Raw genomic sequence first — 131,971 nt, forward strand, 5'->3', positions numbered from 1 at the left:
AAACATGTAATGGACAATACACCATCCGTCCACATGCATTGTCTTTGAATGTTCAAAGTATAGTTCAGTTGAATTCAGTTAAGTTGCACATTAAGATTCTATTGTTGTTCAAAATATAAAGGGGCCCTAACAGTTCTGTGAAAAGTTGTAAGCCGCTAATAACCATCCGATGGTGATGCGACGTTAAACTACTACGTAGAAAGAGAATATCTACGCGATACTGCAAAGTTATTGCATTTAAAAGGAAGAAATATCGAGTTCCGTACCGTGTATAACTCACCCTTCAATAACTGAATGGAAACTGATTGCTCACGGGTCTGACAAGATAGAATTCGTGGAAAATTATTTGCAATTACAGTAAGTATTTTAAGTGGTATGATAAATCGCTTCCTTTTGAAAAGTGAATTTAAACGGAAGTGATTTTCTCGAAAACGTAGTTTCGAACGAAATAATTTTATCCTATTGTTTCTTTTATATTCCATAAGCTGATCGTTCAGCTGGTTTCTGCATGAGTATACAAAAATCTGCTGAATAGCCATAAAATGATTTCTTACGAAATATAAAAAACAAAAACTTGTATAAATATACAAAATATATTATATGTTCAAAGTGAATGTACGAAATTATATCCAGCTTTTATTAACTAGCATAACATTAGGAATTAATGTATTTAGTATACTTTGCAGACATGAGATTTCATTTCTTTTCATTCATTGTATGTGAAATTATTGAAATTTCTCATATTCGAATACCTACGGAAAATTGATAACGTGACAACAGACGTTTGTCATTTCAAAGTATGCACGTACGTGATCTCCGAATTACTTTTGGATCGCAGACTAAAAACATTTCTAAAAATGTTAGAATTTTATCAGAGAGAAGCACGCAAAGATAAGGTCTGCGTCATAACACATTTTTACGTGACAAATTCTTAAACTGATAATAACAGAGGAATGTATTTTACTGTCGATTACGATTAGCGCAGAACGCGTTAATCTTTATCCATTGATGGAAAAACTTCTTCATTCATTCCACGAAAACTGTGTTACTTTGATGCACAATTTTTCCACTAGACGCAAAGAAACGTTTTACAATATAAAACTACTCTGTCGTTTAATTGGAATCAGCTTTTTTTTTTGGTCAGACATGTTTCTTAATGAGATACAAAGCAATGCCCGACACAGTTGCAGTAATTATTGAAATTTATGATTGCAATTAAGCAAACGATCCTGGAATTGGATAACTCTGTACATTTCCTCGATCTCGAGGAGCAAACGGGTTAAGAAAAAGCGGCGGGGCATGCGACATCTTGAAAGCTGTAAATCACAGCCCTCGGGGCAGCAATGTCGCGCGCGTCCATCAAAAACCGCTCTCAAGTAGAAGAAAATCGCGAGAGCCACGATTGCACACTCTATCTGTTGCTGCACTTCGCTGCATATAGAAAAACCGTTGCACTTAACGCGAGCGGCTGGCATGCATGAATTTTCTACTTGAATAAATGCTCAGAACGGGGGAAGCTGGTTTTCGATTACCTTGACTTTTACTGTACTCTTAGGATCGTTATTCCGAGCTACTTTTCTTGCGCGTGTCACCGTCTCTCCATTTTAGTTTCCGAGATATTTGCGATTATCTCTAGTTGAAATTAGGTTACCAATCTAATTAGCGTCTACTCCTTAGAGACTTTGCTCAGACTTTTTATTTTAATATAAAAATATGTATATGCATAGTGGTGAGGTTTACATACCTCGCATATCTGCAGCGAAACTTTTGCATTGTCGATGCTATTTACTCGTTTCATTACTATGGAATATTAGTTTAGTATAGAGAGATTAATAACGTAGATGGATGAAATATTGAATAAATTTCCTTGATGATAGAGCATTACTTCTATGGAGATTATTTGAAAGTTCCTAAAATATACAAAATTTAAGTAACTTTATGTATTTGTTCATTTTTCTTCCACTAGTCTTTCCCTCTTGTAATATGTATTAACAAACTATCCGCGAGTCGGTTATTAACACCTTTTCTGCAGACTGACGCTATGCAGATGAGTTTTATGCAAGACATTCATAAATATTAGTAACGCATTTACCAATGCTTGTTTTTCTCTCATTTAATGAATATTTTGTTTTGCATAACTATTTGTAAGCAATGAAAAAGAAGTTTGATTGCTTATATCTATAAATTTTGTCAAATTGCCCGGGCATAGGGGTTAGTGTTTGCAAAAATATCATACATTAAAATAATATTATAGTAAATAAAATTACTATATGAAAAACTGGACAGTAAAATATTCCTAAACATTATTATGCTTTTTTCTTACTAGGTGAACTCTTGGGTAAAGTTTTTAAAAATTAAATCTTATACATTAAATGAAATAATAGAAAACTAAATTAAAAATTTATTTTTTTTTTTAATTTAATTTATACCTTTGAAATACTATGTACTATCTATTTTCCAAATTTCATTGAAATCCTACCATTAGTTGTTTTCTAAAAGGTGCACTTTTTTCATCCTTGATGTACAATATGTTGAAGAGTGAATAGTCTATCGATGAGTTGGATTTAAATTGAGACCACATAAGAGTGTCTACACCAGAATTAATTGTTCATGTAACCTAAGTTTAATTAGTAGTTATTTGGAATATTTCAGAAAATCAAACCAACGGATGATTGTACATATGTGAGAAAAAATTTGTTTCAAATAATGATATTGATAAACTATGTAAAAATGGAGAGTGTTCCGTTATCGTAAACATATTTACCACCTAATTTTCTTCTAGTGATAGTGTAGTACTAAAGTATGTAAATTAATAACGAATTAGCGACTGATAGCAGTACTGTTAATCTTTTTTCGGAATTAATAGATTATTTGATATTGATTCAAGATTATTTTGATTTGATTATTGATTTATAATATATATTACTTGCTTAAAAATTTATCGATGATATATTAAGATTAAGCAGGCAACTCACCGATACACTCATTGAATTTAGATATCGTTTAGTGAATGATTCGCGATAGATATCTGTATCAATTTATAAGAAAGATTTGACTCCATCCAAGATAAAATATGAGTATACATAAAAAAAGATCGAAGATAAAATACGAATACCCATGTTGTTATTGTGTACTAGTTTTGAAAAGTAAATTCAATTCATTTTATATATATTTACAATTACATAATTTTGCAGTTAAAGCACGCATAATCCTTTCGACAATAATCGGGAAAATTCGATTAAAAACATTCAAACACGTTTGTGTCGTCCATTTCGAAATTACTACACGAATTTACGTCTATATATTCTTTACGATCAAACGTAATACCATTTTTATGGCACTGCCGATTTTATACAACGACGCAATGGACTCAGTTTTATAATCGGATCACGTTCTCAAAAAAGTAATTATCCGAATACTTTTGGACAATTTCGTAAACGTAATAAAAAATTGAAACAAAACACCTTGTTAGAGATACGATTCATATCATTTGCTAGAGATGTTCATCGCTAATAGATTTCGAAGACGAATCTTTATTTCAGATCACATCTGTACGCGAACGTTCCACGAATATTAACAACATTAACATTACAGACCGTAATCATTATCCAGCACACAGATGTTTAGACAAATGCATAGCCGCGAGAAAAATAACTGAAGAAACAGAGCCTAAGCAGACGCAATTTACCGAGAGTAAATATTATCGCGTTGCAACTTGCTTTAGACATTTCACAGATTCCTGTACACGTATTTCATGTTCCTTACTTTTTCAGACTTAAATTTCCCATGAACACGTGAATGAGTCATCAGTGATTCAGGCATTTTTTAACACATTCGGGATGAGCAACATACGGTATGTGTGTAAGATTTTTCGAGGCAAGACGACAGACAGCACACCGTGTGTGTTTTGAAATTAGACTTGAATTATCAGTCATTAGTAAAAGAGTAATCGTGAGGATGAGATACAGAACGGTGTGTTATCGATAATTATATTTTAAAATAATAACAGAGTGAGAAATTATTATTAGAAACAATTTTCCTCCTACTAAAAATAAGTAATATAAACGAAAAAATATGTTCGTCCCCCCAAAAAATGCCTCATCTCGTTACTTTAGCTGTTTATTTTGGTGAAATTTCTGAAAACTTATCAATACAACTGAAATGTTGAAAATAGCTTCGTAACTTTTGGTGACTTAAAACTTGGTATTTTTCACGTAAAAAACATTTTACCAATCCTATTTTAATTATGTTTAATTCATCCTGCGCAATACCTAAAAAGTTTACTAGAAAATCAATTATTCTTACATAAAATTAATCTACTCGCATAATTCCAGCGAAATCAGCGAGAACAAATTGCACAAACTTATATTTCCATAAATCTCTACATAAATCTCCATATATCAGGCGTGGAGCAAAATAACTAGCATCGTGAAAGTCGAATACGAAGGTGGACCCGATCGAATTAACTTAGAGTTTCACCGATAGCAGGAGAGCCCACGCGGCGAACTCGTTCGTTCGATGATAAAGCGTTCGCTAGATGGAACGAGGAAGCCAGCAAAGCAGGCTGCTTATAAAATCGTCCAGCCGAGTTTGTAACACGGCCAGCGGACAAATTGGTAACAATCCTCTGTGAAAGTGGCGATCAGCAATGGCGGGCAGATAACGCGTTGCCTCCGACGATCTCTTCCTAACCGGACGGAACGCGCGCTTCGATCGACCCGATATGCTCTGCGCGTGAAAGTTTCCGACAGCTGAGCGCGCGTAATTAGCCGCATCATCTTCCTCGCGCCGAATCGCGGCGCGTGGACTTTCGAAAGTCCCGGAAAAGTCGGCCTTTCGGCGAATCCGGCGCGCGCCGAGCTCGAAAGTGAAACGCCTCGCGAAATTATTCGCGTAGAGCACACGTGGCTTGGGAAATGCGAATCGTTTCGTACCAGGATCGATCGATGGCTATTTAGAACTCGAGTTTAGTGGTTGATTTTGGAGAAATTGATCGAGTTCCTTTGATCGATGTGGATCTTGAGCGGAGAGCAAGTGAGAGTCGTAAATGAGTGATCGCACAGTTCGAAGAAGCTTTCCTGGATATATTTACGGTTGATGTAAGGGATGCAACTGTACATGATTACTTTTTTTAGTCACTGCGTATCTTTTTACTATAAAAATTCAGAGAAGGTGGAATAATCAATAAGAGATGGAATATTATGAAATTTTTGTGTGGAATGAATAGTTTTAGAATAAGCAATGTTCTTTAAGTCATGCAATCGAAATTGTACTGTGCTATTATATTATTATGCATGAATCTCATTCTGAATGAGATAAAATATAAACGCATACAAATGAATCGAATTTTTGCCTAGTGTATACTCTCACTTTTGACTCTCACTGCGTACGCGCATATCGTAACGGTTTTAACACGGAGAATTTTGCTGAATAGTGATGAAAGTAGTGAAGAAGTTGCGTATATCGCGAAAGTTGTGCTCGAGTGAATTATGGAAGTGATAAATATGTAGAGTAGTGCGATAGAGGCTATTGTGCTCGAACAGCTATTACTCGAGTGCTCTATTTTGTTGGAAGCTTTACGTGGCTTTGTACAAAATTCCATTTGGTAAGTTTGATTATTTTGTGAATAAACTCTCGTGTTTTCAATAAATACTTCACATTTTTAGGATGCGCGTGTGTTAACTTTTCAGTCTTTCTATGTAACAGATACTTCATATACGTAGTCACTTGTTTTAGTTTTTTTTTTTTTTGACATTGGCTGCTCTTTTTCCAAGACACAAATCAGTCATCAATAATTAAGTTTTCGACTTCCAAATAAAATTAAAAATTGTGCTCCTCAGCTTTTGTTCCATGTATATATTATTTATATGTCACGTACATTTTTCTTTTTATTCACAATTAAATTGTAGTAAGATATAATTGCTTGTATTTGAAGAATTTATACCAATAAAATTTATTTCTAAATATTGAAATGATTCGCCGACAGATTACTTGATTTCTATTTAAGTAAAATTAAAAACTTTTTAAATGATAGTTTATACATTAGAGTCTCCTGTTTCTCTCCAAAAAAAGTATTTTTAAGGACATTGTCAAATTAAAATCTGAGTGTACCTGGATTGCATATTGTATTTTTAATGAACATCAAAAATACATTGTGCATAAATATTTCATTCAGTCACTGTGTCTTCCTTTCATAATATATGCAATACTCTGTTGTAAAGATGGCGATAATAATAACAGCGATTAATATAACTTGAAGTAATCACAATCTTTGCTGTAAAAAATATTAAAGCTACGATAATAACTGTTGGCTATAATATTCATAATATAATGAAGTATATTAAATCGCTGATAAAAAATTACTATTCATAAATACAACTTAAAGAAAATAACAGCAATCTGCTATTTTTTATTCGTTAAACAGACACTTTATAAGATGCACTATATTGTCAAGAAACACACAATTTTAATTAAACTCGATATCATCGCTTTCTCTTCATTTTCTTAAATTTTAAGAGAGAGAGAGAGTATATCCAGTTTCTCTTTCACTATCACGTTCAATGACCCTGATACGTAAAACAGAGCTTAACGCACAAATTAGCTAAACATTATACTACTAAATTGATCGCTCCAAAAAACTACTTCTATATATCGTGTATATTCTTTAATTTCTAATACAATTGCTCCAAAAAGCATTCTTGTGGATAAATAAATTGGATGTATCTTCAATTCGTTCCTTTATCAAACTCCAAGACCGATTGTACATCGTGTAACTATTAATTGTAACTAAAAATGTTAAGAAAAACTAGTACTTTACGACTATAAAAAATGAAAAATTACACTATGCAGAAGGTTATGTACCCGTATGTATATATTATTCAATTTTGTCACACTTATCAATACACTGCGCCACTAATTTCTACAAATTAAATTTTATTTTATTTTATCTTATCGCGTTCAGATTATCATTATTATTATCATTATTTGAGTACATTTTATTTGTATACCCTACACAAAAAAAACTTTAACCAAAGAAAGTTAATACCTAATTCCAAAGTATACTCGCCAATACATATGACACACGAGAAACCAACCATCGATCGACACCTCCATCTTATACGTATACTAAATCTACCTACCCCTACTATCGTCGCGAGCATAAATTAAACAACGCTTTACGAGAAACTTCAAACAGTTACCATATAATTGACACAGATAAGAAAATTCCTGCCAAACACGACGCACTTCGATTTCTTGAAATTTCACCTTCACAAACAGTTTCTATCTTCGGTGTTCGTGGTCAATGAGAACCTGATCGCCGTCAAGGCGCCGTAAACTAATAAATATAAACAAAAAGAGAAACGGAAAAATAAATTACCGAATCTACAGTTTGAACAAACCTGAAGAATCGTCGATAAGGGAGTCGCAGACGAGAGAGGAGGCCGGTAGCGGCTCGTTGAATAGAATTCGAAGCCATTTGGGCGGTCGAAGCGAGTGGTGTGCGCGGGATGCGTGGTCCTTTTGGTGGAGCGACACAAAGAGGAGTTCATCCGAGACAGGACGGACCAGGACTGCGGCTCGTGAAAGCTTGATGCGGAACGACAATCGAAGTCTGGATATATAAAGCGTCCGCGTTCGTGAACGGGAACAAACAAACTTCGAATTCAACTTCCGGTGACCAAAGCCGCTCGTCCGCCCGACGACTGAACGAAATGATAGATTCTGAAGCTCGCCTCGTACTTATATACCGCAATAATTCTAATTGGCAACGTTCATTGGAGACGTTCAGCTGTTAACCTGGCGGTTCACCGCGTTCCTTCGATCCAGCCTCCGATCGATCTATTTCCACGACGTCCGTGATCGCCCGTTAAGAGCCGCATCCGCGGCTCCGGCCGAACTAATTAAGGAGGCTCGCGCCGCGCGAGCTGCTGAAGGAGTAGTCCGTAATCTCGCTCTCTTCCGGAGAAAGAGATCGGCGGAACCGTGACGTCACCCAGTCGGTGAACCGTTCTAGCGTGGGCACACACGTCATGCGAAATGAACCCGAGAGAACAGCGCGAACGAATCGGCTGTGAAACGTGTTTCGACAGGGGGACTGAGAGACGCGCTGAGCCCGATCCTCGGGACAGTGGTTGGTCCCACAGGATAAGAAACTCGCGAGGGCAACCCTTTTTTCTATAAACAGATGCGATGTTTGGTATAATATACTCGTGTGTGTTAGAAATGACGAAAGAAGCGGTTGTAGGGTAGAGGAGATATTGCGATTATTGCTTTCGTACAATGCGATTTTTTCTATTGCCTACGAAATAATATAACAGTTAAATTTAATGTAGTTGTGTATTATATTGCTTTTTTCATTGTTACTGATTTGTTCTGTTTTGGTAGTCGTTTGTATTTTCGCGAGACACTTTTCACACTTTTGCGACGAATAACGTAGTTTTATGTCGTTTCAAAGTCTAGCGAAATATGGGTGACTTAGTTATTTTGTTTAAAAATGTATTGTTCCTGTGCTCGTTTGTAATGTTCAGTTGTAAGTTTTGTATAACAGATGATTTTAGCAAGCATTATACTAAGATGTAACTTTTTTGGCGTTCATGTGGCTAGAAATAACAGAATCTTGCTGTACGTGACTACAGACTTTCGGCAACGATGTGCTATATTTAGCTAAATATTATGTGAGAAAAATTTCTGTACATCACAATTTCGTATAACGCGCACCCATAGAACGCGTAACATATTAACCGTGTTATACAAAAGTCTACTTTAGTTTATTGAAATTTTATTTAGTCGCTCCATTGAATGAGGAAAAGAATTGTATGAAACATTAAAAAAGAAAAGAGAAATACGAAAATAATAAAAAGAAGAATAAATGATAAATTTACTCTTCTAAAAATTAAAATAGTGTATGGTGGCAGTATACTATATAATGTAGTATGATATAATGTGTTAATAGTATAAAAATTTGTTCTGGTTTATTTAAAAGAGGATAAAATTTACATTTAATAAATAATATAAGTTTGCACTAATACAATTAGAATTGTTTATATAGCGTAACTGTTCAATTCCGACAGAAGCAATTAAGGGTTAAAATGTCGATAAAATTCGTTAACATTGTTCCTTCTTCTAATTTCTATCTATCGTTCGAACGCATTTAATTCGAAATTGATTTTTTATATTTAATATTTTTATGAAACATTAGATTAATATAGAATCTAGTGACTTCCGTCAAATCAATTAGTAATTAATCCACGTTATTCATTCTCAATTTTACTGGAATTGGACAAAAGGCTCTGAAGTCGATTAGAAACGACTAAAAGAAACATTCAGAAAAAATGAGATCATTTTCGAAAAGAATGAACAAAGCTCAACTTCAGGACACTGACATTATTTACCAATCTCTTTCAGCATGGCAGTTCGTGTTGGAGACCACAAAAAGACGCCTTCAACATCGAATCTGCCAAAAATAGATTCCCATCTTTTTTCCCTTCTACCATTCAGATATTATCTGGCTGAACAAGTGAATTTTATTAGTATCGCTCTTGTCGTTGGGATAATAATCTCACGTTCTTCTTGGTAAACATATCAGTTCGATAGTATTTTCGTGTATTCGATTAGCAACAATTTCATTTTGTTATTAGCATTTCCTCTTTCGATCGAAAGATCAATCAACATTGTCTTAAATTTACGTCTGATAACACACGAACACAGAGTTCTCAATTAACATGGAACGCGTGTGCGTGAAATTCCATGTGGACGAGTCATCATCGTCCTACGTTACATTAACCCCTATCGATCACGATGACAAACGAGGAATAATTTTGTCATCTTCTTGTTGAAATATAATAATCTTGTAAACAAGTAACTGTCCACGTGTTGTACACGACGGTTCGATGTGAATGGCTAGAATTGTTACTTGGAACCTTGAAAAGATATAATTAAATAGGGGAGGTGAGTACGTCTGGCACACTGCACTCGCTTTCAACCTTCTCTTAGAGTATCAATAGGATGCATTGTAATGAACGTTAAACGAACAAATGAGAACTTGGAAGTAACTCAAATTAGTAGAATGTGTTTTATGTTATAAATTTGAGAAACTTGCAAAGTGGAGATACCATTTTTCATAACATAAATGCACACGCGTAAAAATTTATATAAAGGCATATCTTTCTTTATTTCGATCGCAGCAATGCCGCTGCAACAATTTCGATTGTACATCGAGAACATGCCCTCAAAGCACTTTTTTATGCATAGAAATGTTGATAGTACTTAGTACGTGCGGAATAACTCATAAAAATATTTAAACCCAGATTTACGGCTTTCAACCTACACGTATCGCAAAAAATTATGTATCGGTAAAAGTAAGAAATAACTGTGCACTATTTTACATTATGTATTGCATTAATGTTTAACCAGGTTATAAATTTGATTTTAATAATAACCCAATATATCCATATTTTCTATACTGCCAACATTTTTTTACGTTTGCTACTATAAACACACTATATACGTTATGAAATTATTTTCTAATCTTTCCCTTTTCTGTAAATAGTGCATTGCTTCAAACATTGAACACAGATTGTTAACAATGGCAAGTGTCTAACTCCTCGCTCTAATACTACAATATATAGTATAATTTCAAAAAATCATGGTAACCTTAATTCTGTATAAAAAACAAACAATTTTCCAAAAATCGTTATTACTCCAATTTATTTCGAATTTAAAACCGCGTGTAACTTTCACTCATTTTTCAATGGCAAGAAAAAAAGTAAAGAAATTCTCTTTAAATGCAACAATATTGCTAACGTGTCTGTATCTTCGTTCACACGTTGAATAGCGATATTGTAGCACATGAAAGGCATAATTATTCATCGTACTTTTTGCCATGCACTCGCGATAAACTCACTCGCGTTCGGTTCGTTAAACCCGCGATCGGTTTTAGTGACAAGGATAGGGAAACGTGAACGTGAATGCGTATGGTTCTTTCTCGGAGGTATCGTGAGTCACGAGAGTACATATTTGCGTTCGACCGACTGTTAATTTTCCGGCATCTCGCAGGCATCTCTCAGGCATCTCGAATGCTGTTCCTAATCGAATTGTTATTTCGTCAACAATTGCTAACAATAATTGCCGGATATCGATTAATATGATTCTAATCGAGCTTGAGAAGGTGCGAATACTTTCGTGATTGACTGTACATCGATTTGAGTTATGTACCGGCAGGAGATTGTAAAAGAAACGACTGTTCTAATATTATTAATGGAAATGGCCTTGAAAGTAGCTCTTTCATTTTTTATAGAGAATGGTATTAGATTTAGTGCTTCCAGATTGCAAGTAGAATGTAATAATACTCATTACAAATGTGTCGTAAAGAAAAATTTAGACACCGCTTAAGAAATTCTATACGCATTTTGTAACGATTAGTTTCAAATTAAATGGCTGACTTACATCGTGGACTTTAAAATGTATCAGAAATTGAAAAATCGCAACACGTTCGAGTAATCAATAATTGTAATTATTTTTGCATTATAAACAATAATACGAGTTATTCGTACTTGTGATATTAAATCTTGAGATCGAAGCATGTACGTAGCCATAAGAACCACTTGAAAAGCCTTTCGTAATAATCTTATATCGGTATCGATGTCCGCTTTGATTGGCACAAGTGAAACTTGGAGTTATTAATAGCCTCGAAGAAGCTTGAAACCTTTCGGTGTTTCCGTCTAATAGTTATTAGAAAATCCGTAATTTATGCAATTAAAATCGTGAGGTTAGAATCTAGAAGCATTATATCTTATCACAGATACTTCCGGATATGAGCCTCTTCGTCCTTCGGATCCGAAGTATGTTCGAATGTTTCGTAAGCATGGCGGCTTACTTCATCAGGATGTTCAACGCGATATAAAATTGCTATTTGAAACTTGAGGATGCGAGTGACGTAACGTTCGAACATTTTTTTCGAAAAGATGATGGAAACCTTCGACAATAACAATTATGCGATTCGTAACTCTGAAAATCCCGATGTCTAAAAATTGCAAGATTTAAAATTAAAAAAATATATCTGATGCTCGCTAATTCCTTCTGTGATACTAGTTTCTCGTCACACTTGCGCGTTTAACTTCTATTCAAACTTTGCAACCCCTAATCCCAAGCTGCGCCGCCATCTTTACAAATTCGCGAATTCAGAGTTTCGCGATATCACAAGCTCGATTCGTTGTTACTTTTCACACAGTAAATAGAGTACTGTCTACGTAAATAAGTCACTTTGATCGAAATAAATTACTGTTAATCTTACCATTAAAATTAACAACAAAATGAACCATGATTATATCAATAATAATTCAAGAAAATTCACTTGTTTAGCAAAGAAGACGATTCTACTCTTAAATGAATCATTTTTTTGTAATTAACTGATAAACTTCCTCGTCTCTAATTTCATCGCTGCAATATCTAAGAAGAAGTAGCATTTCGCCGCAGTGCTCACATTTTTATAACATCAAAGTATTGTTTATTTATTTCCCAATATTTAATAATATGAAATAACCAACTAACGTCTCGGATATTTAAATAGACGATCCCGTCGAATCGCGTTGTTAAACGAAAGGAAAGGTAGAATTTTGCGTGGTATGGGTTTAATTGAAAGTTGATCAGAGACGATTGGAAAATAGGGAGCACGACGGAGAGGAAATATATTACGTAGGTACAGGCCGAACCTACCTGCGAATATTGCGAAACGTTTGCACTGCACCTTCGACTGGATTCTGACTAAAACTGACTATCACCTCGCGCGTTATATTGTTTTACGATAAATTAGATAGGTTATCGGGCACGTACAGATGTACAGAGTTCGATAATAATAGCCAATTAACGAATTAGCAAGTGACACAAGTAATCTCTCACGAATTTCTCGATTAGCATCGATTTTGTTACCGGGATCTCGCGACAATTGCCGATTCGATCTCGATTGGAATAGTAGCATTTTTAGTGAATACCTTGTCCGTTATATTACGATTGTACAATTATGTGATAAAGCTTGAAATCGTTGACATTTCATTTATTTTTCTTTTGTTGATCGTTCGCAAAATTAAACGAAGGAGATATTAGTAAATTTTAAAAGAAAAATTGATTGCACTTGTAGTTGAAAATGTATTCGATCGTTTCTGTGAATTCCCATTTAATCTTTTTGTGCCACGTATGGTACATATGTGGATCGCGTGTAAGTTCGGTAGAAGCGAAAAGAAATTCAGATAGCATTGAAAAAATTAGATGAATTTGTTGTACTTTCATCATGTGCAACGACTAATCGTTGTTGGATCAATTAACCTTGCTCAATAAGCTAATATATCTATTCAATTAATTTATTCGTTTATTCGTAGAACTATGATACTTCCATTTTATATCTTTTTATTCATTTTTTTATCGTTCGTTTATATAATAGTGCAACATCAATAATAGTACATGTAAGTGCGTACATGCACAAATAAAATTATGCCAATTAATATGCAGATAATATAAATTATACGGCAAAAAAATGAAGAATTTTTTCTGAGAAAGCAGTGGAATAATTTAATAATACATGTTACAAAAAAGAAGGATTAAATTGAATATCTCCTGAGTTAATTAATATAATTACTGTTGATTGTGCCCTATTATAATTAATCATGAATTAATTAAGTACATTATTATATTATTTGCAATATCTATTTCGCGTTTCCAATAAATTTCTTTCATATGCAACTACTTGTCGTTGGTGATTCACGAAATTTTAAATGCGTAAATTTAAGCATCGTAATCAAGTCATAATTATACGCAGATTAATTAAAAGATAGTTACCAATTAAACGAGATTCATATTGTAGATAGTACTTAGAATACTCGAGGTTTTTGTAGTCGTGTGTAATTGTTATATAAAGATAAATACATAACTTAACAAATATTCTCACAGATATTAAAATAACGAACAGATAACTATTTATAATTTCTCTGATTTTTATCACGGTTACGTCTATTCGTACAAATTGGACGCGACCTTCGGGAGATTAGTAATTGCCCGATTTTACGCGGCAATTACCTCTCAAATTATGTATCGATATCGGATCTACCGTTACACGATCATCTGCTCGATTATTTATTGAAATTTATGCCAGCAACGGAAGCGACCAATTAAACAAGAATTATAAATCTACTGATTAAAAATCCCAACCCTATTTCATTCATTCGTTACTACAAGTATTCTTATTTTCGTGTACAAAATATTATTATTATTATATTATACTTTCAGATTGTCGCAATTTTTTCAATACTCGTACGTCTACATTTTCTCTTAGAAAAATATACATAATTTACTCGATTATGATATATTTACATATTTGAACAGATAAGAGGAAAACTCTTAATGTTTTCCTAGCTTTGGTACATTGAAAAATTAGTTGCACTTTTAGTCGAAAAATATATTTCACTGTTCCTTCCGATTTAATCCTTTCGTGCTACGTGTAATGCATATGTGGGTCACATATGAGTTCAGTAGAACATCGTGGGAGATGATCGTGTATATAGAACTCTGTCGTGCTTTATATTTTCGTTCTTTTACGACGTTCCCTGAATCACTGTACGTTTTTTCTTTTTCCTTTCTATCAAGGCCACGCGTTATTCTGTTCACGTGTGCCGTACGACAAATTTTTGCACGACGAACACGTACTGGTATTTTACTCTCTCTCCTTGCGAATTAAATTGAAAAAATTTAAATAAATTATTCTCGAACAATCATGAAATGAATATTTTTCAGGAGAAATAATTCGCAAGTTTTATTTTGCTTTCGGTGAAGAGAATAAAATTGCTTTCTTGCAAGAAATTGCTGAGATATAATTTTAATATTTTATATTGAAATATGATCGCTTTTAGGTATCAATAACGATTAAATCTAATTGTATCGCATTAAATGAACTAGTTAGATTGTTTTATATTAATACGCATTTTACACGGGGTGTTCAGAAAAAATCATCCAATGTTTGTATGATATATAGAACACACTGTACTGAATAAAAAAGCCTGAGTAAACATAGGTTTGCGAGATACGAACGTTTTTGTTGCTAGCATTACGGTTAACTTACTTCAGTGTTTCTAAACCGCGTTCTGAATCTCTTTATTCGAGTATCAACAGTGGATTTCATCCGTAATTAGTCAGCTGTGTATCGACGATTGCGAATTTTATTAGTATCACACAGTTAGAAAGTATCGTGTTGAAAATGTCAGATATTTCGTAATTCTAATGAAAAGTTAGCAGATTTAGCTGCGCGTCGTCTTTCAACACGGAAAAGTTTCCTAATCGAAGAGTTTCCCTCTCAAAAGCAACAAAGTGAATCATGATGCTGGCAAAGAAAAGTGCTTATATCTTAGAATAAGGTTCACCATTCGACCTACGTTCACTAAGACTCTTTTACTCGGTACAGAGTATTCCACGTATCACATAAATATTGGATAGCTTTTTTTCGAACACTCTGTACAGAAAACGTTGAAAGAACTCCGCGTGTATAGAAATGATCCACGAATGAGTCACTCGTGATGTTCGAGCTGCTTGTGTAATAATTTAATGAAAAATATTTCAGATAAAAATTGCACTAAACAAAAGATTTACAGATGTAAGAGAAATTTTGAAAAGTACCATTTTCAAATTTAATATTTATCCGGTGCTTTTTAAACAGCACGATCTGATCGTACAAAAAAAAAACAACACATTCAATGGCACGACACTTTATCTGTTGTTGTTCCTAAAATCTCGAAAAAGGAATCGTATTATTATAGTATCAGATAATTAAAAAATGGAACGTGTTATTATACCATTGAATCCTATCTTCGTTATTTAGAAATATGATAGTGAAAATATGCAGTATTGTCACTATATACAGTTATTGTTATGTACATTATGTATTACTTATTATGCAAAAAATAATTGGTTTCAAAATCGTGTTTAGATCTTGAAATCTTTTCACTTGCAATACCAATGCTTTTCTTTCTATAAATTAAAAAAGCAAACGGTTGAAACGTCTTAATAACCGATTCGTAAATCACCCTATATATCACCAGAAAAAAAATGAAAATCTACATTTATGGTGATTATGATTATATTGATTAAAATTGCTTAATAATAAAATCAACAATCGCAATACCTTTCAGATTGATCGCCACGTGTCATTTGATTCCCACGAAAGGAATGAAAATGGAAATTGCTTCGAGATTGAATTCTAATATTTTCCATCGAGATCTGATCGTTGTTGTACCAATGAAATTGCTTGCTTGTCGATCGATATAAAAAAAAACATGTTCACTGGCAGAGAGCTCGCGTTATCCTGCGCTTATCAATTTTTAACATTGAATTCCAAAGCAACTACAGATCCCACGATAAGAGAACATCGCTTATTACTTAATGTGCGCTCCAGTTTCTAAACATCGTCGAATTAACGCTAGCAACGATACGATTACGTAAAATTGGTTTGCAACATCGCGACACAGACGTAACCGAGGCGCGCGTTCGAATTATCATTTCCTGCGAGGCTCGCGCGCAACTTTTTCTACGGTACGCGCCTCGGATGCGAGCATCGAAGAGGAGATTCACGCGAACCGGATTCACGAGGCTTGGGTTAAGCAAAATTTGCCCGGACGAAACGAATTTCTACGATGCGATGTCCGCCATGCGTTCCGTACTTTTCGCGTAGAAAGGGAAAGCGATAGTTTCGGCAAGACCGCGATTGCGAATCGTTCGATCTGAGCTCGCGTTACTCAAAACTGCATTATATTCTAATGTGGCCAGCTGTCGAAATTCGAAAATAATGGGATTTTTAATCTCCGCGTTTCGATCTTCTTGCGATCTTCTTGCGATCTGCTTCATAGTTTGCGATCTATTGTTAATTAGAATTGTCGACGAACGTTTCTACGCGAAGTCATTCGGTGACTCATGCGTTCCATTTCGAGCGTGAAGATGCAGATAGAAATGAGAAATGATATTCAGGGTGTTCAGTAACTGGTGGTACAATCAAAAATATAGAATAACAATTTTTCATTCGAGGCTTCGTTCTCGAGAAAATCATCTTTCTCGATATAGCGGATTTCACAGTAGATCATTGCCTCAATTGAAGTTATGTTGATAAACACTTCCAGTATCACGGAAATGTTTTCCTAGCTGTGAAAGATTTTTTAAACCAACATTACCGAAGTTGGATTGGCCGTGCTGGAACAATAGCTTAGCCACCACGCTCTCCTGAGCTTAACACCGCTTGACTTTTACTTATGAAATCATATTAAGTCGATTGTATATTCTGAAGAAATCACAAGTTGCGAGCAATTGAAAGAAAAGATTATTGTAACCTTGCATACATTAAAACAACCGAATACCTTAGAAAGCGTTCATGAAAATTTAATTAGAAGAGCAGAATTATGTTTTCAGTAAGATGGGCAACAGTAATTTTTCAGTCATTTCTGTAAGAATAAACTTTGCTACAAACTTTAAACTTTGTTTCAAACATTCTATTTTATTACCTGTTTGTAACTTACAAAATCGATTTTCTCGAAAACAAAGCCTCAAATGAAAACTGTTATTCTATATTTCCGACTTATTTTTTGTACACCCTGTATATAGATATTTTAATGCCATCTTTTTTGTATCTTGAAAATGGTAGCGGATAAAATGAAGGGGACGAATCATTGGATAACTTTTATCGCTTTCGAATCCTATTGTTTACATTGTTTTACATCCCTAATGGATTTCAGATCGTAATTTATTAAATTAATTAAGAATTTAAATTCAAATTTTTTGCACACTTTTCCGTTTTTATACCACTTTTTATTCCTTGCGTAATTAAATCGTATAATTTGATGGTATTTCTCCAGATAATACGCATCCTGTATTTTTTACACGTTTAAACTTCCATAATTGTATAAACATTTGCAATTTACATAACTATTATAGATATATCTACTATCAGTATCTTTACAATTAATGAAATAGTTCTTTTACGAAGCAATTTGCTGTTTCTTCGTCTTTTTTTTAAGTGGATCTCTTACTTTGTATTATCAGTTATGATAATCATTGTAAATACTCGATAGAATACGATAATGATAGTACTGGTGAATTGACAAAACGAAACAGTACTTTTTCTGCAATTTCATTATAACAACAGTAATTATATAAGTGAATGGTTAAGAATCAAATTATTGCAGTGGCTGTGGCTTTTGTATGATACAGAATTAAAAGATTGTAGCGTAAGAATTAATACCTATGTTCAAATTATTTTATGTAATTGGAAATAATTATTATTATATAGCAAGGGTAATTATTGATAGTAATAATAACTATTATTATTATTGATGACAGGAATCTTTTTTTCTTGTTTCATATAAAAATTATTTAATTATTATTATATCAGATTTTATTTTGGTTATGGATAATTGATACGAGTGATGGAAGTTTTATTTTGTAAAGTTCAACAATATAAAACCGTATAGAATTATATATAATAACAGAATTAATAGATATATTTTAAGAAGCGATGAAGCTGTAGAAATTATGAAACAAATAATATTGTATGTTTTTATATTAAAATCTGGTTAAAATCTGCATTTCGAAGTCCACATAATTTTGAAAAATACTTATTCGTAAAACTGAATTAATTGATTGAGTTGATCTTTTTTTATAAATGTTGGACATGTTTATTTTTAATAAGAATAAATTGAAAGAAGGATATATTTATTCTATTTTTTATGGTAAATAGCTAAGTTTCTCAAATTCTTCTTAAATTTTTTACAACTCCTTCCTGATTAAAATGTATAAATCTCATTGACTTTAACACGTGAATAGATACAAGTTAAAACTTTTTCAAACAAACAAAAACTACTTCCATCGATAAGAAAAAATATTTCCATGATTGATGAATTATCGGTAAAAATGAGCGATAACGATTAGGATATTTAGTTATTTTTAGAGAAATGTCAGTCATCAGAGTTGTTAGATATTAATGTCTTTTTAACGTGTCTCGTTTCTTGACAAATTTATTTTAATAATAGCTTCTTTATTTGTAAAAAAATTAACTCTCTCTCAATTTTTCTTTTCTTAATAATTGTTACTTTTAATCCTTAAATTTTTGGAAATATACCATACCGTATCATATGAAATGAATTAATAATTTACTACTACCATTACTAAAAGTTCAATTAAATTTTCTACATATCATTTAGCGTAGCCTTCAATTATTCTCATACCATTCTTAATATTCAATAAATCTAACTTTTTAGCACAGATAGATCACAAAAGGAATAACTTACATGCACACCACCCCCAATAAATAATAGAGGACCAAAAACGATATTTTCTCAGCACAAAAAAAAGAACAAAACAAACATATAACCACATATAAATGACTAAAAATACGTATAAAATAAATAGACTACGAATATGTATGCAAGTAGATACATATGTAACCACAAGCAATGAAACAAAATTGAAATAAAAATTTGTCCATGGCCGCTGTGAAAAGTACTCTTAACGCATTTAAATGTTTCATAAATGCATAAATGTTCGCAGTCGAATAACAAGCAGCAATAAGCAATCGGCGGCCAATCTTCAGCACTCGTTCCGCTCGCTCTACGAGCGCCGCCACCACTCCACTAATCATCGGACCGTGACAAGAATTCGATCGAATCCTCAACATGCGAACACTCACCGGGCGACAGGGTCGTATCTCTACCCAGTCTCGCTAGGCTCCCGTTCTCGTCATTTTTAACTCGCCCCCTACTCGCTTCGGTCACCCTTCCCGTTTCAATTTCCCGCGGATCGCATGCCCGCTTCCGCCTTTCGAATCCGTTTCGAACGCGTCTCGAATCCGCCCGACGATTTCAGGCGATCAAGGATTTCGTACGCGAGGATAAAGGGAATTAGAAAAACCGCGCTAGGATATTCAAATTTTTCGATCTACTATTATTCTCTAAAGTCTACGTGAAAACGCACACACGTATCGAATATTTCCCTTCGAATTTTAAAACGATTGATATATTTAAAATTGAACGCGATGAAGTTTTCGTTAATTACTCCAAGTTTTAATCGTAAAATAAAAGCTTGCGTTTAATAGAGCAACGTGAAATCGAATTTCTTTTGTTTATGTTGTTCATGGAATTGTTTCTGCGCAACGTGGATAAAGCGAAAGCTCGATTCTGCATATATCCAAATGTAATTGCCAAAGGCATACTAAATTGTAAGAAATTTGTTGTTATTTTTGGCTTACACCATGTCACATTCTTCGAGATATCTATAATTTGATTGACATAAACGAAAATATATCTTTTACACTTTCAAAGGCAATTTTCTCAAAATCTTAATTTCCTTAATAATATTTAAAATTTCAACTCGCGTGTAGACTCTTGTGACCGATTTTTTACACACATGAATATTCAACGACAAATTCTTAACTGCTCTAACTGCACCATCTTTAATTCTGAATTCTAAATTAAATAAAAATCGTCAAAGTGAACAGACATTAATGCTTCTCATTTTTCGAAAGGAATACTCACAATATTCTGTAGTCAAATTTAAATTAATTTCGTTGCAAATAATTACAAATGTACACTTCAAACGTCATGCTCGCAAAAGAAAAGCAATGAAATTTAATTCCTCACTAACGTTTACATTTACCAATTATCAATTGTCTACACGCAAACAAAAGAACCAACAATAATTTGTAATTGACGGGTTATGTTAATATTTCATGAAACAATTCCATATACAATTTAATCTTCTACAACACAATTCCGATATACAACACGATATACAACCCTCTTGCTTTGCTACAACCCTCTTTCAACGCGATTCTCTTAAAACCCGAATTTTCAACAACACGATTTCAATAAATCAAAGACAACCCTTATGTAGCACAAGTTTCACCGTTGTACTGCTTTAACTAAAATAGACTTCGCGGGAACTGGTATCTCGTAACACAAAACGAATTTCCCTAATTCGTATTACTTGGTCGCTTCCCTTATCGCGATCTCGATAGAGTTTCCCAGATTTCTGTCACGAAGAACGCTAGAACACGGAACGGGTTGCTCGTGTTCACAATCTTGCACATAAGCGAGCGTAGCACCAAGAGAAAGGGTTATCGAATCTCTCGGCGGAGACACGCGGTCCAGTCGAGTTGTCGGCCGGTTCGACCGGCGAAAACTGACGGCGTAGCGTACGAAAACCCCCAACAAGCTGAGAAAAGTCGAACGATACGTCCGCTTCCCGAAAACAAATACAACACACACGTACTCGAGAAATTGCTGGTAACGACGCGGCCCGGGCTTCAGGCGAGTCCAGTTCGAGGCGCGATGCTGCTCACCGTCTCACTAATGGTGATCGCACGTTGAAAAACGCCACTTTAATTGACCAGATGTCGCACAGTGGGGTGTTTGCATCGAAAATCTGGACGTTTTGCAACCGCAATCGCAATTAGATCAGATAATCTATTAATTTATGAAGCACCGACGGAATTGGGTTAATTTTGCAACGCTAACGAGCGGACGGTAAGGAAAATCTTGGAGCGTCCATGTAGGTCGTCTGGCTTTTGTCGTTCGGAGATCTAACAGCGAAGGACGATCGTGGTATTATATTGGGGCTGTCGTAAATTGTACAGACCTTGTATCGTGTACATATCGCGTGGTAGATTAAGGAGATCTAACTGTTTCACGAATGCCACGCAATGAGGAAACGTTTGGTGTGAAATTTTCGAAACGAACGAACGCCTTTGTTTATACAAAGTTAATGTAGTCTTTGATCATTCGTTCCAAGTATTCGTGATATATACGTATGCGTGGATCAGGTATGCCAATATACATGGCACGCTAGAAAATTTTGCTGGCTCCCAAAAAAGTTTGAGATATCAATAAATATAAATGAGAGATAAAGATAAATTTACTGGTGTAAAAGTCTTTTTTCTGTCTTACTAAATTATGTACTGTCAAAGGCTAGAAACAGACTGACAAAGGAAGACTCGGTAATATGTATTGCTTTTTTTCAAATATATTTTCATACAAATTAATTTTTCCTTCTAATTCACTTTACAAATACTATCTGCCATGTCTGGTGCAGATACATATCTAATTAAGAAGGAACCTTTAATGAAACTTGTCAGCCGATTCACTCATGTCCATAAAAACTGTAAATCCCAAAAGAAAGCAATATTAAAAGCCTCTTTAGAAACAATTTGTCCTCTTTTTCAGAGTTTTATCCTTTCGTGCTCGTTAACAGTAGATCTACGATAAGAAACCTATTGAAATCTATTTGCGACATTTTATTGCATGATTTTCTGGAGAACTTCCTGGCATGCTCCTGCTAATACAAACGGAAGCGCGTTTCTTGCTTCAGCCGCTTCCTCTGTCAGTTTACTAACTGACAGTATCGTCTTTTTTTTCGCTTATTACTCGGCTGTTCATTAAAACTTCATACATCGTAGGTGTACCGTGGAGTAGCATCAACATGGTTGTCCATGACATAAACATCAATGCTGTGCTAGTTTCACGTGACCTGTAAAATCGCTTCAAACTGATGCACGTGCTGTATGAAGTCGTGTTGCGCGAGAGTTTCCTTCGCATTTTCCTGTAGACACTTGCGACGTTTATGAGCTCGTAGCAAGGTTGATTAGAACTGCTGTAAATTGGATTACGGTTTTATTTACTGAACGGAATCGGCAAACGTTTGTCAAGAATCCATCAAGTCTCAATTAATAGAAGGTACTACTGTCATTGTGTTGCAACAAAGGTAATATTTGAATAACTGAATCCATGATTATGCAATTAATTCATCTGCGATTACAAATGTAAGCCTTAGTGATTAATGAAACTAAATCAAATACTAAAAAAATACATAAAATACTACATGCTTTTCCACTTCGACGATCAAATACTAACTCCAGTCCGTAAGAACTGTAACAATTTGCCAGTTTATTCGGATGTTTCGTAACCTTCTTCTCGTAATTTTCAGCAAACAAAATACTAGAAAAGAAATGCCCAAAGAGAACTGCAAAGAAATCTATCAAACAATCTGATTGTAAGGGTACAAAACCAATCGAGCATTCATAACTAAGTGAATAAAAGCACCTCCACAATCTACTCTCTTTCTTTCTTTCTCGCTCATGTTATATAAACACACCAGATCTGCTCGTATAGAAATTCTGAACTTTTATTAAGAAAAGCGAGAAGAAAGTTCGCGCGAATATTAACGATGTCGCGGTTAAGACTTAATTGCGCATCGCGAGCCGCCATTTTGGTCCCCTGGTTCAGCAGCGCGCGCTCCATATTTTATTCGTGCGTTTAAAAAGATTTTCTAGCACCGTATAAACGTACGGGTATCTCCGATCTCGCTTTCTCCGATACAAAGAACGCGAAAGAATACTAAGCATCAAATCGGCTCAGCTTCGAAATGTTTCGGCGAATTAACGCAATCGTCCGTTGCGCAATTCCCCGTTTTACAAGTTCCGTTGCAACAAGGAAAAACAGTCTGAACTCGCGCGCAATTACCCATTCGATTGCGATAAAACAGGGCGGCGTTCAAAGGATCCCACAAAATAATACATTATGTCCGAAACTTTTACTTTGAGCCTCGATTACGTAACAGCCAGTGGATCGTGTCCTCAAAACCAGTTCACCTTTCCAATTAACTAATCATCCGAATTCTATCCTGCTTTCCTTCGATTCCCTCTCGATAGCGTATCATCCACGCGGATCAACCCGTTAAAAGTGTTGTGCTGGATTTTTCTGAATTTTTTTTGTGAAAATAACGAACAGACAAGTGGCATTAAATTAACAGCAATTGTTGATCGTTACGCATGCTAAAAGAAATTTTTTATTCCGTATTACCTTCGTTTCTCCCTTTATTTGTATTTGTTGTATTGTACAATGATTTGTTTGGTTGAAAGTTTTAAAGTGTAGGAATTAGTTTTTCACGTTGGACTTTTAATGTTATTAGTAGAGGAGATTGAGACTAGTTGATTAGATAGTTTCTTCCAACTGCTATCACATTGTATATATAGAGGCTGTAGAAGAGAGAATGGATTAATTAGTTGGCCATTTAATACTGTTACGTGTTGTCAGTGAATGGAAGTGCCACCTATTCTGTAATACGACTGTTAGAAGGAACTAATTAAATAAACTTAATCTCTGCATATGTTAAATAAATATTAACATAAATTATTTTACTGGTAACAAACTTATTTAATTGCCTCGAATTATTCAAACAAGCGATTTTGCTGAAATCACTAAATATATGGTACAGAAAACTTCACACGAATCGTTAGAAACGAGTCATTTTATTATATTTTTAATTGTTTAAATTCAGAGGAGGCGGAACGCTTGTTCAACTACAATGAATATGTAAATGTTCCGCAAATTGAACTATGCAACTGTTGCATTAAATACTGTAAAATTAATAGAGCGCACAGAAGCTTATATTATGAAACATTAGAAGAAAGTTACAAGGAGGTGGTGATAAGATTATTAAATAAAATCATGCTTCAGAGAAGTTCAGGTGGCTTAAACTTTTTCTGATAATTATCTGATAAATAAAGCTTGAATTTATTAAGAAAAGATGATCAGTCACAGCAAACCAAGACAGAATGTCTATCTATTCCCCCTCAGATCTGACTTTTTCCCAAAAGCAAATGAATTTGTTAAGTTTTATCATTTTCTAGCACACAACTATTTAAAATACAATAATACTCGTACGCATAATCGCAGTGACAGTTTCGCTGTTTCAAATCATGATAACTTGCGGCACGGTCGAAGGGGGATATTCCATTAACCTGCACAGCGTTCATTTCGGAACTTCATGGCTTCGACCCGTTACCGAGACAATCCACTTGCTCCATTACATAATTAAAACACCGTTCTCCCTTTCTCCGTTCCTCCCTGTTCAGTCACGATTCCGAGCAACCCGAGACGCAGCGTATGCTAGTTTTCTCGAGGAAGTATAATATACCGTGGTTACGATTCCGATAGCTATGTAACGTAGCACTGGCGCGATGGCGCAAGAAAATTCCTGACGGCGGCTGTCTATAGCAAATTATAGCTTTTTCTCAAATTTCAGAAAATAAACTACCGCCACTATAACTGTAGTTAGTATCGCCTGAATCTTACAGTTGTTACAGTTTGTCGTGAAGTAACTGATTCATCTATGTTCGTAACGTGTACAGTGGTTACTCATTTATTTTTGGTCAAGTTCTCATTCTTGTCGACCCGTGTTGAGGGATGCTAATGTATTAGATATCGATTAGAATGATGTTTATATAGGCATTGGTTCTTGTGTTGGTTCAATGATGAAGAACTTGTATCAATTCGTTTAGTCACCAAAATTTACATAAACCTTTAAAATTTGCATTATTTTAAAAAGAATTAGGATCTTAAATTAATCGAATTATTATATGGGTTCTGAAGATATGAAACTTTCTAAATTTGCTTGTAAGAATCTATGGATAGTCCAAAAGTACGACTCTACAAATGTCTATGAAGATTTAACATAAGTACATTAAACTGTAGAAAATTAATTTTCTTAATTATATTTTATCGTTTAATCAGCGCAAATGAAATAAAAACAGCTTTCACATTTTTATGTATTCAATGTCTAATGTCTGACTTACAAAACATGTTACAAGAACTCTGCACGAATCCATATTCTTTTTTAATATTAAAAACTTACAAATTGTACGAGATTCGTGAAGGCGTTCGTTACAAAAATCTCAACTCCCGCCTGGAATTTGCATCCCCTTCGTAACGAGCGAGTAACCACTGCGTGCGTTCCGCGAAATCAATGAGGCTTCGAGCTGTTAGACCCTCCAGTCCTCCTTAATCATGTCAGCAGCCTTCTCGGCGATCATAATGGTCGGCGCGTTCGTATTCCCGGAAATGATAATCGGCATGATGGAGGCGTCTATCACTCGCAGACGGGATACGCCGTGCACCCTCAGCCGTGCGTCGACCACGGCCATTTTGTCACTGGCTGGGCCCATTTTGCATGTACCGCACGGGTGATAAATCGTCATCGTGTAGTATCGCGCGAAGCAACGCCAATAATCCACCGATGGGTATTCGAACGACGAGCACTCGGATAGTTTGTTCGGATTCGGTCGAGTCCTCAGCTGCTTCATCGTCGGTGTTTCGCTCATATCGTAGATGAACTTTGCCCCCTCTGCCTGTGTTCATTTAAAATTACCTTTTACGTTTTAGTTGTATTAGGTCGGTCTATGAATACTTAATTTTTAATCAAGTATGTAACATTTTTTTTTGTTATCCTTAACACACTATGGGCGGGTCGGGTATTAGTACCTTTTGTGTGAGACGTTCGTAAATTAATGAATAGTTTGTTTTGCATTACTCTCTGTAAATAATAAAAAGGAAAGTTTGACTGTTTGACTGTTTCCAGAAATATCATATATTAAAAAAATATTAGAGTAAACTATACAAATATTGTTACCTGCCCATGGTATGTTAATAATAAGAAAAATAATTTAGATTATCGGTTTAAAATTAACCCACTGCATATTATTGAAATTGCTCAAGAGAAGAAACATTTTATATGTTACAATTAAATAAAAAAGACCGATGCCAAATCAAAAAATTCGTTGGCGTAATCAACCCTCGAGAAAGTGTTGTTTCTTACGTGGTCTTTTAGCTGACGCAAGCGAAAATTTCATTTGCATATATTGTGATCATACAAATGAACTTTCGCTGTAAAATCGACCATTTAGGAACTTTCGATGACCCGAATTCTGAAATTTCCAAAAAACTCGTTTAACGTGAATTAATAAATAAACGATAAGCTTAGAATATACCAGAACATCGAGGTCGTACGGATCGTCGAAGTAATTAGGAACAATAAGCGGATGCTGATCAGGTTTCTTCGAGCGTAACTTGATGTATCCTCTGCTTCGAGGTCTCAACAGCAATGGGAAGATCGTATACGAATCCATGAATAGGATATTTTCGTTCATACGCGCGTAAAAATCGTCCTTAATGTTGCAGTCCCTTTTACCGAAGAGGCCACCGTCCGTATTGTCCGAAACGGAAGACAGGAAGAGCTGTATATCAGGATAATCCGCTGATTTGTTCGCGTACCTGAAAAACGGGGTTCATTCGTTCAACGTGGTTCCGTGTAAATCTTGATTAATAGGCAGTTAAGTAACAGAACGGTCCAGTATGCTATATTGTCCAGTTTGCGATATTGTCGCAAAGTATTAATATATATAGCGTTTAACTTGGAACATAAAAAAGATTTAATGATTTTAGTTTTATATGCACAATAGAAACTTAATGGTTATGCCAAATAAAATTTTCGTTTAGCATCAATTTCAAAGATTTTAGTGCTGCATGTACAGTAAAAACTTAATACTTGCGCCAAATGGAACTTAAAATGTCTAAAGTAAAATACTAATTATAACGTTTATAGAGTGTAATAAATTTTCGTTTAGGTTCCACTTGAATTTTAAGACCAAGTGGAACTAAAAATATCAATAATTTTCATTTTATGTACACACTGAAAGCTCAATAATTACGCCAAATGGAACTAAAGATATCTAAAGTAAAATACAACAAGGACAGAGTACTGAAACTTAGAAACTGAAATATCCTCAATCATTAGGGCAATATAATAGACAAGAAAACAGCTCACTTGGTATTGATAAAAGCCATGCCCTCGGCAACGGTGAGAATATGCAACGGTCCACTGTGATTCATGGCAAATTGTCTGAGCGCGGCCGCGTTTACGGACTTGACCAAGTTGAAGGTGAAGGGCTCGACGCCGGTGAAATTTTTCGGCTTGGTCACCAAATAACTCAATCCACCGACTGCCACGTGGTCCTGAAGGTTTTCGCCAACGCCGGGAGCATCGTGGATCAAAGGAATCCCGAGCTCGTCCAGATGCTCCCTCGGACCTATCCCCGACAGCATCAACACTTGAGGCGATTGCACCGCTCCGGCTGACAGAATCACTTCACGATTCGCATTCACCGTGTAACGTAAGCCACCGGATCGAAATTGCACGCCGTAAGCAGTTTTCGATTTTCCATCTGCAACTTGATGCGAATTAACTTTGCCTTTATATTATCAAGCAATTATTTTAAGATTTAAAAATAATCAAAAATGAATATTAAAAAATTAATGATTATCCACGCATTAAAAGCAGAAGAACTAAACTAAAATTGTTCAAAAAGGGGAATTGAAAATGGTACTCGCCTTCCCTCACCAATATCTTCTCCACGATCGATCTGGTGCTGATATCCAGATTTCTCCTGTTCGAAGCTGGTCGAAGAAATGCCTTCGCGGTGCTGCATCGCAGCCCGTTCTTCAGAGTTCCCTGCGAGAAGGTGAATCCGGTTTGCGTGGCTCCGTTCACGTCCACGACATCGTAACCCATATCCACGCCCGCGTTCATCAGGTAACTGGTCACAGGTGAATAATAATTGAAGTGTTCAACGCTCAGGTATCCACCGGTACCGTGGTAAGGCGAGTCCTGGAGCTCCTTGATCTTCATGTTCTCGGATTTCTTGAAATAGGGAAGCACGCTCTCGTAGCTCCACCCCGGGTTGCCCATCTCCTCCCACGCGTCGTAGTCCTTTTTATTTCCGCGGATGTAGAGCATCGCGTTCAGTACGCTACTTCCTCCTAGTACCTGAATCATAATCGAGTACTTCCGGTACGGTTCTTTTAAATATGAGATTTCTAGGGGATGTCATTCGATAGGGTTGGTTACAGTTTTAAAGATGGAATCTTGTCGTTGTTACTTGTCGTTGATCAATGGAATGCTTTTATACTTTTCTCTTTTTAAATTAGTATACGTACGAAGAAGCCTGTCACACTTATTTTTATATAGCGAAATGTTACAAAATACGTCCACGGGAAAGAATAATAATTAAACAATGATAACGCTAAGATTTGCTTTCCTGAACATAACATTGCATCATGGTATTGTCATTATTTAATTACTATTTTTTTCCGTGGACGCATTTTAGTAACATTTATTATAATTATTACAGTCTTGTTAGTCTTTGTGCTTCTGAATAATGCATTAAAAACAGCATTAAAAACAAAAATAAAGATAACCCTGGAGAACGAGAAAAAAGAATACCTTGCCACGTGGCCAGTTGCACTTATTGCCGTTCATCGCCTTGCAATAATTGTCCGACGGATGCGTTTTGAACTGCCAATCCAATGGCGTAAGCTGAAGGACCGGAAACAGCATCGGCACGTCGGACAAGTCCGGCTCGTCCGTGCCGGCTTCGAGCAACAGGACCGACCAATTTCCGTTTTCCGATAAACGATTGGCCAGCACCGAACCGGCGGAACCACCTCCGATTATAACGAAATCGTAATTATTTCGAAGACGAACCAGAGGCATTGGTTTTACTCTGTTCTCACGATCGATTATGTCTGACCTGTACATGCCGATCAGCATGCGAAGGAGGACCAAGAAGCTCAATTCCGGCCCGTACGACATTGCTATTCGCATCGCGGACATCCTTCCAATGTCCGCCATCTTCCGAGAAATCTTCTTCCGTCACTAATTCAAATTGAACGAAATATATTTATTTAGCTGTGACACTTTTCTGTTAAAATTTTAATGTCTCGATTTAGTGCTATATTGTAGAATTATCGATATTGCATAGTTGTGAAGATATTCTTGTTATAAATGTTAATTGTTTTTATAGAGATTTTTGTGTTTGCAGTTTTTTTAACTTTTAGACTGACACTTTGGACTTTGGTTAAGGTTTCGTTTAGAGCGTTTCTAAATTAAGTAATCGAAAGAGAATTATTTTCAACACAGTTAGCTGATGATTGTGTAGATTTTTTTTATATAAAGTACTCCTTGTGGAAATAAAATTTTGACACCACAATCATTTTTATGAGAGAGAGAATTTCTCCAGGAAATCTGTCGATATTTAAAACATTATTCGAAAAAATATAAAAATGGTTGTCACGTCAAAATTTTATATAACATTTTTACCAACGTTGATGTTGGACTTCCATTAAATCTATAATTAATTAGCAATTCAAATAATGCATGATAAATTATATTCTTCACTTTAAATGAAAAATTTTGCATCGTTTCGTTTAGTTAAATTACATTGCATTTTGTATAAGATTATAAAATTCTCATGATCGATTGCATAAAGAATTCAAAATATCTCGTTCATTGCGTGCGTCAATAACTTGATACCTTCGTTTTTCATTAATTATTTCACGAAATTTAATCAGAAAGTTATTGAACTTTATTTTTTTCTATTTTTTACACTTTACTGCTTTACTCTATGAAACATTTATTTTTATAGCACACGACGTAAGAACCATTGACCTATTTTTAATGTTTCTTCACACAGTATGATGTTCAAAAATTAAAACGAATCCACGACCCACTCGCTGTATTTAAATTTTTATGTAACCTTTCGTGAAAGTAGAAATTTAAATTCCTTCCACATAATTAAATACTTTGTACATAATGCTACACACAAAAGTGGCTGCTTTACCATCCAAAATTATTTCAGTAATTAATGAACTTTTGCATTTGACTTTTATATTGAAATGATCATGAAATTAATGAACAATATGGCATAATCAGTGTCGTAATCAAATATCTCATCGACAGAAATATTCAATAACAAAATCTAAAAATTTTCACGACTGACGAACAATATTTACTACTCAATGCACGCATAAAAAATTTGATACGCGTAAATGAAAATTAATGTACCTCGTTTTGTGCAGGAATAAAAAGAAATGCTAGAATGCACCCAATAAACGACACAATAACAGTCACTGAACCTAATCAGCCGGAAAATCACTTTTGCGCCAACTCGATTCACAGAGTTACGTTCGTTAACCAAGCGTCGACTGCTCTGCAGTTGTTTCATATATTTTTAACATCATACAAATCACATTTAACGACATCGATTTTTATTGTCATACGAGGATATGTAAAGAGCACGTACAATGTTAACGCACGATGTTAATTCAACATATCGCAAAATTTAAAAGCAAAGAAAACGAAACAAGAGCTACAGTTGTTACGTACTGCTGCATCAGCTGTTTTTTACACGTTCAAATGTAATTTTTTGGAACGTTCAATGAAATCGATGTAATTTATTTGTCGCTGTTATTGTGAATGTTGATATTAATGAATAATATCGATGTAATCGATTTTGATTCTTATCGAACACTTCCGGTTTATTCATTCGCTCAAGGTGTTTATTAAAAAATTGTTTCCTTTATTCGTATTATCATATTCATTATTTACATTAATGAAGTATTCCCAAAATATAATTTTATTATTTACAGACCGTGTCTATTATATCTAGAGGACTACACTCTAAATTATACATAATTAAAACTTAATAGTAATATAATTAAACTTCAATAATACTAATAGTATTTCTTTATTAATATTATAATTTTTTGGATTTAACATTTTCAATAATATTAGAAAATAAATAAGTGATTTTTAAAGGGATTATGATTATATTAATTTCGATATGAATACAAAAATATAATTTCTTCTGTAGATTTATTATCTATTTTCTTGCAAGTATGAATGAAAAGATTCTCACGATATAATTAATGTATTAAAAATAGTAACATTTTTAAAAAATACATAAGAAATGAATTCAGCTCATTTCGAACAACCCAGCAAAAAATATTCTTCTAAATAAAACATACTTAACTAAGTATTATGCTTAAAAGACTTCATGTAACTTTATACCACCGTCAATATCTATCCTAATTTTCCTATTCTTACTGCACATAATTCTGAGCACCGTAAATTAAAAATATACGTAATATTTACAAATATCACACACCCAGTCATTCAATTTACAAAACAAGTCAAGCACACGATTAACTATAGATATATACAAAGTTCAAAATTACAAATCCATTTCAGCCCTTGAACTACGGATGCTTCGTGAACATCTGAAGTAAATTAAAATGGCGCACAACATATAGTACAGCAGTCAACCCTTTTATAATATAATACAATTAGTTCCTTCCATGTTCCATGAAAACCGTATTATAAAAGAGTTGATTGTACATGTATAGCTTTCGATACATGTATGTATATAATTATTATTTTACAACATATTTTCAAATAAAATACTATGTACCAATGGAATAAGAGAAAATGTACATGTTTATAATATATACAGTAGTAATTAACGCGATAGAGCCTCCGTATATCTCTTAACTACAAATTCCTTCTTCTTTTGCAAATATATAATTTATTCAACTGTATAAATCTAATTAGAACAGTAAATTCTAACATGAAACTAATGATATACAGTGTGACTGCGGCAACTGCAAAAACGATTTAGAATGTTACTTATGTAATTTTCTTAAATGTTCAAACAAACTGACAATTATGTGTATATATTGAATTTTTAATTGATCAATTATCAGTTATTAATAATTCACTAGCGCCACAAAATTTTGTAATCGTGTTAATATTGCCATTTCCGTTCCAAGTTTGCGCGTTTATATAAACACCGTTATTTCTAGATTTTTGTTTTCCAATGCAAAAGGATGAACATTAAAGTGCATTTAAAATATAACGAGTATACTCGTGGTTGTCAGCGAACAGGTTAATAAATAATTGAAAAATTCTGTCAATTTCTATTTTAACAAACGACTCTTAAGATAGAAGAAGAACCATGTTCAATTATTCGATACAGAAGACTCTACTATACATAACACGACCCGTAATAAAATTCGCTTCGACCATCGTCAGAAGAGCACTCGCTCATCCCCTTCCTCGTCTTTTCAACCAAAGTTCCTTAATCATATCCGCCCCCTTCTCACCGATCATGATAACCGGTGCGTTGGTATTACCGCTGACTAAATTCGGCATAATGGACGCGTCGATGACTCGAAGCCCGCTAACGCCATAGACTCGAAGCTGAGGATCGACCACAGCTTCCGGGTCCCAGTACGGCCCCATCTTACACGTGCCTACGGGATGATAAATGGTCGCTGAATAGTGCCTGATCATGCATTCCCAATAAGGATCACTGTACATCGGTATGTGCTGGCAACCAGGGAACTTCTTCGAATTCAACTCGCTCCCAAACCGTCTAAACGCGGAGGTTCTGCTCAGAGCGACGCTTATCTTAACACCCTCGATCAACGTCGCGATGTCCTCCGGTTCCTTGAAGTAATTGGGATAGATCAACGGATGGTCGAAAGGGTTCTTGCTACGCAGCTTGATAACGCCTTTGCTTTTCGGCCTCAAAAGCATCGGGATCACGCTCCACACGTCCTTGTCGTTGATGGGTCCAAAGACGGCGTCGTAAAACCTCTTCGTCAGCCCGTGAACCTTCCTGATATGTCTGCCCCCGTCGGAGTTCGTCGACCCCGATATGAAATGTAGCTCTATGTCCGGAAAATCGTCAGAGGCGTTCACGTATTTCGTATTGACGAAGGCCAACCCTTCGACACCCCCTAAAACGGTCAGAGGACCATCCCCGAACACGGCGTACTGCATCACCGCTTGGACGCTGTGCAACCTCTTCTCCACCATGGAGATCTGCTGGTTCACCATGAACGTTAAACCGCCCAAACCGACGTGATCCTGAAGATTCTGACCAACTCTCAGGTCCTGGATAACTGGAATCCCATGTTGCGCCAAGTGCTCCCTGGGACCAACTCCTGATAGCATCAACAACTGAGCAGAGTTCACCGACCCGCCGGACAGGATCACCTCTCTCTTAGCGCGGATACGGAAGATCTTCTCGTCCCTGTAGAACTCCACGCCGTAAGTCCTCTTCGACTTCGGGTCTATCAACACTTTGGTGACGTGCGAGTGCATGGCGATGTGCAAGTTCTTGCGCAGCCTTGCTGGTCGCAGGAAGGCCTTCGCGGTCGAGCATCGGCTACCCCGCCTGATGGTCCCCTGGGCTATCATGAATCCTGTGTGGTGCTCGCCGTTTATGTCTCTGTTCTCGTACCCCATTTCTTGGCCAGCTTGGACGAACGCCGTTGCGAGGGGGGTGTGCCAGGGTGCTTCTTGCACGGTCAGATAACCACCCGTCGAGTGGTACGGTGTCTTCGCTAAGTAGGGGTTCTGGTTGTCCTCGGACTTTTTGAAGTAGTAGAGGACATCTCTGGCGGACCATCCTGGGTTACCTTGCTGCTCCCAGATGTCGTAGTCCTTCTTGTTGCCACGGAGGTAGAGCATGTAGTTGAGCACGCTGCTACCCCCGATCACTTTGCCACGCGGCCAGTTGCACCGACCTTTCTCCATTGCTGTTTCAAACAGTTGCGATCAGTCTTTTCGTTGAACGTCGCGATGGTATTGTGGGTGTATCGTATATGGCTTTGTTTTTAGATGCTTAAAGGTGTGTTATTGTGTGCATAGTTGCGGGTAATTGATATCATAGGATGTTTGACTCGCTTTCTTTATTTACGCAATGGGTGAGACCTCTTTGAAATGCAACAGAAACTTGTTCGGTTACTCAAGATCATGTAAATACGAAAACAGTTAGAGGTTTATTGCTATCAGTTTAGAAGATGAATTTGAATTAGAATCAACTAAATTGATAGACGATCAAATGAGAATTCACGTTCCGTTCTTCAAGAGACTCGCGTTACGTTTTCGTTAATAAATTGTTTCGACAGAGACTGCTACAGTAACCGCGTAAACGAAACTGTGACAGCTTTTCAAGGCATTAAACTCGACGAACTAATTGTTTAACGCGTGAAGGAAGATCGATACGTGATAATTATTAGAAGAAAAGTTGAGGAGCGGTATTTACCTAGGCAGGCCTCCCCGTCAGGTTCCGTTTTGTACTGCCAATCGAGTTGACTGAGCTGCAAATAGCCGGCGAGTAGAGGAACGTCCGAGATTTCCGTTTCATCGCCTCCAGCTTCCAAGAGGAGCACGTTCCAGTTTTCTATCTCGGACAGCCGGCTCGCCACCACGGCACCTGCAGCGAAAGTTCGCGAGAGCTTAAAAATTTACGAGGCTACAGCGTAACGCTTGCCAACGCGTCTTGTATCTTCGATGTACAGCGGAATGTGAAAATCGATTTAAATCGTTTGAATAAATAGCGAGGATTCATTAAATTAATCGAAATTACGCGAACGACGGAAACGGAATTGGAGGAAATTTCAAAATGGAATTGACGAGACAGTTAGAATAATTTGCAATTGAAATACTTTGATATTTATTGAAAATGATGGAGCTATACCGTGGAGATAACAAAGTTTTGAAAATTAAACTATATTTTCTAGAAGGACTTTTTTGTTCGCCTTTCTAGCATACGTCGTATACTATAAAGTGGAAAGATTTCTTCTTAATATAAAAGTATAAAGCATTGTTGAAAAATGGATAAAAGATTTGTTGTAAAGTTTAAAACGGATTTCTAAGGGAAGAGTGATAAAATTGTGGATCAAATCTGTACGGAGCAGTTTATACACAAGATTCGTCATCTGTGAAAGGCGAAATTTTACAGGAAGCGGAAGAACGTTGAAAACAGGATCTTGGATGTAGAAAAGTTCTCGTTAAAAATGCGTGAACTGGAAAGTATGGAGAAAACCAAGAAAAAGTTACACTGAACTCTGAAATTTCACACAGTGAAATATTTTTTTCATGCAATCTTCGAACGGTGCAATATAACAAGCTTGAAAATATTGAAATAAAGGATATTTATATATAACACTAAGAAGATAAAATTGTATTTTTGTTGAGAATTGTCTTCAATTAATTTAATGATTTTTGTTATTCTTTTTACATATTTACTGGATGCATACATTAAAATGAAAAAAAAGAAACAAAAAAAGAACCTTCATTTAAACACTTCTAATAATTTAACTGTACAGTTTTTTAAATTTCGTTTATACGTGAATAAAAATTAAAAATCATTAAAATCAAACTTTCCTAAAACTCGGTTAATATCACATTAATGGCGGAGCAATTGTTTTTCTGGAGAAAAATCACATTCGTTGCTAAAATAATTAATCCTCTAAAAAAAACCGACACAATTTTACACGTTATCTTTCTTGTTTACTTAAAAATACAACGTTGAATGTCGTAAAGTGAGGTACCTGCAGAGCCAGCTCCAACCACGATGAAATCGTAGGATGGAAGTAGAACTTCTGAAGGTATGTTAATGGGGGGTGCCTCGTTGTCCAAGACCTCATATTGAAAATAGACGAGAGCAGCTGCGAGTACAGGAAAGAACCACGAGAGTCCAGTCGATGCTGAGGTCAGACCACCCGCCAAAACGCTCTCGATACCCATATTGTTCTTCTGTTTCTTTGCTTTTACGTATACTCTGCGATATCAAATTTTTAAAAGTGAATTAATACTAATTTAAACTCTTTTACGTATATCCTGCGATATCAAATTTGTGAGATTGAATCAGTACTAATTTAAATTCCTTGTGCAAACTAGAAATTTATTAATATGGATTTTTTTTTTATTCTAACGATTTTATCTCTTCGTTGAGGTTATTTCAAGTTTTATTAACATTGCTGAAATTAAATTCTTAGCAAACTTGTTTGTCTAAAATAATTTGAAATTTGTCCAAAAGTGTCCTTTTATAAAACGATTTTCTTAAATTATTTTCTGTGCTAATTCCCAATAAAGATAATAAACTAAATTCCCAATGAGAAAATAAACAAAAATTTGCAATAATAGTGATCATATAATAATAATAGTTCGTTTCTTTTATCTAACGAATTATATAGTTAAATAGTTTATTGCATAACTTACTACAATTCCCAATTTTACTTCAATTTAAAATGCTAGATCAACCATATCGATAAAACTTCACTTTATCCTTCGATCAGAAATCTCCATAAAGCTACGACGAGGATGTGCACCTTTTACAGTTTATTAAACACTTAACAAATTCATATTACACTTCTGAAAATAAAACTACCACTCAATAATTTCTTAAATCGCAATAAACATTGAATTATATTTTCTTTTTTTTTATTAAAATATTAAATTAAGACTTTAATTATTATTATTATATTAAAAGTTACAAAGTGTCTTGTAATTAATGGAGTAGCCACGAACATCTTCTCTTCGTCATTTTTCAATCGTCTTCAATTCATTTTTTTCCATCACTATTATAAAAAAAAAAAAGAATCAAACCTCTTCAAGGGTGTATATCACAATTCACAACGAAACCATTCCCTACAGTATCGCTACCACGTGTTCATGGTAATTCAGGGGAGGACTTTCTTCGTCGAACTGTCTCTCGATACTGTCGAATTAAAGTCGATCCGTGACCACGTAGAAATCGGTCGAAGAAAAGCCGGAGTCGGCTTTGCGGCACACGTGGTCGCAGACGCGTACGAGAAGAATATCAATGATGCATGAAACTTTCAGCTGTTAAGTAATTCACTATTAACACGGCCAGTGAGGCCGTGGCAATCCTCACGTACCGCCCCATTGTTGAAAGTTTCCGTGAAACCGAATCGTGCGCGGAATTTCGCAGAAACGCGCGAAACGGGTGACTTCTGGGGTCGCCTCGCGAAAGATCCGCGACGAACGATACCATCTTCTGCGGTTCTCTTCACTGATTTATTGCTTCTCTCATTTCGTGCTGCGTCTGTGCCTCTTGTAATTGCACCGTTTTTTTTTTTTTTTTTTTTTTTTTTTTTAAATAATATAAGTCTACTTTTGAGAAAATAGTGAGTTAATGGTGGATTCAGTGAAATATAGATCTCCTTTTTGTATATTTATAATCACACATTGAACAGAAATTTCTTCTTGAACTGTTAAATGTTAATGCAAAAATGTTATTCTTAAAAATAAATTAAGTCTATTAGTAATACAGAACGGTCGAAAAAAACGAAAAACAATAGATTTCTTTGATATGCAATCAAACGAGGATATTATGTCTCAACCAAATCTGTAGAAAAAGCAACATCAAGTAGAGAAATAAATACGTACAGAGAAATTAACAATTGCATCAGAAAATATGTTGAATGAAGTTTAAAATCTGTTAAAAGGTTCTGAGGTTAAAATCTGTATAGAAGAAAATGCGTCATTTAAAGTTCAAAAAATTACTATGTTGCCCCTATATAAAGCTTCAAGACTTATAACAAAAAAGACATACGATGATATAATGAGTTCACTGGCTTACATACGTCCAATTTACCATGAGGTTAAATGTAAAGAAGAAATAAGTTTCAAATATAAATGGCTTCATTAGTTTAGTTATATTAACGAACATAATTTACTTTCTACACATGTTCATTTATATTTTCTTTTTTATAATATAACTGAAGTTATTTCTTAACAAACTCAATCACTCGTCTACTTACATGTCTTCATTTTAATTATTATTTTTTGCATTAACAAATCCATTTCAGTAAAGCCAATGTCTATAAAAATATGAACTTAAATTTGCTCTCGTCTTGATTGCTTATAATTTATTATTATCGAAAGTGGTACAAGTCCATTTGTATCTAAAAAGATTGTTCTCTTTTTTATACTTTTATTAATTATTATCGCATAATAAAATATAAAAAGTTTATAGCGTTAGAAACATCACCTGAATTGATGAGCGTATGTCAATGTTTCTAAATTCATTCAAACGCAAACCCTTAATTATACCACTTTCACAGATTACATGAAATTTCGAAATAGTTCACAAGTGTTACTTACATTCGTTACTTCTATTTCTAATTTAAAAATATTACAAAGCAACATTTTTATTGATATTCTTAGTCGCTTAATAAGCTTAAATATCGCGATAATTACAATTCAATGGCTTTTAGCCTATTTTAGAACAATTTATGGTAAATTGTCGTGTCTGAAATAGAAGTAGGTAGGTGTATCGAGCAACATTGGTACTAATTATCAGATCCACAACCTTATTTTACTTCCGCCAATTACGTTCGATTATAATCCACCGTCTACGTCCTAATTTTCATATCGAGCAACAGAAATTACGTGGTTGTTAACAATCTATCATTAAATTCTGAATTTTAGTCTCTCATTTGACAAGGTTAGGCTGTAAGTGGAAAACTGAACGAGGTCAGACCCACAGAACGGGCATTTATTTCCACGTTGAAGCATTTAAGTTGCACGAGCGATAACCCATTTTTCATGACTACCTTTTGCATTCTTTTGGGTCTTGTCAAGGTTCATGTCTCTAACCGCAGAGTTGAGAAACTAAAGTACGCGGAGAAACATATCTCTTGATAACAGATGCAGAGGATATCATTCCTGAATGATATTAAAGAGGTAGGTGCGTACTTTAGCACGCGTTTATTCTTTATTTCGAATTTTAATTGTCTGGTTATTCATTTCGTGGATACTCTGAAATGTACAGCAAGGAATTAGTTATAAAAAATATTCATTTTATTAAAAAGAATAGCATTTAGTATTTATATTCTAAGGATCGTTCGCACAGAATCGTTAGGGGATGATTTGGCAGTATTCGACGGTACAACGTTCACGAGGAATAAACTGACGTACAATTTTATTTTAAGCGTGTTTAGACGATCAATATGCTTTATTAATATTTCAAAATTGTAAAAATTGTTGTATGTAAAGGTATAAAGGGTAAAGAATCCTCAGACGATATTATTAATACACTATTCATCGATCACAGAAAATACGGTAGATATTGACAAAGAAAAATTCAGCACTACACGATCACTCTAAGCGACAGTTTAAGAAACGATACAACAAATCGTGAACCACAGTTTGAAGTTGCTCGTGGTCCATCCAAGGGACAATGTTAAACAACTATAAAAGGCAATTACTGTCAATAATTTTGAGAATCTTGGCGCATTGACACTACGTTAACAGATATTACAAATTTGTAAGGTTCTATAAAGGTTGTACGAAGTTTGTGTGAGGAATGACGCATAAAGACAGACAATAGAATAAGACCAAATACAGACAATTTTAATTAAACACAATGTATCAGATTCCATAGCTACAACAAAAATCTTCTAAACATGAGTTTCACTGTCACAATAATTAATTAATCGAATCCTTATTAAAACATTTCCTAACATTTAACAAGAACTTTTTAAATTCACATTTAAAAATTAAATTAAACCGTTATGTTTTCATATATTCATTCTAAATGTTTTAATTAATTCGTTTACTAAAAACTTATGAAGCAGAAAAAAAATATATGAAATGTCGCATCGTCGATGTATATGTTATTTTATATATTTTGTACAGAAATCAGAATTTTGTTTAAAAGAAATTGCACGAAGAGTATATTAGCGAGGATATTAGATTTTCTACCGCAACATTAGTAAAACAATACACTGAATATTTAAATTGTAGCAACGACCGTTTAACTTTGCACCGATGGGAGATTTAACGCGTTTGAAAAGGAAAGCAGTAGTTGCTCACCTACTTCTCAAGTGGTAGTAGCCGGTGCGCAGTCTAGAAGCTTCTCTTCTTCTAAATAATCGATGCACTCAGAATTTAAAGAGAACACGAGTTCGTGTTCTACGAGCAAGATTTTTGTCTCGACACTGCTTCCTCACGTTAATTCCGTACCCGTCTCGTTAACCGCATAATTTCGTATGACTCATTACACTGTAAAGGGAAACGTCCTTGCCATCTTCTCTGAAGCCCTCCGATTTTCTTTTTTAATTACAAGCGTCCAATTTAATTCGCGATTCAAACTAATTTCTTGGTTATTAACTCTTTTAAAGTTATAGATGCTAAATCATTCTCGAACTTTGGCTCGCGAGCCTTTCTAGACTTCGTCTCGCATCATTTAATCTGAGGTCGATAAAAAAAGTAAAGTGTCTGCAACAAATGTCACATACATTCCACGTTTTTGCATTAAATACATTAATAATCACTCCACTAGCTATTATTCATTCTTATCCTTCACTTGTCTTCTTTTATACTCACTTTTAAAACAACAATTCCACAGAATGCACAATGAATCATTTCAGTCTCGTTAATAATTCGATTAAAACCCGAGCGGTTGATATATCCTTTATTAAGATAAACGAACACTTTCGTCAGAGAAATGTACAACAAAATTTGGATACATCTCCGACGAGAAACTTGAACAACCATTGATGATGACCGCAAAGATTAAAACAGAACTACTACCACTATTTCGAAGTACGCTAGAACTGCTTGAAACAGCTTCGATCTTCCTATCCCGGATACTGAATTTCCCGACGGACTCGATCATCGATGAAAAAAAAGTAACGTCACGATGCCACGAAAGGATTAGGTTAATAAGAACTGGCCGGAAGATGGTGTAACACTGACCATGACCTTGCTCCTGCCGCGGCTGTCCTCACGCTGCATCCATCGAGAGATCGTGGTAGCCTACGAACAGGTTACGAACCTCTCGAAGCCAAGAACACACCGCATAACGGTCCTTCGTTTACCCTCTCTTCTTCGATCTCGCGCCGCGCCACGCCGTTCTCTTCCGGCTGCCCCCATAGAAATGGAACTTTACGCGCGCACCATGGAACTCGATGGACGTTGGAATCACTCTCCGTGGCGCGTTCCATTTTCCGGTCATTTAATTCACCGTTTCCCTGGTTAACCATGAAACCCACGGAATCTCTCCCTCGACACGTCGCCCTGAATTTTAAGGGAGGGACGGTTATCGAAGTCGAAGTTTTTACTTTTCGAGATATTACTTTTTAAAGAAATTTCTACGAGATTCAAATAGTTTTTAGGATATGAAGAAGTTTTTAAAGCGAATGTTTTTTCTTGGAGGTTCTGTTTGGGGGTGGATAATTGTGTATTAAAATGATGCGAATTGGGGTGTATACGTAGGGATAGTTTGCCTTAATATGTGATAGTTTAGTTTATGGATAATTTGATATTCCGTTGTGCTAGGAGCTATAATTTTTAATGTATATTCCGAATTTAACCCTTTAAAAAGTTGTACGTGGAATTGTACGAATCTAACCCTCGATTCGTTTTGTAAAATCCAGTCTTTCTCGTGGTAGAAAGAAAACTTGGCTAGAAACACTAAAGAGTACCATAAACGGGATTTCGATTACCGTAACGTACAAACGAGGATTCCGGAATATCATTATCGAACGACTCTGAAATTTGTACATACCGAACACGTATCAAGCACGCAAACAGTTCTTAGAATCTTGTGTTGCGCGTCTTACGAACATTTTTGTAAACACTTGTAAGTGATAAATTTGTTCGTTTTTGTATAATAACTGTCGCGAAATGAGATACCGTCAATTGTTTAAACGTCGAACATGATTAAATGACTTTTTCTCTGAAGTGTCATACATTTTTAGATCGAAACCAAACGGTAGCAATTAAAAAGAAAGAATTGTTATTATATTTAATTATAACTGCGTTTTCCTTTCTCTAACCATTCATCTACCAGCCTTTTTCATTGCCAGCTGTTCCATTTTTACGCCGAATATCTATGCCACCCGTTTCATTTCGCGTCTCTATCAATAAAACCGAACATTAAAGTGTCGGATATCGCAATGTCGATAACGTGGGTCGAATGCGAGCGAAAAATTTGTGCGTATACGATTTCGAAATCGTTCTGTTACGTGAGAAACGTCACGTTCACGGTGAATGCCGGTGACCGGTATTCAAGGAGTCATTTTTTGACGTCACGAAGCGAACTTACGGTAAAGAGTGGCGTTGCCGACCGCTATACGAGAATCGACCTACTTACTTACCGTTTCAACCCAGCGATGGTCGTGGTGACGTCACAAACCAGGCGTAGGATAAAGATACCACTTTATGGGATTTCGCGACCTGTCTCGCCACCTACACTACCGATCATGCAGAAAAAACAACAACAACGAAGGTTACGTTACATGCTTGGGTTTACTATTTAAAGGGATAATTTAATTAGTAAAATTGGTACAACTAAGAGGAGAATTCTTTTTGTACTATGATCATGTGCAGCTAATTGTAATGTGAAATTTTATAAATTATACAGGTTCATACATTAGAAAATGGCAATGTTTTATCAAATTATGCTTGAAACAAGAATTTGGTGAATATCCCTATTTACTTCAAAATTCAATTGGATTTTAGAACACTATTTTATTAGTTTTTATCATAGAGTTGGAGATGGAATAAGATAAACATCATTCTTCTTTTAACGAAGAAATGAATACGCATATTCGTGCTTTTGACATAAAGTGTTCTATTTATGAAACAGTTAATGCGCATATGTGGGTCATGTAATTTAATTAATAAATTAGACACGAGCGAACTTATCACAAGTACTACACTAACTGTACTGCAGTACTAAACCGTACTACAAAAACCACTTTTGCAACAACTACGTTATTGAATTTAAAAAGATTAACACATCAATTACAATATAACTTTCTCTTCTCCGTACTCTTCAAGTAACACTTTGATACCACCCAATCGTCACTTCGTATATTACAATGTCATTTAAATGAAAAAGGTACCAAACATATTTGTATGTAGTAGACTTTTCCTACGAAACGGTAGACATCGTACAATTAATTGACGAAATATTAAATAATACAATTAACTGACAGAAATACAAACGCCGTAGCGAATTAATTTCTTTTTATACATGCACGATACCGGTTTGCACTTATCGAAACAAAAGTTAACCAATTTATCTTGCATTTGTGTTTCCAGGAGGATGTTGCGGGTCCACGAAGAAGAGAACCATCGTCGGAGGCTACGCCTTCACGTGGTGGTTCGTTACGGACGTTCAACGACTTTCCCTGGAGGTGATGACTTTGAACCCCGTCTGCGAGAACGTGGAGACCGCGCAGGGGGTGCCGCTAACTGTCACAGGTGTGGCACAATGCAAGATCATGAAGGCTGACGAGCTATTACATACTGCCAGCGAACAATTTCTGGGAAAAACCGTTTACGAAATCAAATCGACAATCCTCTCCACCCTGGAGGGCCATCTTCGTGCGATACTAGGTAAATCTCGAGCAAAAGAAGTTAAAGACTGACGAACATGTTTCAATGAAATTTTAAGTGCATGTTTACGAAAATTTTTGAAAAAATTATAATATATAAAATTTTTGAAAAGTGGAAAACGTAGCATTATTGTATAAAAATTTTAGGAAGAAAGTAGAGAAGCACGGAAATAAAATTAATCAAATTTATGTGAGATTGAAGTCACCTATAATTAACTAAATACACGAATATTTCATTATTGATTTTCACTCTTTCATTTCTTCAATTTCCTCGACATTTCACCCCTTATATGGCAACGTCATATTCGCTGTCACGTGTGCAAAAAGTAGGTCATATTTACCCTCCAAGAAACTACGAATCAACTGAAATCATTCGAATACATATGATAATAACGTATATTTACGTTATAATAATTTCATGAGATATGCCCACTACTTTTATCGAAATATAACGTTGTCTTAACTAAACAAAATGAACTTGTTTACAAATATCTACGTAACTTTCTACATAATCTATAGAAAATAAACAAAATTCGTATATTACATTACGTGTAGCCACAACTTGGTGCGTTGCATAAACTATTACATAAACTACTTAACCAGTTAACTGTATTATATTAACTTTTTATCGAACAAAAATGTAATCCTTCCTCGTTTACTTTTAAAATTTATAATAAGAGTATTGGGCCTGTGTTCGACGCGTACACTCGCCTTTGCCTTTTTTTAACCCTTTTTTACACGCCCCGTAAGGGATTTTTGAAACTAAACACCGTTCTTAACTGATTAATATATATGTATACTACTTTCTTTACGACGCGACTATAAATAGTAATTGCCAGTTAACTGGCAGTGAAAGTTAACGAGGCTGAAAATGCAAACTTCTACCAACTTCCAGGCACATTATCGGTGGAGGAAGTGTACAAAGATCGAGATCAGTTCGCGACGCTAGTGAGGGAGGTAGCGGCGCCAGACGTCGGTCGTATGGGCATCGAGATTCTGTCTTTCACGATAAAAGACGTCTACGACGACGTTCAATACTTGGCGTCCCTTGGCAAGTCACAAACTGCAGCGGTTAAACGAGACGCCGACGTCGGCGTCGCCGAGGCGAACCGCGACGCTGGAATCCGGGTATGTTTAATATGGGATAAGCCGGGAGTCCCATAAAACCGCGATACAAAAAGAGATTTTCTAAAAAAAAATTTCACAGCACGGTTATCCTCTAAAGAGGTTTGAATACTTGAGAAAGGAAACAAAAACAATGGAAATTTAATGCTCAGTTGTCTTTAATGCGATGAATGAACTTGTTTGGATGAATTTTTGAATATTATTGCCGCAGCAAGTTCCAGTTTGAAAATCCTATAATTCATTTACTATAATTAATTTACGTGATATAGAAAAATGATTGAAATTCAATTTAAGAAGACTACGTAATAAGTGACTTGATTTAGTAGGGGAATTCTTCATTGAACAGAAAGAGAATTTCTTGTAACAAAGCGAGCCTGTAAGAGCGACGTTATAAAGGGTGTTTGTGGGGTCACCTTTATTAAATGGCACCGTGGACGCTTAAAAGTCTTTTACACTTTTTATAAAACCTTATTTTATAATATCTATATTGAAAGAAGAGGACAGCTTAATGAAATACAATAAAATTTTTAGTTCGCCCCCGCTACTATCCCTAGCAACTCACATGTATGTGTAATTAATAGGAGGCAGAATGCGAGAAAGCAGCGATGGATATAAAGTACAACACCGATACAAAGATCGAAGACAACGCTAGATTATATCAGCTGCAGAAGGCAAATTTCGACCAAGAAGTGAACACAGCGGTAAGTTTTAGTTACTACAGCTTGTCGCGTGTGGAAATCTCTTCATTTCCTACCGAGCTGGTAAATCTGGGTGCCGTTTACGATACAAATACTATATTATTTGTAATACTATATTAGTAAAGCTACACTTTTGCAATCAGCAATAGTCAATTTTTAATATCACCTCTGACTTTCATTATGATCACACTCTTATTAGACGAATCATTTTAACTATTCCTTTTATTAGCAGACATAGATGCATGAAGCTGCACAAATTTGTGATTGCCCATTTCTTTTTACAATATTCATTCGGATAAGGTTGATAGATGATTCTTTTCTTTTAAGAGAGAGCAGTAAATCTACCGTTTGAAAATGTAACCTCGCAGTTTCCCGTGGGATTAAACCCGTATAGAATCAAAACTGCGCGCATCATTTTATCATAAGATAAAGCACAGCTATATAATTCTGACCTATTGCCACTAAAACGAGAATATTCAAACAGAATATCGTTATTTATCTAAAAAAAAAACTTTTAAATACGTATTCGTAAATTCTTGTTTAGTTTTTAAATAAAATTGAAACGGCGCGAAAAAGTATCAGTAAATATGCAGTCGCGTTGAACACGTGTTTCGGTTCTACATGATGGAACATAGTGAAAGATGTACTTTAAATGGAATTGAATTGATCGATGGCATAGAAAGCAGAGGCTCAGTTGGCGTACGAACTGCAAGCGGCGAAGATAAAGCAACGGATACGAAACGAAGAGATACAGATAAAGGTCGTGGAGAGGCGTAAACAGATCGAAGTGGAGGAACAGGAAGTTCGTCGAAAGGAGCACGAGCTACAAAGCACCGTCCGATTACCAGCGGAAGCTGAGCATTACAAAATGGGCAAAGTGGCCGAAGGAAAAAGGTAATTCGACTCATAAACTAATCGATTAATGTAATTGAACAAATTTCTATATTTGAGTTTTTCATTTCTCCACAATCAATGGTTGCAATCAAATTATTAATGACTTTGATGAACCATTCACGCATCAATTATCTATTGCACGCGCCCCACATTGTTCATTTTAAATCATACAATTATTTTCATAACTATTAAAAATTCAGGGTTCCCTGTACAGAGTTACAAATCCGTATAGAACTAGGACAAATTATTTTATACTTTTTAGTCCGCCTTAAAAAAATTTTTTTATTCAAATAATTATCTTTCGCTTTCTAGTCTTGTGTGTGTAAAATTTGTTCATTTTCTGTCTTCCTCCTTCACTTCTTCCTCTTTTTGTGTCTGTCCGTCTTTATCTCTAATTCGTATGTCTGCGAATGCGATACTTCGAGAACCGCTTTATCATTTTCTCCACGCATTAGCAAATATTTTATTATTATTTCTTTACTATATTTATCCAGACTTCTAATCCTGATTACTAATATAGATCCCTAATCCGAGATTCCTAATCCGAATTGAAGCTTGCGGTTTCAAAAGACACAACCTTTTAAAAGTAGGACAGACGGATGGACGGACAAATGGCATGAGCTTAATATTAATATTGGATTGACATTCATTTCTAATCTATGTTTAAAGTTTCAAGTCTCTAGCTAAGTTGGTTTCAAATCAATTGCAGAATTTCTCATGAACTGAAAAACAGATAGACAAGGAAGCGAGTTAATAAATACGTGAAAATCAATTAGATCGCCAGCTCGTTCGAATAATAACGTGCTTTAACATTGTCCTTAGGACGCAGACGGTGAACTCGGCGGAAGCTGAAGCTGAGAAGATTCGATTGATCGGAGAAGCCGAGGCTCAAGCTATGGAAGCGGTCGGGGTGTCGGAAGCTGATCGTATGCGGATGAAAGCGGCCGTCTACAAAAAGTACGGCGAGGCAGCCATTCTGAACATCGCTTTGAATGCTCTGCCAAAGGTAAGAAATTATTTACGCTTAAAGCCTGTCAAAATAATTAATATAATAATAATTATCTTTGACTTCTTTCACGAAATTGTTGCACGAATTTGTTCCAGATCGCCGCGGAGGTAGCCGCGCCATTAGCGAGAACGAGCGAAATTGTCCTTCTGGGCGGAAACGACGCAACCAGCGGAGAACTCACGCGCCTTGTGGGGCAAGTACCTCCAGCTGTCCATGCATTGACTGGTGTAGATATCTCAAAAGTATGTTCGAGAAGCTTTTGGCCTCCTTAGAAACTTGTACATAGCTGAAACATTCGATATCAAAAGTATTCGTGGATTACAATAGAAAAGCGTAGAAATTTCAAAGGACGAGATCTCCCTGTTGGGAACATTGTCATTAATATCGTGTAAAATAATCACAAATGCTTTATTCCCTTTTCCGTTGAGATTATACACTTCAGCTGTACTTGTTAATTATCTCTAAACCAATTACCCGTGGTTGGAACAAGTAGCCCCATTCTACTCCAAAGAATAAACCGCATTCAATTAACCAACCCTCCGAATCTCTCCGCGCGACCTACCCGTAGATTTCGCACGAACAGCATCGATAAATCTGCCTTTACCTATACTTCACTCCACCTGTTACACCAGACTTGAATATCAAGTAACGTTTCGCCATTCGGATTGTTCTTAGGTGTTAGGCAAGATACCAGGGGCAAAGTAATGGCAGAGCAGCAACGGACAAGAAGGAATGGCGACCAGGCGATGAGACACACGGAATCGGCTGAAAAAAGAAAAAAAGAAAAAGAAATGAAGCGAACACTATACTGCCAAAAGGTTACTCTGCAACTCTATCATCCACCAATGACCACTCCACTTTGTTCTCTTTCCCGAATTACTCTACCTCAAACGTAGATGAATAAACGCTGAACACAAACGATCGGACGGATTGGCCGTGCCTCTGCCACGAATGCGTCGATCATCAGAATCGATCGCGTGTATATGTACAGCCCTCATGCCGTCGCACCACACTGGATCACACTTAGAACGCACACAAATCATTCGAATCATCCTGATCGTCTGTGCACGTGCCGATTCCTCTGCTAATCCCACGTGCACCGATCCGACGTTAACATTTCTTGAATACTGTCGAAACTTCCTCGACGATCGAACCATCATCGGCGCAGCCCGCGCGAGATCGTCGCATCGAACGAAGAGTACGAGAAGGTGGTAGCAGGGAAGCGAGGAAGACGAAGCAAATTGGCATGAGCAGACGAGGAAAGGGGATGAATTTCTGAAAGAAATTCGTACGTAGGTGGAGGTATCTGCAGAGTGAAAAAGTATGCCGGTATTATGTACCAGTCTACTGTGATTGAAAACAATCGATCATTGTGTTCAACTTCGTAAGTAGGGAACTTGACGGAAGGGGAAGATAGGGGGTGAAAAGTTTCGTGCGGAGTAGGCGACCTGGAAGTCAACATTGCCCGTAGTCGTTGTACATACTTATAGCAACGTATGTATCATAGCAACTGGAGTTTCTACCTTGCTTAGAGCGAGACGCGAAGAGTCGAACGAGGAATGAAAATCTTGATTTTGTTAATGTGTAGTCGAAAGGGCTAGTGATGTCGCGTGGTACTTTGTTCATGTCGGTTTCAATGTTTCGAGATTAGAAAATAGGGGGATGATTTAAAAGAAAAATTGTTGATTAAAATTTATTTGTATTCAGAAGACTTGGTTTTCGTGGAAATCAATTTAACAATAAACGTGCATCAGTTGGCGACTTTCCTATGACTTCGCTTTCTATTAGAGGAGTGTAGTCATATGTCAGTTAAATTACACTGCGTGTTCTTCTAACACTTAACAATTTTTCTAAGTATTTAATATATGTGTGTGTGTGTGTGTATGTGCGCGAAAGTTATAATAAGATATTAAAAAAAACGTCGATAACTCGTAAGTCTTTACTGAATACAAAATATAATCGTTTATAGGTTGCTGCATGTGTCGAGAACTAGTTTCAACAATATAATTGTTGACCATATTTGGCAAAGAAAACGAAAAATACATCAAGATTTTTTATTCAAAGATTTGAATTTACCGAAAATTTTAATAATTATATAGCATACAAAGACTATATGCTAATTTCAAACCCAGCACTGCACATAAAGTCATTCCATAAGACTTGATAAGGTATAAATAATGTCATTTTCTTGCTAAGTTCAATGAAATGTTATACTCTTTTCAAAAAGTAACGATTCATTAATATAAATCAAATGTTAAAAATATTTACGTTATTTCTTCAATATTAAAAAAATTAAGAAAAGTGGTAATGGCATCCACTTGTGACATTATATTCGTTTTATATTCACATTGATATCGTAAAGATAAATAAGACGATACAGTTAGAGATACTGTAGATATATTAAAAATAATTTCGTAAATATCTAAACAATAATTTTGAGACGAATGACGAAGTGAAGTCTGACTAATAATTGACTGAAAAAAATAATAAAGGTTCCATTTTACAAATAAATCAAGAGCAATTATATTAACTATTATAATATCTTTTTATTTAAACAGAAGTTCTTGAAAACGATATTGCTTGTGGGATGGCTTGATCTATCGGTCCGATAAAAAGCTGACGATCAGCCAAAATTGAACATTCTCGACTAGAAAACCGAAAGTACCACTCGAGTATCCTCGTTCGACCTGCGATCGCGCTCGATATTCTCTCGGTTGACCACGCATCGGAATTAATCGTATTCCCGCAGCAAACTGTACTCTCCAGACAGAAATAAGTGCCAATCGAATTGTAAATACATTATCGCCTGGCCGCCGTCCATCAGAGAACGGATGGCCATTCTTCTATTGCGTAACGAGCATTCTGTTGTGCCGCACTTGTTTCTCCGATTCGGTTCGCAATAGTACCCCCATTCGACCAAAATTTGTACGTGCGTGCAGCACGTGTGCAATTATTTTATTTTGTTCCAAGGAGAATGCTCGAGGGCATACGTGGGCAACTCTGAAAGGCACTCGTGAACTGAGATCTCTGTTTGTACGTAGTGGTTGGAGCATTAAGAAAATCAGACATGTAAGAAGATTAATTATGTGGGTCTACAATAGTTGCACAGGGTGTTCGACAAGAGCTGGTAGAAATTTACTAAGCCAAAATAAGACACATGTTCTACGTGTCTATACACATGTAGTTTTACTGACTATTAGAACATGCGTACTCTTAACAAATTTTAAAAACCACCCTCGAAAGCAAAACACTAAACGAAATTTTGTTACTCTTCATTTTCATCACTTTTTGGCTTCTAAGATTGTTTTCTTTTTCTTCATATAACCATCTGTAGTCGAATACTCTGTGAATGTATTATGAACTGAAGAAATTAACAAAAAGAAGAGAATTGAATTACTCTCACCGCTTGCTGACAAACAGGCTGCGCTATTTTCAATTCTAAAAGCACGAGTTGCCCATCGTTGCTCGAGACGAACGATTCCAAAAGGCGAAAGACTCGACATCGAGATTTCGATTATGGGATCGTAGCTGAAGATCGTGAACATCGGGTGTCGTCGAGTACAAATTTCATTGTCCTGTCCCGATGTATATCCGGTGCTCGTGAAAAATAATTATCTATGAGGGAAAGAACATTTTGCGTAGATTGGTTTGAGGATTTTTATTTATGGATTGGTGATTTTTAACTTCGTAAAATGTTTTTATTCGTTTCTAAATAGTTAAGGTTTGTATATTTTCTTTATATCTCTTGATTTATCATTACCGATGCAAAGAAGAGTTATTATATAAACTGTCTCATAATTTACTGTATAATTTAACAATTTTTGTTATTTGAACAATCATTTTCGTTGGACAATTTGCCGTGGTAGATCGTTGCTATAATACAGTTAGTGTAGAAAACTTTTAACTTAGTGGAAACCAAAGTTATCGGCATTTTACTTCTATTTTCACAAAATCTATATTCATTTTTTGCTGCACTCCTGGAAAATTTCATTTAACGCGTGATAACACACTGTGCGTTCTATTTGTCCTACATGATTTGTCTTTATTTCAAACATTGATAACGTTAAACAACGAAAAGTCTTTAAACCAATCAGCAAGACCAATGTCTACCTCTTCTCTTCAAATGAACCTATCACGAGCACCTAACCGCCGTAAAGGGAAGTGCAAAGACGTAAGATCGTCGTTCGTTACCGAAGTCTTCCCAACGATTAATTAAAACAAACAAACAAAAAAGAAGAAAGTGTAGTACATTTAGAACAGTACAAACGAAATGGCAGAGTGAACGATTTTCCAAATGAAATTATATTCAATGAAGAGTCAAGATGAAAGCAAAAAAAAAGAAGAAGATAAGAAAGAAATCGTAATTCATAAGTGCAAGGTCCACGTCTATAAAAAGTATTTTTACTATAATAAGAAAACGATCAAAGCTGTAAATGCTGATAATATAAAAGAAAGAGAAACGAAGGAAGAAATAATAAGTAGGAAAAAGTATATCGCTCCCAGACAGATGTTTTATATAAGCTATTTTTAGTAAACGTTTAGTGCACCCCTTCCGATGGGTAGTCAATGCGAGAACTCGCTATGTGTAAAATTCTGATTGCCTCTGTGTGATATTCTTCTTTTTCTCGTTATCGTAGGCCCGTGGAAGTTCAAATGCTACGAGCGGGAAGAAATACAATTAAAGAAAAAAAAAAGAAAAAAAGCGAGAAAAAATAGAGAGAGAAAGAGAGAACAAAACAAAGAACACTAACGTCCACGTTAGTCTTCTACGATTCTATGAAATTGTCTAACGATCTAAATCGATTTTACGCGAATTGTTCGAACCCCGTTCCACGATCGACGATGCGTCCTATTGGACGATCAGAATTATTTTTAATCGGTCATCGTCGAGGAAACTGAGAAGTTTAGGCAACTTTTGTGATCCTCCGTCGTCTCAACAATTTTCAAGATCACACAACCATCAAAGTGTGGTGATTTCTTAGAACGTTTTTTAAATGATTTATCACGATAATCTTCTCTGATTATTGAACATTTTTGTAAGTTTCATTCTCGTAAATTACACCGTAGTTGGTAACGAATATTTGAATAGTGGTACTAGTTAACTCACCGCCACGAGATTTCTACATTTCTGGTTTTACTCTAGCTTCGTGAATATTTAACTCTATAAAAGAGATGCGGTTCACGATAAAAAAGATTTCGTAACCACGATATTAAAAAGATACGAAACATTTTGCAAGTATGAATTATTAAAAACGGAATTACTTGTTAGGTCGTTAGTTAGAATCGATCGCGAAACCAAGAAAAATGTGAGTCAAGAAAAAAATAATCTTCTTTCTATATCTGTGAGAAAAGAAAACGACTGATAGTTATTGGTACCAATATCGATATTTCTTGTAATTCCATTAAATAATTGACGGCCATAGAGGTCACCTTCTATCGTGTTCTAAGAAATTCATCCTTGGTATTCCAAGTAAAAATCTGCATTTCCTTCCAGCTAATTCTTCGTCTAATTAAACGAACGTACGTGTAGATAATTTCCCGTGAAACAACTTTCGGTATTTTATAGGAAACCGTCGTTCACGTAACGGAAGACTTTCGTCGAGCCTCGAGAACAATTCACGAGAATCTCTTCTTTCATTCCGAGGGGATTGCAACGCCGTCGAGATATTACGATCGTCCCTCGATTTACGCGGCTCGCTTCTCTCGTTCATTATTCTTTCTATGCGGTGAAAAATCGCACAATTATAACACGTCGATAGATGAACGAACGAATAGAGAAAAACAGTCAGTAAAGTTTCGTTCAGATCAAGCAAATTAATTGCATTCAGGCTGTTTGAATTTTAACTATTTTTAAGCTACCTTTAACAGAAGAAATCTATCATTTTGATTACTTTTAAATATGTTTTGAACTGTGTGGACTCTGTACTACGAATCGTACTGTATTTTATCATTTCTAACTCGTCGTAATTTGTAAAAGATGATATTGTACTCATAAAAAGTGATTAGTTTAATTGTTGATTAAACTATAATAGTCTATAATTTAAATGATATGGTTAATCTGAACGATAATTTTGCAAGATTTGCACAAAAACAACAGTAACGTGGTTCCACGCAAAGAACATTTTAATTTATTCATCGTCAGTGCGGCAAATAGAAAAACCAGAAATGATACCAAATCGAAATATTGAACATAAATCAATTTGATAAGAGATTAATCGTTTTAGGATAGATGGATGTACATTTCGATCGATTCTTCGTGAGAACGTCAGATCGACTTTAAGTAAAAATTGCAGAGAGATTCATCGTTCTTTAATCGCTCGAAATTTTAACCACGCGCAATAAAATACCGCGTGAATCGAGGGACAAGTGTATTTCTATGATAACAATACAGAACTACACACTTGCATCTAATATAATAATTATTTAAAAAAAAAAAGGATGAACAAAATAAAAAGGATACGCCTTGTCGCCCGAGCCTAGTTAAGCGAATCGCGAGAAATGATATCATAGCCGCGTTTTTTCGATTATTATGTAAGGTGTTCGTTTTACTGTACGTTTACGTAATTTCTAACAAGATACTCAATTAATAATTTACTAACCAAATGTCAATATTTTACTAACGATTGAAGGTCGATTCGAAACGATCGTCTTGTTTCGTATATTATTAGAGAATAACTAACGCTCGCCATTTTGGCCTCCGAGGAAGCAACAACATCGTTCAGGCGATTATTTAAATGTTTACTAATATATTATACAATCACTCTAATTATTCTTTCGTTCCTTTTTTTTTTTACATTCCTACGATTCAAAGCAAATTTTATTGTCGAAAAAATTAATGTGCATTAATTTCAGAAGAAAAGAAATGCTACCTATTAGACTCCATCTTCATCTTAAAAGACTTTCTCTGTAATATAATTTTTATATTATTTTAGATGATTTTCTTCCATTTCGAAAAGTCCATCTTCCCTGTAAAAATTAAGGTGAACCTAATTATTTATTATGTTTTCGAGCATATATAAAATCTTTAAAAAATATGATATTTAATGCTAAGATACAGAGCTAATAACAAGTTTGTTTTTTATTTTCAATCTTTTTTTAAGCTTAATATTCATTGAATAGAAATATTTATATACAATATATTTTTCGTTTATAAATGATCGCATGTGTAATTACTACATTTTTTTATAGGCATTTTGTTACACGCGAAGTAAAATGGTGTTGGTAATTATAATCGATTTAACTGAATGTATTCTTAATGAACAATTTTTACGTACGTTTTATCTTTTTTACGCTTGCAATTAAGAACGTTGTGATTCATTGTATATCGAAGAGACAATGGTGCATTTCAAATTTTAATGTTTCTCTGTTAATTATTAAAATCTATTATATATAAAGTATAAAAAAAAGGTAGATTTTAACATTAGCCAATTAAAGTAGAAAAGTTTATTTTCTGTCGCACAATATATAATTTCAACGATTTTAAACATTCATTATTGCAATTATTCCACTACTAGACTATTTTGTTAAATAACAGAACATAAATAAACTTTTTCTATCGATAATTATAGTAGAATTTTTTAACAGAGTGAATTTCGTTAAGATCTTACAAGTTTCCATATTCATTTACATTCCAGAATTTCAAATTTTGTTCACAAACCAATGAATTGTTTGTTTTTCGTTGGCTATCTTCGATATACATATGAAAAATGATCGATAAGTCAGCAGAATTTTTAAGCTACTTTTACGAACCAATTCTCGAATTAACATGGGACTAATGTCATGACATTTTCTTACCTAAATTATTCGTTGACAATATCTTGTGTCTAAAAGAATAATTAAATTTGTAAATATTCTTAACCAAGTTGCTTAACATTCAAATGTTACAAAATCGTATATTTTGCTTATTATTGATGCGTTAATGATTAAGAACAAAATTGTTTGAAGATTAACAACAAACGATATGTCGAATGAATTGATGGTTAAATTAGCATAAATTGCAAATTGGAATTTACAGCAACAAATTTACAGCAGTTGCATCGTAGCGCATCATCCAATTGTAGCAATTTAACACGGCACGATGCAACGCTTGTTGGTCACATTGGTACGGAAGACTGAAACAGATAGAAGAATACGCAACAAAGTTTAAGCACTCGTTTAACTCTCGGTTAAACTATGACTCCTTCGTAATTTGGTGATTGAATTACGTGAAATACTAATTTAACAATCATATAAACTATCAGAAAATAGACCATGTTAAAATAGTTTAGCTCATGATATTTACAATGTATCTACACATTGGACAAGCTGTGTTTTTAAGAAGCAGTGCAAGTTTATTGGCCATATGTAATTTCTGTGCTACAGAATCTAAAGACGATTATCGTTGGAAACTACGAAGACTGAGATCATCAAATTTCTAACGAGCCAAGCATAGAAATACAAGGAGCGAGTTCCAAACCGCGTAATTAGAGAAAAGCAAATATCACTGAGTAGAAACAAGAAATTCGAGAATCGGTTCCCGACGTTTATTTGATTTTTACGTCCATAGGAGGTGTTGTGCTCACGCAATCGAAAGTACCTTTATATAGAACTATAGAAATATGAATATATCGATAATATATTTCGTTCGATTATATTTTGCTTTATTATAAACGATTAGTTTTATTTTACCTACTCGGTCATTACCTCTTCTACGTCTTAAGCTCGCCACTCTCTCTAATTTAAGTTATCGTTAGTTCGATGCAACCTCGTAGCTTTCCAAGTAATTTCGTACAAAGAACCACGATCGATAGTTAACTTGCAATTATGATCAAATGTATGCGTAGGTTATGTACATACATGGGAATTCCGCTACTCGAGCCGATAATTATGCGTTTACGTTATGCAAGCGAACAGACCTCGATTTAAGATTCCGTCTGTACGAGCTACGTTGCGAATAGCGTTAACCCTTAATTGATCAATAATTATACAAATCCGTTCAAAGATCTCATCATCTTGCCATTTATCTGTCGATCGAGACACCTTGTATAGTACAATCGAGCTATAATTTTGACAACGGCAAAATTATACATTTTGAAGTGTATGAATAGTTTTCCATGTCCAAAGTTGCAAATCATTCGAAAGAAAAAAGAACAAAAAACAGCGCTTGTTTCTGATCAGATTTTTTGTTAATATTAATGGATGAAATAGAAATTTTGTATTCTCAAATTGATTACATGATAAGTTTCATTTTTGTTATTTAAGAAGAACATTTATAGATAGCAAAAAGTACAGAGATGACGTAACTATTTAATTAATGATTAGCGAGTAAAAAGAATTGTCTTTCAGTATTTACAGCATTCGCTACGGTATGAATTGCAATTTTTACAAATTTAATCCACCTCTCTTCAAAATATACATATATATATCTATTTAAGAAAAATAGAAACTTTTTATTAAAACAAAGAGAAAGTAAGGTACCAAAACGTTACAAGTGATAGACGCGTTTCGAGGTCAGAAAATAGTTACACTACAATTTTTGTAATACAGATCCTAGTTTCCTCGATTTTTCTACTAAATCCGTTATTTCCAATCACGATCGAGAGAAAAAATCAATGGTGACCAATAACGATATACGTGACTTTCGATCGGAAGTCGCTGCGACAAGGATCCGCGAGTATGTAATTGTTCGAAAACTGATGTCGAATTGTAAATCTACGCAAATTTCATAGATATTAGTACTCAGTCCATATGTATATGTACACGTGCACGTACGGAAGCACGATGATCCTCGACAGACGAGAATACCTGCGAAAATGACCAAAAACGAATAAAAAAAAAGAAATTAAAAAAAAAGTATAAAAAAAGATATACAATGCGAGAAGGGGAATTAAAAAAAATGTTTACGGAAACGAAGAGGGAAGCCTTGGAGCGAGAAAGAAGAGAGGAGGCAAAGGGTGAGAGTGAAATGTTCAGGATTCTAGTTAGAAATTCGAAAATTCTACCAAAGCGTCTAAAAAGAATGAATGTAGTCTTTTGTAAAGGAATGAATATACGAGAGTATCGAATATATTTTGAGAATTACGTGCTAGGAATGTCTCAAACGCGTAGATAGAGGACAATATTAATGATTGTGTCGTCCCTATTCTAATTGAAAGTAATGGAACACGTATACACGTACATACTATATACATGCATACATACATATACGCAGACAAGCTACACACACGACATACAATGTGAATTAGTGCATATTTTTAATAAATGAATAAGTAAAATCGAGAATTCCCTAATTAATCCGCGGCTCGATCCGACTCGACAATTACAGATCACCGTTACGCACGATGCGAGCAATTATTGTAATTCTCTCGTTTCAAGTCTCTTGTCTTTAGCCACGCATTATTTCGTGTCTGATAATGAATAATGATAATTGTCAATGAAAAAAGTCGCAGCGTGAAAATAAATTTGTTCTTTCCAGTCAAATGACGATAATGATAGGTTCCATCAAATTTTTCGGTCTCTCAAGGTCCAGATGGCCTTGACACGGGTAGATGGCGCGGTCGTACAACTGGAAGTGGCCCGATCTATATAAAGAGGCTTGGAGCAGGCGAGTGCCCTTTCGACGCTCGGATGTATTATTTTTCCAGTTCGTTTTCAGCTGAAAGAAAAAGAGAGAAGCAGCGAAAATCAAAAGGAAGTTTTGCAAGACACCTTCGTAAGAATAAAGTTTTTCCGATATTTATGTTGCATTTTAATGGCAATAAGATCGAGGTAGTGATATAATAGTAACGGAATTTAAACGCAATAGTATCATTTACCAATTTTTAGTATTCGATTTCCGTTTTCTTTTTTAACGGTTAGTTTCATTACTGAGAAACGAAAACCAATCGAGGGAGGTAGAAAGAAGCGAAAACGTAATTACAGTATAAATATTATTAAACAACAGATCTGATTTTCGATTTTCACTTTATTGAATCTGCTTTTTTTAAATCTAATTTTCTTCTTGCCTATGTACCACCACAGCGAACAACTGGAAAGACGATTGTCCACCTGGTCATCGAGGTAAATTGAGACACACAGATTATGAGGATGCAACGTTATACCCACTATTACACTTTCGTTTTCGTCACGCTCGGAATTTGAAGTTCAATCTGTATGTAATTTGGTGTTATAAGAGACATCACGTGATTGTCAAGAGAAAATTAAAAACCTTCAACATCTCGCAGGCATATCTATTTATATTCTAAGTAACCTTCACATCGAAAAAATATTTATATATAATATTATTGCATCATTACCGAGATATGAAGATACGAATCGTCTGCTGTTCTCCCCCTAATTTTTGTTTCCTCCTTTCGCAAGGTTTTTTATTTTCACTTCACGATTATCCGTATATCAATAAGTTACTATAAGAATTATTAAATGTTTCTCAGCTACGCACACGCCAATTATTATCGACTAAAAAAAAAAATAGATTTAAAAAAATACAAGGAAACAAATGCTCTCGTTGATAATTCTTGTAGTAACTCGTTAGGTTGAAAAAAAATCACCCGCGAAGGGATACGATATGAACACTCTACCAGTTATGATATTCATAAAAAACATATTTAATATGCTCATAGTTTCACATTCGTATGACTCGTCATCGAAGAAAATCATTACACCGCGTAATAACATTCTTGCAGTTAAGAAACTTGAGTTGCTACATAATTCCTAGTGTCGTTAATAATTACAAAGTAATTTAATACTGCCTTTTCACCCGGGAATGGGATTCCCTTTATACCATAGAATTTATTCAGAAAAACATGTTCGAACCTCTATTTACACACAATATTCACGGATCTTCCTTTTTTACCATAAAATTTCACAGCACTGTACAACGTGTCCCTTAAAAACCACGCAACAACATCGACCACCAATTTCCGACCACGAAACCTCAATCCCCCTGCTATAATTTATAGCCGATTATTCGCCGATTAAAATTGTATTCTTCAATTGAAACAAATTTCAAAATCATTCATACCCCTTCGCATCGAATTCCTATTTCTTTTTTTCTCTTTAAAGTCATGATATCAAAAAATTATATATGTATATATAACTAATTGTAAGATTCATTATAGCCTCTAATTTTCTATAATTAGACTATGGATGTTTATGCATTTACGTATGAGAAATTTGAATAGTGAGAGAAATATCCAAATTAAAGCACGGGTTATCACATTTAGGGGATGAAACATGTTTCACGAACGTAAAAGTAAAACTTTTTGATGTTAGGATAAATTTTAGCGACATTGCACCATTAGAAACTGAGTTATTGCCATTAAACCATAATTACATGATCCACCTTGGTCACGATTTGCTTGATCGTTAATTGACACCGAAAAAACAAAACTTTTAACATCTTCCAAATGAACATACAAAAATTTCCTTGTGAAAATAATGATTTAATTTTCATTAAATCAAATTCCTCCCAATTCTGTTATTAAGTGCAGCGCGTCATTAGACCGAAGCGAACCCTGCGATTCACCATCAAATTTCATCTCTTCATCCCCGTTAATAAAATTCTAAGCTCCCATAAACATCCACAGTCCACGTGCGGCCATTTGCCACGCATCGAGATTTGCTCGAACGACGGATCGTTCCGGGCGAATACAAGGAGGACTTGGGCAACGCTTCACGCTTACGTTTTTATTGTAATAGATTGTATTGAAATTTCGTCGCGCTCATTTTCAGAACAAAAACTGTTGCACGCCTATTATCACGCTCTCCTTCTCCACTCTAATCTTCCACTTTTTTCATCGTTTATTTCCACGTTTCTACCAGCATCGCTTCGTTCTCCGTGCCATCTCTCATTCCGTTCTCGCATTGTGTCTCGCTTTCGAATAAAGAAAAAAAAAAAACACGCGGCAAATCGTTCGAAGAGGTTCGCGAGATGTACCGTGTTTCGTATACACCAGCGAATGGCGTATAACAAAATTCGACATAGACTACAACAACAACAACACTCTTACTAGAACGCGCAGACACACATGTGGTTTCGATGCATCCCGTTACGTTTCTCGGTTTCTCCGTTCAAACGTCGTCGGTTCCATTCGCATGAGAAACATAATCTACAGGCTCTCTATTATCGCGAGGAGCACACGAGATGCCCTTCGGTTTCGTGACGCTCTCAATTTTATCGCCAACCTCGTTTCTCTCCCGTTCTCTCGCGTACCTTTTCTATTTCTACATTCTTCCGTCCCTTTTACTCTCTCTCTCTTTCTCTCTCTTTCTCTCGCGCACGCACATATTCAATATAACTCTATATCCTCGTGAATCTTCTTTGTTCTCCATTCCACGCTATTCATATTCTCTCTCATCCTTCCTCTCTATCTGTCTCTCACTCTCTCTCCCTCTCGTAATAATATATATACAGTTAGGTATCCCTTACGGTTCCATGTTTTTTACTTTTTTCTTTTTTAGGATGTTAGTAAATAATAGCATCGTACGCCTACGCTGTAAACGGTTTAACAGATTTTTTTTGCTTCTTTTTTTCTTCTTTTCATTTTGTTTCTTGTTCCTTAAACGCTACAGTGCTAAGTAATCGTATTTAATTACTTATATCACATTGTTCGTGTACACATAAACACCCCGCACGTCTCTCCGTTTAGTTTCTCGCCCCCACCCCCCCCCCCCCCCATCCCTCTCTCCCGTCGACCGATTTTGTTCCCGTGGGTGCGTCCCCGGTTGACCGACGAGATCGCCCCTTCGTTCGTTCCTCTCCTCTGGCTTTCATTTTTCGTTTTTCGTTCGACTACTTCTTTAGTTATGTACAAAAAATTTGATATTTTCATCCGTCTGTCGCCTCTTCCTTTCTCACCCATCTCCCGCCAACCCCTAATCGTCGCTGTTTCGCGTTATTTTCCGTCATTCGACAATAAACTGTCATCAGCTTCTTCTCGCCTATTTGTTTTTTCTTCTTTTCTTTCATCGCCGAACGCAAGGAGAGCAATCATAATTTTGTTCGTTTCCAATCAGCAGTTTCAATGCGAACTTTTAGCGTGTAATTTCTATCGAGCAATCGATTGTACTCTGTTACACCGCGTGTTTAACCGTTTAAACAAACGAGACTGAAATAAAACTATAAAGTCGTATTGGTTTGTTTATCAGCTTTGAAATCTACTGTGATCGTATCCTAAAAGATTGATAGAGACGCTTACGTTATTTTGAAAGTTACAATATATTTTCTTTTTGTTTTGTGAGCGTTGTGAGGGGTGTCTGAACAATCGAGGATAGGATTATCGACAATTTATTGCTCTCAAGAGTGAAATTTACAAATGTGTATGCAAATATGTATCAACAGTTTAAAAGTTTCATTTGCACGCGGAAATATACTTTGCATACGTGGAAAATCTATTTCACCAGTCCATAAAGTTTAATTCAATTTTCGAAAGTTCGTAGATAAATAAATCAAATTCTCCACTCGCACGGAAAGATATTTCTTAATATCGTACACATTCGTAAGTTTTCGACTCTCGAAAATAACACGTGACAATTTCCCTTTCAATTAAACAGATACCAGAAGTAAATCGAGCTACAAATTGTCTGAAATACTTTGTTTCTCAAATTTTTAATTTACTACTGTATTGAAATTCCCCAACCATTTTGACACGATCCACAATTGATCTTAATACAGAAAACAAAGGACAGAGCTCAAGAAAATTGTAAAACCTCGTTCGACATCGTTATCACTGGATAAATGTTAAATTCTCTTACATTTTTTCCCTCTGCTTGATCCTTATTTTAATATCAAACGATATTACTAACAATATTAAATTAATTGAAACAAAACTCATTCTTTTATTTTTCGTCTTTCGTTAGAGAAATTGAAAAATAAATAAAATCGCGGTAATGCTCGCTTTGCATTCGGAGAAAAGAAGGTACCAAAACCCTCATCTGAGATCCCCATTGTTCACTGCGCAACGCGTGCTAAGAATGCCCCTAACCTCTAGTACAACTATTTACATCCATTGCACGATTCACTAAAAAGAAGAATTAGGTCGCGTTAAAGAGGAGAGGATAATAGAATAGAATTAATGAAATGCCAAATTATAATTTTAAAGCCCCGCGAAGCGGTAGTTCAGTCGCATTTAAGGCAACAAGGAGGGAATGAAAATGACTAGGTGCCGCGCGCCAAATTCGATCTGAGCAATTTATCGACCAGCGGGAAATCCCGCGAGGTCTGTCTCTTAGTGAACGGATCCAAAAAAAAAAGTGGAAATACATTCCCTCGAAAGGTACAATTCTTTTGGTTACGAGAACCTTGATTTTCACCACCAAAACTCATCGATAACGAACAACTGTTACAGTCGATAGCTCGTCCATCTGATTGGCACGGAAGAATCCGTGTATACATTTCAACTTTTAGCATTTATCGATAAATTACGAATATTTATGCGTACTTGAGTGTATCTCTCTCTGGAAAAACGATTCTCTTTGACCTTCCCCGCTGTAAACTACGAATCTACATTATATTGGTTCAGACGAAATGTTTTTCATGGTTCTATCCCTATCGCTACCTATATACACATATACATGTCACTTACTTTTTGCAAGAATTTCAAATTTACAAACGTTTAAAATATTGATATGGAGAGAATGGTTCTTGAGAAGTTGGTTTCGAATTCTTAAAATCGTCGACATTGAAGCAAGTCCTCTATAAAATCACAGTTAACAGAATCACCGTTTCCTAATGATCCTAGATTACAGCTTCGAATTTAAACAAAGAAGAAAATCGACAATGCAAAGATCGAAGACCTATTCGTGTACACGTATCATTTGGAACGCCTAGCTAAAATAATTTCGGTCGGCAGGTTTTCGTTGGTAGAAGTACGAATTTCTGTATCGAACATGAATCACTCGTAAATTTATTGGTAATTGATTTGTGTATCATGTGTAGATCACTGGTAAATTAATTCGTAATTCATCCACAAATACTAAAATTGTAGGGATAACAAAAGAGTTATGTTTCGTGGGCAAAACGTTAAATCGATCTCGTTCTAAGAAAGCGAAAGATGGACACGTTTCAGGCGTTGTGACAAAGGACCGGTCAAAGCGGGAAAAATGAAGACGAAACGACAATTCGATAGGACTATTGAACGATTTCAGCGTGCGCGAACGATCGAAGCCTGACAGCCTTTCGAACGTGTGCGATCGTTCTACGTCAAAACGTGAAAATGTCACCGTTGGCTGTAAGAATGGAAAGTACTATTTTTTTCTATTATTATTGTTGTTATAGTATACGCGTATTGTGCGATAGACTATCATTATTTTTTTCTTTTCAATTACTAAATCATAAAGAATAGCTCGTAAAGGATAATTCTCTTCTCTTCTTTATCGATATTCGAGCAACGTAAGAATTAAATATTTCAATGATGGATCACCTATTTCACTACAACGTGCTTTGCAATGAGGCCCAAAAAATTGAAGAATAAAGAATACAATGTCAAATTTCGAATTTGTCGAAACAATTCCAAAATGCTACTTCCTACATTTTTTCATTATAAGAGTCGGATTATGTGATCAAAATGAAGCATTTGATGCACAAAGAAAAAATTAATCAAATATCAAGTTTAAAATGCGACTGAAAATTTCAAGAGAATCTCATCTCATCCAAATCATTTAAACGCGGGGGAACATCTCCTGATTAAAAATTACCAACAATATAGATTCGTAAATAATGTCGCCACATTAGATTACGTAACGATCTTTTCGTTAGCGAAAAGATCGGCAAGGTTGATCTTCGATGACGTTTTCAACGTTTCCAGAACGGGTTCGCGAGGTGTACAGAATTTGACGAAGGTTCCAAGGATCCGAGTAACACCTGGGAACGATATTGATCTCTTCGCTAACCAATAACTTAATAAATCGTTTAACAAATCTCCTCGAAAGATCTAGAAACACAGTAGCAAACGCATATAACATAATCGCATAATCAGCGCCTCGGCTGACTGAGACCAAAGCCTTCGATTAAATAATTTAAAAAATAAAAAAAAAAAACAAGATATATATGTGTGTATACGCAGATACAAGTTAATAATAATACTAGTGTACAAATGGTGATATTCTGAATGAGACCGTTAACAGCCACATGCATACTCGCACACACACACACGCACGCACGCGCGTATAAAAACCCGATTTACACAACTTGCAGAGATTTTTAATTTCGCCTCGTTCGCGAATTCGAAACCATTATTTTCTTTTTCATTTCCGACGTCGATTTCCTTGCTTCCTTTCAGATAATGAGCTACCTGACGCGAGGGCGAATGGAAACTATTATTAATCGTAATGGTACATCGATTTCGCAGTTAAGTCGTTGTAACGGACACATGAATTGCTTTTTAAAAAAATCAGTTGTAACGGCATAGAAATACAGGCCTCGTCGTTTAAAACGAGCTAATGACTCGTGGCCAAATTCAACGATCCTTTAATTTTGTTAATATAACAAAATTTTCAGAACATCTCTCAACAATTCTTTGAATAAACCTGTACTTTACGCACGGAGATATTGATTCCGTTTTACTGGCGCAAATGCGTGTCGTAGTCAATCAACAGGAGGCAGATTGGTGTCACGCGTTTGCTTTAATAAAACACCATCGATAATTCCACGTATGTTATTGCTGTGTTTCTTTAAGTCACTGTACTTAATTTTCTTCTTGCTAATTGAAATCAGGAGAAACCAAAAGAAAATTAATCGCATCAGGATTAAAGGAACGCATACATTAAAGGTGTATGCATTTAAAACGATAGAAGAAATCCAACAAATTTGTGAACACCAGAGAGCTTACTCTTTGTACTTCTACGAAAAGCTTTGTTAAGCAATGGATGCAAAAAGATCTCAAACGACGAGTAACAGCATTGCGATCGTTCAAATAATCGCGCGTAAAATGGAGATAAACTGAAGCATAACCAGAAATATATATCAATATAAATATATATATATATATATATGTATATATAAAAATACGTGACATGCGTAGAATAAATGTTGCGTTCTGACCTCTTCCATTATTCGATCTATTTAACCTGTACAAACCACCGCTAACGGTCTCGCATCGAGTATATCGAATGAAAGCTCGAGAAAACTTAATATTGCAAGATGAAACGTAAATCATTCTTTTTTTTCTTTTTTTTTTTTGTTCCTTTACTTACGCTTAGAAAAGAAAAAACAATTTAAAAATAGTACGATAAACGAGTACACGTATACAATAATTCTGATTTTTCTCATGCGACGCTAATCAGAAGCGTCCCTCCCCTGGTTCGATCGTTTGAACACCTGCAGCTAAATATTATGCAAAATAATAATGTTCCGTCTGCTGTCCGAACCGCGAGTTTCTCGTATATATGTACACATTCAGAAACCGAACAAATTACACTATTAAAAACGTACGCCCACGTATTTCCGTTTAATTCTTTTTCTCATTTTCATTTCTTTCTTTCCCCGTTTTTGTTTGTTTTGTTTTGTTCTATTTTTTTTTTAATAGTCACAAACAGGCGTTCCCTCGAAATGTACGCCGATAAATACGTGAAAATCAAGAAGCCAAGACAAAAAACATTTCTTGCTCGTGTTCAGTATTTCATTTTGTGTCGCGAAATAAATAGAAACGAAAAAATACTTGAGCACATTTTCTACGCAAAAAAAAAGGAAAGGAAAAAAGATATCCGCGTTCGCTGATGTGCATATCCGACGCAACGGAAGTTCGATCTGCCTTCTAACTTCTGAAAGTAAAGTACAGGTGTAAACGATAATCGTTTCTCCACAGCCACTGTTTAACACAATACGATTAATTTAAAGGGCGCAGGCATATTCATCGTCCATCCAATTTCAAGATTTCGATCAATTTCGAACGTCTATGAACCAATCGTAATATACGATACAATTTATTAATTTAAGTCATTTAACGTTTCCCCCTTTGTTGAACTTCATCAATTGCAACAAGGTACCAGAGAAAAGAAAACAGCGTAATCCCTCTCATACTTTGCAATGGTCAAACAGTTTAAAAAAAAAGAAAAATAATCACGCGAACAACATACTGCAAATACAAGTTAAATCATATCATCTGTCAATGGAATTAATTCGTAATACTACTACATACTATAACAAAGATAATTTAAAGTAAATTTCTGAAAAAAATCTGTTTAGCAGTTAATGTACCACGAACAATCACGGATTGTTCTACTTTCTTTTATGGCTTTGTCATTCGAGCGATACGCGGTGATCGTTCGAAACAGGCGATTCGACAAATTTTGAATTTTTAAGCGTTAAATGGTCATGTTGAGAAATCTCGTCACGTGCACTGGTGGTGTGTATGTTAATCTCAAAGATCGGAAACGCTCAGTAAGAGAAAGAAAATTGATCAGAACTTTCCTAAAACTACAACACGCTCTGACCACACTTTTAGAGGAGTCGCTACGCGCTCTTGTTGGTTTCAAAACTACCACAACGCGTTTCGGGATATTAACACATACCGTGATGCAAAAATTCATGTCGTGATTATTCAAAAAACAAGCTCAAAGCGTTCTGATATTACGCAGTTACCACAATGCGTTGCGCTCATTGTTTTTTGCCTACGACCCAATGTCAGACTGAGCCCGTGCTTTGTCAATTAGCAGTTAATCGAGGTAGAAGTTGGTTAGGTTCGGATTGGATTTGGCTTAGGTCAGTTAGACTCTTTAAAGGCGATCAGAATGCGCTGTGATTTCCGTCCGTAATGTTTAAATTCGTTCTGGTAAGCCCTTTTGCACTCGATAAGCGTTTTCGGTCTTTAAGCACAAGATATATAGGGTGCTCCGCTCAAAAGAAATCCACGCAATTATCTCCTGAATTATTCGAAGCTCATTTGCGAGTGACGAATAATTCGGGGAGAGAATTACGTGAACCGACTGAAATAAGATATCCTATATACTTGCTTCGTTCCCTCCCGCTACTTTTGGATAACACGAAGAAAATCATTCTCTTGCTTCAAGCTGCCTCATCGCATCATTCAGCCCCCGTGACCTGTCGTGTTCGTTTTGCGATTACCGCGCAGGCATTACCTTCGACGCGTACTTCTCTGAAGCGATCGAGGGTTACCGTGCACGATCGCACAAGTTGAGCAACGGCGTCATCAAACACCTTCTTCACATAATCAGTCGGCTCGTTCTTTGGAAGAGCGCGAACATTCGAAATTGAAAACACGAAGGAACGCGAGTGAAGTTACTTTTAAAAAACAGGAAACTCTCCTTCGATGTTGGGAATAGGGTGACGGGCATAGTTCTCGGGTCGGTTACCTCCCCTCTTGATCCGATCAGCTCGTAGAACTGAACGTAACCCCTGGTCGACGCCACGAATCGATCGTGCACCGTCGTCGACGCTATACACGCTATACGGGACGCACGATAACGTAACGTGGTCGCGTGTCGATCGAACACTGATCCATCGTGATCACAGTGCATCCGTGCTTCGATACACTCATCGACAGCCATTTCTCAAGCTAGTTTCACTTTCTTTTGATTCTGTCAGACGGTCGAGTGCGTGGTTGAGGAAGGTTGCGTACTGGAAGCTGTCGTCGATTGCGGCGCCGACGTTGACGACGGCGTACTGACGACAACAACTGGCTTCACCAGAGTGGTATACTGAGCGTTCACTATAGGCATTTGCCCCACAGATTTTAAGATAGGGGTGGTGATCATTTTCCCCGCAAGGCTCGAGGGGGCTAGGATATGAGCAGTCACTTGATTCCCTTGCGAGACAACGGTCATTGGCGTCACGATCGGCGTCAAACCGGACAGGGGTGTGTGTGGGCCAACGATGTGTGCTATACCCTCTGTGGACGGAGCGTTCTGCATTACTGTTGAGCCTGGTTTACCTGCTGTAGTTTGAAGCGACACTCCTGCATGGCTCAGCGTTAATCCTGCAACCCATAAAAGTAATTTCACGGTAAGATAAATTATATTACTGGACAAAGTGCTAATTGTATTTCCGTAACCAGTCCGCTAAGTCGCATTCAAAGTTCCATCAAAGATAGAACACTGTTTACGAAAATGATCAACTGATAAAATTTTCATTTAATATTCTTAACACTTTCTAATTATTTACTGGCATGAAAGTGATTGAATATTAGAAAAATATTATATTAAATTATTTAAATAATTATTTAGAAATTTAGAGGAACATTATATTAGTCAATATTATACATGTGCCACATACGTGCTCGATATATTTGTAAAAAGTGAAAGGTATGTACAAAATTATTCAAAAATTTTTATCTTTTAGTTTCATGTATAACAGAATTATTTTTTTCTTCAATAAATTTTATATCCTCCGGATAAAATAAAATTAAATTTTTGTTAACAATTTCCAAAGCAATCCGTACTTAAATAACACGAATGGTTTCTCTGATAAATTAATAAGATCTTGCGCCAGTAGTGATACTAATATAAGTATAAACGATGCAATAGTGTGTAACAAGAAGGACAGAAGTATAACTATATAAGCAAACGATAACTTGAAAAAAAAGGTATTACATATAATCTCTCTGGTGGAAAGTACAAGAAAGTAGTGATTTTCAATTAAAGGGTTTCCATATCAAAGGTTATAAATATTTTTAAAAACAAATTTTTAAAAACTGTGATAGCAGTATAAATACTATTATATAAAAATTGCTATTGATAACAGCGTATTTTCCACGATGAAAAACATTTGATATTAATTTAATCCTCTCACACTTGATATTACATATATCCAATGTACAGTTACATATAATTGCTAGCATTGATAATAACATCTGCGCTTAAATTCACATTATTTTCGTTTGTCTGAAGAATTTTCGTTTATATAAAAGTGTTACATAATAAGTTATAACTTGAAACCCTTCGGTTAAGGTGTATAAGGAGAAATACATTGAACGACTTACTCGTCGAGCATGGAGCATAAAATGAAGAGAAACGAAATAAAAGGCATTCAATATAAAGCATTACCATTTGCAGGGAGTATGTTCAATTCTGCGCCACCGGGAAGTCTAGTCAGCTCTGATCCAGGTCCACCTACCAAGGTTACACCACCAACCATTTTATGCGTGGTTTGCGCGTCTCCCGCTCGTATCCTTGTTTGAGCATCTGCAATACAATTGATAATTCCAACATTACTAAATAGTCAAGAAATTAAATCAATGTTGCACATGAAATAAGCTACTTAAACAATTATATTCGGTTCTATAGTTATATCGATTGTTTCGAAACAGCATCATAATCACTAATTATTTCTCGCATCTAACGCTAATATACATTCCTAATTATTAATGGCAACAACAAAGTAGGATAAGATCTCTAAACTTTATGACTCGATATCACAACAGTCGTGTGTATATATATGACGTTCATAAATTTTCTCGATATATGTCAATAGAGTTCACTGATACAGGTTACAAATTTTGTTAAAGCTAAAAGGTACTTTTAACATTTGGTTTGAATCCTAATAAATCCTTCCTCTCTCGACAACGTATTTTAACATATTCTACCTTATATTCGATCGAACCAAAACAAAAAATAACATTACTTATAGCAGGCACGGCCAACATACGACCCGCGTAATGAGTGTATATGGCCCGCGAACAATTTTTCAATATTAGTATTTAACTTGTAGTAATTTATTAATCGAATGAATCCATACTTCTATATTATTTAAAAAAAAACTCCATTACAAAGAATGAGAACTTTTATACTCATCTGTACTCGATATGATCTGTTTGATGTTCATTTTAATATTTACTCCGGACCGTGAAAATATATTTCTTTTTTCCCAACCGGCCCGAGGGCAAAAGCAGTTGACCATGCCTGACTTCTAGGATCATCTGATACATTTATTAACGGCACGCACATGACACTCATAAATGCACAGAGCCGTGCAAACGATTGTTTCAAGTTACTCACTCGTCACATTCAGTGCAGGAGAATGCGCGGCGAGGACTAACGGCCTTCCCTCGTTCGTCGAGTGCACGAATGTAACTGGCCTGACGTCATTCGCGGACGACTGCACGGCTAGGGCCAACGGCCTGTCGTTGTTGGACAGATTAGAATGCACGAACGTTACCCTGTTGTCGTTGGCCGTGGACGAGTGAACGACCAGCGCCACGGGCCTTGGCTCACTTCCAGTATTCGATTGCACGGCGATGAGCGGCCTCGATTGATCCGACGAGTTTTGCACGGCCAACGTGAGCGGCCTAGACTCGCTGTTGCCGCCCGTGTGAGTGACCAGAAGCTGCCTCGTGTCGCCGGGTATCACCCTCAGGCTTGACCCTAAGTGCTGAAGTGTCGGCACAATCGTCGGCAGACCTTGACTGTTCAATATTTGAGTGCTGATCGGCAGGTGCAGCTGGTGCGGCTGCTGCACTATACCAGTTGGCGAACTGTTCACTTTCTCCTAGAAATTTTATTTAACGTGTTATTCGTAGTTCGAAGTCGGCTAAACTTTACATTTTTATATGATGCATGCTCTGCATAATTTTCGTACAGGGTATTACTAACGTTTAATGTACCGAAAATATTCATCACTTTTCAATTTATATGCCATACGATTGGTAACATTATACGTGATCAAAAAATTGCAAATAAATGATGAATTTTTAATATGTAGTTATTAAACGGCGTTATATTTAAGTAAACCAGGTATAAAATTCTTTTTTTTATATTGAAATAAATTTTACTACCCCTTCCGATATTTAATTATATACTCATTTTCCGATACGAATATTATACAATTTATTATCGCGTTATAGGACTCCTACTTTTGTATACGAAGAAAAATAAAAATGTTGCATTGTTGTTAACTAATTTATAGACAGAAAATTCATATAAACTAGCCCTTTCACACGCTCAACAATGCGAATTTATTCTTGCACCGTAACCACACACAAACGCTAAGCACACGTTGTGCCCAAGCGGGCTTTGTTTTGCTTTTGCTCGGTGCTTTATAAAATATTATTAAGTTTTATTTCATGAACTAACCCTTCATACATTCAGAAAGGAGTCAATTCAGAAAAAACTTTAATATACAACACATTCATCCCGAACCGGGATTTGATCCCGGGACTTTTGGATTACAACGCCTTGCTCTCAATCAACTAGGCCAATCCAATCGCCAAAGGAAGTTTCTTTTTACAGCCTAATGTAGCAAATATTATTTACTTTCACACAAGTCCCTGATTCCACGACTTTAGTAGTATGTACTCGCGTTAACGTTCACTATTTATTGCTTTATTCTTCAATCCAATTGAAAACAGTAATTCTTAATTTTATGAACTAAAAGACAATTATAGTTCGTGTTATCGTCATTACAAACAGAACGTGGTCTTCTTTATATTATCTGAATCACAATTTATTACCATGTACGTGTATACGCTGTAATTATTAGGCAGCGAACTAAACACGTTCAGTGGATTACAGATAGATGGAGCGCGGTATGAGTCAGAATCTCGATTCTTTTACCTGTGCCGGAGTGGGAATGCTAGGTGCGGGCGTCCCAGGACTCGAACTCGCAGGTGGACTTTCCCTGGAACTTGGCGCAAGGTTCATACCCTGCGTCTGGCAGACAACAGCCGCAGTGGCAATCTGATTATGGATATTAGAAGTTGTGCTGGTGGTCTGAAGAGTCTGCGGTGAACTGGCCGTTGCTGCGCTGCTTAGGCTACTGGTGCTACTGTACCTCGTCCCACCCCGAGCGAGTCCAGTTACATCTACTTCCATGCTTTCTGAAACTTTCATTGGATGTGATCGATCAAAATTTCATCCGTTCGAATGATCGTTACAACTGGTACGTTAAACCTGGAACTTGATCCGTTTTACAAAAGAAGGAACATCGATAATAACGATATTTTGCTTCAAAATAGAAGATTAATGTTACTCAATTTTTTAATTTAACTTTTAAACGATTCCATTGACGTTTATTCAAGTTTGTCAACACTTGTATTTAACTTTTAAAGGTTTATTTGTGTAACATACGAACGTGTATAGTTATGCTGTAAAACTTACCGCTTCTCGTGGCCGTCACATCGGCAATCGGATTCTGTTCCGGTAGAAGAGTATTAAAATCAATGTGATCCCAAGTGGCTGCGAGTTCTTTCTTCAAAGCTAACAATCTTTGTTGAGCAGCGATCTTTTCTCTAGCAAGCCTTTCCATTTCATGCTCGTAATCTCGCTCCCTTCTCCTCAACGTCTACAACAAATTCCTTGCAATTAAACAATGTACAAAATTTTCAATACACGATTACTTAACATATGAGTATGTAATTCTGTATTTTTTAATATTTCGTATATATCTTGCTTTTTTCCACGATTTCTGATGAGGAAGCGATATCTGACAACGGAAGAATAAAATAATTCAAGTTTCAATAATCTCATCACCCCTTGTTCTATTCTATTACAAAGTAGGCATTCACCGTTTGTTACTGCTACACCAGATTTTAAGTCCTATTCCATGAATGGCAGTTTGAAATTAAAAAACTTTTGCAAGAAACAAAACATGCTATAAAATGGAAAATTAGGAAAAACGTACATTTTCCGTTTTCCCCATCACCCTCTACTTATTCTAACTTCGCAAACCATTTAAATCCCATTAAGCCCCTTTCAGAAAATAGCCAGGAACGCAAAGAAAATGGGTGAAAGTCGGCAGGAACGTTCTCGTATCGTTTTCGAGAATGGTTCAGCGCGGACGTCACACGGTACTCCTGCAGATTCAGGACACCTCTCCCGCGAAATACGATAAAGCCTTCGCATTTGACGTCAACGTGAAAATGCGTGAAGGAACGTGCACGTGACGGCTAAGAACGGTGCCTTGCGAACGACGAACGCGTATTTAGGGATACCATATAGAGGGAGGGAAATATGCGAGAGCGAAATTCCTGCCGTGTGCGAAATTTCGAACCCGGTCAGGTGTGTGGAAGCTCGTGCGCAGTCGTGGCTCGCCCGATCCGCGTCACAGGTTGCTGAAAAATGTCACGTCCGAGTCACGATAAGAGAATTCGTCGAAGAGACGGTCTGCGCACGTTGCACCTTCCACGAGTCGATTTCGTGTCACGGTGCACAATGCATGATTTGGTGCAAGTACGATTTTTCATGTTACTTCGATATAACGCGGGAACTAATTTATGTGCGAAGGTGATCTTAGTAAATTTTTCTTATACAGAATTTCGAATTGAACTTTGAAATAATAATTTTGTATGTGCCTATAGAACAATTAATAATCTGAAATAGTCGAAACAGGTTTATATTTGCTGGATGCACGCCTTGCAGCGGCCGAAATTTCAGGAACGTCTCTCTCTCCCTCTCTCTCCAAACGTGATAAGCGTCCTCGATTCCGATATCAGCAGAAACGTTTCGCAAAGAAACGCACGTGACAGTGAGTACCATCGCTACCGACACGCCGTGCCGCGCCGCGCTGATATAGGCACACGTGGTGGAATCATCGCGGAGAGGGAAAGAGAAAGGCGAGGAAGGAGAGGGAGCAACGACGCGAGCAAACGCAGACGGAAAACAGATGACCGGGATCGTCAACTTGCGCACGGACAACCAGACAGAGAACGGGACGAGGGTACCTCTTGGCCTAAGCTGAGCAAATGGACGAGCGAACGGGATAAAACAAACAACAAAGATAGAGTAGTACAATACGAGAAGTAAGGAGGGAGCACACGAAAAGATGGAAATACAGCGTGTCCCGAAAGCTTCCGTAGAAGCTTTATTCATGCGTTGTACTACTTAAATAATACAACTAAAAACTAAGATATTACATAAACAAGAAGTTATACAAAGAAGAGTAAATAAAATCGGTTCTATTATATCGTTTATTGAAACAGAGATTGTATACTTAAAATTGCAGAATATTATTATATTATTAATGTATAAATCAATTTGTTTAATGATTTTATAAAACGAAAAATATATAATCAACAACTAGTACTGTTCGTAAGCTATAAACTAAACACCCTATGGATATTAAGGTCAATATCGCTATTAGTTCATGAACCACTCGACACTTTCAACAGCTGACACTGTCGATTACTACAGCGAAGACAGTTAGGGACTATATATTAAAAATCCGAAGCTATAATTTTCCATTCAGAAATCACTCTGTCTCTGCTCCAACTTCCTGAAATTTCACGCCATGGGAAGCGTGTGCTTTCCAAAGAAAAAGATTAAAGAACAAATAAGAGTAATAAAAATAGGAAAAAACATTTAACTACCCGTGTTCTGCATTTTATTATGATGTACTGGAAATGTTTCAATACAAATTTATGAGACACCCTGTACATTGCGAAAAAGACAGAGAAACAGGACGGAAATAGACGGTTGTATGTAGAAGGAAGATGGGAAAGCTAAAAGGAGACAGAGAGACAGACAGAAAGAGGTGAGGAGGAAGGAGCACGAAGGCCGTTGTATGAATAGGCGCACGCGCGGTTCGCAAGCACGTGGGTAAATCCGCCTCCAATAGGATTCTCACGTATAATATACACTGGCATATACGCAAATAGCGTTTTCGTTTCTTTCTACATCTTATCTATCTTGCGCATCGTACTTGCCATGGAAATCGTGTACATGTACTTTATTAGACTTTATCGAACCCGCATATACGCAAAATTGGCGGATTTTTCATCAACTTAAAAGAAGCAAAAATAAGTCGAACGCGCCCGAGACGTCTTAATATCTACAGTGGGTTATCAATTTCCTTCCATTCGTATCTCAGTTATATACTTCGTTCCTGTACCTCTTTTGCCGGGTATCCCTTTATACGATATTTATTAGTCCAACACGTTCAATCTGTCCAACGAATTGTCCTACTGTCGTGTCACTTAACGACTAATCATTTCCATTACCCTCGGATTCTTTTCGTGCGTACTTATCGACTGAACTATTATTTACGAATAACATCAAGACGAGCAAAATATGAAGCGAAATATTTCCACGGGACCTACTACATGTACCTTCTGTTTTGGCATTTAAGCTTTGAACAAAAGCGACGCAACCTCGCTTCGCAGCTACGACAATCGTGCTAATCTCCGAAATAATATCGTAGGTTAGTCAACGATCTTGAAAATCTGGCAGCTATTCATGAAGTTATTATTGCATTGGTAATCGTGCGGCATATTTGCATGTCGCGCAGTTGCGCGCAGTACTCTGGAATTAACCTAAACGCCAAGACGACCGTAGAACTCGATTGTACCTAAGATTCAATATCGATGTTGAACATATATACTACGACCTTTCGATAATGTTTTTACAACCAGGAAAGAAATACATCTAAATGCTCTCTGTAACCGTAACAGACGCATTTCATTAACTTTTTAACGCGATCGAAACGCATAAATCTAAAAAATTGTAAACACGCGACGCAACTACCTACATACGTCAGCGACATGTTTCCAAGGGCATGGTCGATCGGTCAATTAGAAATTCAGAAACAATAAACCCATTTAATTGCGCGGGAGTGTGGCATTAGAGTGAATCGGCGTGCAATTTCGCTACGTCGAAACGTGGCGATGCGCGCCGTGCTACTTATCATTAGGAGTCATCAACAATGGCGTCGAACGATAAAAGTTCGGATAGCACCGTGTGCCGTACGTGCCATGCGGCTTGACACCAATGGCCGCGTAGTCACGTGGAAGTTATATAGGTATGGTGAGCTCTACATGGAAGAGCGCAGTGTGTATACGCGTACACAGAGGACGCGAAATACCCGAAGAGGTGGAATGACACGAAGCACGCGAGCAAGACGAGGAAAGCGAACGTTTTGCGGTGGGGAGAGACGAAGGATGACCTAGAGTGAGAAAGACGAGACTCGAAGGAGACGGAAGAGAGACACGAACAACGCTGGTTAGACAAAGACGAGAAAACGAGGAGAGGAATGGGTGGGGAGAAACGTATAGGAAGAGGAACTATTGAAACGAAACGGAGCAAGATTACATTCACGAAAGTACGAGATAGAAGATGTACGCGTAAAGAAAGGTCGGGAGCGATCCGGAGGAAACAAGCGAGGGATAGGAGACGAGGCTAGGATAAGAGTGGGGGCAGCGAGACAGAAGAGATAAAGACGAAAACACGAGGAAGAAATAAAGTGGTGGTGGGAGAACAGCGTGTCTAGAAACGAATCCGTGTGTTGCGAACCGACAAAGACCGCAAGGCTGTAGGACAAAGACGAAAGATGAGATAGTAAAAATAGTAAAAAAACAATCATTCTCGCGAAGAAAAATAGAAACAACATATCACAAACGCAGGCGTGTCCAAGACCGAAAAAAGGATAACGATGAAAGAAGTAAAAGAAATATGATACTACGGTTTTGTACGTACGATGGACCGATACGTATGCCGTGTGTGCGTGTGCGCGCGCGTAACGGAAAGAACCAAGCAGATCATGCATGTAAGTAAAAAGGGAAACATGCGTTAGTATAGAAAGAAAGAGACAGAAAACACAAGCTGTCTGGTGATAGGCATACGAGAAGGTGACTAAATAGTAGAAAGAAATGGATATAGGAGCACAAGTAGGGACTGCGGGAAGAGACTAGAAAGCTGGTAGAAGGGGTTTCAGTTGAATCACGAAAGAAGGGAAAGGAGGAGGTGTGGTCGACCTTCGCGGGGACGCGTGTTCACGCGAGACTCTTTCTGGTCATACCACGTAAAGTTAATGTCCGTTTCAGAACTAGACCGAAAATGCACCAAAAATAATATATGTACAATTATACCATTAAACTGTTTGTTAGTAAAACTAACCAAGTTTATAGTAGTTAAATAAATTTGCTTGAATCCCATTTAAAAACACATATACTTGTCAAATGTTTCTACACCGAGGAAAATCTATCCTTTGACGGTTAGAAATTCGCACGTTGAAATCGATATCCACGATACACATGGACCGTGTGAATCAAATGAAAGAATTACGTATTTTCGTATACGCATATCACAGCAATCTGCATAAATAAATGAAATTTTATTTCACAGAAATGAAACGAGCAACTCGCGATATCGAAATCGTTTGGACGCAACTAGCCGAGCAATTCGCACTTGTTACGATACTAAAGTATACGAGCCTAATCTGTGCGACGAGCATGCTAGACGTCTTTGTTAGATGTACGTAAACAATGGATATAATCCTTGTGCAAACTTTATTTTCGCAAATGGCCTGCATGATCTATGATAAGTGTTTCTGTATACCTATTATACTCTCCAATGAATTCAATGCGAGTTTACATTTTAATTTCTTCCAACACCTTAATTTCACAGCCGCTGAGTAATAGTAAACTACAATACCAGATCTTGATTAGTCGGTATGTACATGCTATGATACAAATGTGTGCAAACATGTCTTGCAGACGCTGCTTATCTATAGCGTCGTTTAAAAAAAAAGAGAAACAAATATATATGAGACAGCAATTACATCAATTTTATTGTACGATGCACATGAAAATGGTCTTTTCCACGTGGTACGGCAAAACCGTGTAGATTGTTAGTTTACATACCTGTATATGCCTGATCGCGGCGTGAAGAATCGAAAGGTTCGACGATTTCTTTTCTTCCTGCGATGGTAGTTGCCTCTTCAACAGTTCGAAACACTCCTTCAGGTGCGCCCTCCGATTTTTCTCCAATTTGTTATGCACTTCTCTGGTGCCGGATCGGATTACACACGGTCTAGAAATAGAGAAACGGATATACATGTAGACAGGCGGTATTTTCTGATTACGCCTGGCCTCTGTTTCAACTCATCGCGTCGACGACAGAATAATTTCCGCTACTCGAAATCCGGCGATTTTCGCAGCTGCCGTGTATAAAGCAACATCATTGTACACAGTATACAAATCTCTGATATGTTTATGCGCCGGGATAAATTATGCTATACGCTCGAATACCTCTAATTTGTCAAGCGTCCTCAAAAGCGACTCGCGCAAGATGCTTGGCACGACACGCTACGAGATCATGTATATCGCGCTTGCATCACTGTCCGCTTGAACGAAATTTTTTATCAAAACTATCTTCAATTAATTTCCTGCATTTCCGTGCTTGGCAATTGGACTAACTCGGAGCAATTCCTGTTACTCTTCGATAGATATTAAGAGCGAAACAGAACGGTTAGAATTTTGGTAATGGCTACCCGGGAGGATAACGACGATGTTCCATTTGAATCGTGCGCTATTGAAAGGATACGTGTTTACATCTTTTTTTTTCTTCTTTTCAGTCTCTCATAAAAATGAACACGTGTTCATGCAATAACGGTTCTGCATTAGAATAAACATTCCTTCAATTGACTCTTCGAAATTTCTGACTAAAAGAGTGATTCAATCTTAAACGCATTTCTGGCGTGGCATAACTGTGCGCTTTAGCGTTCATTGCTTCAAAAACAGTATATACGTGTATCTGCATTTCACGATCCTAACAAAAATGATCCTATTCTATCATAAAAGCGTACATATACCGTATGCGCAGAGATGTGAAGAGCAAAAAAGTTAGTAAACGAGATTTACAAAATGAATCGTTTACGCGCGAGAATAATATACTGGTGGCTAACGGAGTATATAAAATCGTTCGAACTCGGACAATAAAGCGTTAAGATCGGGAAACGAACGGTAGACGAATTACGATGATCCTGGTTGTAGGAGCGGGCGTGTAGCCGTTGGCCGCGGCGCGGTAACCGCGTACGAGCGATACGTTACTACACGTCTCGGTCTCACGGCGACGCGACATGGCAAGTGACGGCGGCGTGCGCGTGCCATTCACCCTGGACACGTGCACCGCGTGAATGGGTAGCGGAGACTCTCTTATATACCCCGACGCTGGCTGCCCGTCCATCGAGAAAAGAGAGAACGGTGAACAGACGCGGGGAGGGAGGGTACGCGCGAAGCAACAGGCTGACATATCGGGCGAGAAGCGTGAAGGAGACCAACGACACCGCGGAACCGTGGAAATGCGAAAAGAAATACGGAACGAGAGCGCCGCGATAACAGAGGAAATAATTCTGCCGTGGCCCGGAAGTGGTCAGGCGAATCTGAGGGGGTTTGCGAAAGGGATGGCCGAGGGAGCGGACGGGAACTTCGAGGGTTTAGAATTAGACGAGTCTATCCATCAAAAGTGATGACATTTCAAATTTATCTATTTTATGTGTTTTATACATGCGTGTAGTTTTTATCGTTATAATTAGATCGCGCGTACACGCATGCGTCGAGTATATCTTTTAATCTATGAAACAGGCGAGCTGAACACGCCGGGAAAGTGAAGAAACGAAGCTATGCATTTTTCTTTTAATCGTCTAAGAAAAATATGAACTAAAGTAGAATGAAATCGTTGAAGTTCTTCATTGTAACGAAATGCAAGAGAGTGTACCAGGTCATTTCATAATTAATTCGAGTAAATCGTTTATTGAATGGTAGGTGATTATTTCTGACGTGACTTGATGGATAGGTCAATATGACTCTAAGTCCTCGATCTGTAAGGGAAGTTTCCAATGGTACATAGTTGAGGAGTAACGGGAAGGTAATGAGGCAAATGAATATCTTTAGAAATTGGAGTGTACATGTATTGTATTTCGTTGCAAGAAATTAATGTGTGGTCCTGTTTAATGTCAACCAAAAGTTACATCAATGGCTTTCAACTCAAATATTGTCCATTTCTCCTGTATATATTCGTAATAATAAATTCGGGAACATACAATAAAAAAAAATTCATTATACCATAGTGTACGGTAGGTAAATATATGCGCAGCACAAAGAAACGGTTAAGAGCTATTTGTACGCCAGTAAAGTAGAATAAATTTGGGTAAAGTGGTAATATATACAATATTTGTGTTCTAAACCATCGAGATAAAAAACTGTGAAATTATATTAGCGTAACGTCCGATCAAATTGTTCGTTTACCACGTTTCCGTGGTAACACGTTGGCCTGGATTATCGACAGAAATGAAATCTCCGTTAGAGGTATTTAAATTGCTGAAAATACAATACAAGTCCTATTTTTCTCCAATCGTCCGGACTTGAAACTCTGATCAAAACGCGGAACATGCTAATCGTGTATAAAAAGGATTATCTAAAATGTGTTAACTGTGTAAAGTATCGAGCACTAATATAAATTTGCAAAAAGCATGGTATATCCATACAATGAATAGGAATATGGAGATCGTTCATATACTATGTTATTCAACTTGAATCGCAACTCTCATTCTCCGCGGAGTGAAACACGGATAAAGTAATCTCGTAATTGTAACTAGATTTTAAGCGATTTCTCGTTATAAAGTTACTCACAATTGCAATATTAATTTCATTGTTCTTAAACCATATACGAAGTACGTACTGCGGAATTTATTCGGTGCTTCTATTGGTATTAGTATTGGTGAATGATCTCGATCTGTATTTTGTTTTTACACGCTTCCACGTTACTCATTCCTCTGTTTTTATTTTTGTATCACGTCTAACAAATTTTAACTTAGCTTTTTTCGTACCTTCTGTTAGTTTAAAAAGTTAACAAGAAAAAAAAATAATTAAAAAAATACATAAAATATTGAACTACAGTTAAGATAAAGTAACTACTTCTTTGAAATCTATCTGTATCAAAAACTCTACAAAGATTAATTTTTAGTTACAAATTTTTATAAATTTTTTTTTTTTTTTTGGTTATATTTTATTCCATTTGAATGTGCATAGAAATTAAATAAAAATAGTTTAAAAGATTAACAAAAGAAATAATTTGTATATAGGTGGTCGTTGGACCACAAAACACCACGTATAGACTTAAACTAAACTATATTAAACTAAATTAAGCTACATTAGATCTACATTATTATAATTAAAAATACGCTAAACTAAAAGAGGTTTTTAATAATACGCCAGAAGAAAAGACGAATTCTACACCTTATCCTAAATTTGTTCTAATTTAACCTTCCAAAGCTTATTTATACATCACTTAACAAAGTAAGCCTATCTTAAATAATTTATACGATCTTATTCATACAATTCGATTCGACACTCCCATTGCGAACTCGCGGAACGAAGATTTCTCGCCGCAAAAGTGACGGTCCAACCCGTGTAGTCGGTCAGGGGATGAAACAGTACACGTAGAGGTAGCGCTCGCTTTACTTTAACCAAGTTCGATGTCTACCGTTAAATTCTCGCGAGCGAGAGGGGAAGCGGGGATGAGTCGAGTAAATTTAACCGTGCAGATCTTTGTTAAATTAAAGCGAGCACTACTTGTATCGTCCAATCGTCAAACTGCAGTTCGAGAGGTATTTGAGGAGATAAAGAGGTACGGAATCGGTCTCATTATCTCCTCTTTCCACTCCAGACTGCGCTCGCGCACGCAGTCAATAGTTCTGCGACGATTGAATTCCTCACGGTGTCGTATTACACCATCCGCACCAAGAGCGTTAACCCTTAACCGTCGACGAAATTCATTTTCTTTACGAACGATATTATAATCTACTAAAACGTATAATGGAACTACAACTACGATAAATAAATCGAAGCATAAACAAAACGTAAACTGGTTACACTTGGTCCCCCCGTAAATGGGATCTTTCTTTTTCCTAGTTAATCTACGTATTGTATATATATATACGTAATGTCCCGACGACGGGTTCACGTTCGACAATTAAAGGTTAACGAGACGTACATCGTATCGATTGGAAACGAGGTAAAAAGAAATTCGAATAATCTTACCCGTTCCGATGCTTCTTACTGTCGTGGCCCGGCTCAACGTCGACGACGAGATTGCCGACGTTCTGCTGCGAGTGATTCGAATTATGATTTTCCACATAGGGATTATGCGTGTTGTTGTGATTGTTGTGGTGATGGTGATGTTGCTGTTGCTGCGGCTGCTGTTGTTGCTGTTGCTGCTGGTGGTGAGGGATGAGATGGTGCGACGCGGAGTGAAGGGCGGTCAGATGGGCCGAGTTCGCGCTCGCCGAGGGCGGCGTTACTCGCGTGTTTGAGATCACGGGACTACCTCGGGAACCAGCCGAGTGATTTCCGTTCGTCCTGTTGTTTTCCACCGGTTCTTCCTCTGGAAAACAAACGAAAATTAATTCCCTCTAAAGATTTTCTAACGACATCGATACGATCCGTAACTGTCTCTCTGCTCCCCCTCTTCTCTTCTTAAATGCGCGCACCTATGTTTAAAAAATTCCTACATTGCAATTTTTAATTTATTGCTATTTCATCGTTATTCTGCCGTCGTGTGCTGTCGTGCACATGTTAACATTTAAATTTTCAGTCAGTATTTTTTTTTCTTTTTAAGAACATACAAAATTTTTAGGTAAAAAATTACTAGGTAAAAGGTGATTTACAGTTGTAGATTTACTTCGTACGTTTCGTGTCTCGTTAACTTAGTGGCGAATGTGATGTTGTCGCGCGTTCACGGCAATAGTGCTTAAAAGATTAGCTCTTTTAATTCGGTACGCTTGTTTATGATACGGAAGCGTACATTGCACAACTGCTTCTTTCACTTTGTAAAGTTTGTAACGTGAAGTTTTGTTTCTGAAGATAACAATATCTTACGCGCAAAATATAAATTAAAACGTAATATATACACAATAGTATATGAAGCATGGTTATATACATTAGCCTTTTTGCACATTTGCGGCGCATGCTAAAGTGCAACTTTCATGTATGCATTTCTTTAACATAACGAAAACATTTAAAAACATATCGTATTAACATACGTATACGTGCCAGTAGATGTATTGGTAAAAAAATTTGACAAATGGCTGGACGCATTTGAATTTCTTATACTTTTCAAGGAAATGAAATAAGCGCAGAAGCTTCTTGTTATTCTTGATAATTGCTGTATCTAAAAGGTGCAATATACCTACTATAAAAACCTAGTTTTATTCCATTACTACTGTATTATTACACTTCATTAGCATACCACTATATTAACGGCAGAATCATTAGTTTCCAAGCAAAAGGAAAACACTATCAGTCAATTATAATTGTTCCTGTCATAAAGGAAAACTGTCATAAAGAAAAATTCCGATCACAGAGGGTTAAGAAGGCGGTTACAAATTACTCTGAAACCGTATCCTAATCATTGCACCTGAAAAGGAAGTTCCTTTCGAAAGTACCGCACAGGTGAACGTATTCAGACGGTTCGCCGCCAAGAAATTCTCAGGTAAACGCTTTTCTATGGAAGGGGACCGTAGAAAGGGAAGATTTTACGGCGGTAATGCCCGAGCAGTTGGCTGGTCTTGAAACTTTCATTCTGGACAGCATTCACGAAGGCACAGCAATTCCTTGCGTTCTACAATGCAGACGACAAAGCCTCCCCTTGCCCATTCTGTTCTATACCCGAACCTGAATGACTGTGTTCTCGCCTAAGATTAGCGGATGCTTCTCTGGAGTGGCGATGGCTTCGATACGCGAACCTCTCCATCTATTCCCCTCGTACCAACACTTTCTACATTTTACTTACAATTTTTTTGGCAGTAATTGATCTTTCGTGCTGGTCTACAAAATTATTTCAAAGCGTGGCCAACTAATCAATTTTGAGCCCACAATAAGGGAAACGGTCTGTTCAAGCTTTAACCCTTGTACGGTGTTTGAATAAATGAAACTGTTTGAGAATTGTACTACGGTAACACATAGTCGTGTGTTTGAATGGATTTCAATGCAATATTATGTGTTTCAGTATATGAATTATGGACAGAACATGTTTACGAGAAGTTATTAACAGTCTAATTTTCACTCTAGATTGAATTATCTAATAATAATGATTAGATGCTGATAAAGACATTACGTTAAGACGTTTAACTAAAGAAGACTAAAATACGTTGAATTCTTCATGCTTTATGTCGCTTAAATAATATTGTTGCAAGGTGGCAAACGATATTGCTAATGGAAATTTTATTTGTACCGACTATCGTAATTTCCAACGACCAATAGTCTGCGTACAACATAGTCAACAATGTGTCAAATAACGATTGTATATTAGAAAAACATCTTTTTATGGCAGAATAACAACGTTTGATTACCTTCGGTGTGACGTTGCAATTTCACTCAAGAACTCTTCAACTGTTTAAAATGTAATAAAATTCAATTGTTTGCAATTAAACTCCTAGGATAATCGAATAATTCTTTTCTCATTCTGAATCTTAAAGTTAAAAGTACGTCTATCAAAGAAACTCTCAAATTGAATACCAAAAGCAGAAATAAAAATGAATTGAAAATGAATAATAACGAAATTACGTTCGTTGCTTCGTGTCGAAGAAAGATAGCTTTGAAGGTACTTAAACATACGCGTGCCCTAATGCTCTGAGAGCTCATAGGTCAGTACACGGCTCGAGCATGCGCGCAGTCATAATCTTGTGGACTTTCATTATCAACACGTTATTTATTCTTCTCGCAAAGAAAATGTTCAACCGACAAGTATGTTACCGCTGACGTTCACCTCCCTTTCGCATATTAAAATTTCTGTCGAGTGTAGGCAGCTAAGCACAACCAATTATGCCAAGCGCCAGCAATTGATAAGAGCATAGAAAAAAGTAGAGAAAAAATAAACAGGTTTGAAGAGATAAATGGAGTTGAGGAGAAGACGGTTGGAATGAGCTGTTCGCGAGCGGCCGAAACGTTTCGCTACGACGATCCTGCAGGATCGGCAATTCTCGCGCGCAGAGAGCCGCTCGATTCGTCGCGATGCTATAAATTAGCGCAGCACGTGTACGCACATGCAACGAACTCATTCATGTACCAGAAGACTTGGCAAAGGTCCGTCGCATAGCTCGACGCTTCCTAAATCTATTCCGGGCTTAAAGACGGCGTGTACGTACCATGGGAACAACAAGTATAAGGAGACACCAACGATATACCTTGCACTCGACGCACGCCTGCCGGCGCTGCCTTCGACGAATAACACTAACAATAAAACGTGGCTTCCAACGCGGCTCTGCAATCTCTACCGGACACGACTGTCTCGCCGGCAGCCTAGCGAACGATGCAAACGTATTTTGCTTTCTCCTCTCCCTTTCTCTCCTGCTGAATCTTTCCTTTTTTTCCATCAAACATTTTAGAACGTTACACCCGTTCAATTCTAAAAAATATCGTAATGGATACGTTATCTATACAGTGTTCTCTCGGATAATACTCAGTAGAGTATTAGTAATACTGTACAGTACTTGATTTTAAATTTGGCAGTAGATTAAGAATTGAACGCGTATCGATATTAAGTTATTCTTGCGCAGTAAAAAGTAGTTACTTATTTTTATATGAATGTGTATATCAAAGATAAAAATTTATTTATATATATTTGTTTAAACGTTCGTTAGGTATCGAAGATATTCAAATTGTAGTATCGAAGATTTCCAAATGACACGCATCATAAAGCAAATCTAATTTTCATTTCAGATTGTTCGACGGTTCAACTAAAAGTTTTTGTCATGGACCATTATACATTCATTGTGTCTTTTTGTTTCAGCGCAAGGAATGTGTACGTGTTACATTGGTGAAAAAAAGGTAAAGTAAAATTGAAATCTAATGGTTCGCTCAAAGTTATTACGTTTGAAATTAACTGAACCAATACTTTTGACACCTCTGCCAATAAAATTTGCATTTACTCGCTCTTAGCGTGTAATAAATTTAATGGACAATTTAATGCTCAAATATCTAAACTACTTTGTCAAATGTTACAATTTTAATGAAAATTTTGCTAACCAATAATATATCAATTTCAACTGCTTAAATCGAACTATCAAAATTTTCATTCAGATTATAATAACGATACATTATTAAAAATACTGAATAACTAGATACTTTCAATGTTCGATGTCTAAATAAATGACTACTGAAAAAGATAATTCCTGAAGTTAAGATGCAGTTATGTTTTAACACAATTATTACGTGTTACAACTTTAGCACAACATTCACAATTTTGTAGATATCTTTCAATTGTTCGTTGATCTTTGTCGAATAACCTACTTACTTCGATGGATTTCTCGAAACAGGGACAGGAAGTCTAACATTGCGTAACAGAGATGACGCATTCGACAGGTTAAATCCTTTAGACGATTTTCGCATTTTATCTTATGTTCCCATCTGCACCAATTTATTCCAAGCTTTCATCCCAGCATTTCATTCCGCACGAGATAAAACAAAATGAGCAAAATGTAAATCTTTGAATTTATCCAGTATAAACCTACGAAACTGAACCTAAAAAATTTTCGAAAGTAAAAGGAGATTCGCGATTTTTATATAATTATTAATAACAGTTTTTTAGTTCCTCCGATAATTAATATATAATAAGGTGGATGGATGAAATTAACACCCCCTTGGACAACAAACTGATAAGTACAATATGACGATAGTAAAGATTTCAGAACTCTCCCGTAAAATTGAAGTTGAATTAATCGATTTATCTACTCGAAAGTAGAAGCTAACTTCGTTAAAGAGTGTGCTTTGATGAAAGGATATTCAATTAGAGACTCGGTTATTTAAGAAATACTAGAGATTAACTGCTATAAAAAGATAGTCGAAGGCAAATAAAAATACTGTTGGAATAACAGATAAAGAGAAGTATATTGCTCAGTCGAATAGCTTATCCTTGACCTAAAAATAGCAACCTCCGCTAATTTCTTATGTCCAAAACTGATATCCACTGACGCGATCCTCCTGTTAGCAAATTTTTAATGATACATCATTTAAGTGTGCTTACAAAGAAAAATCACCAAAATATATTATATTCATATATAATCAGACGAACGAAAAACTGAATCGAGCCAGAAATTCTGGCTGAAAATTCAATCCGAAAATTCCGAAATGCAAGTCGTGCTTTTTCAACGCGCACGCGCGCTGACTTTGCGTCGTGCCAGCAACCACGCTATCAACTAAAAGGAGAAAGGCTATTAGATTTGGAGCATCGGGGGAAGTTCGAATTTTCAATAGCGATTTCCGTTGTCGCGATCATAGACGTTACACACGCGTCACGTCGGGTTCGAACTGTAATAAAGGAGAACACGGAAAGCGCCCCTCTATCCTTTAGGCCGGTGACGTGTGTTTTATTAAATTAGGAATTATTTATTCAATGCGCGGAAGTAAGAAAATTGTTCTCGTTGCTCGCGTCTTGAATTATTCAACCGACTGATACGCGAACCCGTTCTCACAACGCGAAAACTTTTTTCTTACGGCCGATAAAACGAACAACGTCTCGTAAAACTCGCCAAGACCCGCCGGGAACTTCCCGTCCGAAATATGAACATAAATTGGGACGACGAATTACGGAAATGAAATTTTTAAACGACTCACAAAAAACAAACTACGAGAATGTTTATATAATAATAGAGTAGAAATATGTAATTTGAATTGAATTGATTGGATTTCTTATATGAATAACTGAACGTACAAAGGAGAGTTCGTAACATCTATAGGAGAGGAGAAGTTGCGAGGCCAAGATTAAATACGATCTATTGTAATTAAATTTTGAAACGAATCTACTCGAAACAAACGCTAACACGATAAAAAAAAAGAAAAAACCGGCTTAAAATTAAACGACACTTTCGCAAGTACTAAATATCGAAACCACTTAACCGATAAGAAATTTCTCGCGCGGACGATTCAACGCACGATCGAGAGTCCACAAAGTTCGGTGGAAAGGGAAGGATCCTAGATTAGAGACATTTTAGAGAGAAATAATTCGATAATATTACGAATACTACTCGATATCGACACCACCTAACCGATAACGAATTTGTTGCGCGGACAATTTGTAAAGTCTGATGGTGAATAAGTGCTGTAAGCGACGAGATTAAAAGGTGGTCGAGGAGAGGTCTAGACGGACGTTCGAATGGTAATTCCTCGCGATGAGCTAAAATGATCAGGGACGAAACAACATGACTGGCCTTTTATCTGCCGAGATCGGCATGAAATCGAGCTGACGACTGGAGGTCAAAGTAACTAGATGTAAATGTAAGCACGCCTGTTGAAATCGATGTCCACGCCACGCGATAATCCTCCGACTGAACCACGACTATTTCAGATCCGTTAACAAATCGGTTGGGGTATAAATGGTGAATAGCGATGTTCCCGGTTCGTTCTTTTCATTTATCGCTACAGAAAGAGAATCTCATCCCGCTGTAAAGTTATTCCGATGAAACTCGGTGGGAACGGTCTGATACGTACAACGTAGATTATTTAATCGGCTGGAGCGTAGATATTTACATATATATTGAAAACAAATAATTATATATATATCATATGATAAACTTTGTGCGCTTAAAAGATGATATATTTCGATGAAGCTGTACAATCGTTCCGCGAATACATGTATTGTCACTTAAAACTGACTAACAGTTGTTTTAGACCTTATCCGTACATTAATAAAGATTCGAATGTTTAGTCTTGGCAACGCGTGACCTTGACCGTTGAAGCATAAAACACTGTTTCAGCGTTTAAACTGCATCGCTTGAAACAAAATGTACGAAAAACTGATGCAATTCGTATGTCGTAATACTGGTTCACGTGAATCCAATTGATGCTTCCATAATTAACATAAAAGATCAATTGAAAGAAAAATTTGTTGGCAAAAATATTCATCGTTCAAGTATTTATCGTACGTGTACCACGTGATCCAATTGATCTCAAGTATTTCCCTTTGAAATCAAACAACCAAGTATAAGTATAATTTACTGATCGATATCGATTATACTGTTATTTAAAATTTTCACCGATCTAGTCCCGCTAGTTCAATCGCTGGTCCTGTTGTAACGCGAGAACCTAACGTTCAGCTAAAGAATATTTATAGGCCGTGCGCGCGTAACCACTTTAAGTCGAAGCATCCTCGATGCTGAGGAAAAAAAGAGACGGCTCCTTTTAACGGCGTCTCTCTTTGAACCAATCCCCTTCAAACGACGGGACCAACTTTAATTGCGTTCCCAATACTAATCACGTGAAACCGTCATAATCGGCTGGCCATCGATCATCATTAAACTCTTTCGAAAGTATCAAAAATTCTCCTGGATTAAACCTATCGTACATTACATCTCTTTTTCTGATAAAGTAACAAATTAGCGAGAACCTAATTCTTTAACAAAGCGGGAAAACTCTTTCGTCTTTGTGCATAAAATTCACATTTAGATTAAATGTTTCTTACAGTATTTTTCATGTTTGTATCTAACTTCAAATACTTGTTTAATGTCGATTAATTCGAATACTACGTTGAACTATTATTGAAATAAATCATGTCTATCCTCTGTATCCACTTCTCGAGGAATGTATGAAAAGTTTTTCTCGTTTCGAATCTCGTTTTCCAATAAAAAACCAGCTTAAAAATTTATCGAGTCTGTGTGTTAATTCGACTAACTTCTGACTGAACCTGCTCACTGCGGATGCCAACGGGTACGTTGACAATTTCATTCGAGATTTTCAACACCCGAGTTCAATTGCGAGTTCACAAACAAACTTAAACCATTCAAAAAAATTTTCAGATTCGATCACCTCCAAAACGAAGGGATAAACAAAACAACTTTGCGGTACGTTCTCGGCTTATTTTTAAATGGCGTCTAATTTACTGCTGTACCACAATCTTCGAAATACCTTATATACACGAAATCTAGTTACATGAATAGCAGGCCTTCCTGCAGGACTGACTAAACAATGGTGGAAAGGCAACTATTATCACAACGTTTCAATTATTTGAATATCATTCTCTTATCCTCCAATATAAAAAGAGCTACCAGGCACAATATAGTATACAGACGATAGTAAAATAGACAATTTTTTATGTAATGTCACTACGATTTGTAACTACAATAACAGTGAAAGTTTTACGAATCTGTATCTACGGATCAATATATTGTACAATCGATCGTACAAATTTGTATACACCGCTAAAGGTTCAAATATTTAAAAGAAGAGATCAGTTTTCGACATTTAACGAATGTTAATTTATCTGACAGTTAAAAATTACTCGAATTCTGAAAGGATGGCAATGTGTCATAGACATATTTAGGAGGAAACATAATTAATAGAAAGTAAAGCTATTATAGGCATATCGAACAGTTTCAACGAAATTTATTGTTACAGACGGCAGCTTGATATTTTTTTGCTTCGACCCAATAATCCCCCGAATACAATTTTGTACAAATACAATCCTAAATTACGAATTTTCCCCACCGACTCGTCCCTGCGATCTGACCTCGAACGACCACGTTGTTTCTTCTTAAACCTTTAATATCTATACCTACGCGTACGAGCACGTTGCGCAATCAACATCGTTACAGTGCAACGAAGCGAGCGTAAACGTTGCACCGGTTGCGCGATGGTGTGATCGATAAAAAGTGCAATGTATTTTACCACAAGCTATTTTGCCGCCTATCTTTCCCTCTCTCTCCCTCCCCTTCTCTCTCTCTCTCTCTCTCTCTCTCTCTCTCTCTCTCTGTCACGCGTTCAACGACTATCTCGCGCTACGTAGTTCTATTTGAAAACTGCAACAACAAGGGATCGCTGCTGCTGCTGCTGCCTAGCCGATGGTTAAGTACAGTGTCACGGTCACGATAGCGGAGTCGCGAGCGAGCACGTGCCGCGTGATAAGGAGCGAGACGTCCGCGGACAAGATGAAATGGAAAATCGATGGGATCACGTAGCCAGCCGTGTCGAGCGGCACGGCCGGTGAGCAGCGTTAGCGAGAACGCGCGTATAATTGCCTTGATGTCACGCCAAACCGAGCCGGTTTTAAAATTAGAACCGAAGGCACACACCGGCTGCGCGCGCTCCGACAATTTCGCGAATCGAACCGGCGATCAGAAAGAGAACTCTGCGCCCGATGGACCCGCCTTGTGGCGTAATTCCATGGTTTTTCTATAAACACAACTATCGGTAAAGAGAAGCTCTTTCTTTCTTTCTGGTCTAATATATGTACGCGCCTGTTCAAAAGTATCAAAAGATCCCCTACTTCTAATTAATTTTTGTTGCTGTTGTCAGATGTATAGGGTGATCTACAAATCGATCTTCGTAACATATAGACTGACTCGCACTGAAGAATTTACGGATAAAAAATGATTGTCGGATCCCTAAAATCGTTCATTCGATACAAAAACATTTCTCACGTATTCAACATATTTTCTGTGTTAAACTGCCTGTTTACGTGACGACCGATTTTTGAACCACCTTGTATATGATTTATACGTGAACTTTAACCTCGAGTTATTTCCACGATAGATATTAGAAAACAAATTCTTTACCAGTCGTTTATGTTTCACTGGACGAAGAGCGTTTTCATTAAAATTTGTAAAAATATTCGTGAAATAGAATACTATCCTGCAAACCGTATTTCGAATTTAACCGCAAATGATTAATAATCAAGTAAACGCGAGTTCTAATCGCTTCATAAGCCATTGGCACGGAGATTATTGTTTTAGACGATCAGTTAGCATGTAACCCACAACAGTTTGCACAGTTAGTCACGGATGGAAAAAAACTGGGATGAGTCGAGCCGTTCGAAAATGAAATTTATGTACAGCTGCGGTGTAGAGGACGATTACGACCCGTTCTTCGTTTTAAACGGCGTGCGTCGAATGTGCATCGGTCTTGCGTGACGTAATTTCGTGAAGTTGAGTTCCGCGATGCATGTTGCTTTGGCATCGGGTTATATTCAATCGATTTAATAAAAATCGAACGACTATGCGATACGGCACGCAGTATAATCCAAGATATCCCCCTCCGGCGTTTCGAACGGAACTTTTTTCATTCTCTGTCCCAGTCATTCAGATTCTCTGTTTATAAATACATAATAACAACGTAAAAAGTAACCAGTAAAAAGATCAGAGCTGCGATATCCGACAGCATCGTAAAAGAACAACTCCGCTATTCCAATCACGTATACACCGTAGTAGATTTTGCTTTGTTGACATGACAGCGAGTAATAAATAGTTTTCAATTCAACAAAAGATAATATTCCAATTTCTAAGTGAAATTAAGCATCGTTCAGGGTGCACTCTATCTATTTTTAATTCGTTGATCTCGAACAGAATAATTAATCGCTACAGTCGCTAGCAAAAGTATTCAAGGCATAAGAGGAATGTCTCGAGATTCTATAATATCAGCGGAAGTGAAATATAATTATGTGATCTATGTAATTAGCCTTCGAACGCTTTTGTGCAATGAAACGTGGAGGATAGAAAAACTTCCGATTAATTTTACAGCGTAATGACCGTAGCGTTATTCTATTAATTTAAAAAGCGAAGAAAATGTTGGCGAAACAACAGTAAAGCGCATATAACTACCCGAGTTTATCGCGACTAATCGAGAGATACAAATTACGTGTCTAAAACGGTGTAAAATCGTGATTGCCCGATACTAATCTATGATCGACCCTTAACGAGTTTCTTCTATCGCGATCATTCATTCATAAATAAGGAAACGTGGCAGAAAAAGCTGGCTCTCTTTCCGTAACAAGCCTGAAACGGCCGCCTAGTCGCGGTAATCACTTGCTCCCCTTTCTATTCAATAACGCCGCGATATTCTCTAATTATAGGGTCGTATTTACTCAAGTAATTGATCGATAAAGGATCGTTTAAAACGCGTTTATCGTCGGATCGCGGCTTTATCGTCGTTTCCGACGTTAAAATAAATGTACCGTGGACGACCATGCAAGCGGTTCGCCGTGGAAATGTTCCTCGCCGCTCTCGATAGTTGAATCAAAAATTCAACGACGATAAGAACGCACCAAGGCAAACAAAGAGGCAGCTAAGTGCGAACGGAGAACGCTCTGTACACGCAAGAATAAAGAAAAAGGAAGCTAACACTGAAAACTCTTTACAGAATTTCTCGTATTTTCACGTTAAATAATAACTAGCAATAATTTCTCAAAGTAAATACCGTGGAATGTATGTGCGCACGAGTTATATCTGAACTTGAGAAAACAATTCAAGTTTTCATTAAGAAACGTGAAAACAGATTTATAGCAACACAAGTGGGAACTTTTTTCTTTGTTGTTACAAAAGACTCGAGTGTCAATTAATCAATGAAAATATAATAAAAAACGAAATCGATCCACATTTAGCTTTTTATATGTAAAACCCAGTTATATATAACATGTAAAATAGTAAGATAAATGTATATGATTCAACTTAAAAAAAAATTGAGATGGGTTAGTCTGGTGCAGATGGATTTTACGAAAATTGTTTATAATTGTTTACGATACGAATACCGTTTGGTTTAGCATCGTAAAAACGAACAGAATTTTCGTAATCCGTGCATCACGTGTGTGATTCCGAATTAATCCTGAATAACCTGAAATAAAATCTAAATTTGTTGGACATTGTTTTCTTTTATTATTACTATACAGCTATACTACCGTAATTTATTTTACACCACTGTACTGATAATAGCCGGCCTACTTATTTATAAGAATGATTAGTTTCTGAATTTCAAATTAAAACCAAAGCTACTACAAATTTATAACGATAATAAATCTCAAATTTCTTTTTCTGTAATTGATGGAATACGGAAGAAGCTTTTGTCAAAAATTACAGTGATCGTGAAAAATATTGGTATACCGTTATACATACTTTAATATCTAGACAACGATTAATTGATAATAATAGTTAATTTATCAAACTTTCGAATTATTGCCAGCGTAATACTGTGAAGATGAAATATGGAAAGTATGATTACTCATTAAGATAAAAATATGATCGCCTAATTACCTGCACATATAATATATTCCATTACGAAATGTAACTTCGAGTAACAGATGATTCTGTTAACCAATTACGTTTCTTACTGGCGTAAACAAACGAGACTCTGATTCTAACGAGCCGAGTAAGAGGAACGCGGGAAAATTCATCGTCGGCAATCAACAACAGCTCGTATTACAAACGACAGTTAGTTAGAGCATCATCGACGTTTCATCAGGGACAGAAAAGTCCGAGACGTCAGATCTAAAGATGAAAGGCGGATGATAGATTGTCGCTCACCGAGCAGATAATGCCGTATCCACTTTTTCTTAGGCGGGGGCGGCATCCAGCTGCGCACCGGTTCGTCGTTGACGACCACGTCGATTATACCGACAACCTGCGTCGGCAACAGGCTATTCGCGTCCCTGAGCCCGTCTACATTGTTATTCGTCTCGTTACCGACGTCGATCGCGCGCTGCGCTCCCGCAGCTTTAACCGCGTTCAAATTCATACGAGGTTGGACCGCCGCTGTGCCATCCGAGACCAACAGAACTCCCATGTTCCTGGCGATCGCTCGATCTCGCACACGCGGACCACGAAAGAAAAACAGAACGAGCGTACACCCTCGCGCACCAATAGTTCGAAATACACGTACACCAAGACACAGTCGTTCCTCTGCGTTTCCTTCGTTTCCGTCTTTCCGGAAAAATCGACTCTTTTCTCAGAGTACGTCCGAGGAACGTTCTAGGTTTCCACGTGCGTATCCATTCGTCACTCTTCCCACGTAGAAATTTCTACTCCATAATCCCAGATCGTCCGCATATAGATATTCCTCGAATCCGTGAATTTTTGATCAGGACAATACCGAGATCGTGTTTCCTTCTGCCGGTAACGTACCCTCCGTTCCCGGTCTGGTAAGCAAGGATCAAACGAAGAAAAGATTCCACGAGGAGCCGAGGACGAGACGCAGTGGTAATTACGACGACCGTTATTGCAATGGGTTTTCGATGTAGAAGGCTGGACCCTTGGAACTTTCTTCGGCAGGAACTTCGATTGGTATGCAGCACACGGTCACGCGCCGCGGAGCTTCCCCTTAACGACGAGCGCGCGGTTTTTGCCGGAATACTCGGCGAGACACGAAGCAGCGGCGCGTATATAAGAGGAGGTAGATAGACACGTCGTCGTCTGATGGTGCTCGTCGAGCACGCATAGCCTTGCGACGACCGATAAAACTGTCGTGCCAGGACGCGTCGAACAGGCCGACCGGTCAAAAAGAAGTGGAAACGACCGGGAATGCGAAGCGCGTGGAAAAGAGAGAGGGCTGCGTCACAGTTTCACACAGGGTGGGGAAGCGGTTACTACGAGTGAGTATATACGACGAGGTCGTCGTATGTACCGGCTGGAAAAAAATCACAACTTTCGAAACACTGTCGGCAACGTGCTCGGGACGTGTCGCTCCTGACAGGTCCCCTTTACGTCTCGAGACGTCTAGAACTCCTTTGACATCGATAGGCTCCAACTCGGAACTCTTCAATTGGATTTCCTTCGAACGAAGGCTTGCTTTAAGAATTTCAAAACCGAACGACGAGACATTCTCGATCTTACGATCGTATTTACTGATCTTTGATTTATGTTCGGAAACAGCTGTAATTCTCCGTGACAGTGCGCAACTAATTTCCAAACCATCGAATATATATATACTAGATCGTAACGCAACTACTCTTTTCTCATTCGACGGATTCCACTTGTGTAATCGTAAATGATAAACCGGCGTGTCTGCAACGTCGTGCAATCTCGACCGGCGACCTTTTGCTGACTTCTCATAGATGCACATCTACGATGTATTCCTCTGAATCGAATCTATACGGTACGATACTGCCGTCCAAATTTAAAAGAGCAGAAACGATCGATGACGAAGTGTATTTCTGGAACGGTTTTATGAACCGATCCGCGGTTGATAAAAGTAAAGTGTATGTGTGCCTGGCGTGTATTCGATGGAACGAAACGGTAACCGATCACTGGTACCGATCGTGCTCACGAACAATTCGTTAAACGAAGGAACTCGTAACCGCGTGAGTCGCGGGTGCCGACTGAAGTCTAAACGTAAGTGCCACCGCCTCCAACCTGAGGATGACGATCCCCTGACTCCCTTTCCCCACCTCTACGGTCCGTGCACGCCGCCAGTGGCGACGGCGGCAGCGACGCCGACCAATCTCCTCTCGGCCCTCCGTAACCGCTTTCCGTGACATCTCCGTTCGCGCGAGAGCTGCCTCCAGTCACCCGCGATATTCTGTCCTTCTCGCGTCAGAATAAGTTTTCTATCTTGATCTCTTCTCTTCCTCGTATGGGTTAGGTTATGTACGAGTAGACGTTCCGTGACACGTTGAAACACGAAACGACCGCCGCGAAATCACGTGCGCGTTTCGAAACGCGTAATCGGGACAGATACGAGTCCGCTACGCTTCGGACAGCTGTGACGGCGTGTTGCTCGAGTAAAAGTGAAATTTTTCCAACAAATTTAACACGAAACATGGAAAATGACGGAATATAAAAGCCGATTATTCTCGATTATTTCTGTAATCGAAAACTATCGATATTTAGCTATTGATGGTTTGCATTTTATGCATGTAACATATTTTTTAATACATGCTGCGAGCATTGACAATTCATACTAGGTGTAGGTATTACATAATTAGGATTGCAAATCAAATTAACATTAATGAAGCCTATAAAGAAACATTTACTACAAGAATATAGGAATCAAAATATTACACATACATTTCATGAAATAATAAGACAGATGCGATACGATTATTCAATATTAGTAATCAATAATTTTCAGTGATTACGTATAGATAACTACCGATATTTCTCTACTTTTAAGGGAAAGAAATATAGAGAATTCTAAAACAAACATTCTACGTAGGATCATAGGATGGTAAAGACTGACATACCGGCGTCGTTCTTCCCGCTTTTGAGCACGGTCATGCGCATTGAAAGTTACATTTTTGCTCGAGCAATACACTCAACGGTTAACTACAAGCCGTCGACACGGAGAAAGGGACGGAGAGAGTCGACGACGTTTGGATTGAGTCGTTCGCGTAGCGCGTTCCAACGGAGTCAGACTCCTTTATCTTCGTGTTCAGTAACTGTTACTTGTTTTTCCGTGTTCGTTGGCTGGCTTCGTAATAGTCGCCGCGAAGAATGACAGACACGGTGCCCCATCGCGTAGAGAAACTGGATCCCCATCGATCAGCGACAGATTAGGAATCGAAGGTGACCGCATGGAATTGTTCGGACTGGGTGAATTATGCATGATCGCCGTAATAGGAGAGACAATCGATTTAATCAGTTAAAACTGCGTATTCGTGTTGACCGTACGCTGTGATTCGAATTTGCGAAGAAAAGAAAAGAAAAAAGAAAAAACAGTTATTGTACGCCCCGAATTTTGTAGTTAAAAATAGACAGAGAGCCATTCGGCTGCCAGCCCACGTGTGTATAATCTGCACAAGCGTTCGATCGCGCTTGGCTAAGCCACTGTATTTTCGTTTTTTCCGTTTTGTACCACTTTACGTTGTCACTTTTCGAACAAAATAACGCTCGTGCAATATTAACATTTTAGTTTTGACACACTTACCGTCGATGATGAGCATCTTCTCTTCGCAAAATAAATCATCTTGCTCTGTACGTTCCCTCTTTAATTTGGCACCTGCAAAAAATACAAAAAATTACTTATTAATATGTATGTATTCAATTAAAAAAAAAAAATTATTGAAAATATAATTATATTAAATTTATAAAAGGAAAAAAACATATGATCTATAGCAAATGTCAATTCTTTAACGATTTATAAATGCGACAAACTTTCTATAAGAGGCGGATATTATCCTAAAAGAGTATTCCCGTTTATCTCGATGTCCTCCGCAAGCCCAATGTCGCCGATAAACGTGACAGCGTGAGGTGAGCAGGAAAACGGTGGGTAGCTTCGAGAGTAACGAAGTGCAACATGCCACCGTTCTGTTACACTTCTATATCGTGTCCCTACTCCTGATCCTTTCTTGGATTTTCTTCAGCGCATCTCGCAGCAAGATATAGACGGTTGAATCCACAGGTCGATAAGGTATGAAAAATTGAAAGAGGCGCGTCTCCACGTGCTACGACAGTGGGGATAGGCAAAGATATTCCCCTAGGTCGGTAGGGTGAGCGGTAACGATAGGTTGTACAGTGGGGGGAGGGGGGAAAGGGGAACGAAAACGCCGGGGAGCACTGTCTCCGTCTGTCTCTCTCGCTCGTTTCTTCTCCGGGTCAGCCGAGGAGTCGGCAACGTCGCAATTGATCAGGACGCCACGCGGCCGGACACGCGTAGTGGGGGTTTGCCGGGGACAAGACGCATGCGCACTCGGGTGACTCATTTGCCCGCGTGCTCGTGTCCGCCAATACAGTGCACTGCTGCGCGTTCCGCACCGTTTTCCTTTGCTCTTATTTACGCCGTTCCTTTTTTTTTCTAGACCAAGCCACACTTCGTTTTCTCCCAATTTAGTCGATCCGTAATCGAATTAATCCATCTCTGCCCCTCTGTTCGTGTCGATTCAATGGACGGTGAATATGTGATTTTACTCTCGTATTCTTCGCCCACTTTTCCGCCGCGCGATCCATCCGTCTGTGTGTACTTTCGTCCTCTACTTTCCCCTCTCCGCGATACGGTCTCCTATACGGAGACAGCTAATCTGCGTGCATCTAGCCTGTGCGACGAATATCTCGACAGTAACGACGACGAGTGGCTACGAGCGTCTTTATGATTGCTTACGGAACAGCATACGACAAACTACTGATGCTGTGGGGTAGGAGTGGTTAGCAACTGTGTAGAGGTCGATCGACACCTACATAAGTAGAATCCTCGTATAGTTAAGTAGTACGATACATCGGTTTCAATGCCGGTGGACTTGGCGCATATCGAAGCTTCGTCAAAGTATTATTCGATACGAACAAAAGTTACTGCAAAATGATGGAGTAATACTCCGAAACCATTGCTTGATTATAACCCGTTAAAAATATAAATGACGTGTTAGAAAAGAAATATTTAAAAGATTCATTAGAGTTTCACGGGATTTAAATGCATTACCCGCATCCAAGGAAGAACATTATATCGCACCAACATATTCACAAGACTGCCTACAGGATTTACACTTCGCACTCCCACCTTGCGGAACACGCGCACGCTACGCGTGTTATGAAGTTGTAAAGCTGAATTGTAATGCATCATTTAAAGTACACGATAGACGGACTTAAATTATCGTTTAACGCGCATTGCCTGTTATATCACGCACCGACGTGCCAGCGAGCACGCGCAACGCGGTAACAGACCGGATGCGCAAAGATAGGGAGCGAATTACAACGTTTAAATCATCCGTATTACGATCGAGTTCGTGCGCAAGACCGGTACTCAGTTTCTACTTCGTAAGTCACCACCGCCCCATTAAGCTTTCAACTTATCTGTTATAAATCCGTTTTGGAATCCTCAAACTTAATCACAAAATTAAAACAATAAATTTTTCCGTATGGAAATTAAATTGAAAGAACAGAATTGAGAAGTAACAGTCAAATATAAGTTTTTTTTGCTTTATCACAATTGAAACAGGGGGTCGATCTTCCGATACGTGTGTATTCACCTTCCTTTAAGGTTTCATCATGACCAACAGGAAAATAGTCCAACGTAATAACACGTTGTTCTTGCATGTGCTTATATTCTTTTCTTTCCTATGTCTTTTTTGTCATTCTTTAATAACGACACAAAAACTTACGCCTGTATAAAATAACTCTTAATCATTTCGAATATTTATAAGATAAATTACGTTCAAATAGTGATAAATAGCAGAGTACACATCACCCAGATACAAGGGTAATCAAATTGAATGTATGTACCAACACAGCGCTTGGCATACAAATCTTTAATTGTCAGAAGTAGAGAAAACAACTTTCCATCGAAATCTATAGATTTTTTTGTAACCATTCACAAAATACCTTATTTTAGAATCCCAGTATCATAAGAGTTACTAAAAATTATTGTTTTATATTTAATAGTATGCGTATTTTAGTTAAAACCACAAAAATTCTATTTTTTTACTCTTTCTCCAACATAGAAGAAATTGAAATTGTTTACTAGTTTACCTAATGTTTATTCGAATTCGCATAGACGCGCACAAATCCACGAAACGGTAAGATCGATTTGACCTGTATCGCATGTATTCTTTTGCCTACCTTCCTTCCTTCCGTAGACGTACAATGCACCTCGTGTGGTTACCTACGCGGTTACCCCACCCTTCTAATCCCCTCATCGTATTCCAACCTTCCCCGCCGAGAGAGTCATCGACGGCCAGTGTCCACTGGCTGTGCTTTCTCTATGTACTGTATGCAGCAGTGTGCGCATGCGCGGGAATTACTGCTGATCATAACGAGCCGCGCGATAAATCAGATGCGTGCACGATAACGATGGAAAAAGCCGCATAGAGATCGCGCAAGAGAGACGGAGAGAAAAGGTGACACCAATATATTGCCTGGAATACTAACATGTTTCTAAAGCCCTAAGTACTAACAAGATTAATCTATGTTCCACCTAAAGTACTTGTGATATTTTTAACATACACTAGCTTATGAATGTGAACAAAATTTTTGTTAAGACAATCTGCTGATATTTAAGTACGTCGTTTTTGATATCGTAGATGAAATTTCACTCCTGTTAGAATTCTAGAGATACGCACGAGGAGACAGGAGAGAAAAATACAGGATGACAGGAAAACGAAGGGATAGTGTGGTCCTGGATTGAAATGGGAAAGAGGGGACCGGGCATATACAGAGATGCAAAAATAAAGAGGAAGAGTGATAGGAAGAGAGAACGCGACCGAACGCTGGCAAACATAAACGGTCGTGTGCGCGAGTAGGTGGCGCGCTCGTGAATGAAGCACAAAAGCTGTCGTAGTTTCTAGAGTCAGTGACCGGGGGTCCTGTGATTCCCCACTCTACCTCAATATATTCAGGTTCGTTCCTATGTTCCTACCATCATCGGACTAGTGATGGGATCAAGTCCAATACACATGTATAAGTTTATAAGCCAGAAGTGTGCATGCACACACAAATGCAGTAGTACTATCACAGTAATAATGAAAATAACCATTTTTTAAGAAACTTTTATTAATTTTAACATTTTTCTTCTAAGTCTAAAAATTATAATACGTAAATAATAAATTAAATGTGACGAGTATAGCATAACTTTCATTAAACATAATACGTAACTGCTTGATAGTGATTTAGGTAATAGATTTAATGAATTTTATTAAATTTATATGAAAATGCATAGTTATTAATTTCGTCTTTTTAAATATATATTCGTGGTGTTCGAATCTATCTTGCTTAGATTGAAATTGACTCATAAGTATCTATCTTTTCTAAAATACTTATAAAAACTTCAAATTTGATGTTTCTACGACGGAGAGGGAGCTACATTTTTGACTCGTATACCGGGGACGGAGGAGAAGAGCCGGACGTGTTCTTTAAAGTTCCCAGTCCCTCCCTATAAAAGCTGAAGCAAGCCACCGTAGAGATTGTAGCCGATATAAGTCCGGCAAAAAGACTAAATCTAATTGATTAATGTTTGTATGTACCCATTTGCGAGGTACTTGAGTCTATCACTATATAATCGTCACCGTAGCACCACGGTCACCATCGTTACCCCTCCAGAAGCGATATCACGTCTCCTTCCCCTCTCTAATCCGCCATCGGCTCACTTTCTCCCCTCTCCAACTGTCAGCCACCTAGCGCAACGTTGCCCCTTAGTTCCCCGCTTCCAGTTAACGTGTACTCTCCTCTATACGCGATCCCACCTAAGTCTAACTTCCGCTACCCTTTGGTGTGCCTGTTTGCCTTTATACGTGCCTAGTGGTCTCTGTACGTGCACGTTTCTGATGGCTGGTTCACGTTGGATCGACGACCACAAGGGAACCCGATGCATACGGTCAACTAAATCGCTCGCCTTCCAATCCCCTCTTCCATCACGCTCCTCCTTCCCTCTCTCTTTTGTTACCTTCTCTCGAGTTTTCAACCTTCTATCTCTCGTTGAAACTTGTAAACACTTTGCCTGGCCGCTTGTCAGTTACGATACACTTTCACGCGTCCATATTAAACACGAAAACCTTCGACTTTAACGTACTCGCGCGATAACGTTTAATCAATCTACTCGCAAACGATCGGTGATAAAAGCCGATTAGCGAGAAAAGTGCGCACGCAAAACAGGCAACAAGGACAAGTTCGCGCTCGTGAACTTCGAAATTTCGATATCGAAGATATTTGGAATATCGCTAACGAAGGTGGATCGAAGGGATCTGTTCCATCCTGATAATGTTACTTATACTATTATTTTATGGAACGTCACAGTTAAAAATATACGACTAAAGAAAGTATCTTTTTCTATGCAATACCAAGGTAAAAGCTTAATGTATGCCGTACACACTTTTAATTTGAATATTGCATAAACCGGTTTTATCTTCAATCCCTGTAAAAAGATTTTTGAACAAAACTCACGAGTTTGCAGTGCATAAATACTTTTCTCCAGTTACTTAGTGTTAGATGTGATATAACGACTGACAAAGTACGGCTAGTGACCGACAAAAAAGATCAATCGATAGATGGATATATCTGACATTAACAAACATTTGATTAAGATTACCGAAGTGACCCACACGACGATAATGACCGTATAACTTGCAGTTACGTCGGCTAGTTCTGCAACTCTTTCGAGAAGTTTTATCAAGCGGCAAATCACTCGACTCGACCTAAGTCAGTGCAGCAATCGTAGAGAAAGAGACCGATGGCATAGTAGCGTGCAGTCACCGCGCGTTTCGTGCTCGCCGAGAACTCTTTCGCGTGCGCTAAGACTCGCTTTACAGGATCGGCCGGTTGAGTCATTGACCTGGGAAAACGCGGGAATCAAAGGGACACGAGGCGATGGTATCCCTCGAGTGATCGGTTGGACACTTTTGCGATTATTATCACGTCAACCACGGCTACCTTTAACGAGTTTCCGAACAAGCCTCACAAAACGTCAACATCTGCTGCAAGTGGGAGAAACGAATCTAAAAAAAAATCAAGCTTCGAACAACACGTAGAAATAATTTGTTCGTAGTATTTTAAGTAATACTTTTCATGGAACTTTCCACTACGTGATGCGTTCGAAGCCGTCAATGTATCTGAGAATCACTGTTGCGAGGGAAATCATACCTAATTTGGAGGCGGTGAACGCGTGGGTCATCGCGTGCTATTCGCATGTACGTTGCAGTGTCTCTCATTTCGCGCAGAATTATTTTGCGGTTATTTTTTCTTTTGCAAAGATATATCTATATATGTATATATACGTAGTTTTTTGTATTGTTTTCAATAAATTTGAAAGAAAGTCGATGCATATATACGAATTGTAATGTCCTTAATATTCATATAATACGTGTAGTTTGGCACACAGTTATCAATGTTAACAATGTCTTTGCAATGAAAAGGAAAGCATTCCAATGTGAGAACTATTATGTCGTTGTTTCTGAATTAAAATATTGACGTTAATATGATATCAGAATTTCAGATATAATAATCAACAACTTAACATAAATAATGATTAAATTTGTAAAAAATTCTGTTTATGGATTCCTCATAAGAATTACAGAAACATACAAATATTTTTAAATTTCCTATCTACTTCATACAATTTTCATCTGTTAGGTGGGAAAGATGAGTTAACTTGACATCTTGATTATTAACATTAATTAATTTACACACAAATACTTTGACCTCATTTAATATACCTTTAGACCAAAATTAATTTCTTCACTTTGTTAATCTTTAATTGTTTGTAAAAATTTAGAATAAAAACACCAATTCAGTTAAATACCCATTTTAAGAAACACTTTCCTTTGGTAACACAACTTGCCTTCTCATTAAAAATCTTCTGATAAAAAAATTTTGACGGTTTCTAATCAGGACAAGCATCATGGTTGGTGAAAGATTTCGAGAACGCAATCCAGCGCGTTAAGAGATTCTACATATTCATACGTATTGTGAACGGTCGCCGAAAAGTGGCGCGTGGTACTCACCACGTGGCTCGTTGGAGTTGTGATGGTTGGAGTGGGGAGCAACGGCGAGCGGATGATCGGAGGAGGAGGAAGAGCTGCTCGCAAGACGCTCCCTCTTCTTCTCCTGCTGCTCGACGAACCGCGCTGCTTCCAGCAACGTTTCCAGGCTCATCCTGACGTTGCCGACTCGCTCCACGATGAGCTCTGTCCCTTTTTAAGATCCTTCGGGAGATTGAGACTCTGCGATCGGACCGTCGATTCCCGTCGCCGGCTACCGAGGACGAAGAAGTCGAGAGCCCGTTCTCGTGTCTCAACTCTCCTCTTTTTCTGCTGCTGCCAGCCGCGGGTGGCAATCTATGTACGAGAGGGAAACAGAACTGTTAGGTTCTACCAAAAATGCATCGGGTCACGGTACAGTCGTGAGGCGAATGGTGGGAGGACATAAAGTAATCCATGAGTTCTACATCGACCTTGGTAAACATCAGAAGAAAGGTCGTGTCTATTTCGTTGTTCATAATTAACCCAGCAATCAGTGCACGATAATTCGAGGAAATAAAAGATGTTGGAAACCAATCAACTGAACATGATACCAAACTTAACCAAAAGTTTGTTTTCAAAATGAAAAATGGCACGAGTCATACCTTCTTATTTATTTAACAGATGCGCACTCGTGAAATGTTTAACAAAGTTTCTAACTACATGGTTGTTTCCCGTTTGTTTAGGGATTTGAAACTTCGTTGTTCGATAATATTATTACATAGCTTGTTCGAACGAAGATGCAGACGGTACGGACAGGACCGGTGTCTGAGTATACGTCACGTGACGTACGCGTGACGTAACGCAGTCGCGCGGGAAGCTTTATCCCCTCCTGTGTGCCGTCTTCGTAATACCACATGGAGGTGATGCGCAAGCGCAACGTGCGCTTTCCAGGAGCGCAGAGCATTAGCACACATCTCGAGTTCCGATCGCTGGAAGCAATCTAACAGTCAAAACAAGAAAGTAAGGCGTGGAAATGGCAAAGAAATTTCCAAAAATTTTCAATCGAATAAAATAACGTAGAAAAAAAATGTAATCGATATAGTTAAAGTGTTATCTACAACGATGCAAGTTTCTACAATCTCCAATATATTAAAAAAGAATGATATTTCGAATCAAATAAACAGAAAGAATAAAAGTAAATGATATATCGTATAATTTTAATTTTTATGCGAATGTATGAAAATGTAAAAGAGTTAAAAATGTAAATTCGATCGAGTCCCATTTAAATGTAATTAAATTGAAAACAATTCAGTAGTTTGAATATTTTTCAGTTTCTAAGCAGAAGGAAAAATAGTATTCGAATGTAAAAAGTATAAATAAGTATCCGCCGTTTAAAATACGGTATTATCGCGTTTAAGCGACATTAGATTAGTTTGACTGTTCTCGTGATATAGGATCGAAAGCAAGAACGAGAGTCGTTACGTGGCGTTCGTACGCGCAAGAGTATGTTCGTAAATACGAGCATATAGAGTGTACGGTGTGTCGGCTGCGCAATCCGAGAAATCAGCGAGCGAAGAAAAAAGGTTCACGAGACAGAGGCGGCGGGAAAGGCAAAGTAGAGAAACGAGGTTCCGCCGCTGATTTGAAAAGTAGATATATCCCGGGCAATGTAATCGCGAAAGCGTACCATGATCACTAGCGGGCACAATTGCATTCCATGGCAAATGCAACGATGCAAAAATAGGAAAGAGGAACGACGCACTGGATCGAGTTAGTAGACGGGAGAGTGTCTAGAGCGTACGAAAAGTCAAGAAGCGTGCCGTAGACCGAACGAGCTCCTTAAACTGACAAAGCGACACACACGTTAGACGGGCGACGCACGCACCGTTGGCCAATAGGAGCTTGCGATAACGTGACGTCATGAGTTGAAGTACCGTGCGATTGGCTGGGTCTATTATGGCACGGAAAACACGCCACGCAACCACCTATACACATGTTAATTAAATAGGCGATAGTCCTGACGAGATAATGTCCCGTGGAGGGTTTTAAACGGGCGTGGTAACGGCAGAGACGGATAGAAAATAATGAGGAACTTACACGTACGCCACGACTGTATCCCGGTCACAATGGAAACACGCTGGAACCCACTTTCACGACAGAAATCAATTTCTTGGGAGAATTTCCGCAGTATTTCTGCTGTCAAACATACGACACATGCGGGATATCACGAGACACTCGTAAATTTTTTAACAGCGAACGATCTCGCGACGTTTCACAGTACACGACGGTTATAACCTGATCGATCTAGCGCGTGGCAGAAACATTTTACAAGTGCTAACCACTGCGCATCAACAGCCATGCTTGCTTGGCCACGATTCACGTGTCTGGGGTCCAAGGTATAGACCAATCAAAGCGAGGTTCATGACGTCACCTGGCTGTATCGACCAATGAACGCAGCCCATGTGACGCAGCACTCCGCTGGGCGTGTAAGAGAAGTGTCGAGCTGCTGTATATTGCTCGTTAGTCGGTGCACTTTTTTCGCGATTTTCTCAAGTTTCCTCCGGTATCATCGCGGAATACGGTACCGAATCAAGATTTCGGAGCCAGCCGATATCTTTTACAACCAGGCTTACCTTCCGGTGGACGCCGGAACGGACGAATATCGCGACAATCGTACACAGCACACCCGACACCCGGCTCGCCCGGGCAAACACTCACTCCGATCTCGGCGGCGTCACCCTCTGCCACCTTTTGTCACGTTCCTTCTCTGTCACATGGATCGAGCCTCTACGCTGTTGCCAATTCTACGATATAGAACCATACAGTTCATTGTTTACTTTTGCGCGCGCGCCAAAACTGCGTCCTGTCACTTCTTCAAAAGATAAGTTTCTTTCTTTATTAACAATTTATTTCATTTTAAATAAAACAAATACTTCGCTGATCTATCCATCGGAACATTTTTTAAATCGTCCTATCGTCGTACTATCTCGACGAGTTTATAGTTTAAATTAATAGAAATTTGCCGGCTTTTCTATAATTGAATGCAACATATATATACATATACACACACGCGCGCACACAAACTTTATAAATACAATAGTAAATATATAAAATAGGAAAATGTTGATACTTGAGAATGTGTATTTTACAATATTTACTTTCTTTATAATGTACTTATTACATATTATTCTTGAAAATTAAGTTGATATAAAGAAATCGAAAACTTTTCATGTTCTGTAAAGATATATATTTGTTTTTCTAACAGTATTTGCATATATATATACATTTTTATTAAAAAGATAAACAGAACTTTATGGTATTAAAGTGTAAAGGTACCATAAGTGTCACATTTTATATAAAAATTTAAATTTATACTAAGGGAATAAAAATCAATTTTTAACAGAAAGGAATAAAGATATAATTTACAGCATGTTATTAAAAATATTTTACTTTATATACATTTTGCACAAAATATACGTACCATATTTATAGTAATATGACTTTGAAAATTTACATGTATTATAACTTGTAACCAATATAATAATGTATAACATTCACAATTTGCTACAATTCGTTTAAGTTATTAAAGGTATAAGATTTATTTACTTTTCATGAAAACTTAATTTTCTTACATATATTTTTTTGATACAATTTATAATCTAAAACAAATTCAGCAGTACAAAATATGACTAGAATTTTCAAAAAATATTATATACTACAATTCTACACAGATTTAAGTAAAAAATATTACTACGTACTACATTTTCTAGTTACAAATATAAAGATACTTCTAATTACAAACTTTTTCGTTCAATATTGATCTGTTTAATCATTTCACTGCAGATATATTCTTGATTATCTTTTACAGAAAAAATATTCAATACATCATATATGTATATATATATAATTTTTTTTTTAATAGTTTTTACAAATTAGTATTATAATTATTTCAAAATATGTTTATTTCCTGTTTGTTTATTAAACCTATGCATTAAACAATAAATATCAAGAATATACTACAGTAGAAATTGATATCAACTTAATTTTGTGTGAGTTGCTGATTTGTAATAAATTATATGAATTTTATTTATATACCTAATGTGAATATATTTAATAAAAACGTACAAACACAAGAGTCAAAGTCATGAAAGAGAATAATCTTCTATTTAGATTATATACTGTGTTGTTATGTTTGTACGTATCAGCACCGTGATTTATACTCAATATATAATCAGTTTGAAGTCTTTTCATCTTCAGCACATGCAAGATTTCTTGTTTAAAACTATTCGATATTAGAAGCATAAGTTACGATATGTTTATCGTGCTACAAAGAGAACAAAAAAATACTGCAAAGAAAATTCCTACAATTTTAAAACAAAACATTCAAAATATTGTTTAACAAAACTGTTTTCAATATAATACTTCATTTAAACAAAAAATATACTTTGAAGCGATGCGATATTATTAATTTGTAATATATTATTAACAGAACCGTTCGTAATTCGCAACATTTTTTTAAATATTGCATAGAATTTATGTTTATTTTATCACTGTATTTCAAGGATAATAGATTAGATTGTACGAAAGGCCCTACAAAATTGATAGCACTTCAATATCTCACATGGCAATTTCAACAAAAATTTGAAAATTAAGTTAATTTTCTTTGAAAGAATGTTTAAAACAACACATTTAATGCCATCTTATAAAATTGAAAAATTCCATAGTAAATACTTCATAAGTTAGCATGAAAATTGTTCGAACAATTATTCATATTGCAATCAAAATCAAGAAAAAGTCTGATATATACAATTCACCCTTTTATATATTATTTATTTTTTTCATTTTTTTCTTACTGAATAGTTTTTGTCTTAGATACTGTAAACGTCAACTAACATAACAATTAACAATTTTAACTAAACAATGCTTCGTTGAAGCATTGGTTATCTACTCAAATTAGTAACATAAAGATGTTTAAGTTCTGTCTTTGGTGTATTTTCGAAAAGGGCAGCACGATTTTGTCCTTCTCCTTTTTTTACCCAGTGTCCATAAACTCTGAATGCGCAACCGTCAATAACCTATAATCAAAATTATACAACATATTTCTCTAGATCAATCAATATAACAAATAATAAATACCATTAAACAGTAGATAAAATACAGTATCGATAACATTCATTACATCACTCTAGTAAATTGAATATATCATTTATATGCATTTCTTAATACTAATAAAGAAAGATGTATTATTTTTCTAATATAATTATTACTTTTGTGACTAGAAATAACAAAAAAAATAATTTCTGACAAAATCTATATACTTTGTATCCCAAGGGAAAAATGGCAGTCCAATACATGCTTCTCTATGCTTAAAAGGTTGATAAATTATTTTTAACTTAGAGCAAATTTATTAATATAATTAAAAAATAATACCTTTCGTAAAATTTTGATCCTGTAAGGATCAGTGCAAGCCACTTGAGTCGAAAGAGGCTCGGGTGTATTGTGAAGCCGTTTGATACGAACGACAGCGCGAACACAAATGATTGCTAACTGGAATCTTTTCCTCGCGTTAAATGATTTTGCTTTCAACTCCTGTACAAAATAAAAGACACGATAGAAAAAGATTAAAAGTATTTAAAAAGTTAATAAACAATATTTTGCTGCAATATAAATACTATTTTATTAGAAAATACATGTGAAATATGTAAATATATGTTGCATTCAGTGAAAATAGAAACTATTGGGAATAATACGCATAATGAACAGCTTTGAGAAGCATATCGCATTTTAATCTTCTCAATATGATTGAAAGCTAATATGATCTCAAATATGATTTTTGCAAAGCTTGTGGAAAAAGGTAAATAAAAGTAAAAGTTAATACATATGTGTACATAAAGCTTCAAACATTGTGCCTTTCCAGTAATTTTTCAGCATAACATGCAAATATTTTAATTAATACCCCCATTATTAATATTCATTAATTGACGTTTAATATACATTTGCATATATTCATGCTTTGCTTTTCCGGAAAATATCGCTATTAATCAGTTATGCATAATTATAACCAATACAGAGTAATTTGTCTACACTGTTTCTCCATTATACATAAATACTTGGCGAAATATATAATACACTTCATAAACAAAAACAAAACAAAATAAACATAAATATGATCACCTCTGATTAAATTGGAACATCAATACAAACTAAAATGTTAATTGTTACATATATTACATCAAAATTTCAATCAGTGGAACCCATGTAGCGACAAACAAAATAAAAACAAAAATAATTTACCAAAGCTAACTGAGATATCCTACTCAGACGTCGCGAATTAGATGATAGCGAACGTTTTAAAGGAGCGATGTCTTGATCCCACAGCTGCAATTCCAATAATTTTCTATTTATCACAATACAATAATCTCCTTGTATTTTTTAAAAAATTCACTCTCTTGACACATAATCTATTCAATAGCTATTAAAGAAAACATTGTGAATAACAATATTTGGTATTTTATAGAAAAAGAGTACATTTCGCTTTGGGAAAAAAAAAAAAAAGGAAGAAAGAAAAAAGAATTGAACATATAAAGCAAACAAATAAAAACAAAAAATGAAGGCGATACATTTAATTTAATTGCATGGTGTGTAAATGAAAATAGATTCTATTTCTTTCGATTCAATTTTTATACCTACCAATTACACGATGCTAAAATACTTACCACAGTGTGGAAAAATGAATGCTGCAATGCTTCGCTGATACTAATTCTCTTCTTCGGGTCAACGACTAACAATTTTCTTATCAGATCTTTAGGCGCTTCTGAAAAGATGATGGAAATTGTAAAAAAGGTATAAAAATTTAGAATCATATTGAAAAATATTTTATAAAACAAAAAAATCTCTTTTTTCAACAATACACAAAAACACGAACACGTAATTGTACCCTATTCATTTAGGAAAAAAAATGTGCATCATGTTCAAAGATTCGTTAGTAACGGCTCTTACCTTCTTCCGTATATTTTCCATACATGAAGCAGCTCACATCAAGATGATATACCTTTGATAAATAATTATTCAAGATGATACTTTTCAGATATTACCATGGATTTTATATCATGCTTGTGCATCAATACTATTGAATGACAAAAGCTTCCACCTAAAATTTTAGGTCTGTGTCTTGCACAGGTTTTGAAATATTTGCAAAAATTTGACTATATACACACGCGCGCGCGCACACACACACACACGCTCATATACAATACTGTTATACTAGCTTTAATACTATCTTCTTAAACACTATTGTATGGTTGCTTATAATAGTATATCAGATATGAAAACTAAAATTGTTTACATAACGAGAAAAAAAAAACAAAAATACTATAAAATGCCTAAAAAATTTTACAACTACATATTATTATTAATGAGTAGAGTAATAACATGATTATATTAAACTTGCTTTTGTATTATTTATTTAATAGTGTTTATGTTTTAAAATAACTACTACCAAAGTAAAACTCTGAAAATGATGCATATATACAAACACATGCACTATGTTAATTAAACATAAATGTATTCTATATGCCACAGGAAACACCATTTTTCTCTATTTCTTAAATATAAATTATTACTTTTTATAATGTAGTATTTAATAAGTAACAATGTTTACCTGTTATATCTGCCCACTCGGGAGATGTAAATGAGTATTTTCCTTCCATAATATTTCTAAGCATGACCATCTGCTTTCTATGCCAGAAAGGTGGACAACCAACTAACAAAGTAAACATAATTACTCCACAGGCCCATCTAAAAATGAAAAAAAATTTTTCTTTTGCTGAAGTAGCTAATATTGTAATACTTCTATTTCTTTATATACATTCCTTAGGCATATATTAAATTTTATCAACCTACATGTCTACTTCATACCCATAGCCTTCCGCATTTTCAAACATATTGCACTTGAGCACCTCTGGCGCCAAATATCCAGGAGTACCACAAAGGTCTATAAAAACAATTATTATCACTATGATACACCAATAAAAAGACACATTTATATATTCAAAATTATATAACTATTAGAAATATGTGAATACTATAATACTATATATGTGAATACTATAATGAAATCTATATATGCATTCGTGGTATACGATACACAAGCACATGTATATGTAGATTGTTCCACAAGTTTCTGCATAAAAACCCTGTCATTGTGGGCAACATTTAAAAACAAAACTACAATACTACATAACAAAAATACACAAGTCCTTTATAAAGGGTTTAGAACAATACTAAATATGGTACTAAGTATGTGTAACACGAAAGGACAATTATATTTTTTCTTTTAATTGAAGAAATACTGTTTTTAATGTCTGATTGTGAAATCTAGTCTTTTAGCCTCAAAGGTTATTTGATACCTCTAGATTGCATCTCCTTGTTATTGCTTATCGAAAAAATTTGGAGCACAAAAGTATACATATATGTAAACGAATGAATTTAAAAATCATTAGATATGATAGGATTGGATAAAATTTCAATAAATTAGGTCTAGAATATTTATTGATATCTACACTAATAATCTGGGCTTGCATCGATAAAAGCAGATATCACTTGAAAATATAAACATGATTCAAATATTTATTATGTTTTATGTATTTGTTACAATTTTTAAATGAAGTAATTATTTAATAAGTTTTATTCAATGAGTTCTTGTTACACAACAGCTTGATTTTTAGCTATGCAGCATAACAGTAAAAATTATATTACAACTCCTAGACATTTTGTATATACCTATAGTATTCAAAGTGTTTTATTTAGTATTTATATGTATAGTGTTGTAGTAAGAAATATAGTTGTATCATGGTTAGTAATGTAGTTGTATTTCTATAAAATAATTACATACCATATAACTTATCTCCTCCTTTCAATATTCTGGCAAAGCCGAAATCAGTTATTTTTACATTTAGACTATCGTCAAGTAATATATTCTCCGGTTTCAAGTCCCTATGCACTATTCCCTGATTATGTACATGCAGAACTCCCTCGAAAACTTGTCTCATGATATAACGTGTCTTTTTTTCAGAAAGAGTAACAACAGATGTGAGGTAGTCAAATAGTTCACCATTTTTACAAATTTCAAAAATTAAAAATATAAAAGTACTAGATTCAAAGACATCGTGTAATTCAACTGAAAAAGCAATAAAAACATATGATTATATATACACATTTATATATATATATATATATTAACTAAATATTGTGATTATTATTATTTTTTTTTCTTTGTACAAAACAAAATGTCTTTTTATTGAACTTACTAATATAAGGATGTCCAGCTACTCTACGAAGAATTTGTACTTCCTGTAATGTAGCATCCTTCATAGTATGTCCATCTTCATTAGTTTCATTACTAATATCTATGATCTTAGCTGCATATTCTACACCTGTTTCTTTCTCTATACATCTTCTCACAGTAGAAGATATTCCTCTGCAAATAGTAATACTTGATTTAATTAACATTTTACTAAATTTAGTTTTAATTGTTATTATTTTGACAGTACTTAAATGAATAAATAATAATACATGAATAAATAATATGTAAATAAAATATGTACAAGTACTTCTCTTCAATTTCGATACCAGGATTTTGATGACACATTATGAGACAAAGAAAAATTAAGCGAATAAGTCTTTTCAAACGATGCAACGCGTATTAAGGTTTGACAGAAACATACAATAGAGTCTTTTTATATTCCCTTGATACTGTAATCTGCCCTGTACGCTAAATTATTACTTAATTGTTGTTATTTCGTCAATATACGAGAAATAATCACATTCGAATCGAATGTACTATTTAATTTGAAGAAATTACATAATTGTACAGGTTAACTTGTAGTTAGTGAAGTTGTAAATTCCTTAATTCGTTCATTATAATCACGATGCACTAGAATCTAATAATATAAACACGAACGTGTCTACAGTACAGACGCATTCAGTGAATAAATAAAAATAGTACGTTAAACTTGTTTTTTAGACACGAACCTCCCTAGGATTTCCTTAGGTTCATATTTCGCATAAAATCCTTTGGCTGCGTCCTTGTCCGGCAAAAGGTCGTCCCCTTCGTCTTTTGCCATATTACGCGTAATATTTCATACGAATCACATTAATAACCACCATGTAAACAGCACATGTTCCTTTAATTTGAAAGGAACAGGTTCCAGCGAACAATTGTTCTACCGGACGCGATTGTCATATTCTGGTACCTTACAACAGTGTCTAACACAGTGCCGCGCTCTGTGCCAGCTACATTCTAGGAAACATTAACAAAGAGATCACTGATCACCGTGCACCGATAATGGCTACGACAGATCCTCGTCTGCAGTCTAGACGAAGAAAACACATGAACACATAAGCACTGCGAGGGGAACAATGGCGATAGCCAATATATAAAGTAACGAACAAAGATGGCTCTGATGGTGCAACGAAGAAAAGACCGGACTTGTCGAGTGTGAAAGGAGAAACGTTAAGTTACAATCTATTATCGGACTAAAATTGCTGTTCCTAAGGTATGTATGTATATATGTATTATACACTGTGCTCGTCTATATTTTACGGTATTAACGCATACATCATGTGACTTTGGCAATTTACTATTTTAAATCGTACAGCCAATACAATCGTGTAACACTGATAATACCACCAACTTATTTTCTTTAATACAGTTAGAATTTGAGTTATAAAAAATGATGGTATGACGTAGGATTTATTGTCAGCATGTCAGAATTGAACACGTGCGTACAGATTGATTAATTCAAAGAAGGGAAAAGCGATTTATATTTTAGCGAGTTTATATATTTTCAAATAACATTAATATTAAAAGCATAAAGGAAGAAAGAAAGAAAAGGTTCCAATTAGAATTGCATTCTTTAATTCCATAACTCTGAATTATCCTCTCGAATATGTATCTAAAAAATAACAGGAATATTTCTCATGTATGAATGTTAGGTATACAGAGCGAATATAAATAGAATCCACCGTTGCCTCGCTTGTTCCTCGCAGTCTAGCTCAAAATGTTAAGTGCTATTGTATTGTTGGAGTGACGCATCCATTTTTTTTAACACAGGGACGCGGGCAACCCACGCGACGCATACGTGTAATGATGTACATATAACTAGCGAAGGTGGATTAATTGTGAAATCTCTACACCAATCGAATTGAACAAACTGATCTCTGAACTCATTGTCGATACGTTCGATACGTACTAACTGCTATGAGATAGAACTGCTGACTAAACAAAAGAACAGCAAGAGGAATTGTATCGACATTCGATCGTGCGATCCCACCTAGGACTTATTTGCAATTTCCGCTACTAAAGGTTGCCCCTCCCTGTTTTTACACAATCGCGACACGAGACATTAACGTTCTTTCGCGAAACAAACAAGCACGAAGCAAAAATACGAGGATCCGATACGTTTTACAGATAAACGGAAATGAAGTCTGTATTTACGGACCACGCAGTTGCGCGAGCAAGGCCTCATTTTTACGACATTCAATAGTGAGTTGCCTGACCGCAGCGACGTATTTACGTTGTTGTTCTATCAGAGTAACCAGTTGTCGACTGAGTTCATCCCTCCTGTTTTTCTCGTCGGCACATCGTTTCTCCACCTACATAAAATATGATCGTATTGTCATAATATAGCTGTGATTTGTGCATTTTGTCATCTTACACAATTAGATAATACCAATGCGTTAATCGCTATAAAAATCAAACAATTGCTTTCTTTTATATTTTTTAGCCACCTCAACGCGACTACTTATTTATTATAAATTTTACGGAACTTATACGATATGAATACTATTTCGTAGAAAAATTAGTTTATTAAATTGCAAGATTAATTGTAAAACTTCAGGACAAGACAAGACAAGACAAGATAAGAAAGTGCGTTGTGTATTGTACCTTTGCCTTGGTGCGTTTAACGCCTGCAACGATCGCCTCGAATTGCTTAAGAAATTGCTCCTTACCGCTCGCCGATGCCATTGCTCTGAGAAATACAGTCGAGAAAAAGGAAGGCGTGAATTACACGTTATCGATACAAAACAAGACGTAAATATAAAATTTACCAATTACTCACTCGTTGTAATTGTCTTGGATCGAATTTAATAGCGATAATTCTTTGCTTAAATAAAGTTTCGTATCATCAAGGGTATTGTACAACGTGTAATATTGTTTTGTTTCTTTGTGCTTTGCCGAAACTGCAATTAAATAACGATAAAATATTATTTGGTTCATGCGGTGGCTAAGTGGTAGTCAATATGTAAAAATAGATTTGCGAACCTTGATTATAAAGTTCCATAAATCGTCTTTGATATTGTGTAAGCTCAGAACGGCCAGGAACATCGTCCAATTGCCTGGTTAGAGAGGCGATAGCTCTGTTCTTTTTGGCTAACTGCAATCTGATTTTCATCACTGCCTCTTTTTGTTCCTCGTATTCCTTCAAATGGTCCTCTTCTTCTTCGGATGTTCCACTTTCGATTTCTTGTAATTTATCTTTCAATAAATTTAAATCGCATTTGCACTGTTCCCGGAAGTTATGTTCTTGTTCTTTCAAACCGTCGTGGACTAATAGAAGTTCTTCTAAACGTTTGTAACTGCTAAAGAAGCAAGAGCAAAATTATATATGTTCAATTAAAAATGTTCATCTTGTAATTATGAAAAAATATTGTAAAATTATAGTTAGGTGCCTGTCGTTTTCATTGATTCCCATTTCTTGCGCTTTTCTTAATGAACGTTCAACGGCTTGTCGTTTTGCACGAGATTCGTTTAACTTTTCAGTTAACTCTGAATGCTTCGCGGATAAAGCGTCTCTTTCTTTTGTCAATTTGCGAACACGATTTTGAAGTGCAGCTCTTTGCTTTTCTAACGCTGTCAGAGCTACTGACGAATTCGTGCTACTACCTTCCTGCGATTAGTAATTTATTAGTTAGCATCATTGTTGAACTGTTCATGTCATTGATCAATATTTGTTGAGAAGGAATTTACTTCAATATCGGAAGTGAACATCGTCGCATATTTCTCGGCCACTTTGGCAATCTCTTGTGCTTGAATCCCAACAATGTTGCCCACTGCTGCTACACTTAAACGAGCCTACACATATTGTGAAGATTTATTTCTTCTTTACTATTTATTATAATAATATGCAATTATTATAATAAATACTATTATTATTTACCGAACTTTCTTCAATAGCAGCTAGATTTCCAGCCAATTGTTCTGTATTTTCCTGTAGAAAATGATATTATGATGTACACTGTAACTGTCTATATTTGATATTCACATGTATTGAACTCATTTACGTATTAAACTATCATCCGTATAATTAAACGATGAAAACGAGGTATTTAAAAAACATTATACAAGCAGATTTTGTTTCACCTTTTCTTTTAATTCTTCTGTATTCTTCGTTTCTTTAACATCGCTCGATGTAGTTTCAACCGACGAAGCAACAATTTTTATTGAGTACAAAGGTGCTTCATATTCCAAAACAGTACCAAAAAATCTAGTAGATTCGTCTCTTTTAATTCCCTCTTTATGTTTAAAAAGACGCCGAGGCTCGTAAGATTTCTGAAAAGAATTATAATTTCAGATATCTCCAGCTTTTTTTCACTTGGAATCAGGAAAATACGTTTCCAATTTGGGAACCACCGATTTGAATGATCGCTTTTTTAATAATACAACTTACTTTAACGAATTGAATATTTTTAATTAAATTTTCTTTAGTTGCTTGATTAGCACCTTCGTCTTCAGAAAAAGAATGCTTTTTGTGAAATTGACTTAAAGCAAATGATCGTACGAAATCCGCCGTTTCTTCTCGAGTTTCCATTGAACGTTTTACCAACCACTAAAATTTATTATTATTAATTATGTACTTTAGTACTAATTTAAATACAATGATAGAAGAACATAAATTAATTACTTGTATAACAGGAAAGATGTGGATACAATCTAAACCTTGAATTTGATGCGGCTCTATTCGATACGGGCAATTCATTTTGGGTAACATAGCCACGATTTTCTCAGTTAAAGATCTATGATATTAAAGCATATGAGACGTTGAACATTTCAAACGTTTTATATATTGACTTACATTTTTTGTCCTATAGTAAGATTTTCACGAAACAATAAGTCAATATCTACATCAAAGTTACATGATTCTATGCACCAGGTCATTCCTCCGATTACCTAAAGTCATATGGATATCTATTAACCTAAATCTGTTAGCCTCGGTTTAAGCGGTTTAAAAAAATTTATTCTGTGGGTACTTTATCAAAATTTGATAATCCCTTTATCCTAGCTCGAAAATAGCCTGCTGCCAAAAGTAAATCGATAATATCTTGGAACTTCTTCGTTTGCTCTTCATCTTCGCGAACATCAGCCTGTAAACATTTTGTATTACATTTGCTATCAAATCATATTTCCCGCCTCGTGTGTAGGATGCAGACGTAGTTGGTAGTACGGGCAATTTTCGACAGAGGGCGATAGATCAGAGCACAAGTATTATTTTTACTCGGAAATAGTTGAATGAAACAACGTATAAACAAGAGGTTATTAAATGAATAAGTAAACGATGATACTGTTCGTCGTTATACAAGTTATTCCAACTTATATTAAATATAAGTGGCAAAAAATTCTTTGAAATGTGGGAGCTGTAAAACATAATATACATAATACAACAGGGTGTGAAGTGACATATCGTGTGCTCCATAATTGATACAAATACATAGATTATAACAGCATGCATTGTAAATGAATGAGAATTGTTAATTTCATTGTGCTTCCTAATGAACTGTGATCGTGAATGTCATAGTTTATTAAAACATATGACTGGTTTTATAAACATACCTCGGTTGTTTCGGAGCTTCGTGGTAATTTTTTTGGTACATCGTTTAACATTGTTCAGTCTCGTTGAAAGAGATCTTGTGAATTGGGCAATTAACGTGTATAAAATATATTTTAAATAAACTGTTAGTATATCTATTTAACAATGTTTAAATTGCGTCACGTTCTGTCATTTAATATTCGAGATTCTCGATGTTATTTCAACCATTTTGCTTCCGTCACGGCCCAAGGATGAAGCTTAAGCCAAGTTTCTATGTATGGTTTTGACATCTGTGACTGTTCTCTAAAGTATTTTCTGAGATTTTTATTGAATGATAGAGATTTTATCTCATGTGGTTCATAATTACCAATCAATTTATTGAAATATAGTGTTCGTATTTTCTTAGTTTTATACAATGTATTATATAATTGATTGTAAAAGAAATAAGAAAATCAATATACATATATAGAATGAAGAAAGCATATCTATGTACATATGTATAAAAAATAAAATATTTTTGTGTGGAACATATATACACACCACATTCAAGAAAATACATTTTAAAATTTGATTAAATGTGCATGTATTTTGTTATATCTATATGTGTTTTACTAATTAAAAGGATAACCTACGAGCCTATTAGCTATAGACAGTGTCTGCAAGATCCCAAATTCGATTTTTGGTAAATCTGTCGATATGTTAGTTCCACGTTGGTATTAAAGAAACCTTTTTAACCACTTCGTTGTGCAGTATATATATTCATAACAAGAAAAGTAATAAAAAAAATACAGTTAAGTCTCAGTGATCTAAAAAAATAAAATATCGCCTTACTTATCAGAAATCTTCATATTCTAATGGATTTTTATACAATTTAATTAGAAAAAATAGGAATGATTAACGTTAATATAACGTATTCATATTAATGCACTAATGAATTCGCCAAAAATCATTATGATGTCTAATTGTTCCAAAAAGTTGCTACACTTTTGATGAAATCGTCAAATCGTGAGCGATATCGTTGAAATTTTTAACTGAAATCTTAAATATAAAAGTTTGGGATACACGTTACATGTTATATACATATATAAAATAAAAGAGATAGATAAAAATTAATGTTGTAGGTTTCATACGTTTCTATGCTATTGTACGAAATCATTATCATTTTATATGATTAATTAAGATTTATCTATATAAAATTTTAGCAAGTACAACGAAGTATTGCTGTACCAATGTGATGCAACATGCATATAGGAGTTTTATTTCCGTAACTCGAGTAGCCGTCAGAGGTCAGATGTCAACATACGAGTACTGACAGACATTTTGGTAGTTGTTTGCCAATATTTATAGTTACTGAGAGAACTATGTATTTTTTTTTCTACTAGTCATAAAAATTCATGCAATAGAGGGTAGTAAATACAATGCCCACATATTGTTTAAGGAAATGTAATAAATGATACTGTATTACTATACTACTATTAAAACATTGAACTAATTAACACTATGACGTCCGGTGGCTCCACGTTGGTGCCATGCGAAAACTATCGTTTAAGGGCTGGTGGCACAACGTTGGTGCCATGCAAACAATTATCGGGTAAGTGCCGGGTGTTCCACGGTGGTGCCATGTCAAAAATTATCAGGTAAGTGCCGGTGGGTGTATTGTATAAAACGTATTCGGTATTTAAAACTGTAGAACGAAAGTACCACCGGCGCGACACGAAAAAATCTGGATTAGACGTGCGGACGGCATAGTGTTAAGTTACGAGAACAATCAATGTATATAAATAATTTAATGTGTAGTAAATTTTAATGCGTAAAAAATATATTTGATAAACTTATGAGAAAATAAATGTAAAAATAATTCTATACAATGTCGATACCTTTTGTGTCCGAGGATACATCGATGTAATGGAGGGTGGCTGGGATTAGAGACATAAGAATGGATCCTTGCGTAGTCATCTCCACGACGGTGGACCTGGGTACTTGATAACATTCTCAAAAAATTGATTAATTTCTTGAAAATGATATCATGTTAAGAACTATGTATTACATTTAAGTTATTTGCGATTCACTTAAAATTTTCTAAACTCTTTGCAGGACTTGGAAACTTTATATAGGGGTAACACCTACATTTTTTCTCCCTCTAAATTATAGAGAGCACAACAATACTTGTAGATTTTGCACGATTAATATTTCTGAGCATACGATATAAAGCATAAGATAAGTTGCATAAAATAAGCACAGACGAGATATAAGATAAATCTATTATCCAATTTATCTATGTATTCGAAAGTACAAGAGTTCTATTTATCCATCATATCTTTTTAGCGTTATTTATATACTATAGAATAGTTAGAACTAAAACTAAACGTAGTTTTTCTAGTACTGGCGATCCCGTCAGTAACTACATCAAAACGTAATGTCTAAAATATCATAGAACATTTTTACTTCTAAGTTCGAAAAAGTCATTATCAACGGTTCCGTTCGGAAAATTTATCTACTATAATTAGGTTTACGAAATTTTATTCTAAATCACTTTAAATACAAATTAACCTATGGCAGCCATTGGCTTCTAATTATTTACTATATAATTTTTAATTGTATCGTATCACTATATGATGCAATTAATAATTATATTAAATAAATAGAACCCGGGTCTTACCATGTGGAGGTTGCTGCGAATGGGGACGCACCCTAACTACGTCACATCCGCCCTCCTTTTATACAAGATATTATTAAATAAAACCTCCTTTCAATGTACATTGATGTTTGATCCCTATGCAAACGCCACCCCTATGCAAACGCCACCCCTATGCGAATTGTTACAAATGAAAGAAAACACAAATACCCTGCCTAGCTAATAATTGTTTTAATTTCAAACCAATCAACCTAATTAGGAATATGTAACAACTGAAAAGAAGTGATTCCTACCTATCAATAGATTTGACAATGTTTCACCCTACGTATGTAAAGATCTAAGAGAACGCAGTACATGAAGCATTGCAAACGCAAACAACAGAAGAGAAGCTCTGAAGCAACATAGGAAGAATATAATAGAAGATTTTGCACAGATGACGATCGAATTTACAAGATGCGAGACAACATACGAGTGACGACAAAAGACAACAAAATCGAAAGCACTGGAACCCCTAAAATAAAACAGGAAACGCTGCAATATCTAGAACAGAGATGTGCAATATGTGAAACCATAACACAGGTTAATAGATTACATAAAAAATATATCCAAGAAGAGATACATATATAAATATAAGGTAAATATAATTAAAAGTACATGTAACAATAATAAAATAATAAACGGGACAGGAAACGCTACAATATTTGAAATAGAGATGTACAGCAAGTATAATAGTAACATACGGGTTAACAAATTTCACAAGAAATACATCCAAGAACGGATACACACATACACTAACATGCACATAGAAAAACATACGTGTAATTAAAAATATACATAACATTTAAATAGAAATAATATAAATATGATTTTATAATATTTGTACCTTTTCTTGGTATATCCTTTTTTTAGTTCGCCCTCTTTTACTCGTATTACACATGAATGATCGTACCTTCATCTTCATAGCGTCATTTCCATCCTCATATATTACTTTAATTAAATGGACGTCTCTGTAAAACTATAAGCTGCAACAAAAACTGTGTTGCATATAATTAAATACAATGGATTAGTAATACCTTAGAAAAATTTGACAAACAAACAATATACATAAATTAGAGATACAAAAATATCATTTTATGGAAATAGTATAGGAAAAATGATGTATGTAACATATAATAAAACCAATGCGTTTGGTTATAATGTACATTGATGTAACAAGACTAAAAGTTTACGTTGCATTCTATCGTGTATCGTATTACTTATCGTTAAACTAATTTAATTTTTGATTCACTTGAGAAGAATCATTTCGAATGTAAAATATCACTAATTTAATAATACTTTTTTAAAAGTACAGATAACTGTATTCTAATATAATTTACGATTTTTAATGCTTATGTATTCTGGTACACAAAACACATAATGGAATGTTTAAATATCAATCACAAAATCAATGTTAAATGAAAGGTTGTAAAAACCATCTTTAGTTGTATCTATCCATAGAAAATAACTATATTATTCTGTAATATTTTATGACAAACGCACGATCAACAGAGATATGGAATCGAGAATTGAAGAGACAAATGCAATCCATCGTCTCTCATTATTATTGTTATTAAATATTGCGAATGAAGTATTCCTTGTTTACCGTATCATCAATTTATTAAATGTGAAACAAAGAATACCTCAAAAATCAATCGCGATAAATATTTCAAAATATTGCAATAATAATTTATTGAAATAGAATTGCGACAACAGCCATACTGTGGTGCTCTTCATAATTCACAACACTAATTCAGTAAATATCAAATAAAGAAGATCTGAAATCTAATCGCGGGGTGTGTCATAAAAGAGCAATGCGCGAGCAGCCACCTCGGGGCGCTTTTCTTAATTCGCAACTAATATTCTTAGCCAGTGAACTATATTATATGTCATAAATATTCGAAATTGCTTGCAAAAATAATTATTAAACAAATAAATCATTAATGGTTACACGCATCATGTGTTCATCATGAATTATACATCAAATATTACCAAATGGTGAATAAAAAGATAATATAAATTTATACCATACATTATATCTTATAGTTTCTGTGTCACACTTTTGTTAGTAATAAGTGTAATATTACCACATCTGCATGAAAGACACTGTTTATTCTCGCTGTATTAATGATTATGATGTCAACGCAAAACAATTAGAATAAATATACAAACGTATAATTAGTTATATTAAGATTTTATAATAAACGAGTTCATAAATCATATTTTTAAAGTTCAAAGTCTATGGACATCTACGAACAATGAAACGCATGATAAAATGAAAAGTAAAAAGAAAATTCAAAGATACATTGATATTTATAATGATAATATTCAATAAATAATTAATCAAGTATACAATGATTAAACAAAGTTTATAGTAGAACAAGAGTGTAATAGAATAGTAATTAAGAATACTACGTAGTCGATAAGCAAGCTTGTGAACGTACCTCGAAAATAGAAGCGTACCTCGACAGATTTTACCGACAACAAAAAACAGCACGTCTTACCAGCAGTCGACAACGATACGAACTGACTGCCGATGTCACTCTCTACATTCCCCGTAGGCGTCCGTGCGAGGTCGAAGGCGTCTGAGCGAAGCCGAACGTTTGTACGTAGTTTCCTACTATGCTGTTACGTTCTATTTCGTGGACTTGGTATTTCACTATTTGTTTCAACTGTAAACAAATCAGCTAATTGAAAATCTACTACAAAACATACGTCCCAAAAATAGGAGTTCCAGGTAAATTCTCGTTTATATTTCTCTCAGAAAAGTACGCACTGTTTTGTAATGATATACATTTTACTAAACAATTTGCACAGAAAAATTTTTATAGAACATGTATAACATATATATTATTTCATTCTACATATTATTTTATTATTTATACAATGTTAATTACGAATAATGCAGTACATTATGCATTTAAATACTCAAATTATTGTCGTAAAAAGGAATTTATTGCAACAAATCTCTTTCGAGGCAAAACTCAACTATCGGAAGAAAGAAATATTTCAACTTACATTTCTCCGCATTTCGTTGCAAATTTACATCACAAATTAGCACAACACGATCTCTAAGCTATACTTTCGCACTTCCTTAACAATTTAAGTATTCAAACACGTTTTATCTAATTTAAAAATATCAAAATCGAGGAAGGACGAGAAGAGACGCCACTTGCGCGTAAGATTGGACTAGTCTAGAAGAGTTTTGAAAGCTTGAACGTGATTGGTCAAAAATATCTGACCCATTATGGCTATCATAAGGACTATTGCAATATAACGAAATAAAATTATTTTTCTTTGAAGAAGAAGCGTAAGATCTGATTTATAAGGGCACAGTTTTTTTTACACAATCGGTATTGTTAATCTTGACTTTCTAGAAGGAAGAACGTAGGAACGAAAAAACTCCAGTTCACTGAATTCTTTCAAGAAATTTGCAAGTCTACCGCCGTTCTCTAATCATACAAACGAGAATTTTACTGGCTACAGCGAAGAACATTGAAACGAAATAACTCTGTTTCAAGAAATCTACAAATCATCTGGTGTTCTCTCAACATATAAACTATACGAGAATTTTACTTGCTGCAGTGAAGAACGTGAAGAATGGAATAGTTTATTAAACTGGATTGATCGAAGAAGCTGAACGAGGAACCATTAGCACCGCAACAAACATCATCTCGAGAAATGCGTAAGTACAATTGTATATTTGTTTTTGCTATATTTCATTGCCTGTAATAGATAAAATTTCAATTCTTATGCCGAAAATTTTGAAAATCATATCATTTTGTCAAATATATTCGTTTGCTTCGCGTACTCTGGTTTAATATTGAACGCGCATGCGTTAGCATTCAAATTCCTTGTAGTTTAGTTGAAGCTGTCATGACGGTGACGTCTCTTCTCATATCTACTTCAAATTTCCATTTTAAAGTTCATTAAAAGGTGTTTGCATATCTAAAATATGGCGAGAAGAGTAGGATGTGAAACGAAGTACGCGTATTTATAATTTTTTATACAAATTATTTGGTATTTTTCGAGAAATATCCGAGGAGAAATTTTACACTTACGCTTGCTAAGAAATTGTGTAACGCATGAAATTTCATTTCCAATATAAAAAGTTTTGATATTGATTGTGTTGTTTGACTTTTTCTGGAAATTATATTTACGCACGTGTACATTGCATTCTAGAAACAAATTTCGATTTGATGCTCGAAATCAAGTGTAGCGGAGGAGTGGCAGGAATGTGCATCACACGTATAGAGGTACGCAGTGGTGTATGTTTGCTCCGCTGTAACTGTTGAAACCTGTCTCGCTGTTTTAGAGGTATGTAACAGACTTGCTTATCGACTGCAGAATATTTACAGTTGTTATCCTAAAAACACCTTTATCATTACCAACACTTTATTCAACTGATACCTACTCTTGATTAATTATATATTGAATATTATTAGTATTCTAGCTGTAAATCAATTGCTTAGATTTTCATTGTTTATTTGTTGCTTGTGCATTTCATTCTTACTATTCTCTATAGATTTCATTTGCACTTTGAAAACATGATTTAAATTTGACCATTGTATAATTTTAATACAGTTGGTTTTATTATTACACATTGTGATTACAACTGTCTTATTTTGTATTATTATAGATTATTAATTGATTATACATTCCAAATAAAAAGATAAAGTTCGAGAACGATAAATGTAGAAAGACAAAAGTTCGTAAATACATATATAGTTGTATGTATGTGTTGGTACGAGTCTGTTGCCATTTTTTAAATATAGCGTTAGGTAGGTAGGTAGTTTACTCTAGTGTGATTGTGTGCTAGATTTAAGTACGTAGGGCCCCGCAGGTTGACCACAGTCATCGATCGGGCAGGCGCGCTTTTTCTCGCGTGGTTCAACCTGTTTCAAGAAATTTGATTTGAATCATCGACAGTAAAGTTGGCCAGAATGGAGAATGTCGTTCGCCACTGGCTCTACCCTATCGATTTTTCGAATCCTTCGTAGTCACGGTTTTAGTCGAAACGAACGTTTACTACTCGAGCTTTGGCACGTTTTGCACGAACAACGATTTCTTAGATCGTTGTTCAGATTTTGTTTGTCACAGATTTTCAGATAAAATTGTTGCAATTGCAATTGTTAATTAGCAGGAATTAGTACAGTGCAAATAAATTTTCAAGCCGAATTCTCTCGAAAGCAAGGCTTCAAATTTTATTGACTATTGTCGTTGTTAAAAGTTTCTAACATTAATTGCTTATAACCAAGTAAAAGGTGAAATTCAATTAAAATTTAATTATTTTCCTATTGTAAAATACAAGGTAAAGGTATAAAAAACCTTATTTAATTATTGCATAACTTGAACGTTTCTAAAACACAGCCATCATCAAGATGACAGTTCTTTGCTTTAATAAAAGCACTGAAAAAATACAGTTTACTTAATATATCAGCAATTCCGTTGCAATGAAAAAAATGACTTCTTTTATACTCCATTCACCTCTTTTGCCAGTTCTGACAATTTATTCGCCATTGCAGTACCTGTTTGTTGGTAACCTATATAGGTCTCAAATTTTGTTTCGTGTCAATTTATTTATTTTAGAATAAAAATAAATAAACTGCTTAGTTTAATCATTCATCACATCTTTTAGTATTCATTTATAATTTTTATATTAGTGGCTTGTATTTATAAATACAATTATATGTTGTATCTAAATATATAATGTCTAAACATGTTTCCTATCACGAGAATGATTAATGTTATCAATTTTGATGTTTCCTGTTGAACGTCTAATATCATCTTTCGGTTTTGTACACGAAAAGTATATGTCTAAAGTATATCGAAAGAAATAATTAGCACGCGCATTCCTTCTGAAGAGATCTTCCACTTATATAATTGCATCGTAAAATTGAAATATTGAAATATCTTTAAAATGAAAAATCGTAGGGATAGCCTTATTTATATAAATATACTGCTAATTACTTAAACAAGTATTTCAATTTTTATCGTACACATTCACATATGATATGTAATCGTATAACGATGACCTCTTATAAGTCGTATCAACTGCAGTTCTTCATATGTCATCAACTTCTATGCATCGTATAGACTAGAATTCTTTTTTATCTTACCTTTCATGGTCGACGTCAAAAAGTGTGACATTGAAGCGTATGTAATTTAATCGCTCGGATTAAAACATGTTAGCATAAAAAATTTGAGGTCGAAATACGATAATCAATAGATAGACAATTCCACTCATGATTTTTAGTAAGGATATACACATACATATATTCTTAAATTATTTTCAAATGTTATATTATATATATAAAATATTTATAAATAACAGAAATTTTCTTAAAACTGAAAATGCACTTTAATTTATTAGAAATATGTTTAGGCACTACAATTGCTAGTAATAATTTGGTGAAACAGCATGTATAGATAATCATAATGTTTTGATTAAATGCAAAGTGTATATTAGCCATTCGATTTGACAGTATACGAAACACATATGATGAAAACATTATGATTACGCCATGGAAGAAAATTACAACATCAGGGTTAAAATAAAATACGGTATATAGGTAAGTGTACAATATATGCCTAAATATTATTTTTATAGTAAGATATAGAACGTAAAATAAATATAATACAGGAGCATATTGGAATAATATATTATGAAAATTTATTAATCTTAGCATTAGTTATCTTTTTATGAAGAAAATATATTATTTTGGTAAAATTCTGAAATGAAATCTCATAATCCTTTTTAAGAATTTAATTGAATTATCGAATACTTCCTCATGCTTTTAAGGGGAGGATCAGTTATGAAGGATGGTGGATAAAAAATGGTAAGGACATGCTGGATAAAGAATAAAAAGCAGTCTCTTTTGCAAATCGATTCGTTGTGTATTAAATATTCATAATATTGTTTAGTATAATGACTGACAAAAATTGACAGTGTGCACGTTAAACGCGTGCACGTGAAACGACATTCTCGGCGCGGCAACTATTGCCACATAGATGCGCAAATTCATCGTGGAAGTCTACAAGTAAAAAAAGCGGCGTAACGACAAATGTTATTCCGTTATTTCCGTCCCTTAAAAACGTTCTAGAAAATCACGGTTTCCTATCTACAGAATTCTTGTTACATCGAGATTTTCTGCGTCCTAAAATCGTTTTAGTATAGCGGCTATCCTGAACTATCCGTGTGTGTTTCGTCTTGCTGCGTACAAAATATTGTACCGTGTACATATAAAAAAAAAAACGGGAAAAAGATTCTTCGATGGAAAAAGAATGGACGAGTACGGTGAATGGTGAAGCATGGATGAAGCTCGTCGAAACTCAGCAGCTTTCAACTAACATAATATTGAAATTAATCACGCATTTGTCTAAAATTTCACCCTTACGTGTTCAGTTTGAGCTATATAATTTAAAAGAATTCTGCAATGACAAAGAAGCAATAATTATTTATCCAATATTTCTCGAGATATTACATTCATAATAATTTGAACTGTTCACTCCTGGTACAAATTCCAATCTTACATCCTACAATTTCCGCGATGCGAGAGAATCAAGGCACTAAATAACTGTTTTGCATGTTTTCTCAGCGAGGCTAGCGCGAGAACGACGATCGAAAATAGTCGAAACGAAGAACGATCATGCCCCGCGACTTGCCGCCAGGTAACACATATTCTTCGAATAGAAATAGCACTTAACGAATGCAAAGCTCGTGGACGAAGGTTGAAATTAGAGGTCTCGATTTCGTCAAGATCCTCTAATCGAACTTTTCGTGCAAACTCAGATCTAATTAACGAATGATCGATAAATCCTACGATTTAATTTCAACTCGAATACACGAGAAAATGGATTCTTACGAATTCTTAATCTTTGTACTATTCCACGAGAAGATCGGTTTTTATTATTGTTACTAGAAACTATTTCTACTTCATTTCTTTTATTTTTCTCTTTCTTTTGTAAACTGTTTATTCAATTTGACGATTCAACGATTCAACGACCAAAAGGATGATTTATTTCGAATGCCTCGTGAAATCCCGAATCGTTGAGCGTGCACCATAAGGACTTGAACTGATTCCGAACAAGTTTCTCTTCTGTCATCAAACTTTCCTGATTTTGGTTTTAATTTAGATCGACCTTCTCGATGTCAAGTCAAAGATCCAATTAGCGTCTTAATCTCACGTGCCGACGTACTACGCGTCAGCGTCGATGTCTCTCGCTGAACATCTTATAGACTAGCAACCGTGCACATCGCGCGACATTATCACACCTACGTTCCATTCTGCGTCTTACTCTTAATTAGTAACCACTTTTTGTACGTTTTCATTTCGTCTCTTTTTGTGCAATGTGCACTAGGAACAGATCGACGGTTTCCACAGGTTACATCGATCGAATCCTTTCATTTTTCTCAAACAGTATGTGACTGTCAATTTTTAGTAACAGAAATTATTACATGATATGATTTTCCAATTTAAAACAATACGAAGAAATTTTTACTGGTTTAACGAAGGGCTTGTGAATATGATTGCTAAAAAAAGATTTCCATTTTTAATTATTGTCATTGAAGATGTTACTTTTATATATAAAATTCAATAAATTATCATTTTCTTATACAAATTAAAATTAATCGACGCTCAGCCTGGGAAACCCTTTATCTTACAGATCGCTCTCTTGTCGCGGCAAATTTGAATGAACGAACTCATGTTAAAGCCAAAAAAAATAAACAAAACGCAAAAGGTTTTTGTTCGTATGTAAAAACGACGCTTAAGTATAATTTACGTATCTATACTCGTACGCGTAATGTGTACGTAAGGTACTAGAAAAAAAAGAAAAAAAACAAAATATGAAAAACCGTCCCGCAGTTGTCTGAAGTCGATGGAAAAGCTTCGTCGTGCGCACGACCAACGCAACGCGAATAAATAATGATAAGTGGGAGAAAGGGAAAGAAGGGCGCCTCAATCCACGTCCTCGATGATATACTCGTCTCAGCAATTCGCACGGATCCCTTCGCGGGGTCCATCATCCCGTGAATCCGGGTACTCCGAGCCACGTTGTGCCATTGACTTTTGCTCGGTTAATCGCTCGAACGTATGGCGATGCGCGGTAAAAGTCATTAATATCGCACGAAACAAATTTTTAAAAAAGCTAAGAATATTTGAGAGTTGCATATTATTTCAATGATCCAAATTGTAAAATTTGAAATCAGCAAATTGGGTTTATAGAAACGTAGAGGTGTTTAGAATCGTGGCGAAAGAACTGTAAGTAGTAAAGATCTGTAGAACTGTAAAAGTAAAGATCAAAGTCCTTGAATAACGAATCGTTCCACGATGTACCGTTAACGCTACTGGCAAAATTCAATTAGTCAAGCGAAAAATTCGAAATAGCTGCTCAAAGTGTAGCGTACGACATTAATGATTTTTACCGTACATTTGGCGTACGGCGTTGTATAGCGCGACGTCAGCAGCGACGACTCTGACGTAGATCGGCATCATAATATTTAAGCCATATTGTACGTTAATGAATACACCGAATTAGTTGCACAACTTTTCAGAGAAAACGAAACATTGACGGCTACTTTATATTGTTCGATGAAAAAAGAGTTTGTGTATATCTATCCATAGTTTGTGTTAAACTAACGGTGTAGTTAGTTTGTTCGTCACTCGAAGAACAATTACGATATTAACTATTGCTCCATGCTCTACATCTTAATAGTATAATATTACACTTATAATATTATTGTCACTATAATTGAACACAAAGTGAGGCATACAGCAGCTCATAAGTATTGCTCACATGTATCTAATTATAGATTTTACTATTACGCTTATGATTCTGAACGTTTCCAGATGATAGATTGAGGACGTATTTCTTTAATCATTTGTTTCTGTATGTAAGAAAAATATCTCTGTTAAAAAGTTCATCACATTTTGAACCGTTTAAATATTATTATTTTGTTATTTTTCGAAATATATTACAAATATCGTATACGCCATTCTTACTATTACTTTTATAGACCACCAGAATCATTCTAAATTTACATTCATCGAACGACTTGGACCAATTACTCGTAAGGGTAATGGTAGTAG

General features: G+C 36.0%; 7 protein-coding genes and 3 long non-coding RNA genes across 22 annotated transcripts in view; 4 read left to right on the forward strand and 6 right to left on the reverse strand.

The window, feature by feature from the left end:
* LOC143433633 (glucose dehydrogenase [FAD, quinone]) overlaps positions 1-19,791 on the reverse strand; it is a 25,741-nt gene extending 5,950 nt beyond the window's left edge. Inside the window, exon 1 of one of the 3 annotated variants that reach the window (XM_076911072.1) lies at positions 19,709-19,791. The gene's annotated coding sequence lies outside the window, so the exon portion shown is untranslated. Of the gene's footprint in view, positions 1-7,400; positions 7,583-12,714; positions 12,798-19,708 lie in introns of those variants that run through there. The other 2 variants (XM_076911070.1, XM_076911071.1) reach the window with 2 other exon arrangements.
* Positions 1-48,431, forward strand: part of Flo2 (flotillin-2) — a 177,447-nt gene extending 129,016 nt beyond the window's left edge. Inside the window, exons 2-8 of one of the 2 annotated variants that reach the window (XM_076893166.1) lie at positions 43,618-43,914; positions 44,809-45,041; positions 45,620-45,739; positions 46,416-46,630; positions 47,453-47,636; positions 47,735-47,832; positions 48,315-48,431. In XM_076893166.1, the coding sequence (XP_076749281.1) occupies positions 43,618-43,914; positions 44,809-45,041; positions 45,620-45,739; positions 46,416-46,630; positions 47,453-47,636; positions 47,735-47,832; positions 48,315-48,321 (1,154 nt within the window). In that variant the 3' untranslated portion in view covers positions 48,322-48,431. Of the gene's footprint in view, positions 1-43,617; positions 43,915-44,808; positions 45,042-45,619; positions 45,740-46,415; positions 46,631-47,452; positions 47,637-47,734; positions 47,882-48,314 lie in introns of both variants that reach the window. The other variant, XM_076893165.1, reaches the window with a different exon arrangement.
* On the reverse strand, positions 25,815-29,538 carry LOC143433673 (glucose dehydrogenase [FAD, quinone]). The gene is made up of 5 exons (XM_076911131.1): positions 29,131-29,538; positions 28,239-28,674; positions 27,676-28,072; positions 26,840-27,122; positions 25,815-26,200 (listed from the first exon to the last, which is right to left on the reverse strand). The coding sequence occupies exons 1-5, from the start codon at positions 29,536-29,538 to the stop codon at positions 25,835-25,837; spliced, it is 1,890 nt and encodes a 629-aa protein (XP_076767246.1). The 3' UTR covers positions 25,815-25,834.
* On the reverse strand, positions 32,788-36,804 carry LOC143422352 (glucose dehydrogenase [FAD, quinone]). Its single transcript, XM_076892927.1, has 12 exons — positions 36,793-36,804; positions 36,542-36,718; positions 36,474-36,481; positions 36,372-36,434; positions 36,053-36,319; positions 35,930-36,007; positions 35,650-35,828; positions 35,461-35,603; positions 35,123-35,298; positions 35,013-35,041; positions 34,799-34,969; positions 32,788-34,289 (listed from the first exon to the last, which is right to left on the reverse strand). Exons 1-12 carry the CDS (start codon positions 36,802-36,804, stop codon positions 32,788-32,790), a joined length of 2,805 nt encoding a protein of 934 aa, XP_076749042.1.
* Positions 48,432-58,241: 9,810 nt separating the features above from the next.
* LOC143422499 (uncharacterized) lies at positions 58,242-68,429 on the forward strand. The gene is made up of 3 exons (XR_013101727.1): positions 58,242-58,329; positions 58,476-58,676; positions 68,158-68,429. It is a non-coding gene; the product is annotated as an uncharacterized LOC143422499 (long non-coding RNA).
* LOC143422476 (uncharacterized) lies at positions 68,154-107,086 on the reverse strand. 7 transcript variants are annotated; one of them, XM_076893147.1, is made up of 11 exons: positions 106,030-106,181; positions 105,005-105,342; positions 104,385-104,717; positions 97,892-97,963; positions 82,316-82,658; positions 78,137-78,305; positions 72,663-72,846; positions 72,120-72,388; positions 70,566-71,055; positions 69,615-69,752; positions 68,154-68,548 (listed from the first exon to the last, which is right to left on the reverse strand). In XM_076893147.1, the coding sequence occupies exons 3-11, from the start codon at positions 104,533-104,535 to the stop codon at positions 68,154-68,156; spliced, it is 2,211 nt and encodes a 736-aa protein (XP_076749262.1). In that variant the 5' UTR covers positions 104,536-104,717; positions 105,005-105,342; positions 106,030-106,181. The 7 variants fall into 7 exon arrangements, with proteins under 7 accessions (XP_076749262.1, XP_076749261.1, XP_076749259.1 ...); XM_076893146.1 differs by lacking the exons at positions 105,005-105,342; positions 106,030-106,181 and adding an exon at positions 106,976-107,086; XM_076893144.1 differs by lacking the exons at positions 105,005-105,342; positions 106,030-106,181 and adding an exon at positions 106,440-106,580.
* On the forward strand, positions 95,951-96,588 carry LOC143422495 (uncharacterized). The gene is made up of 2 exons (XR_013101724.1): positions 95,951-96,009; positions 96,081-96,588. It is a non-coding gene; the product is annotated as an uncharacterized LOC143422495 (long non-coding RNA).
* Positions 97,190-101,411, forward strand: LOC143422494 (uncharacterized). Its single transcript, XR_013101723.1, has 3 exons — positions 97,190-97,530; positions 98,131-98,229; positions 100,995-101,411. It is a non-coding gene; the product is annotated as an uncharacterized LOC143422494 (long non-coding RNA).
* A 688-nt stretch (positions 107,087-107,774) lies between the features above and the next one.
* On the reverse strand, positions 107,775-114,764 carry Phkgamma (phosphorylase kinase gamma). 3 transcript variants are annotated; one of them, XM_076893169.1, is made up of 9 exons: positions 114,614-114,764; positions 113,651-113,820; positions 113,236-113,520; positions 112,245-112,335; positions 112,003-112,139; positions 111,059-111,156; positions 110,637-110,720; positions 109,773-109,931; positions 107,775-109,417 (listed from the first exon to the last, which is right to left on the reverse strand). In XM_076893169.1, exons 2-9 carry the CDS (start codon positions 113,712-113,714, stop codon positions 109,283-109,285), a joined length of 1,053 nt encoding a protein of 350 aa, XP_076749284.1. In that variant the 5' UTR covers positions 113,715-113,820; positions 114,614-114,764; the 3' UTR covers positions 107,775-109,282. The 3 variants fall into 3 exon arrangements, with proteins under 3 accessions (XP_076749284.1, XP_076749282.1, XP_076749283.1); XM_076893167.1 differs by having other exon boundaries at positions 114,375-114,762; XM_076893168.1 differs by lacking the exon at positions 110,637-110,720 and having other exon boundaries at positions 114,375-114,761.
* A 450-nt stretch (positions 114,765-115,214) lies between these two features.
* On the reverse strand, positions 115,215-119,471 carry Fidipidine (coiled-coil domain-containing protein 93). Of its 2 annotated transcripts, none has more exons than XM_076893155.1 (14): positions 119,233-119,471; positions 118,653-118,766; positions 118,478-118,572; positions 118,307-118,418; positions 118,073-118,231; positions 117,766-117,954; positions 117,563-117,613; positions 117,373-117,477; positions 117,075-117,292; positions 116,668-116,984; positions 116,465-116,585; positions 116,290-116,374; positions 115,844-115,997; positions 115,215-115,297 (listed from the first exon to the last, which is right to left on the reverse strand). In XM_076893155.1, exons 1-14 carry the CDS (start codon positions 119,281-119,283, stop codon positions 115,278-115,280), a joined length of 1,791 nt encoding a protein of 596 aa, XP_076749270.1. In that variant the 5' UTR covers positions 119,284-119,471; the 3' UTR covers positions 115,215-115,277. The 2 variants fall into 2 exon arrangements, with proteins under 2 accessions (XP_076749270.1, XP_076749271.1); XM_076893156.1 differs by having other exon boundaries at positions 116,668-116,977; positions 117,071-117,292.
* Positions 119,472-131,971: the final 12,500 nt, after the last annotated feature.

Source organism: Xylocopa sonorina, chromosome 3 (assembly GCF_050948175.1).
Source record: "Xylocopa sonorina isolate GNS202 chromosome 3, iyXylSono1_principal, whole genome shotgun sequence".
Classification (NCBI taxonomy): domain Eukaryota; kingdom Metazoa; phylum Arthropoda; class Insecta; order Hymenoptera; family Apidae; genus Xylocopa; species Xylocopa sonorina.

Excerpts from the sequence above, each read along its gene's own strand:
- LOC143422476 (XM_076893142.1), bottom strand. The coding sequence starts at position 94,813 with ATGGGAGTTCTGTTGGTCTCGGATGGCACAGCGGCGGTCCAACCTCGT. Across the intron at positions 72,847-78,136 it reads CCGCGATCAGGCATATACAG|ACGTTGAGGAGAAGGGAGCG; the intron begins GTATGTAAACTA and ends AATTTGTTGTAG. Across the intron at positions 69,753-70,565 it reads TCCTGCACTGAATGTGACGA|ATGCTCAAACAAGGATACGA; the intron begins GTGAGTAACTTG and ends ATTGTATTGCAG.
- Fidipidine (XM_076893155.1), bottom strand. The coding sequence starts at position 119,283 with ATGTTAAACGATGTACCAAAAAAATTACCACGAAGCTCCGAAACAACC. Across the intron at positions 118,232-118,306 it reads ACATCTTTCCTGTTATACAA|TGGTTGGTAAAACGTTCAAT; the intron begins GTAATTAATTTA and ends AATAAATTTTAG. Across the intron at positions 115,298-115,843 it reads CTTGCTCGCGCAACTGCGTG|ATACATATTCGAGAGGATAA; the intron begins GTCCGTAAATAC and ends GTTATTTTTTAG.
- LOC143422352 (XM_076892927.1), bottom strand. Across the intron at positions 36,320-36,371 it reads TTTGATATCGCAGGATATAC|AGTATACGTAAAAGCAAAGA; the intron begins GTAAAAGAGTTT and ends TTGATATCGCAG. Across the intron at positions 35,604-35,649 it reads CAAGCTTGTTATATTGCACC|AGTTCAGTGTAACTTTTTCT; the intron begins GTTCGAAGATTG and ends GTGAAATTTCAG.
- LOC143433673 (XM_076911131.1), bottom strand. The coding sequence starts at position 29,538 with ATGGCGGACATTGGAAGGATGTCCGCGATGCGAATAGCAATGTCGTAC. Across the intron at positions 27,123-27,675 it reads ATGGCTTTTATCAATACCAA|GTACGCGAACAAATCAGCGG; the intron begins GTGAGCTGTTTT and ends CCCGTTTTTCAG. Across the intron at positions 26,201-26,839 it reads CGTACGACCTCGATGTTCTG|GCAGAGGGGGCAAAGTTCAT; the intron begins GTATATTCTAAG and ends AAATGAACACAG.
- Phkgamma (XM_076893167.1), bottom strand. The coding sequence starts at position 114,466 with ATGGCAAAAGACGAAGGGGACGACCTTTTGCCGGACAAGGACGCAGCC. Across the intron at positions 109,932-110,636 it reads GGATATCTCAGTTAGCTTTG|GAGTTGAAAGCAAAATCATT; the intron begins GTAAATTATTTT and ends TATTTTGTACAG. Across the intron at positions 109,418-109,772 it reads GGATCAAAATTTTACGAAAG|GTTATTGACGGTTGCGCATT; the intron begins GTATTATTTTTT and ends TTTTGATTATAG.